General features: G+C 35.9%; 4 protein-coding genes and 1 long non-coding RNA gene across 9 annotated transcripts; 2 read left to right on the top strand and 3 right to left on the bottom strand.

Annotated features, from left to right (window-relative positions):
• Positions 1–2,835: 2,835 nt before the first annotated feature.
• Positions 2,836–44,074, bottom strand: LOC127834715 (uncharacterized). Of its 2 annotated transcripts, none has more exons than XM_052360733.1 (6): positions 44,054–44,074; positions 24,070–24,182; positions 7,617–7,789; positions 7,033–7,141; positions 5,088–5,202; positions 2,836–3,055 (listed from the first exon to the last, which is right to left on the bottom strand). In XM_052360733.1, the coding sequence occupies exons 2-6, from the start codon at positions 24,148–24,150 to the stop codon at positions 2,970–2,972; spliced, it is 564 nt and encodes a 187-aa protein (XP_052216693.1). In that variant the 5' UTR covers positions 24,151–24,182; positions 44,054–44,074; the 3' UTR covers positions 2,836–2,969. The 2 variants fall into 2 exon arrangements, with proteins under 2 accessions (XP_052216693.1, XP_052216694.1); XM_052360734.1 differs by lacking the exon at positions 44,054–44,074 and adding an exon at positions 36,023–36,179.
• A 2,170-nt stretch (positions 44,075–46,244) lies between these two features.
• Positions 46,245–80,615, top strand: LOC127834666 (calpain-5-like). 2 transcript variants are annotated; one of them, XM_052360690.1, is made up of 14 exons: positions 46,245–46,292; positions 51,824–51,896; positions 52,131–52,262; positions 55,797–55,928; positions 57,294–57,496; positions 58,039–58,231; positions 59,540–59,739; positions 60,882–60,959; positions 67,417–67,597; positions 69,596–69,709; positions 70,103–70,305; positions 71,931–72,049; positions 72,848–72,987; positions 76,167–80,615. In XM_052360690.1, exons 2-14 carry the CDS (start codon positions 51,855–51,857, stop codon positions 76,350–76,352), a joined length of 1,923 nt encoding a protein of 640 aa, XP_052216650.1. In that variant the 5' UTR covers positions 46,245–46,292; positions 51,824–51,854; the 3' UTR covers positions 76,353–80,615. The 2 variants fall into 2 exon arrangements, with proteins under 2 accessions (XP_052216650.1, XP_052216649.1); XM_052360689.1 differs by having other exon boundaries at positions 46,246–46,343.
• Positions 80,616–83,027: 2,412 nt separating this feature from the next.
• On the top strand, positions 83,028–92,228 carry LOC127836476 (uncharacterized). Of its 3 annotated transcripts, XM_052363128.1 has the most exons (6): positions 83,028–84,136; positions 86,036–86,116; positions 86,323–86,605; positions 88,053–88,283; positions 88,556–88,655; positions 89,610–92,228. In XM_052363128.1, exons 1-6 carry the CDS (start codon positions 83,254–83,256, stop codon positions 89,613–89,615), a joined length of 1,584 nt encoding a protein of 527 aa, XP_052219088.1. In that variant the 5' UTR covers positions 83,028–83,253; the 3' UTR covers positions 89,616–92,228. The 3 variants fall into 3 exon arrangements, with proteins under 3 accessions (XP_052219088.1, XP_052219087.1, XP_052219089.1); XM_052363127.1 differs by having other exon boundaries at positions 88,556–92,228; XM_052363129.1 differs by lacking the exon at positions 86,036–86,116 and having other exon boundaries at positions 88,556–92,228.
• A 7,709-nt stretch (positions 92,229–99,937) lies between these two features.
• On the bottom strand, positions 99,938–104,682 carry LOC127834783 (von Willebrand factor D and EGF domain-containing protein-like). The gene is made up of 11 exons (XM_052360819.1): positions 104,661–104,682; positions 103,679–103,959; positions 103,475–103,561; positions 102,999–103,370; positions 102,675–102,760; positions 102,457–102,520; positions 101,980–102,174; positions 101,527–101,714; positions 101,104–101,404; positions 100,604–100,748; positions 99,938–100,086 (listed from the first exon to the last, which is right to left on the bottom strand). The coding sequence occupies exons 2-10, from the start codon at positions 103,730–103,732 to the stop codon at positions 100,611–100,613; spliced, it is 1,485 nt and encodes a 494-aa protein (XP_052216779.1). The 5' UTR covers positions 103,733–103,959; positions 104,661–104,682; the 3' UTR covers positions 99,938–100,086; positions 100,604–100,610.
• A 616-nt stretch (positions 104,683–105,298) lies between these two features.
• Positions 105,299–109,592, bottom strand: LOC127836581 (uncharacterized). Its single transcript, XR_008028831.1, has 3 exons — positions 109,183–109,592; positions 105,741–105,938; positions 105,299–105,466 (listed from the first exon to the last, which is right to left on the bottom strand). It is a non-coding gene; the product is annotated as an uncharacterized LOC127836581 (long non-coding RNA).
• Between the last annotated feature and the right edge of the window lie 2,415 nt (positions 109,593–112,007).

The raw sequence follows: 112,007 nt of genomic DNA, 5'->3' as shown, positions 1-112,007 counted from the left end.
ACAATCGAAAATGGGCCTTATGCCATATGCGGCTAACGGAGCTCCAGATCAGGATCCTCGCTGTCCGATTTAAAGGCATGCAAGTTTTCGAAGTCACATAAGCAGATCAGGTATTTCCTGACAATACTGCTCGAAGTCAGATTAGCAGATCAGGTATTTCCTGACAATACTGCTCGAAGTCAGATTAGCAGATCAGGTATTTCCTGACAATACTGCTCGAAGTCAGATTAGCGGATCAGGTATTTCCTGACAATACTGCTCGAAGTCAGATTAGCGGATCAGGTATTTCCTGACAATACTGCTCGAAGTCAGATTAGCGGATCAGGTATTTCCTGACAATACTGCTCGAAGTCAGATTAGCAGATCAGGTATTTCCTGACAATACTGCTCGAAGTCAGATTAGCAGATCAGGTATTTCCTGACAATACTGCTCGAAGTCAGATTAGCGGATCAGGTATTTCCTGACAATACTGCTCGAAGTCAGATTAGCAGATCAGGTATTTCCTGACAATACTGCTCGAAGTCAGATTAGCGGATCAGGTATTTCCTGACAATACTGTTCGAAGTCAGATTAGCAGATCAGGTATTTCCTGACAATACTGCTCGAAGTCAGATTAGCAGATCAGGTATTTACTGACAATACTGCTCGAAGTCAGATTAGCGGATCAGGTATTTCCTGACAATACTGCTCGAAGTCAGATTAGCAGATCAGGTATTTCCTGACAATACTGCTCGAAGTCAGATTAGCGGATCAGGTATTTCCTGACAATACTGCTCGAAGTCAGATTAGCAGATAAGGTATTTCCTGACAATACTGCTCGAAGTCAGATTAGCAGATCAGGTATTTCCTGACAATACTGCTCGAAGTCATATTAGCAGATCAGGTATTTCCTGACAATACTGCTCGAAGTCAGATTAGCAGATCAGGTATTTCCTGACAATACTGCTCGAAGTCAGATTAGCAGATCAGGTATTTCCTGACAATACTGCTCGAAGTCAGATTAGCGGATCAGGTATTTCCTGACAATACTGCTCGAAGTCAGATTAGCAGATCAGGTATTTCCTGACAATACTGCTCGAAGTCAGATTAGCAGATCAGATAGCTCCTGACAAGACTGTGCGGATGAAAAGGATGGTCTGAAGCGACACTGGCCGAATATGGCATTAATCCCATTTTCGCATGACGCGGGTACTTTATATTCTTGTATAATTAAGGAAACCGAACAGAATTGATGTACAGCATAAATATTTTCAAATTCAGTTACAATGATGAAAATATGAAGTATTGCTTTGCGCCGAAATCTTGTGAAACTGCTGGTTGAATGGTTTAATAATATAACAATATTTAATCCAGTAACTTAAAAATGCAGAAACTCATTTTTCAGGGAAAACGTATGGTTATCGATGTTATGGTGGTAGTAATAGATGCATACCAGATTTCTCCAACTTAAAAAACTCAATCTAACCGATAGGTATTAAACCAGCTTACTTGTTTAGTGGTAATAGTATTTTCCTCTTGGTAAATACAGTAAATAATTTTGAATGGAGTTTAAATGGTCTGGTTTAATGTTAGTGCTTCCGACGCTGCCCTAAGTGCTCGTAAATGTTCGGATATCGGTGCGGAGAATTCACATGAAATATCTTGTGACACACACAAAAATAATATTTCGTTAAATATATGTTACCAGACTATATCTAGCATTGAACATTTGGCTATTGCTATTAGGAACCCTGATTTTTTTTTATGGGTTAATTTTATTTTACAAAATATTACATGAAAATATTCATCGATTTTGAGTTTTTATGTGGCTTTAAGAAAAATCATTATTATTGTTGGGATATTAATTTTCGTGGATTTGATGGTTTGACCGATCCACGAATTTAAAACAGACACATCGGGAAACGATGAAAAATCCTCATTGTTCAACAAAATCAGAAATCAGCGAATTTCCCTGTCCACGAAAAAGTAATGTATAAAAATAACACAAAAATATGGCAACGAGTATAAAACAGTTTCCAGTAAACGACAAGTAAACAACAGAGATGTACGTTCGCTTTGTATTTAAGTATGTTTTTCGTTTACTATGAAATGAATCGATACATTTCAATGAGAAATACATGTATACGATAACATGTATACCGCATCCATGTATTGCCATATTAGGATACATTAATTGAATGATATTTGTTAGATTTTTCTTTATATTGTAACATAAAAATGAAAGAATGTTGACTTCCCATTATATTTACATAGCTATCGCCAGAAACTAATTAAAAGTAATAATAAGCCTCATCGGGAACATATGGGCTCAATGCATGCGTGTAAAGTGTTGTCCCAGATTAGCCTGTGCTGTCCTCACAGGCTAATCGGAGACGACACTTTTGGTCTAAAATCTGAAATTTGGTTTAGAATAGACGTCCGCTCAATGAAAAATGCCATTACAGCTGAAAGTGTCGTCCTTGATAAGCCTGTGCGGACCGCACGGGCTACTTTCGGACGAAACTTTACACCCACGAATAATGCAAGTTTTTCCGGAGTGAGAATCATATAAGAATAATAAACTCCAAAAACATTATCTAGATATCAGTTCTTGTTAACATCCACTTGTTTTTCATATGAGGAATGTGTCACAAAGCTTACATAGAAAGTATTTTGTTTGCTTGAATTATACGCATGGTAAAATATTTGACCTTGGCATATTTTTGACTGCCGAGATCTAGTGTCGTTACATTATAAAAGAATGATAATGGCGATTTATTTGAAATGTATTTTTGATTGAATAAAACAAAAACCAATGTACACATATGGCATAATTCAAAAATACAAAAGAAAAAAATAGGTCATGTAGTAATATTAAGTAACAAAAGTCCATAGTGTAAACAAATACATATTTACTGAAAGGTGTTTGATTTATTATTTCTACGATTGCCATTGACGCGTTGGTCTTTCATAAGATGTTAATGCATGTTTATTTATAGAAATAAAATCGCCCCCTGTTTCCACTGCCACCATATCTTCCTCTTTTGGTCATCAAGCCGTCATCTTGCAACTCGTCTGAAAATAGTGTAACCATGACAACTTAAATTACATGAACCTCGCTCTGGGAAAACGGGACTTATTGTATGTGCATCAAGTGTCGTTCAAGATAAGTATATGCTGTCAACGGGACTTATTGTATGTGCATCAAGTGTCGTTCCAGATTAGCATATGCTGTCAACGGGACTTATTGTATGTGCATCAAGTGTCGTTCAAGATAAGTATATGCTGTCAACGGGACTTATTGTATGTGCATCAAGTGTCGTTCCAGATTAGCATATGCTGTCATCACAGGCTAATCAGGGACGACACTTTCCTTAAACCATTAAAGCGGAAAGTGTCGTGCCTGGTTAGCCTGCACAGTCTATTCTGGGATGACACTTTACGCACTTGCATTAAGCTCCATGTCTGTGATGACACTTTACGCACTTGCATTAAGCTCCATGACTGGGATGACACTTTACGCACTTGCATTAAGCTCCATGTCTTGGATGACACTTAACGCACTTGCATTAAGCTCCATGTCTGGGATGACACTTAACGCACTTGCATTAAGCTCCATGTCTGGGATGACACTTAACGCACTTGCATTAAGCTCCATGTCTGGGATGACACTTTACGCACTTGCATTAAGCTCCATGTCTGGGATGACACTTAACGCACTTGCATTAAGCTCCATGTCTGGGATGACACTTTACGCACTTGCATTAAGCTCCATGTCTGGGATGACACTTTACGCACTTGCATTAAGCTCCATGTCTGGGATGACACTTTACGCACTTGCATTTAGCTCCATGTCTGGGATGACACTTTACGCACTTGCATTAAGCTCCATGTCCCAAGAGCGAGGTTTATAAAGGAATAATGAAACTCTATAAACATTTTCAAGAGACAAATTCCTGATACGAACTTCAAGTTTTTTGTAAGACAAGTGACTCTTTGACTTTATAATGAAGGGCAAAGCATACAACATAACACACATACTATATATTTAATTTCATTTAAACGACCAATTCCATTAAAGCGGAAAGTATCGACATACGAAAGCCCTGTTTTCCCAGAACGAGGCTGGTGTATAACGTGTTTTAACTTTGCGTCATCTTCGTGATGTTTCTATCCTCTGTTCGATAAATACAACACAAGATCAGACGGCTGTTACTGGAGTTTCAATGTTCAATATTTATGTGCCTGAAGTAACCCAGGGTGACCTGATATAAAACCCATAAACTGCGTACACGAAATATTTGTCACTTTTACGAGTGTTTTTGTCCCAATACTTAGCCAAACTGTATTGCTTGCTCACCATGGACGGTGCTTTTCGTTTCTGCAAAAATCATCTACTTTTCACAAGTATCTCTCGATTTTAAACCTTGCCTAAGGTTGAACAATTTGTAGATGTGTCACCATTGAACATTACTTACACAAATCCATTTCAATATTCATGTGGGAAAAAGTTTCATTTCTGTAATTAGCCGCGCTGCACTCAATGACAAGTAATTGAAAAACACTTTAGTGTCATTATTTCATGAATTATATATAGATAAGATTAGCGTAGTTTCAATGATCCTGTAATTAAACAAAATATATCTCAGGCTATTAAAACAAATGGTTAAATCCTAGTTAAAAGCTTGATTTCTAGAATACGTTTTGACGGAGGGATGTCATACTGTCACGAGCATCTATTTTCACCACTTGAGCAGCGCTCTCGAAAATTTGGGCTTAATGCATTTGCTTAAAGCTTCAGCCCAGTTAAGACCGTGTTGTCCTCTTTTATGGAATTTTTCGTTTAAAGGAAGAGTATAAAGAACCAAAACCGGGCGGAAAGTGTTTTCCCTGTTTAGCCTGTGCTGACTGCACAGGCTAATGTGAGACGATGCTTTACGCTTTTATGATATTTTCTGTTTTAAAAAAGTATCTTCTTATCAAAAATCCAGTTTAGACGGAAAGTGTCTTCCCTGATTTGCCTTTGCTGACTGCACAGGCTAATCTGGGGCGACCCTTTACGCACATGCATTAAGCCCCGTATTCCCAGAGCGCGAGTCATAATTACCTGAGCAAACCAGAGTGTAGACATATTTCGATTCCGGTGACGCCGCTATACTCTCTGTCCAGCTGGAAGATTGGCGACTCTCGATCAGATTCTTCCGTGGACAAACGCATTTCACCTTCAAAGATATCAAGTCATTCTAATTCAATAAAACGAATTAAGCGTCACTGCTGTTTAAATTCTGTTTACGCTTTCCCCTTTTATAGCATTTTTCGTTTACAAAAAGTCAGTTCTTAGCCAAAATCCAGCGGTGGCGGAAAGTGTCGTCCCTGATTAGCCCATGCGGACGGCACAGGCTTATCTGGAACGACACTAAACGCACATTAATTAAACACCATTTTCACAGAGCACGACCCATATGTTTCGGAGTCTGAATCTAAAACAAACAAACACAGCCTAAATGCGCCTCGATTTAGCTTTAGCGCAGAAAGTATTACCATTATTCATTAAATCTCATTGAAATTGTACCATCAACAAAAGCACAATTCACAACGTTTATAATAAAGACAAGTTTGAACTTTTCTATTATTAACTATTAGTTGTAAATATATAAATGCAACATCAGAACTTGACGAATCAGTTTTATGTATTGTATGTTCTTTTGGATACATCGTAAGGATGAATATTGTTCAACATATCAGTTATCAACATTTAGCACGTCTTCACGATAAGAATCTCGCTCTGTGAAAACGGGGCTTAATGCATGTGCGTACAGTTTCGTCACAGATTAGCATGTGCAGTCCGCACAGGCTTATATCGGACGCCACTTTCCGCTTAGACTTGATGTCCGTTTTGGAAAGACTTCCTGCAATCGAAAAATTATACAACATATTCCTTGGACTTTAAGCATGTTCATTAAGCCCGGTATTTTATTAATAAGGCGCATATCTAATTGGTATAGTGTAGTTTTTATTTAATTAAATTTACTTGCTTTTCTATAGAAAAACTAACCATGCAATCCCTTTTAAGGAAGATAAATACATATTTAGTTCACAATTACTGCCAGTCGAAACCCTTTCGATTTGTTTGAAGATTATACCATTGAATTATAGTACACTGTAATTAATTGTCTTAAACGAAATGTAGAGCCGAACATGAATCGAGTAAAGTACAATAATTACGCTTTTCAAAAATGTTATTAGTAAAGAGTACTTTATTGTTATTATTAACTTTCTTCTAGTAAAGAAATTTTTCTTTTTCAATAAGTGTTAGAAGTTTATCTATAAAAAGTTTGTTAGGAAGCGTGCTGTTTAAAGTACAATATATAAAGATACGAAAACTCAATGCTATGATGTTATTCTTTCAAACGTTCGAAAGAGCTGTAGAAAAAGTCTACATTGACCAAAGTAAGATTACACTTGTATCTTCATAAACCTTATACAATTATTGAATATGTGAGTTCATATATTGCTCAAACCAGAAGTAAATAAACTTAGGTTTTATTCGTACTGCGGGAATAAGAATTAGCAATAAAAACGAATCTTTTATGGAGTTTATTACATACGATGCATTAGTATTATTTTGAATGTATTCTCGAGACGCGCTTCGGGAATACGGACCAAGTACCGGATTACAAATCAAATGTGAAATAAAAAACGTAAGTATGGTCATGCAGTTGTAGTTAATACTTTTGACTTGACGAATAAAGCCCGGATTACGAATACAACAACCGTGTTCATGATAATAGTTTGAGCCTCGTTCCGGGAAATATGGACTTCATGCATGTGCGTAGTCCATGTAAGCGAATCAGAGACCAACCTTTCCACCATAATTTTCGTTATGAAAAGGCTACCTTTAAACGACTTCCTGAAAACAAAACAAATCCTTTAAGCGGAAAGTGTCGTCCCCTATAAGCCTGCGCGGACTGCACAGGCTAATCTGGGGCGGCACTTAACGCACTTGCGTAAAGTCAAGATTTCACAGAACGAGTCTCACTTAAATTACTTACCGTCGTCAAGGCGACGCCGTTAAGTTGCGGTCCTTCCGGCCACATCTCCTGAGCGACGTCTCCGTTAGCGCAGCGTTCAAGGCTGGATACCAGCTGACAAAGACCGAACCTGGCATAAACACGTTACACTAATTAGTATGAATTTATTATTTTCATTTATAAAAATCTAGTGAAAGTAATGATTATACCTTTAAATGAATCAATTAATAATTAAAGTAATACAAGGCTCAGAACATAAAAGCATTGCTCGGGGGAAACTTGGCTTAATGTATGTGCGTAAAGTGACGTTCAAGATTAGCCTGTGCGGACTGCACTTTACGCACATGCATTAAACCCCTTTTTCACAGAGCTTAGCTAATATATATTTGTTGGCATTAAATTTCGTGATTCATCCAAAAATTCCTTTTGCGTTGACATTCATGCATTTTCAATTTTGAAATAAAGAGAAATTTGTTTTAAATTGATGGATCCTTCAACCCACGATATCAAGAAAAATTCTTTCCCCCCCACCCCCCCCCCTAATAATGATGATTTTACAGTATTACTTCACTTTCACAACTACTTAACAACAATATCACACCTACCAGGTGTCGTCATCGGCGGGGAGCGTCTGACTGCCGGGCCTCTCCGGGCAGTAGGAGCCCGCGGGACACGTGCACTTGACGTAGTTCAGATACAGGTCTGGCAGGCCACGACGTTGTAAACCGTAGATCTCCGAACATACGGCCTGCTGAGGGCAGACAGGCAGTGGAATTTCCTGTAAATGTTTTAGTTAAGACCCGTTTATTTTAGTTTTAACATTTTTACTTAAGTTTAGTTAAAATTAAACCTATATATTTTCGTTTAGTTTATACCTATTTATTTTTTGTTAGTTTAAACCAATTTGTTTTAGTCTTTGAACCTATTTATTATAGTTTAATTTAAACCTATTTGTTTGAGTTTAGTGCACACCTATTAAGTTTAGCTCGATTGCATCAAGTTAATTGAAACGCTTTCGAGTCCGTTTCCTAGGTAGAGCTAACACATGATAGGCCAGTGGGGATCGGACCCCGGACCTCCCGGTCGCTAGGCGAGCACCATATGCATTACGCCATGACAACTCCTGTAAATGCGTCAAGTGGTCTAAATTGTTCGTTTGTTCGCAATACACCGAATAATGCGTTGTACTTGCACACCGTTAAGGCCATTGTAATGGGGACCATAAACACCACGTTTTAATTAGTTCCCCAAAACAAACAGCTGACATTGTAAAGTTTATGAGCCTCGTTTTGGGAAAACTGGGCCTAATACATGTGCTTAAAATTGTGTTCTACATAAGCCTGTAAAGTTCGCACATGCTTATCACGGGACGAAAGTTTACGCCAAAAATGGATTTGCGTTAAAATGAGACCTTCATTTAAGGAACAATTCCCGTAAAGCGGAAAGTGTCGTCGCTTATTCTGGGACGATACTTTACGCACATGCATTTAGCCCAGTGTTCCCTGAATGCGGCTCATAAACATCTAACTGGCAGCTAAGTCTACAAGAAGCAAAACATATGGTCCGCACTCTGTGAAAAAGGGGTTTAATGCATGTACGTATAGTGTCGTTCCAGATATTCCCGTGCAGTCGGCACAAACTAATTAGGGACGATACTTTCCGCTTGTATTGTGTTTTTCGTTTAAAGGAAGACTGTTGTAGTAGAAAACCCAGTTTAGGCGGAAAGTGTCGTCCCTTATAAGAATGTGCGGACTGCACAGGCTAATCTTGGACGACACTTTACGCTCATGCATTAAACCCCCCTTTTCATATGCACGTTTAACCAAAGTCAGACTGCTAGGCCTACACGGTCAGTGTACAATATCATCCGTGCTCTGTGAAAAGGTGGTTTAAAGCGTGTGCGTTAAGTTTCGTCCCAGATTAGCCTCTGCTTTCCGCACAGGCTAATCAGGGACGACATTTTCTGCCTAAACTGGATTTTTGCTAAGAAGATACTTTCTTTAAACAGAAGATATCATAAACGGAAACTGTCGTCCCTTATTAGCCTGTGCGGAATGCACATGCATTAAACTCCCTTTTCACAGAGCACGGCTCATGTGAGAAAGACTGAACAGACAATTCCGGCAGTGTTGAACTATTAATCACATCGGACTTCTCCTAGGACAGACCAAACATCATTTAGATTTTAACAAGTGTGGACCCTTTCTCGTGGATAAGCGTTGTGTACAATACTGTAAAGTAAACTCATTACTATTCGTAAGGCATTAATATTCGTTAGTTTACTGATCCACAAATCTAACACAAACACGTCGGAAAATGACTGGAAATTCCCGAATGTAACAAAAACACATCGGAAAACGACCGGCAATCCCCGAATGTAACACAAACACATCGGAAAATGACCGGAAATCCCCGAATGTAACACAAACACATCGGAAAATGACCGGAAATCCCCGAATGTAACACAAACACATCGGAAAATGACCGGAAATCCCCGAATGTAACACAAACACATCGGGAAATGTCCGATGCAAATTCCTCTTTTTCAAAAACCAGAAATCCACGAATTTACATGTCTACGCTAGCAGTTAAAAAAAAAAGCACACGAAATTTCATGCCAACAAAAATAAAAGACAGTACCGTGTTTTGCACCATTCAGGTTTACAAGACTGTTGCTACACATTATGAAATTGTATATTTTCGTTTAAAATGATAAAACACTTTATTTTGGCCAAGGGACACATTATATATGATTAAAATCTTCTAGAGGAAGAAAACGCGTTTTTGATGTGCGTTTACTTGCTTGAGGGTATCAATTTTATAATTCACAAGGAATATTGAAATTGAGCTGTTTGAGAGACAAAATTTTAATTTGATCCATGTAAGTTCTGTTTAATAAAGAGACGTTTATCTGTACAAGAGACACGTTAAGATAAAATTTCTATTTAACGGAAATTGACTGCTGGGGTAGACTAATGGATAAATAAATGATAAATTAATGGACAGCAATTTTCATCTTTCGGCGAAACACTTGCAATCATGTTCATGCATAGACAGCTATTGCCCGAAGACACAGTTCAAGCAGAGTCAATGAAATAAGCCTCGATCTATTAAAACGGCGCTTAATGCACGTGCGTAAAGTGACGTCCCAGATTTACATATGCATTCCGCACAGGCTGACCAGGAACGACACTTTCCGCTTGTAAAAATGTTTCGTTTAAAAAAGGTCACTTCTTAGCGGAAATCCAGGTAAGCCGGAAAGTGTCGACCCAGATTGGAAAAACAGCAATCAAGTCGAAAGGTTTGACTAAGCAGGCTGCTCTGGGATAATACTTTACGCACATGCTTTAATATATATAAATATATATCAGAAAGTAAAATCATGTGTAAAATCATGTACCCCCTATTCCGATTAAAACAATATATACATTTTGCTTTAGACAAGAAGGGCAGATAATCTCACCGATTTGTTCATTCTTTGTTAATGCCCTTGAACTTTTTTTGCAAAATAAACATAATTCGGGTTTAGAAAATGACGATATTATGTTTATTCTTTTCCTGTTTTCCAGACGATATAGCATTTTTTGCGATATCGCCAGAGGAAATGCACACCAGTATTAATCTATTGCACTCACAAGGTAAACATGAGGACTTACAGTTAACACAGACAAAACACACAATATGGTTTTCAGAAAGAGGGGCAGACTGTTATCAATTGAATAATGACAAAGACTGGTTGTAGAGGGGCAGACTGTTATCAATTGAATAATGACAAAGACTGGTTGTAGAGGGGCAGACTGGTATCAATTGAATAATGACAAAGACTGGTTGTAGAGGGGCAGACTGTTATCAATTGAATAATGACAAAGACTGGTTGTAGAGGGGCAGACTGTTATCAATTGAATAATGACAAAGACTGGTTGTGGAGGGGCAGACTGTTATCAATTGAATAATGACAAAGACTGGTTGTAGAGGGGCAGACTGTTATCAATTGAATAATGACAAATACTGGTTGTAGAGGGGCAGACTGGTATCAATTGAATAATGACAAAGACTGGTTGTAGTGGGGCAGACTGTTATCAATTGAATAATGACAAAGACTGGTTGTAGAGGGGCAGACTGTTATCAATTGAATAATGACAAAGACTGGTTGTAGAGGGGCAGACTGGTATCAATTGAATAATGAAAAAGACTGGTTGTAGAGGGGCAGACTGGTATCAATTGAATAATGACAAAGACTGGTTGTAGAGGGGCAGACTGGTATCAATTGAATAATGACAAAGACTGGTTGTAGAGGGGCAGACTGGTATCAATTGAATAATGACAAAGACTGGTTGTAGAGGGGCAGACTGGTATCAATTGAATAATGACAAAGACTGGTTGTAGACTAATCTGGGAATTTTTGTCTGAATTAATAAGGCATTATACATATTGCTTCAATGCTGTTAACCCTTTGCATGCTGGGAAATTTAACGTCTGCTAAAATGTCGTCTGCTGAATTTCTACAATTAGCATTTCTTCGATTTTTTTTTCAAAATATACTATCAGAATAGCAAACAGTTTGGATCCAGATGAGACGCCACGTTCTGTGGCGTCTCATCTGGATGCAAACTGTTTGCAAAGGCCTTCAAAATTCGGTTCCCGCGCTGAAAGGGTTAAAAGTATGAATTATAGCCATTTGTGTGAACTCTCTGATTCATTTCTTGGTCATTTACTTACCTATTCAGCAGAGTTACGTGGATTCACACAATCAAAGGAAATAGAGATCATACACCTGCAATCTTGCAAATGTAATTAAAACTTGATTATTAAATACTGGTGTAATATTATACATGCACGTATAATAATTATAAAAAAGGCTTATGAGCAAGCAAAGGAAGATTTTAACAAATGGCTTTTAAAATTGCGTTTATAATGTAAAGTTATTGCTGAACAAATATGGTTTCACTTATATTTGTGAAGGTGCTGACAATATCGATTTAAATCATTTTTTGTATTTTAAACAACGTATCATTAACTTATCAATCAGGAATGGTCCCACAACATGAAGACAACTCATGTTCTAACTAATTTTTGTCCTTTTTCAAAAACCATTTTCATTACGAATCATTTCTAGATTTACTACCTTGCAGCCTAAGAATGTTTTTTTCTGTAGACATAGACTATCGGTTAACCCACTAAGAATACAAACTGGTTAATTAATAAATTTAACCCATTCATGCCTAGCGTCCTGAAAAAAGGACATTGCAAACAGCGTAGAACCAGATGACTCATCTGGGTCTGCGCTGTTTGCTTAAATGAATTTCTTTATGGAATATTCTAAATATAGAAATAAATATACTTGACACCCCTAATTTTGGAAATAAATTGATCCAATTTAGAAGGATAGGAGAGTCCACTACGCAAAAATGGGTTAATACGGTAGAAATATAATTGCTAGAGATTGTTGATGTACTTCGTTATTCAAAAGGTTTTGGAGATGAATATAATTTCATGCTCATATGTCCATTTTTAGAGGAGATACGCAAAAATATGTACCAAAGTACAAATACCAACGTACATCGATGTTAAATTTTTTGGAAATGTTGGGCATTGATAACAAAACCAAATTAATTAAAAGTTCTCCTTTCATTTAATACAAATTTAATAAAAGAAACTGATTGTTAAATGTATTTATTCTCGTAAAACAAAGACACGCACACTTAAAATACAAAATTTAGACAATGTATAAGCATATAATAATCAAATATAATATGTTTAAATATGTTTCAATCAAATATAATTAAGACCAGGTATATCGTATGTACTAAAATGTATACCGTATGTACTGAAATTATATAATTAACATGCCATGAATCGTCTTAATCATGCTTTTGTTATACTGACGATGTACATTGTGCAAGTCATAACTAAACACATGTTCTGTTCTGTTCTGTAGCAAGGGGGAATCCAGCTTTGGCGACATACTATCACCGCCATTCCAACGCTGTGCAAATATACATGACTCGATCGGTTCATAAATATACACGTGAAAGCAAACAAACGCCACAGTCCTGGTGTATTCCAGACACGGTCTGTACATATGTGGAATATATTTATGCAAATACGCATAACATTTTTTTTTCTGAAGCCACGCGGTGATCAAATATGCATACAACAGGCGTATGTGTACTTTATTGTTTCGTGACCAATATTTCAATACAAGTTTTGTGATTTTCATAAACAATAAGTAAATGTATTTTTTATTTCTTGCGAGAAATCTAAGATTGGATCGTAATTTTACATAAGTAACATGTTGATTAAATTTCCCTCGCAGATGTTTCAGAGAGTTCAACGATGTACCGTATACCACCGTATCAGTCAGAGAGTTCAACGATGTACCGTTTACCACCGTATCAGTATTGACAGAGAGTTCAACGATGTACCGTTTACCACCGTATCAGTCAGAGAGTTCAACGATGTACCGTATACCACCGTATCAGTATTGACGCTTCAAAGCCTGTCAATCGTATTTAAATTAAGAGACCATGGTGGAAATCGCGTGTCAAGTGGGTCAAATGTTTTATACGAAATAACACGTAACTTGTGTTTGTGATTTTCACACAGGAACGTTTTAATGTTTGTACTTATGTAATAATAGATGAATAGAAATGAATTCCTTTACATGAAGCGTGGGAATAGTCTACACTTTTCTTGGTAAATCCTAAATCTGTCTATTGTGCCAGACCTTTTAAAGAGAATAGAAAACACCTAACGAGTATCAAAGCATTATTTATTTAGATGTATTACATGTCATCATATACTTTCTACTATATATCCAGATATACTGTTGTACTAATTTTTCACATAGACCGTTCTACTATATGTCCACATTGACCGTTCTTCTATATGACCACATAAACCGTTCAACCATATTTTCAAATAGACCGTTTTACTTTATGTTCACATAGACCTTTCTACTATATGTTCACATAGACCGCTGTACGATATGTTCACAAATACCGTTGTTATATATGTTCACATACACCGTTCTACTATATGTTCACATAGACCGTTCTACTATATGTTCACATACACATTTTTAATATATGTTTACATAGACCGTTCTACTATATGTCCACATAGACCGGTCTACCATATGTTCACATAGACCTTTCTACTATATGTCCACATAGACCGTTGTTCTATATGTCCACAAAGACCGTTGTTCTATATGTCCACATAGACCGTTGTACTACATGTCCACATAGACCAATGTATTATATTTTCACAAATATCATTGTACTATATGTCCGCATAGACCGTTGGCCTTTTAGAATGACTGTCAATAGCCTTCTTAATCTTATCTTTAAACGTTCACCGTCCAAAGCCGTGTTTCTGATTAATTGTCATGAATCGTGACGAATATTTAGGCTCTCACGTTTCGATTTCATCATGATCATCAGATAAATTTAACTCGAAGCAATCGTCCGCACTGTATGTGGCATTTATACATTTGTAACAAATGGGCCTTTTTGTGACGGAACTATTTTGTACACACACGTGTCGAATTCTGCCCACGAGTTTTCGCTATGGTTACATTGTAAACAAGAAAAATGTGCATTTGTCTCAAATACATCAGTATCATCTTCCAGATAATGCGAAATCAATCCGTTATGGCAAACTGGGCTTAATGCATATGCGTTAAGTTTCGCCTCAGATTTGACTGTCGGTCGGCATATGTTAATCAGTGGCGTTTCTTTCCGTTTTTATGGAAAATTTCGTTCAAATGAAGTCTCTTCTTTGCAAAAATTAAGTTGAAGGGGAAAGTGTCGTCCCTGATCAACCTGTGCGGACTGCACAGGCTAATTTGTGAGTACACTTTACGCACTTGCATTATGCCCTAGTTTCTCAGAAGAGGCTCCTAACAACTTTATTCTGACAATCCTTCTATTCCAATCGTATATTATAAAGGCGACATCGACAAATTGGGACCTTTATTTATACTCCTATTATCAATTATTGAACTAAAGTCGTTTAACTGATAATACACCTTTTCAGTGATGTTTTTTTTTGCCCAATTGGTACCGCGCTAAGTGGGGAAAAAAACGCTTAAACCGAGAATATTGGAATATGCGCGTCGTAAAATCTTCCGATTTGGAAAAAATGAGTGTTTCAAATTGCTTGGTATTTAAATACAAAAACCTTTATAAATATTCTTCTAAAAGTGTGTGTGCTCCCTTGCAGATAATGCGTTTTAGGAAAAAAATGGACGCAAATGTCCTTCCTTCAAGGAATTTTTCGAACGGCAATTGGGAATTTCGTAATTTTTCCTTGGTTGGGAAAGTGTCGTTTTACGGGTACTTTGTAAAGAAGAAAAAATGTCTATTTCCTTGTTCAGGTTAATACAATCTTCAGAAAACAGGACGAAGTCTCTTACAATAATTTGCCATATCAAAGAATTACATCGTTTCACTAATTGGTTATATTGACATTATTATTATTATTTTTTAAGCTACATTATATTTCTCCAAATAAATAAGACATTAAAAATGGTTAATTATCGGGTATATTAAATGTATTACTTTATTTCATATCATTACAAAGTGACAAAAATGTTGAAATGTGCATTGGGTCTGCGAAAATATATGGCATTTTTTAAAATAAAACTCTTTCCTTCCAAACAATATCTAATTTGTTTAAATACCAACTGTCTCTCCCTGTTTATGTTAATATTCTTAATGCTTGTGGACAGACGCTGTTTTAAAGTTATGAAATCAAATTCAGAAACAGATATCAACATATAACAAATACCAACCCGTACAGTTATGTTTATACAATTAGGAAACGTTAGTTTCAAATTCTTAAGCAATTTCATTCCACACTCCCAACAAACAAATATTAGCGAATAATAAAGATGTACACTGTTTTAACTTGTCCGAAATACAGTCAAGTTATAATTGCTGTTGTTTGTTTATATCTTTAACGAAATAGCTCTCTGTTTTAATAAGGTATCAAAGAATGCATTGATACTTGTTCCTATTCGAACGTCCTGTGCTTGAGATTTTCTCGGCTTTTTATGAGAGCCAAGAAGTTTCGATTAATATAGCCGATTAATACAGGCAAATCTTCTAGTTGAATACGCGGTCACGCATCTATCTGCTATTTAAAGAACACGGCTCGTCAGTCAATCGTATTTAAGTTAAAATTGTGTTATTTTGTGTAACGTGTCTTCGACCGAGCGTCGGTCTTTATAGTATGGTTCAGACAATAACCCAAAGCACAATAGAATAGTATATAATTTTCCTCAAGCTACCTTGCTTTATGATTGGTTATTAATACAATAATTGGTTTGGAACAGTAAATCAAATGTAATCAAATGCTATATTCATATGACCTCGAACCCCACTATTTACGCTTATGACCTCGGGTCTATGTATGGAGACCTATGTCTCGGAGCTATGTATGGAGACCTATGACCTCGAGACTATGTATGGAAACCTATGTCTTCGGGTCTATGTATGGAGACCTATGTCTCGGAGCTATGTAATGAGACCTATGACCTCGAGACTATGTATGGAAACCTATGTCTTCGGGTCTATGTATGGGGACCTATGTCTCGGAGCTATGTATGGAGACCTATGACCTCGAGACTATGTATGGAGACCTATGTCTCGGAACACTTCGTTATGACTCCGAGTCTGTTTTGACTCGTTACCCTAGGTATGGAGCCTTGTAGTGTTGTGTGAAGGTATGTGACTTATATATCAACTATTAGCGACCCGGGCTGCTGAGGGGTAGGAATCCAACTTCAAGGCTCTCAGAACGTTTGAAGAGGATAGCCAGTCTCTATGTGCCCAAAGTCCCTAATGTTTGTTAATAATATAATTTAATTACCTAATTTCGCGATGTTAACTTGACGAAGTCGGCAGTACAACTGACTTTTCATAGAAAAAACGCGCGCTTTTATACTATCTGCTCATGCGGCGTTACTCGGACATTTCCATAGTGATACAGTTGAGATCTACGTAATAGTGGTTTGACTTAATTATAAAGCATAATAATGAGATTCTGGTCTTTATCAACAGAATAAACATTTATTAAACAAATGGATATAAAAACAACATACAACGACATACAACGATAAATTTCTAGGCATATTTTCAACAATGAATTAAACGTCAACAATGCTTACCGGAAATCAATGGACGCTTTTAATATATTAACTAAAAGGAACAATTTACCCAAAGAAAAATGAACGTAAGTAAAGAACGGTGGTAGGTTAAAAATCACCACATTACCCACGCCTCCGATTTTAAGCGTCCCGCTTATTCATGTATTTATATTATTATTATTTTTTTTTAAACAACATAACATGGCAAATCAAAGCAGTCTTAAAAGAACACCAATAATTAACAAAACATGATACTCTATAATACTCTGTAACAGTAATATGCACTTTACCTAAGTGTCAATGATTAACAGAAAATAAAACAATCATATTTCACAGTCTAAGCACTGTGTTGCATTGTGACATGAATAAAGAACGACTGCCTGTCATTACATGTGTGTCCGCACACATTACACCTCCAAGGCTGTCCATTGGTATGGCAACCCTGGTGGATGAAGTACATTGCAATATCCTCAAAATATATGCCACAAAAATTGCACTTGTGCAATTTGTTGCACTGACATTCATTTAGCATTTGCACGGTGTCTCGTGTCTGTGTCCCCCTTTCAGCAACGATAACTGCATCCTGCGTACTTTTGTTCATTTGGACAACACTGTCGACTTGAACGGCATTCTCTCCCTTCGGTTTGTAGTCCGCTCGAACGCCGCTACTGCGCAACCACTTCCCAGTCTCTACCTTATCAACGCCTCTACACTGTTCATCAAGGATTTTGACTTGACAACTGGGTCCAGGATGTTCAGACTCAGAACCTTTGGCTCGCTTGACCGGCGCTTGAACAGGAGTGGGAGCCGTTCTCTTTCTAACAGTCCTACCTAACTCGAAGTCACTATCTTCGTCTGAAGAAGAGCCCTTCTCGTCCACACTGATCTCGGGATCGGAATCCCAGTCACTTTCGCCGTGATCTTCCTTATCAATCACTGCACTCGCGCAAGCACTGACAGACTCAGAACATCCCTTGTCACTACCTTGCGAGACTTTATCGTGCCCCGTTCGGGCATAATGTCGTTTAAGGTATACGACCTTCTTGAAGTTCACTCCGCACGTCTTGCATGCGAGTCTCTTCAAGGTACACGTCATAATATGGTCTCGGAAGCTAACCGTAACCGGTACATCCTTTTTGCATACTGAAATCGAGGTGCTAGTACTTGCGGTAGTCTTCGTTTTCGCCATGGTCCTCCTTTTTGATCGAGCAGGACTCATGCGCTTAGCACAAACGTCACAACGGCTCACATAGATTTTCACATCATATCGTAGTCCAGGCCAGTAATATCGTTGTCTAATCTTTTCAAACGTTTTCTTAATACCAAGGTGTCCTGGTGCCTTGATACCATGCATGTTTTTCAACACAACTCGCCTTTGTTTGAACGGAACGATGACCTGCCAATACACAATATTGGTCCCAAACACATCCCATTTCCGCACTACTAAGTCATCTCTGACTTCGAGACGCTCCCATTGATTAAGTAGTGTCTTGAGGAAAGGACTGCATTTTGCAACGTCAGCATTATTTAGTCGTGCATTATCCAGGATCCACTGCTTCAGACGTGAAACATCTGCGTCAGCGTTCTGAGCTGAGATAATATCTAATAATATATCAGCATCATGGGGTTTCCTCTGTTCGATGATATTCACTGCAGGTTTTACATCTCGCGTGTCCGGACAGTTTTCACCACATTGTCTAAATTGCCTCCAATTTAGATCATCAGCATTTCCATGCAACCGACGTGGTCTATGCTCTATCTTAAAATCATACGACGCTGGTGTGCTACCCGCGCATCCTGAAGCTCCTTTGCTTTTAATAGAACACCTGTCTCCATTAATGAGTATCTGCTCTGACGCCAAGTCAATATGACACTGATACTGCTTGAAAAAGTCAAGACCTAACATGATTTCTCCATCAATGTCTGCTACTATCGTCGTGATCGGGTAGGTTTTCCCATTAATGCGTAGGTCTAGCGTGGTTTGACCTTTGATATTAAGCGGCGTTCCACAAGCCGCGAAAATGTCCTTGTCAAAATATTTGAGTTCGGTACACTTGCCACAAATCATACTCCAGGTCTGTGTTGACATCAGCGAAAGTGTAGCTCCTGTGTCTATAAGACAGCTTACAGCAGAACCATCGATGTGTGCTGTTACGAAGAATAAGCCGGCCCCATTGAAAGTGGATTTCTTAACTTCACCACCCTTGTCACCTGTACTTCGGTCCATTTTATGTGACGCATTCGTATTTGACCTTTGACTATTATTATACCTGGGAACATTAGTGCGCCTTGGGTTCCATCGAGGTGTTCGGAAGTTATTCCGTGGTCTATATGAGCTCGTATTCCTAGGTTGAAATGATCTCGGGGCACTATTACTTTGTCGTTTCCACTCACGAAACTCGTTTTGTAACTGTTGAATTGCAGACTGCAAGGTCTTGAGGTCGTTCTGGTGTTTGATCTGGCTATCGCCCTCCGCAGTACTTGTTGTCAGCACCTGACTTGAGGCAAGGTGCTTTTGCTCAGCTTTGTAGTAGGCTTCCATTTCGACTGCATGACGCACAGCATCATTCAGACTCGATGGTCTAGCCTGTTTGGTGCGTATCCTCAACTCTACGCTATGTAGCGAATCTAAAAATTGCTCTTTTGCAAGGGTTTCTCTAACATCGGCTGGGGCAGTAGGGTAAGCCAAATTTGTCAGCCTTCTGATGTCCTGCGCTAGTTCTGACAAGTTTTCCGATGCACGCTGTTTTCGTTCTCGAAGCTGCACCCGGTACAATTCTGTTTGATTGGGCGGCTGAAACCTTTCTTGCAAAGCTATCACAAGCTCTGTATAGTCATTGCAGTGTTTGGACAAATTCCCAAATACACCCTGTGCCTGACCTCTCAACGATACGGCAAGGTACAGTCCCTTCTCTTTTTCAGTCCATCTGTTTAATTCTGAACAAGCATCGAAATGTGCTTTATAATCGGACCAGGACCCGGAACCATCATATGTCGCAGGTCTCATTATAGCGGTACGCTCCTTGCTCGGGGTCTCCGACTGGGGTCGCGATGTACTCCGTCTTTTGGTCACATACTTCGGGGTATCTTCAGCATATTTCGGGTCTGGTGCTCGAGTGTGTTCTGAGAAACATGGGCTTGACGATTCTTGTTTCATACCTGTCCCTCGAGACAGTCTTTTGCGGTCGGTCGACCCTGTGTCCATGTTATCCATTTCTAGCTGTAGCCCGGAGATCTCACTTTCTAGTCTGTGTCTCTGGTTTTGTATTCGAAGTTGCTCTAGCTCTTCATACAACGCATCGAGCTCTCGGTCTCCGCCAGACGCCATACTGTTGCTGTAGGTAACGGATAACGGTCTGATATCCTGCTATCCCACCGCTGCCACCAAGTTTTGTAACGTGTCTTCGACCGAGCGTCGGTCTTTATAGTATGGTTCAGACAATAACCCAAAGCACAATAGAATAGTATATAATTTTCCTCAAGCTACCTTGCTTTATGATTGGTTATTAATACAATAATTGGTTTGGAACAGTAAATCAAATGTAATCAAATGCTATATTCATATGACCTCGAACCCCACTATTTACGCTTATGACCTCGGGTCTATGTATGGAGACCTATGTCTCGGAGCTATGTATGGAGACCTATGACCTCGAGACTATGTATGGAAACCTATGTCTTCGGGTCTATGTATGGAGACCTATGTCTCGGAGCTATGTAATGAGACCTATGACCTCGAGACTATGTATGGAAACCTATGTCTTCGGGTCTATGTATGGGGACCTATGTCTCGGAGCTATGTATGGAGACCTATGACCTCGAGACTATGTATGGAGACCTATGTCTCGGAACACTTCGTTATGACTCCGAGTCTGTTTTGACTCGTTACCCTAGGTATGGAGCCTTGTAGTGTTGTGTGAAGGTATGTGACTTATATATCAACTATTAGCGACCCGGGCTGCTGAGGGGTAGGAATCCAACTTCAAGGCTCTCAGAACGTTTGAAGAGGATAGCCAGTCTCTATGTGCCCAAAGTCCCTAATGTTTGTTAATAATATAATTTAATTACCTAATTTCGCGATGTTAACTTGACGAAGTCGGCAGTACAACTGACTTTTCATAGAAGAAACGCGCGCTTTTATACTATCTGCTCATGCGGCGTTACTCGGACATTTCCATAGTGATACAGTTGAGATCTACGTAATAGTGGTTTGACTTAATTATAAAGCATAATAATGAGATTCTGGTCTTTATCAACAGAATAAACATTTATTAAACAAATGGATATAAAAACAACATACAACGACATACAACGATAAATTTCTAGGCATATTTTCAACAATGAATTAAACGTCAACAATGCTTACCGGAAATCAATGGACGCTTTTAATATATTAACTAAAAGGAACAATTTACCCAAAGAAAAATGAACGTAAGTAAAGAACGGTGGTAGGTTAAAAATCACCACATTTTGTATTGGAACTAAACGTTGAATTAATGAATGAACACCGACGGAGTCATATTAACGATGCAGAAAACGTGGAGACTTCGTACCGTCATAATGATTTCGGAAATGTTTTGTAATGAAGAGGTTTTCTAGTAAAAACAACGGTGTAAAATATTTATTTACGTCTCGAAATATAGTTTGCTGAAAATTTCAAACGTTTAATTTATTTTCGAATGTTAATCCTGCACGCTTCGGTCCTCTGACATATGTGTTATGTTATGGACAACGCAATTTACACCAACCTATACAAACTTGTTAAGCCCAAACCAGACAACTGAATTATCACTGTATGCAATTGAATCTCCTTACACAAAATACAATTTTCTTGACAAGCGTGTACAGATGCTGGGAGGTCTGTTTTAATCAATTAGTTCACCTCGCTCGTGTGTCACAGTCGAGTAACACAACACGGGTTTCTTACCCTTGGATTAATAGCTACGTATAATGTATAGTTTCTTTAAATTGAATCGAAAAATTGTGATTCGTATTCAGTTTCAATGGCCCTTATTCAAGAGCTACATTCAACCGTAATTTAGTGTCTATTGTCTAGCACATTAATTTATTAAGTAAAAGAAGATATTTGTTCTGATCTGAAAACAGATTTCTGTGGTTTTATTTGCCATCAGTGTCATATGCAGACTCGGATATAACTTGTTTTATTGCAAAATGTTAATATAAAACAATTAACTAGTATTTCAGCACTGTCAATGTGTCATTTATATTTATGCAATTCTATAATAGGGGCAGCAGCTACACAATAATTTCCTCATGCTGTTTCGAAACGGTATAAGCAAAAATGCAAAAATCCCATGCAAGATAAAAAAAATCTACGGAATAACAACTTCATACTAGCAAGATTTGTTAAAATATGATACGCGGTCTGAATACATACGGACAACATGCATGTAAAGAGTCGCCGCAAATTAGCCTGTGCTGTCTGCATTGGCTAATTAGGGACAACAAATTCCGCTTAGGCTGGATTTTCCTGTAGAAGAGACTTCAGTGAAACAAAAATCCATTAAGGCATTATATTTCGTTTAAATAAGTCTCTTCTAAGCGAAAATCCAGTTCAAGCGGAAGTGTGGTCCTTGCTTAACCCTATACAAGATGCAGGATCACGTGATTTTTGGGGTTCCACCTTGTAACTTTAATGGATTTAAACACGACGATAAGAGGTGCTTTATTTCAAATAACTTTGTTGAACAAATTTTCTACATCAAACTAACTTTATTTAATAAGCATGTGTTCTTGTTCAAAAATTCCATTTTTACTGCATTCATTGTACACGGATGTTTCACGCAACGTGATTTTTTTCACCGATTTTAGACGTATTCAAGGATCTATTCTTATACTTTTAGTATATTACAAATATGTCTGTGTCTTTGTGCGTTTTACTAAACCTTACCATATGCTGTAAATTGTTGATACTTTTGCCTATTTACCATCACTGGCGTTGAGACGCTTCTTACATTTAAATAGATCTTTTTAATACATACATTTTAATACTAATATCTGCCATTACTATTTTCGGACGAATATATTCTTTATGTGACTTTACCAATATCATAACGGTTAAAAATTCTACTAAAATCACCGCATTAAACTTCTATAAATGAAAAGAAAAATCTGTTTAGATTAGTATCACTGAAACTTTATTCATTCAATGCAAAGATATAATCAAAACATAAAAAATGTAAAGCACAACTGTCCCCGGTACGGCTTTTTTACAAATATAAAATTTGGTTATAGTATGAAACTTCATTTATGTCTCTGTTATTGAAAGCATGCTTTCAACTATGCATATCGAATAACATGTGATAGAACGCAGTCTCACGACCAATAGCGATGTTTATGCTTATGCCATGTCTGTTATTATCATGTAACGTGACAGAAATAAAGATATTGTGTGTGTGTTTGTGTGAAGTAATAATTGTTATACTTTTAGAAATAATTGTTATGTAAATTTGATTTATGACTTGTTTATTATGTGTTTTAAACTAAATAAAAATCAATAAAAAAATCAATACCTTAAGATATCGACACAAACTGCAAGAATAACTGTCTTTTATGCACTAAAGATATTTTCAAATGTATTTCAATATTTTGAGATATTTAAAAAATTAAGTTCTTAACGGTGTGATAACATTTTGTCCAGCCCGTGTGTACCCCCCTGAAAACCCCGTTCATTCTGCACCTTGTATATAAATTGCACAGGTAATCCTGGACTACATTTTACGCATATGTATTAAGTCCCGTATTCCCAGAGCGATTCTCATTTACAAAACCATAAAAGCCTTGTGACGAACATCGTAGGCAGCATTTACAGGCAATAACTTAATGAGTATTCTCAATGCGATGTTAATTCTGTGCGAATTGTTCTATTGTGTTCATGTCATTACCTGATATCGCTTTATTACGGAAGAGGACACCATCAAAGTAAGGCAGAGTTCTAGAAGAATGAGGACGTATTTAGACGACATCTTTATGTTTTCTTAGTCTTTGGGGGCGCGATCTGAAATAAGAAGTCAAAGAAGTAAGTAGCCATAAAAAAACAATAGAAATAAAATCGTTTTTTTTCCTGCTATTCGCCCCACCCCCTACAATAATGCGATATTTATTGTAAAAACTGAGATTGCTCAAAATAAACCAGACTACATATACTATATAAACTAAAATATATATAACAGGTTTCCTTTTTATCGGGTTTCTACATTCTAAAAAATTGGAAAAAAAATCGTAAAAACATTTTGTTACTTACATTATTTCTGCATACTACTTCTACTTCTACTACTACTACTACTACTACTTCTACTACTACTACTACTACTACAATTACTACTACTACTACTACTACTACTACTACTACTACTACTACTAATAATAATAATAATAATTTATATACAAAAAAAAAAATAAAATAATATAATAAAATAATAATAACAAAAATAAATTGATTATAAACTGTAAAATAAAATGATGAGAACATGTTTGCGCGCAAATGTACTTTCCGGTAAAATATGTTCAGAAACCAATGTAACTACGCGAAGGAAAGTATGCGTATCGTTCAAAGCAATATTACAACAACGCCAACACCGATCATTACATGTCCTCCCACGTGTAATATTTTCTGATTAGATCCACTTCAATATCTGTCTCATGGCAGTCATTGTTTAGTTTTTCATTTGCAATCATTTGTTTGAAAGATCACGGCATTGTCATATCTTCCTCTTTTTTGTTTCAAGATCGTAAACGCAGACGTAGGACTAGATAAGTTATTGAAGTAAAGGAGGAAGACATTCGAACTATTGGATGCATCATTTTATCTCACACTACTCACTTATTTCATTACTATGGTAGTTTTACATACATTAGCGATTCTAGAGTGGGATATGTGAGTATACTAGTTGAAGTTATGCAACTGCTTAAAATTATATAAATAGTACACATATCGATACCGATGACAATAATTTGTAACTGTTTGGTTATATCATATAATATGTTAATATGTATTTATGATTTTCTTCACAAAATTAAATACCGTTATCTTGTTTTATAATTAAAATAAAAGCCCACTCATTCTATCTTTAAGTTATACAAACAAACGTTCAGAACCGATAATACATTAACATTATACATATATATTCAGTTTGAACTGTTATTTATTCTTAATAGTATAATTTACTATCATATACCATCTATAGATTATGTCCACATCAGATTCATGAACGATTGTTCATTAACAAATTCTTTGAAGTAAAACTATGTAAAGAAAGAATAAAAATCCATCTCTAAATTACCACAAATTAATTACATTGTAGTTTGTTCAATTTTTTTTTCAACACAACGTTAAACCCGGGCATAAGTCCAGCTGGGGCGTTGTAATTCTATTCAAAGAGAAAACATGTTTTTGACTTTTACAAGAATTTCAAAGACAATGGCGTCGTGTGAACCTGATACGAGTTACTCAATTAAGTTTAGAATGTTATTAAAAATGATAAACACTTCGTCCATTATTGTTCACATGCCTCGAATCACAATCTAAAATATGTTGTTGGCGTTCTATTAACCATCAATATATACAGAGGCGTATCCAGAAAATTGTCAGAGGGGGGGGGGGTGGGGGGTGGGGATGAACTAGGGTGGGTGGGAGTGGGGTGTCCCCTCCTGTCGTCGAATTTTTTTTTAAATGGCACCTTGAAATGACGCAATTTCCTGCTATCTAATCAGCATTTTGCATGATAAAAGTGCATGTAAAACAAACAAGAACTTGAGTTCAGACATCAAGTGTGGCAGACAAACAGACACACAGGGGTAAATCAAATGTTTCTCACACCACTAAAGAGGTAGGAGACATAATCTTTATCCAGAAATTTTTATCAGTGTTAGATGGGTGGACCTCCTATTTAACCTTATTGAATACCCTACTTAGTCACCCACTTGGATGGGTGGATATTTATCAAACTTGGTTGTAATCATAGTATATCTTGTTGAGTCTTGTGGTTCAAAACTGTCAAATAAGGCAAAGTCATTGATAAACCTTGTTTACAAATTATAAAAATAACATTTTAACAACACACTTTACTTCAAGTTCTATCTATGCGGATGGTCTAATGATGATAGAGCGGTAGACTTTTGCTCCATAGCTCCAGGGGTCAGTGGTTCGAGCCCCATTGAGGTTAATTTTTTTTTAAGTCTTTAATTGTATTCTTGTTTTTTTTTTTTTTGCTTTATAGACCCAATGTTAACATTTATCAATATAAAGCATATAATGACAAACTTCAATACGTACATGCCAAAATCTGTGAAAAGGCCCCTTTAAATTCATCAAAGAAACTTACTGAAAAATTAAGGAGCCATTTGTAAACATTACCTATAGCTAAATGTATCAATGAATTTCATTAGCTGAATGTATCTCCTTCAGCCAATCAAATAGCGCAGCTTATCACTTACAGTCAGTGAAGCGTGCAGTTTAACTGGCGAAGGTTAGATCGTCTGTAGACATGCCTGGGGGCTGATCACACAAATCGACAGCTGTTTATGGCTTAATAAGGGGCATATGACAGGAAATACACAAGTGGATTGAAACTATAAGGGGCTCATTAAAAAAAAAATCGTATCTTGCCAGCCAGCTGGGGGTGGGGGGGGGGAGCTTTAGCCCCCTAGCCCCCCACCTAAATACGCCTCTAATATATATAATAAAAAAAACATCCATAAACTGCAATACAACTAACGATAATACTTGAATGCGAAAATCAATATTTGGATTAGAACGGTATGAGATTTAATCGTACGTTTCGATCCTTTTTATCGTTTTAATGTATCACAACAATATCTGCATACTCGAATGTTTTCTATAAATGCATATAGAGTGCTTCGGTATTACCCCTTTTATGCCGAGTGGACTCTCCCATCCTTCTAAATTGGATCAATTTATTTCCAAAATTAGGGGTGTCAAGTATATTAATTTCTATATTTAGAATATTTCATAAAGAAATTCATTTAAGCAAACAGCGCAGACCCAGATGAGACGCCGCATTATGCGGCGTCTCATCTGGGTCTACGCTGTTTGCAATGTCCTTTTTTCAGGACGCTAGGCATGAATGGGTTAATTAGCAAAGAGTTAACTTTATGTATATATGTTTTGTTTATCTTAACGTTTCTTCCAAGTTATAGTAAGTAAAGAAATGTAAATTGTTAGTATTTTGCGAAGTATAGTGAAATCTTATTCGAACTTATTATTCGACTGGTATTATTGTTTAATACTTAAAATTCTGACTTCAAAGTCGTGTAGTGATTTAAAAATCACTTACATTGTCAGATATTCATTTCTCGCTAAACAAGGCAGCTCATTTGTTGCTGTTTTAGAACATAAAATTTCACTTGATAATAACGCAATTAGTTGATTGTTATATCAAATAATTTCCCTTGTGTATTTGTCGTGCATTTTACCACGGATTGGCTGTCGACGAAGTACTATAATTGTCGTTTGTATTCTTTCATCTTTTAAGGACATATCACTTTCTGAAATGGTCAGAAGTGGGAAGAGTAATGTCAAATAATAATTCCTCATATTAGCATTTCTATATTAAGTTTGGAATAATATGCAGAACTAAAATAACATATACTTCAGTGGTACATGAACCAGTTCTAATGAAATCTTTCAAAAAGAGTGAATAGTCACATGTTTTCACCTTATAAACCACTTTCCTCTTGGCAGTTGTAAGTCCTTATTTTCTTTTTTTTTGTTCATAAATCCATTGACACCAGCTGGAACCTACACTACTGTAAGATTTCATTAGAACTTGGTATTCGCAGTTCACAGGGTTCGGTATAGACAGCAATTCGGTGTTCACAGGGTTCGGTTTAGACAGGTAATCGGTGTTCACAGGGTTCGGCTTAGACATGTTTTAGCACTTTTGAAGTAAACCTAATAAAATCAGCTCGAAATGTTCATTCAAAGCTTGCGACAATATCCGACATGCATGACGTATAAGGAGGAATGGATTTTATGTCATACCTTAAAGCACTGTTGGGGGCGTTTTATCCTATATCTAGCGCAGTTACTTTTCGCCAATTTAAATCGAATAAAATCGACCCATTCCTGAGCATTGCCTAATGTCAACGTGTGGATAAAAATGTTGAAGAAATATAAAGTTAAATTTTACGCTTTACAGAAAAAGTTCGTTATTTTAATAGACCATAATTACATGACTGCGAGCATCGGAGCCGTTTAGATGATAATTGTCATAAAATGCCTACACTTTTAATTTAGTTCTCATTTAAAGCTGTTCCTGACGCGATTGGAGGTTCTCGAGAATTAAATGGAGACGAGTACTTTAAAAATAAATGGATAACAGAATCATGCAAATTACTGGGCTTAATTTAAGTTGAACATGGTCTTAGGCGAAAGTGAGGAAAATGCACCTAGTTCATTTAACCCTTTGCCTCTCAGAAGCAAAGTGGAAATGGCTATTTGCAAACAACATAAAACCAGAACAGTTTGCGAGTAACTCGTTTCTAAGTGGTAAAGGGTTTCAAACGTTTCTAAGTTGTAAATGGTTAAAAACCTATCTAAGGCCACTTCAAATTGATATGTTGGTCGTCGGATTTGCCGCACATATTTTATCAAAATGGAAAAAATTATTTTTTTTTACCGCTCGCTTTCATTTTTTTTCCTTCTGTTACCATAGCGCATGTTGTTGTTTTTAATTTGTGAAAAAACAACAACAAAAAAACGCGATCTAGCAGAAACGATTTTGACGCTGAATACGAATGCTAGTGTTTCGTAACCCTTTTAATCGATAACCGCAGACGCTAAAAAATCGATCGAGACGACCAAGTCATGTTTCGCTGTCGTGACCGTTTTAACAAATTGCGGTGAAATGTTGCCGCACCCAACCCTTAAAAATAAAATGATTATAGATGCTACCTAATTTACGGGCAAAAGCTTTTTTGATAACGATGTATTTTTTAAATAAATATATGGACATTATTGTGTTCAAAATATTATAGTTATTTTAATAAAAAAGTTATGCATCCAAAAAAGTCAATCTTCAAACGAGTAACATGTTCCTAGCTTTAAGATCTAGCACCTTATAATTGTGTGTGTTTTCTAACCGCAGGAATTTTAAGCTGGTTCGATGGCTGCGGACGGTATAGTGGGTATGGTGTTTGCTAAGTCACTGGCAGGCCTCTGAATTGATCCCTTATGTGGGAGTGTCCTTTAGATCAAAATAAAGACACTAAGTACTGGTCTTACCAAGAAAACAGTTTGTTTCAGCAAATGTGTCAATTCAACTTAAGCTTGCTAAAGCAGTTGATTTTAATTTAGCATACACTGATTTAACATAATCAAAATAATGTGATGTGTCAAATCAATTTTGATTGACGGGATTTTTGTATTATCATTATGTGGAACAGAAAGACAGCATACTTGTTTTGAAAAATAAAATAGTTCATAAATACAGGTATCTTGCAAGGTTCTAATTTCTTTCGCAAACTATTGTCGAAAAGTTTAAATTTTGTCGACACTAAAAAACTAGCCATTTTGTAGCAATTCATAAATCACAGTCTAAACTGCATACACTTAGTTTGAAGCTGTATAGTTACAATTTGAATGCAAATAAACATAATGTTATGCCATCCATATTTTTTTAATTTAAACATTTAAATAACACATACAATAAAACATAGATTATCAGTAATCATATGAGCTTATTTATGTCAGTCATTGTTCATGGCTGAGCCGCTAGCAGAAGCATGTAAATGATGTTAGTATATATATTCAGTACTTTTATAAAAAGGTTTGTGGTATTGTGTGGAGATACAAAACACTTCACATCATTTATTTGCACATAAAATATTAGTTACACAATAAGTAATACTAAAACACGATCATCAACTTACAAAAATATAAATATTTACGTATATGAAATTACAAAGTGATGTTATCTTTTAAAAACTAGGGAAGCTATGAAGTAACATTTTATTACCTTTTACATAATTATCAATGCTGATTTTTTTACGAGCGCATAAAACCTTTATTTTGGAACAACAAGTAACAACACATTTATTAATTACACAATAGAAAGGAAATGCATATTAATGGCATTATGAATTATCTAAACAAGCTTTTTGCTAATGTATAGAATTACGTCTTACTAAAAATGATCACAAAACAGTGTTTTACATACTTAGTTTTTTATTGCTAGTTTAACATTGATTTGCATACTTAGCGCTTTTACATACTTGTGGTAAGTTTTGTATTACTAGTGTGATACATGTATTTATTGGCAGACACTTGTCTATATACAGACTAAATTTGCATGGGAACCTTAATATTTCTTCAGCATAATTGCCTTCAAATTGTTAATTTAATAACCCTTTGACAATGTGTGCACATCTGATCGTAGAATGCAATAGCTTATTTTTGTTTATAGATAGACAGGTATAGACTTTTCAAAGTTCTATAAAAATTCACTCATGTTCCATCCAAGTAAACCAACAGAACCAAGAGATAAGATCACCACATCTAACAACTGTGTCTTTATCTTGGTCACGTTGATAGTTCAGGAATACCTCCTTTTTTGATTTCTGGAAATCGATAGAATGGCGCGTGGGATGCCCAGCTCTTGCCTTAGCAGAACAGCTTCTAAAAACGGAAAACCAACAAATATCTTAAAGTTTGATAAATGATGCATACAATTTATAAATGTCATGTTTTTTGTTGATTTCGAATCTTGGAGATTTCATTTGAAAGATTTTGGTACGAAAATCCAACGGTATTAGATTTTGTGGTTTTAGGCCTAAACTACATATAGTGATGTGTAACCATTCGGGATGCGAGCAGACGTGGTGTAAATACGTTTAAAATAAGCTAAAAGACCAAAAATGTAATCGGAATATCGTTAAATTTTGTGAATAAATATGTTGCTGATAGATAACAATCAATACTCACCAGAATATTGCCCATGATCACACGTAAAACAGCTGTCTGAGAGCGGATGGAAAATGCGTCACGAATTCTGACAAGTAAACACCGGACGCTGTAGATGCGCAGTGGTTAGCTCCCCTTGGCATTTGGAGAGCTCGAAATCAACGCCGATGTACATGAATTCAGCGAAGCAAATTTTTAAACAGTTTGATTTATTGTTTAGTGAGGATAATAATAACATTAAGATGTTGCATTTATAGAATGAAATTAATTCGCAACTAAACAAACGGAGGCAGAAAATGGACAAGAAAAGTATACAAGGGAGGTAATTGCATCGCGAAAATATATGTCGCGTGTCGAAAATGTTTCAGATGTATCCCTTGTCTATTTTTTTTGGTCTAAATTTCCATATGTATGAACGGTCAACGCCCGCTACGCGGGTTAGTATAAACATTTCTTCTACGTTCTGTGACGTATTTGAATGTGTTTGTTTACGTTCGAACATGCAACTATCAGCAGATACCGTTGAAGCATGTTCAATTTCAAACAACATCGGGAAACATGACGTAAGATTTAAAAAATACTTTTTCTTCATTTAATGGACATATGGACGGTATTTAAGTAAACAAAAAATAAACATAAAATCTTTAAATGCTGGTTCTAAAAGTTTCACAGGGTATATGTTTTATGGTTTTTATGGTTTTTAAAATACATGGTTGAAGGAACATGTTTAACAGCTAGGTCCGTGTATTTCAGAAACATCAAATAAGTTCTTTGTAATGTATAAATTTATTTTAGAAAAAATACAATACCGTACTAGCCCCCCTTTTAAAATAAGGTAGCGACAATGGATTATATGCATGACCTTTGTCTGACTGTCTGTCATTATCATTTTGATTATTGTCCCTCTTCAAGTGCTATTGCAACATGGTATTCCGTACCAAAGCTTGCAACATGGTATTCCGTATCAAAGCTTGCAACATGGAATACCTTATCAAAGCTTGCAACATGGTATACCTTATCAAAGCTTGAAACATGGTATACCTCATCAAAGCTTGCATCATGGTATACCTATTCAAAGCTTGCAACATGGTATACCTTTTCACAACTTTCACTGTTTAAAACTTCAAACAAATATGAGCAGTAGTAGGTAGACCTGTGTCCCTCACTTCAATGATACTGTTACACGTATATTTCGTGGTCAAAGGTCATATGCAACTTACTCCTATAAATATGAGGCCGATATATATTCTTTATATAAGAATTGATTTGAATGTAAAATATAGCTGCTTAAACCTGTATCTCTTGATAATGCAAAAATTTTGTATCGAAATGTGATTTATTTTATTCTTCGCTCTTCGCTCGCTCGAGAATTTTCTTGTTTAATTTTTTTTTTCGCTCGCCTCTTCAACTTTTTTTCAAAATAATCCGTAGACCAACATATCAATTTGGAGTTGCCTAAGGGGTAAAGGGTTAAATACGTATCTTAATGGTAATGGTTTAAATACGTATCTAAGTGGTAAAGGGTTAAATACGTATCTAAGTGGTAAAGGTATAAATACGTATCTAAGTGGTAAAGGATTAAATATGTATCTAAGTGGTAAAGGGTAAAATACGTATCTAAGTGGTAAAGGGTTAAATACGTATCTAAGTGGTAAATGGTTAAATACGTATCTACGTGGTAATGGGTTAAATACGTATCTAAGTGGTAAAAGGTTAAATACGTATCTAAGTGGTAAAGGGTTAAATACGTATCTAAGTGGTAAAGGGTTAAATACGTATCTTAGTGGTAAAGGGTAAAATACGTATCTAAGTGTTAAAGGGTTAAATACGTATCTAAGTGGTAAGGGTTAAATACGTATCTAATTGGTTAAGGGTTAAATACGTATCAAAGAGGGAAAGGGTTAAATACGTATCTAAGTGGTAAAGGGTTAAATACGTATTTAAGAGGTAAAGGCTTAAATACGTATCTTAGAGGTAAAGGGCTAAATACGTATCTAAGTGGTAAATGGATAAATACGTATCTAAGAGGTAAAGGGGTAAATACGTTTCTAAGAGGTAAAGTTTTAAATACGTATCTAAAAGGTAAAGGGTTAAGCCTTGTTCTGGGAAAACTAAGCTTTATGTTTGTGCGTGCAACTTAATAAGGCTCGATTGTTCATTGTCGGCTTGGATATTACTTACATGTACCCCGTATACTGTCAAGTATACTTAAATATATTTTGCTGGAAGTCTTTTAAACTGGCTGAAGAGAATATATTTAAAACTAGAGGAATATTTCACATTAAATGCCAAGTGCAATAATGCTTTTTACCACAGCAACCAAATGGAATACATTACGATTCAAAAATGTTTTCTGCAAAAGCCCACAAAAGGGATGAAATACGTTATTTAAATCGATCAGGGAGAGTGAATAGTTTTACAGGACATGGATTACAATCAAACAAACCGAGAAGAGGGAAAATGCACGTGTTTTCGGTAGAATAATATGTACCGCGTTATGCGAAAATGGGACTTAAGACATATTCAAAAAGTGTAGCTTCAGACAGGCATGCATACTTTAATGAAGCTTCATTACTCCGCTCATGATAACCGAAAAGCATGCGTGGCTTTATGGCGGACTTAATGATGATTCATTGAGTCCGCTCACGATACCCCAAACGCATGCGTGGCTTTATATCGAACAGGGTAACTAGACTGCGCGAATTCTGAAAGCTGGTCGAGATCTTCGCTGGCTCTTTATGGCATGATGCCGTTTACGTGGGACACTGCTTGTATGTTACCGGCTGCGATTCCGTTTAAATGTGTCGCGTTCTGAGAAAACTGGGCATAATGCCTGTGCGTAAAGTGTCGTCCCTTCTGACCGAAAATAATGTTTCGGCGGAAAGTGTCGTCCCTGATATAGCCTGGGCGGACTGCACAGGCTAATCTGGGATGACACTTTACGCACAAGGATTAAGCCCAGTTTTCTCAGAACAAGACTCAAATATTCATGGAATCATCGTCACACATACACATGTAATAAAACATAACTCCGAAACTATTATAACATTGTCATCAGAGGAGTTATTGTTACCACGCGTTGGTCTTTTAACCCTTTGCATGCTGGGAAATTTGTCGTCTGCTAAAATGTCGTCTGCAGAATTTCTAAAATTAGCATTTTCTTCGATTTTTTTTCAAAGAATACTATCAGAGTAGCAAACAGTTTGGATCCAGATGAGACGCCACGTTCTGTGGCGTCTCATCTGGATCCAAACTGTTTGCAAAGGTCTTTAAAATTCAGCTCCAGCGCTTTAAGGGTTAAGACACTTGCCTATATAATACGTAAAAATGAATATTAAAGCATGAATACAACTTGACAGTGTACATATAAACAATTGTATATGGTATTAAACAATAATGTGTTATTATTTTACGTGGTCATGTTACAATACTCATAAATTTGCAAAAAAAATATGTTCATGACTTACAAGTGCATCGATTTATGACGGACAAGTGCATCGATTCATGACTCAATCAGTCAATCAATCAATATATAAAAATATATAACTTTTCAAAGTTCAATACTATGTCAGAGTTTTGTTTCCATATAATTGGTAGCATGCCAATTTTTAATCATGTCCCTTTGTACTAAATACCATGAATACACGAGCCTCGCTCAATGAAAACGGTGCTTAATACATTCGCATTAAGTGCCGTCTCCCATATTAGCCTGTGCAGTCCGCAGGGTAGCTCCTGACCAGACTGCTGCATATGACATAAGACATGTTTTTGCATGACGCGAATCAGGTCTAATTTGAGTCCGAAAACCCAGGTGTATTTTTGTCTAGTTTTTCGTTTTGTTTCGTTAATTTATACAATATGCACATTGTGATATCTCTATAACGCAGATGCGTAGACCCGATAATTTGTATCACAATAATGTAGAATGCGTCAAATAATTATGGTGATGCAAAGCAAGTAGCTAGTGAGTGCATACTTCAATAATAAACAAAATATATTAGTCGGTTGTTTTTATGCTGAAAATTGCAAACACAGTGGAACATAACAGAACTTTTTGAAATATGAAGGAACATGTTCGCTTTATAGGTATTTATCTGCCAATAAACCCGAATTGAAGTGCTGCACCGAGCACGGATGCTCAAAGCTTTAACGGACATTTAAGATAAAAATTGTTAACTTTATACTTATATACGATTCATAAAACAAGGTACATGTTATCATACATATACATATAATATGACCACAATTATTTATTTACAATGAACACAATATTTATAGATTTATTATTTAATAAACGGAAATGAATGGGTCCAAAACCGCTGTTAGCGTAACCGGTCGCGAAAGTTGTTAGCAAATCAGCCCTATAATATGTAGAAATGTAATCATTTGAGTCGCTTTCGTAGACAACTGGGCATAATGCATGTGCATAAAGTGTCGTCCCAGATTAGATATGCTAAGAAGAGACTTTATTTAAACAAAAAATGTTATAAAAGCGGAAAGTGTCGTCCCTGATTAGCCTGTGTGGACTGCACAGGCTAATATGGGACGTTACTTTACGCACATGCATTATGCCCAGTTTTCTCAGAACACGACTCAAATGTAACCATTTCGTCTTAAAGCTGAGCATCCGGACGACAAAGTGCACACATTAACACACGACGGTATTGAGAAGATAAGTTCGATAATACAAATATCAGAAATGAATAGTTTTAAATGTAGTAAATATAATTAGGAAAACTCAAGGCAATATATTTATATCTGAACGCAAATATTAAGATCACATAATACTAAAATTGGTAAAATTAAAAAAGTAAATTTTTAAATGTAACAAGTGTGAACAATCAATAAATAATTACTCGTGATACACATTGTTACATGCTAAGTTTATAACATTAAATATTGAAAAATAAACCTACTTAAAAACGAGTGCCAATTCCAGTCGTTTGGTTTCCAGCGTATGGCACAGAAATGCTCCGTTATATATCGGCATTAGCAGCTTATTGGTGTCGAATACATGACGACTGTGGTCTTTAGCAAGCCAATCAGAATCAAGCGCCGCTATGACGTCACGATGTCGAACGCACATGTCGTTTTCTTGCAAATTATATGAATGAATAAACAACATAATTTATGTTTGGAACAATTTTTTGTAAACAAAAATTAGTAAATGATAATAATAGAAAAAAAATAATGTAAATGATATACATAATGTAATGTTGATGCTCGAATGTCTTTTGTATGTATTCGCAAAGTTGAATTTGAAAGCAACTTTAACAATTTTCTTTCGTTAATTCGAAATAAACTTTAATAATCATGTTAACTCATGTTTTATAATAAAAGAAAGAAAAAAGGCACACCAAACGTTTATGTGGTTTCTATTCAAATTATTTGTATTAAATACGATGCATACGTACCTTGCGCACACCGCTTAAAGGCCCGTGCTTGCAAAGTGTGCTTTGTGCCATGATGTTTTCGGAGAAGGTGCTATGTGTTCACAAATTAACTGAACTAGTATGTTAGTAGAATATGCGATATTTATTTTGAAAATAGTCATGAAGACATATCCGAACAGTGTTGATCCAGATGTGAGCCGTGTAGTGTGAAAATAGGCCTTCGGGCATATTCGAACATTGCAGTTCAAATTACGATCATTATAGTGCTGAAATGAAAGCTATTACAATTCAGACAGTATATCTCCAGATATAAGACGTGGCACCGGGAAATGGGCATAAGAACATATTCGAACAGGGTTGATCCAGATGTGGTGCATAAATGGGCCTTAGAACATATTCGATCAAAGTAATTGCACATATGAGCCATGTCGTGCGAAAATGGGCCTTAGACGACATTGGAACATTGTTGCTCCAGATATATCAATGCCATGCGAAAATAGACATTCAAAGTGACTTTAAACATATCCGAAACAGTGTAGCTCCAGAAATTAGCCCCGCGGTACAAAAAGATACCTTAAACAATAACCGAACAGTCAAATTCCAGATATATGCCATGCCGTAAAAAATGGACCTATTGACATTTCCGAAAAATGTAGTTATGAGTCGGACATAGGAAAATTTGCCTAAGAACATATACGAATATCGCAGCTTCAGAAAATAAGCAATGTAGCTCTAGATAAGAGCCACGTCGTGCAAAAATGGGTTTTATGGCTTATCCGAACAGTGTAGCTGTAGACATAAGCCGTCTCATGCGAGAACAGGCCTTAAGACAGAGTCCGAGCATGTGCAGCTATTTTTTTGTCACATATTGCTATATATAACAATTGTTAAACATGTTCTTCTGTTAACTTAAATGCGTTTAATAATAGTTTCCCACAAACCAGCATGGCTGACCTTTGGGCCAAATCATCTGGAAAATGTATTCACTATCAACTGTTTTAAAAACAAATTTGACATCGACGTCAATGATAAATTTGACCCGCGCTCAGTGAAAACAGGGATTAATTCGTGTGCTTAAAGTCTCATCCCAAATGAGCCTATTCAGCACAGGCTAAGCCGATACGATAATTATCACTGGATTTTTTCGTTTAAAGGTAGTTTCTTCTAAGCGAGAATCTAGTCTAGACGCAAATTATCTACTATTATTAGCCAATTCGGATTACACAGGCTAATCTGGGGCGTCACTTTGTGCACATGCATTAATCCCTGTTTTCTCCGAGCGAGGCGCATTTTCTCTAACAGCTTTTAACCTATAAATTGCATCAAAGTCCTCGTGCATGTTGAGCCTCTCTAGATAGACTTAAGTTGAGACCCTACATTTTCAGAGGAGCGTTTGACAATTGTTAAACTATGGATTTTCCCACCATTAATGAAATAATTTGCCTGAAATAATCATTGGTCAGTTATATATAATTAGCTCCGTGGAACAAACATGTATAAGTGACATATGTTCATGTAAAGAGATTTTTAAATACATATGTATATTTCGATTTTTTGTATTAATTTAGCTGTATTATTGTTAATATTGATATGAGTGAAACGACTAGCCTGCTGACACTCGGCATTTAATTTCGTTTGCAATTAACCCATTTATGCCCATCCTTCTAATTTGGATCAATTTATTTAAAAAAATAGCGATGTCTAGTATATTTATTTCTATATTTAGAATATTTTTTACATAAATTCCGTTAAGCAAACAGCGCAGACCCAGATGAGACGCCGCACCATGCGGCATCTCATCTTGGTCTACGCTGTTTGGAAAGGCCTTTATTCTAGAGGCTGGGCATTAATGGGTTAACAATAATACAACGATATTTATTTTTTTTTAAATCGAAATACAGATAGGTATATAAACATCTCTTTTGGTATTTCATCAAAGCAAGGTTTGTCGCGAAACGGCCCATATACTTACTTTTAATAAGGTAAATGCCGCTGTCATTAAATAAAGACAAGCAGGTTCCTTAAAACTTAAAATAAACAAAGTAATATTTTTGCTTCACCAGCAGGGGAGAAAAACTATAAATTGTTAAAGAATGTCTTGTGATTGGAAGAAACAAATTTCCATACAGCACGATCAATTTCAGAGAAGATACTTAAACTCGAAACTTCTAATTGATAAACACAATGACTTGTTCTTACTTTGTGCATATCTAAAGACGTCAATTGTCCGAACTTAAAATAAATCAAATTTAAACATGACTCATTAAAAATAATTCATCATTTTAAAGGGAGCGCACTTATGGCCTACTGAATATGAGTCCGATTCCGGGCTTATTGCAAGTGCGTTAAATGTCCTCCAAGATTCGCCTGTCCAGAACCCTCAGGCTAACCAGGGACGATTCAGCAGTCAAGATAACAGGGCGGCCCACCATAAAGCAGAGAAAATATCAATAAAACATACATATTCATGTTATGCTTTTTCGAGCATGTGACATATTTGGTCTCCAAATGAAATATCTTGCTAAATAGATGTTAAACCATGAAGCGTTTGAGACAAAATAACTGTAATAGAACTTGCCTAAATTAGTATTTTTCTAATGCCCCTATAACGTGGCGCTGCGCCATACCGCCGTTCTGAAGCGCCACTGTGCCCTTTTCAAAGGCAAAAGCCGCAACGCGCCCTTATCTTTAAGGGTTTTCTAAAGTATTATTTCTCTCGGTTAGCAGCTAGAGCGTGCACCTCGCGACCGGGGCGAAAATCACCCGCAGAAGATTTTCTTGAAGACTCCTAAGAATCGCCAACCGAAATGGTAATTGTCCATAGCTGGATAGTGGTTTTCACTACATCGTCGGAGGAAGGTCGGATAGGGGAACTCCTTCGGGCGGCTCTGCTTATCCAGCATGTACCGTCACCCCTCTAGCCTCTTTCGCTAAGTTCGCTGTCTTCCAGAACTCGAAGATCGGCGTCACAAAAGGAAATGCTAATTGTCCATATAGGAGGAAGATATAGTGGTTTAGGGGTTGCCACTATAATGTGGGACGGGAGCAGCGGGACAGCGGATTTGACAGCTAAGAGGACGGACGGGCATGCCTGAAGTAGCGATGCAGTCAAGGACGTTGAGGGGGTGGCCTTATGAATATAATGGAAGTGTCTCAGGACAGCGGTACTTAGTACGCTCAACGTACTGGGGAACCCGTTCTGGGTTTCGGGTCGACAGCTGGTGCCGTCAAGAGCGGTCATAAAGGCTGCGCAGCGCGCGTGGGACAGGAATAAGATCGTTTGCAAATTGTCAGCACTCCAATTGCAGAGTAACCACGTCCTTTTTAGAGAAACCAGACATTGACTTTATATTGTCTTCCAGAGCACATTAAGGTCTCATAGGCCACCATGCACAGGTCTATTTGGATCAAAATTATTTCGTTCGCGAATACCTGGGTAGCCCAGGTAAATGTGACCAACTTTGGCTCAAAATAAAATTACCCTATTGGTGCACAAAGGTACCATGTGACATTGAAATTAGAAAAAAACAACGTGGTACCCTTTTGCACTAATGGGGTGACATATTTTCCCATGAAAGGTCACAGGGGCAGGTCGACACTAAATGATGTCAAGGAGACGCAGGTAAGACTGTTAATAAACTCTTAAATACAACAACAACAGCGTGTTATTTCTGTTCACTAGCCATAACTGGCGTGACCATACCGATACAAACAGGAACGTAGCGTAGACAAATCGGATGTCATTAGGGCTCACAGGCTTTATTACAACTAGTCATTCGACATGTTTTGTCTTAGTTAATTACAAAGATTTGTTGAAATTGTCGACATAGCCTTTTCATTGGCCTATCTACGTCTACGTTTTATTCTGTCAGAGGACCAAACAACCAATGTCACATATACAGTTTTGTTTTCACAGCGTGTGATAATGACGAATAAAGTGCAATGACGAATTGTAGTAAACATTTGCTTATTCGTCGTGCGTGTCAGACTTATTAGAAAAGGAAACACATTGGTGGAATTGTTTATACGATATGTATTGACTTACAAGAACAGCACATTAACAGTAAATAACAACGTTTGACATTTAGAACGACGTCTCGTCGAACAAAAGTTCTCAACGACTGTACGGCATTTCAGACATTGTGGGAGTTCGTTAGGTTGCTTTGCGTTTACACACGCAAACTAATTCCGGTAATCTATGCGTTGTTGATACTGACCTGTGTACTAACGCGAAAGGAATTGTGGGAAGCACTTCTTTTACGAGTGAAAAGTGAAAGCGAATGTAGGTCAGGTAATCGTGCTTCTGATAATCACTATCAGTCTTAATAGAGATTCAAAATCACATTAAAACATATTAAAATAACATTTATTTAAACAACATTCCGTTTTAAATACACAATTAAAAAACGATTTTTCATTAATTATAACATTTTCATTCCTACGCAGAACTACTTTGGTGAAAGCATACTTCCCGAAACCAGGGGAATGTGATGCGTCTTAGTATAGAGGTGACAATAACGTAGTGACGTCATCATCTATGTATAGAATGCCTACATTATAGTTGTTTTAACGTTTGCCCTTTGTAATTGAAAGCACTGGTTTTGTGTGAATACAGTGAACAAAAGGGTTCTCTAGACTACTGTATTGCTATTTCTTGAAGAAAAAAATCCTAGAGGCCCTCGGGCAGTTATCTCGGCAGGATTGTACACGTCCGGCCCAGCAAAAAGTAAATTTAGCATGCACAACTTCATTTCTAACTGATGCGAGTTTAAAATTTGTGTCAGACACACAGAGGTACAGACAATCAGACAAAAGAAAGTAACACATACAACACGGTTTTTATTGTCAAACCTCTGCATATGTGACAGCTAAATATTGACGGTAGTTTCATATGTAAGCTATAACTCTATGTATATGACTATTTGTTATTTTCGCTATAAGTGATAGCTATACATGTAGTTTTCGCTATAAGTGATGGCTATACATGTAGTTTTCGCCTGAAGTGAATGCTATACATCTAATTTTCGCTATAAGTTATAGCTACACAAGTAGTTTTCGCTGTAAGTATAATTATTTATAGCTGTAAATGATTGTTTTCATGTATTTTTCGCTATAAGTGATATCTATACATGTAGTTCTTGCTATACGTGATAGCTATACATGTAATTCTTTCTGTAAGTGATAGATATACATGCAGTTCTTGCTGTATGTGATAGCTATACATGTAGTTTTCGATATAACTGATAGCTATACATGTAGTTCTTGCTATAAGTGATAGCTACACATGTAATTCTTACTATAAGTGATAGCTACACATGCAGTTCTTGCTGTATGTGATAGATATACATGCAGTTCTTGCTATAAGTGATAGCTATAAATGTAGTTTTCCATATAACTGATAGATATACATGTAGTTCTTGCTATAAATTATAGCAAAACAGGTAGCTCATGCTATAAGTGATATTTGTAAATGGAGTTATTCCTATAAGTGATACCTGTACATGTAATTCCTTGCTAAAAGTGATACCTATCGTATAGTTTTCGCTATAAGTGATAGCTATACATGTAATTTCTTACTATAAGTGATAGCTATACATGTAGTTAGTGCTATTTATGATAGCGTTACATGTAATTCTTGCTATAAGTGCTAGCTATGCATGCAATTCGTGCTAGACGTGGTAGCTATACATGTTGTTCTTGCTATAATTGATAGCTATACATTTAGCTCTAGCTATAACTGATGGCTATGAATGTAGTTCTTGCTAAAAGTGATAGCTATTCATCTACTTCTTGCTATAATTGATAGAAATACATGTAGTTCTTGCTATAACTGATAGCTTTACCTGTAATTCTTTCTATAAGTGATAGCTACATTTGCATTCATGTAGTGCTTGCTATAACTGATAGCTTGACATGTAGTTCTTGTTACATACATGAAGTGTTTGCTTTAAGTGATAGCTATACATATAGTTCTTCCTATAACTGATAGCTTTACGTGTAATGTTCACTATAAGTGATAGCTATACATACAGTTTTCGTTATAAGTGATAGCTATACATATAGTTTTCGCTATAAGTGATAGCTATACATCTAGTTTCGCTATAAGTGATAGCTATGCATTCAGTTTTTGCTATAAGTGATAGCTATACATTTAGTTTTCGCTAGTAGTGATAGCTCTACATGATATTTTCGCTTGAAATGAAAGCTTTCATGCAGTTTTTGCTGCAAGTTACAGCTCTACAGGAGCTTAAACATTGTTCGAAACCCGTCGAACGTTGTGGATTTTTAGTATGATATACAAGTATGCATACATATAATGTTTCCTCGATGACTTGCATGTATTTGCTGTTTAGTGAACGTGCATTTTAAAAATGTTATGCTTTATTGATCCATATCCATACTAGCATTCTTTGTTGGCAAACGTTAATATTGATTGTGCAGACTTTAAACAAATAGTAAATAAAACAAATAAATGCGTATTTGATCGTTACTATTCGACACATTAGGGACGGTTTTCTATAAGACCATGTCCGTGTTAATTTGTTAATAATTTTATTTAATTCTCTATACGCGTTCATCTGACAATCATTAAGGCTGATGAATTTCCGGTGTGTGAGTTAACAGCCGGAAATATCGCTCCTCGTGGAAAATAGCGCCACAATAATGATAATTTGTCTTGTAATTTTCTTTCGTCTAACCCCAGCTAACGAAAATAAATCGACAAATTAGTTCCTGTATTTTCCTTCGTGAAAATGTGGTGTTACGTTTGTCCGATAAGGTCACTTTTGGTGTTGCAAATCAAACGCTCTGAAAAAGACGATGCCAATAACTGCCTATTGGCATGTCAGAGAACAACAGTAAATATGCATGGGCGGTGCATGTAAAATAAGCATTTATTTCCAATATGGAAATAATTCCTATTCAGGCTTTTTGTTCGTTTGCAAATCCCTTGCCATATTAAAAAAAAAATATCAAAGAAAATGAAATGTATGAATTTCAAATTTAAAAGTAACGGTAGCAGTAATTGTAGTATTAGTCGGAACGGTAATAGAAATACATTATAGGGCTACAAGAGTGGTGGATCAGGAGGCCCATTGAAGACACTGTTTTTTTTGAGTTTAATGAGCCTTGTTTTGGGGGAAACTGGGCTTAATTTATGTGCGTTTTTCGAAGTCTGAACAGTTGCATCATTGACGACACTTTTCGTCTAAATTGGATTTTCGTTTAGAAGAGACATCTTTTAAACGCAAATTCCATAAAAGCTTATAGTGTTTCCGTTGATAAGCATGTGCGGACTAAACAGGCTAATTTTGAATCACACTTTACGCACATTATTAATTAAGCACAGTTTTTTTTTCCATAACCAGGCTCTTATTATTAACCGCTAAGACGTCGTTTCCGACATTTAGACCATTTTACATTCTCAGAAGTAATTGGGCTTCCACTTTCATATTTAGATGGGTTTGCTTTTGCGATCAATCTAAGAATGTCTTGCTCGCGCTTAGATCGTCCTTTAACAATGACTTAAATGCAAAATGTGAATAAAGTACACACATTACATTTTACCCAGTTTTTTTTCAGCTATTGTTTTCGTTCCACTTTGTATTGTGACGTGCGTCTGCAAACATACATATTGAAAGGAATTGACAAATTGTCAAGAATATTTTTTCCTTTTTGTTTTCAATTATTTTGAATGAAAAATACAAAAGAGAATATTTTTTTTAATTAAGTCACCGTAATAAAGAGGCCTTTTAACAGATTTTGGCATGTTTTGAAGTTTGTCATTAAATGCTTTATATTGATAAATGTAAACATTGGATATAAAAAGCTCCAGTTAGAAATGAAGAATACAATCTTAAAACAAAAGAAACAAGAAATCGTCGGAGACGGGTGATGCTCCCCAAAGTGTTATTCGTCGCAATATTGCGCTATATATTCAGATAAAAGGAAACTTCTTGAGGGGCATAACTTTGGACAAAATAATACGATGGATGGTTTAGCAATTTAAAAATTTCAAAGGGCCATAACTCTCTATATAAATCATCTAACCAGAACCCACAAATAACATGCGCATCTCCTCAAGGTAGTTAAGCTTCCCATAAAGCTTCAATGCATTCCAGTCAGGAGTTGGGGAGAAATAGCCCGGAAAAGAATTGCACTATATGTACAGTTTATAGAAAGTTTCAAAGGGCCATAACTCTGTGAAAAAAATATCCGACCATAAACGGCTGATAATATGCACATCTCCTGTTGGAAGTGAAGCTTCCCATAAAGTTTCATTGAATTCCGGTCATTAGTTGCTGAGAAATAGCCCGGACAAGAATTGCACTATATGTATATGTACAGTGAATTGAAAATTTCAAAGGGTTATAACTCTGTGAAAAATCATCCGACCCTAACCGGGTGATAATATGCACATCTCCTGTTGGTAGTGAAGCTTTCCATAAAGTTTCATTGAATTCCCGTAATAAGTTGCTGAGAAATAGCTCGGACAAGAATTACAATATATGTACTATGGAAAATTTCAATGGGCAATAAGTATGTGAAAAATCATCCGCCCAGAACCGGCTGATAATATGCACATGTCCTCTTGGTAGTGAAGCTTCTTATAAAGTTTCATTGAATTCCAGTCATTAGTTGCTGAGAAATCGCCCGGACAAGAATTGCACTATATGTACAGTTAATGGGAAATTTCAAAGGGTCATAAGTCTGTGAAAAATCATTGGACCATAACTGGCTGATAATATGCACATCTCCTTTTGGTAGTGAAGATTCCCATAAAGTTTCATTGAATTCCGGTCATTAGTTGCTGAGAAATAGCCCGGACAAGAATTGCACTTTATGTACAGTTAATGGAAAATTTCAAAGGGTCATAGCTCTGTGAAAAATCATCTGACAAGAACCCGCTGACAATATGCACATGTCCTCTTGGTAGTGAAGCTTCCCATAAAGTTTCATTGAATTCCGGTCATTAGTTTCTGAGAAATAGCCTGGACAAAAAATGCACTATATATACAATTAATGGAAAATTTCAAAGGGCCATAAGTCTGTGAAAAATCTAATTCTTGAGCACTTTTTCGTGTCAATGTTGCTCAAAAGAAGATCGATCGATAAAACGGAAACTTGTTAAATGGTAAATAGAAGTAATAAAAAAAGTTAAATTAATTTTTCAGTTACTCTGAATTTGTTCAGTGAATCGAATTTTTGAAGTTTTATGGACCTCATGCCTATTGCAATCGAGTACTCTCGCTTTTCGGATGTGACCTCTCGACTCAAGGTAATCAACGCGCGTAGTGTATGTCATTGCGGGTGTGTATGGAACTATTGGCTTTGGGTGGTTGAACACGCTGTAAGTAAACACGTTTGACATGGATTTTACGGGAATGAAATAAATCTTTTTAGGTACATCGTTTATTGCGGGATTGTTTGAATTAATTCAGAAATTCTTTAAGTTGTTTCCTTAACCGCTCGACTCAAGGTAATTGGAGGATATTATATGTGACTTTTCAATAGTTTGGTGTATTTCTATAGGAACTCGTTGACAGATTTTCGAAAGATAGCAATCTCATCTTTAAGCGTGCACAATCTGAAATAAAGAAAATGCTATCAAAATGCAGTGAAAGTTGACCATTTTATAATAAGACCCTATGGGAATTGGATTTAGTGTAAACTCACCTCCTATAGATTGTTGTAACCTTAGTATTTAGTTAAGTGTAACCCTCAATATTTGTTAGAAATACGACACAAATTATTATCAAGCGGAAAAGGTGGGGCACCTGGAAAAGCAATTAAGGTGGATTAACATCTTTTAATTGTGCGTTGTCGTTTGCTTAAGAATTTGCAGGTAATTTGTTGCAGCAGTCATTAAAACAATATTTGCATAGAAACCAACGCGGATTTTGCAAAAGTGGCTGAAGCTGTTTTGTTATTTACTGTTATTGGTAAATGCCAGTCTACTTTGCAATTAATTATTCAAAGTACATTTCTTCACGTATACACTTTCTCCTTAGCATTCTGGCACTTCTTGCAGCACTTGATTATTCAGTTGAAATGCATACATGGTCCCTATATATTTTAAAAGTCTGTCACAGTCATTTAAGACATCAAACCTGGCAGGGAAATATGTAGCAGAAATGATTATTTTTACATTATAAAGTCTATTTTTGCAATTTAGTATCCAGTCATATTTAACTTATTCTTTTGCAATGTCAAATTGTAATCAGTATTTTCTAGTCTACTTAATTTGATTTCTATTTATTCCTTATGGACTTCATGGTGTTTAAGTGGGTTATGGACGTTTCATGCCACTTACAGTTGCAATAATTCAACTCTCAGCTTTATAGCCCAATAGGCTGCGGAGAGTTGCAATGCGCTCTCTCTTGTCCATGGGTGCAAAATGTTATAAACAATGCAAGGGTTAAGGAACACTGAAACTGCAAGAACTTATTAAAGTTTACCTGTCTAAACCACAAACTCATCCAAATGATACCATTAAAACAAGAAATAATTGTTTTTTATTGACTTTGTTTTTCTTTCGTACGCTGTATCCGCCATATTGGAAAATTGACCCAATATTGGTTAGGTCGCAGTACACCAATATTTTGCACGACAGGTTATGTGTTGGAGCCTTTTAAAGTCGAACACGATGTGGTATTCGATACAGAATAAACTGATTCAAATTTAAACATAAACATGTCAGCGAGAAAAGTGTGTTGAAACATAATCGCGTTTTTATAGGGTGCATGCAATGGATAACATCCTTAGGTTGCCATTCAGGTAAATTTAACATGTTTATGAAGTTTATTCATTATTTTCCTCAATTTGTCTCGAACGACATCTGTTTAGTTATGCGCACGAAATTTGTGAGCAGATTTGCTCTTGTCTTTGTGAACGAGTGAATATGGACTCCCAGAGCCACCATAGCAAAAATTATCAAAGGCTCTGGGAGTCTGTTTATATGGACTACTTCCAGTTCATGCCACTGATATTTATGTAGGGAGGGATTTGATGTTTCGTCCCACTGATAATAGGCTGAAAGGTGTGAATAATACCATATATGTGTGAATCATAATGGGAAATTTTTTAAACCTTTGATTGTCACCTCTGTGCAACATAAATCAACATTGTTTTATTTCATGATTTATTTTTCAGGTTAAATGTATTCTTTACATGCATTTCAAGCAATTTCAAGCTTTAATTTTTAAATATTATACATAAACAAAATGTTTTTCAGTTTAAGATTAATTTTACATGTTTCATATAATAAATTAACAATATCGAGAGTGATGACATAAATATATTAAACTTTGTTTCAATAAATTGACAATATTTACAATTTAAGGAATAAAAAGAAACATCACAAGATATGTTTCATTTTAAGATTTATTTTACTTTTTTTGTAAACATAAACAATATCGAAATTGAAAACATAAAAATATTTTAAAAAGTTTCTTGATGGACACACCTTTTTGCATTTCTGGGTTTTTCATTGTTAATCCATTAACAAACAATACCTGTAAAGCAACCTCCTATTTAAATTCAAGCCAACACAATGTATTTCCTAAAACCTGTTTAAAATCCAATCAATCCAATCCAGTAAAATGTCAGATAGTTTTCTAACATGCCATTCTCAATGGAACTAACGCATTAATGCTGTATCTGTAGTGTTTTTCCCAGGAGGGCAAAGGGCATGGCGCATAACTTTCAAAAGTGCATTTTAGCGCGCAGTTTAGGCAAAAAATAGCTAAAGCGTTACGTGAATATCTGAATTAGGGAGAAACATGTAATCGCAGCAGAGGCAGTTGTGGAAAAAAACAAAATATAAACAAGCACATTTAATGGTAAATGATGTATTTAACTTACTTTGATTTATATTAATATATTTACCTTGCAATGTACATTTAAGTTCCATGCTGTTTCAATACACTGTACAGCACGACAAACATAATAAAGCAATATATGCATACATGTATGAATCTGATTATACACAGATGCACTAACATATAAATGAAACCATGTTTGCCTTATCACATTTTCTAACGATAATCTTGTCAGATGTTTAACATTGCGAGTAAACTGATCACTAACAATATGCAAACACTCGTTTCCGTGACATACATCCACTAAGTAGATTGCAAATAAATATGTTGTTGCTATCTAAAACATGTTTATGCATCGTTGATTATCACAGACATTTCATTTTTATTTATTTCTTCTAAATGTTACGTATGATCTCCATTGTTAATTCTATCGTTTGCGACGTTATTTGCCATTTTTGCCGAGTCACAATTTAATTCTGTATGTCAGCCATCTTGTTAAAATGATGCAAGCGACAGGTGCGCATAGCAACTTAAAATCGTATAATACGTCCGCCTAATACACGATTCGCGTTTTCTGTAATTAGTATACGTCTCAGTAATGTGTTCAATAATTAAATATCTTAAAGACAATAACAATAAAGATTTTTTTTGCGTTTTTAAATGTAAATATGCGTAAAAATATATGTTTTGATATAACTGAATTATGCAGGAAATGCAGGATTTCCACGAGGATAACATCGAGTTCATCAAAAATCCCCGAAGTAACAGTCCACGATTTTATGGTGGAGGAGTACACATCACCGACTGATTATTGCGCTTGGTATAACATAGCCTCTGACATTATCGATTGATACGGGGTTATTCACACATGACTCATTCACAACCGCGCGAATCTTCGCTGCCTTGGGGCCATAATCTGATACTAGGCTTAGAAGTTTGGTAAAGGGGCAATTAAGATGTTATCAATAAGGTTGGAAAACAGCGGGTGCTCATGAAAGGGCAGGGCAGCGGCCTTTGGAAAGGGAAGTGTGGCGCTAAATGGCTTTGAAAGGGCAGGGCAGCGTGGCGCTACAAAAAAAGGGCATGGCGCCGCGCCATGCTAAAACAGCCTGGGAAAAACAATGACAGTATGTGCATGTAGTATTGATTAAATTCTGTTTTAAATGGCCACTTGCTGATGTGTTACACATTTATAGATTAACTTCCTAAAAATTGGCTGCAACCTGGCATTCACATCAAAGACCTTTGATGTCTGCAGACAGTTTGCAGTTTTTAGGGGCATAGATTTAATTGATGTCATTGGTAAAATTGTTGTAATTGTTAAAGGCTTGTGTATTTAACTGGTTTTATTGTTGTTTCAAAGGGAAATATGAGTGCAAGGTAATGATTATGTTTTGTTTAGAAAAAAAAAATGTATACAAGTCTGTGTATGTAAATAAATTAAGCACTTTCATTCACAGAGTTGTTGTTTTTCTTTGTTTTTCAACATTATTTTTTATTTAAGTCAGAATCCATGACAGCTGAATAATACCTGACATCCTAATGATGGTTATTAAATAATCAAAAAATAATAACAAGTTGGTAGATTTGATTAAAACTACAAGTCATTTTAATTTATTCACAGTTTATCACATGAGATATTGACTTTACTGTATGCTTTTTGTAAGTCATTTTTGGTAATGAAGATGAGATATCAAGAAATAAGCTCATCGAGAATTTCTTGTATATTTAACGATATCCTTTAAAATTGTAAAGCAAACCAGTATTTTTATTGTCAATTTTTTTGGTGGTTATTCAACCCCATTCTTAATGTTAAAAGGTGTATATTTTTACTTTTGAAGAAAAGGGGGTATATAGTTTTCGCACTGTCCGTCTGTAAGTCTGTCTGTCACACTTTTCGTGTCCGCTCTCTATTTAAAATACTTTTCATCCGATCTTTACCAAACTTGGTCAGAAGTTGTATCTAGACAATATCTAGGTCAAGTTCGAATATGGGTCATTCTGGGTCAAAAACTAGGTCACGGGGTCACTTAGTGCATTTCAAGGATTTAGCATGGTAAAATGCTCATAACTTCTATCAAAGCATTTATGGGGGGCATTTGTCATCCTATGGTGACAGCTCTTGTTCCCCTAATAACTGACTAAAAATCGCAATTGAAGATTTCCAAAAAATAAACAAGAACTTTTTTGTTTTTAAATAACTTGCAGCATTTAGTTAAATTCCTTATTCAGCTCAATTGGTTAAAATTTACAGGATAAAATATTGTAAACACTTAGTCTTATTATAATTTTTTTCAATTTTTTAGTATTTGTTAGCAAACAAAAATAATACTACAATTTCCCAATTTTAACTGAAACAACGTAATTTTTCCCAATCCAAAGGGTACAGCCATATTCCAAAAATGTGAAAAAAACAATGCACATCACAGTGACTGGTTTGAACATGAAATTTTTAATGAAGCTGTCCAGTTGTCAGTCAGGGAAATGTGCAAGGACTGCGCAGGCTAGTCTGCAATAACATTAAGCCCAGTTTTATCAGAAGGCTGCTCACATATTTGTGTCGTGTTCTGAGAAAACTGGGCTTAATTCATGTGCGTTAAGTGTCGTTCCAGATTAGCCTATGCAGTCCGCACAGGCTAATCAGGGACAACACTTTCCACTTTAATGGTATTTTTAGTTTCAAGGAAGTCCCTCCTTTCCGAAAATCAAGTTTAGGCGGAAAGTGTCATCCCTGATTAGCCTGTGCGGACTGCCTGTGCGGATTGCAGCTTTCTTATGGCTGTCATGAAGTGTACTGAAGCTACATATTGCAGCTTTCTTATGGCTGTCATGAAGTGTACTGAAGCAACATATTGCAGCTTTCTTATGGCTGTAATGAAGTGTACGTACTGAAGATACATATTGCAGCTTTCTTATGTCTGTCATGAAGTGTACTGAAGCAACATATTGCAGCTTTCTTATGGCTGTCATGAAGTGTACTGAAGCAACATATTGCAGCTTTCTTATGGCTGTCATTAAGTGTACTGAAGCAACATATTGCAGCTTTCTTATGGCTGTCATGAAGTGTACTGAAGCAACATATTGCAGCTTTCTTATGGCTGTCATGAAGTGTACTGAAGCTACATATTGCAGCTTTCTTATGGCTGTCATGAAGTGTACTGAAGCAACATATTGCAGCTTTCTTATGGCTGTCATGAAGTGTACTGAAGCAACATATTGCAGCTTTCTTATGGCTGTCATGAAGTGTACTGAAGCAACATATTGCAGCTTTCTTATGGCTGTCATGAAGTGTACTGAAGCTACATATTGCAGCTTTCTTATGGCTGTCATGAAGTGCACTGAAGCAACATATTGCAGCTTTCTTATGGCTGTCATGAAGTGTACTGAAGCAACATATTGCAGCTTTCTTATGGCTGTCATGAAGTGTACTGAAGCAACATATTGCAGCTTTCTTATGGCTGTCATGAAGTGTACTGAAGCAACATATTGCAGCTTTCTTTTGCAGATACCAGTCTGGTAATACTGCTGTATAAGCCATGCCACTGTTCGGTGAAGGGGTCGTGAAGTATAAAAATCAGGTAGGCACATTTAAAGTAAAATCAAATGTGTACAAAGTACTTTGTGAAATCAGGGTTTAAACTGAGTTTGTTTGAGCTAAAAGCCCCACTCCTCTATATAAAAATTATGCTTTCCATAAATTGATTTTTTTTTAAGCATCAAACCAACAAAAAAACTCATCAAAATAATTAAATTATCCAGATTTTTTGCCACTGCGAATAAAATTAAAATGTCTAAAATGCCTGTACCTGCAGGACTACTACAGCCTGAAGAAGCAGTGTCAGAAGTCCGGCAACCACTTTGTGGACCCAGAGTTCCCTGCCCAGGACAAGTCCCTCTTCTTCTCCAGTGGAAAACTTACAGGCGTCACATGGAAGAGGCCAAAGGTGCTATTTTGATACTGGTTGTTGTTATGTAAATGGAACTTAAAGGCCTATAAGGGGCTTATAGTAATCACAGTGTCAATCTCTATATATATATATTTGTGTAATTATATGTATTATGCCCCCCTTTGAAGAAGAGGGGGTATATTGTTTTGCACATGTAGGTTGGTCTGTCAATTAGTCCGTCTGTCGGTCCGTCCACCAGATGGGTTCCGGATGCTGACACAAGAACGCTTAGGCCTACGATCATGAAACTTCATAGGTACATTGATCATGAATGGCAGATGACCCCTATAGATTTTCAGGTCACTAGGTCAAAGGTCAAGGTCACAGTGACTCAAACTAGTAAAATTGTTTCCGGATGATAACTCAAGAATGCTAAGGCCTAGGATCATGAAACTTCATAGGTACATTGATCATGACTGGCAGATGACCCCTATTGATTTTCAGGTCACTAGATCAAAGGTCAAGGTCACAGTGACTCGAAACAGTAAAATGGTTTTCGGATAGGATGATAACTCAAGAATGCTTATGCCTAGGATTATGAAACTTCATAGGTACATTGGTCATGACTGGCAGATGACTCCTAATGATTTTCAGGTCGCTAGGTCAAAGGTCAAGGTCACAGTGACTCGAAACATTAAAATGGTTTCCGGATGATAACTCGAGAATGCTTACGCCTTGGATCATGAATCTTAATAGGTACATTGATAATGACTGGCAGATGACCCCTATTGATTTTCAGGTCACTGGGTCAAAGGTCAAGGTCACAGTGACTCGAAATAGTAAAATGGTTTCCGGATGATTACTCAAGAATGCTTTCGCCTAGGATCATGAAACTTCATAGGTACATCGATCATGACTGGCAGATGACCCCTATTAATTTTCAGGTCACTAGGTCAAAGGTCAAGGTCACAGTGACTCGAAACATTAAAATGGTTTCCTGATGATAACTCAAGAATAATTAGGCCTAGGATCATGAAACTTCATAGGTACATTGATCATGACTGGCAGATGACCCCTATTGATTTTCAGGTCACTTGGTCAAAGGTCAAGGTCACAGTGACAAAAAACATATTCACACAATGGCTGCCACTACAACTGACAGCCCATATGGGTGCATGAATGTTTTACAAACAGCCTTTGTTAATAACTGTTATACTATATTATAATGGAAGACAACACCCATAGGATGGTGAGTTATTACCCTCTGCCAAAGGCGGAGGGATAAAGAATTGGCCTTGTCTGTAAGTCCGTCCGTCTGTCACAAAATCTGACCCCTAAAATGTTTAAGCACAGGTTCGTTAGACTCATATTTTTTTAATCAATTGAAATCCCTGAGCTAGTGCTATTTCTAAGATTTTCTTGTGCTTCTTTTTTTGAACATGTATAATGTACATTTAGTTTCATATAATGAAAGAGGAGAATAAGAATTGCAGTGTAGCAGGATCAATATTAGTAACTTAGTTCAGCGTTACAGATTTAGTTTGATTTCTTTGACTATCAAAGTGAAGAGAATTATTTTTGAAAGATTTCAAATAATAATGCATATATTAATAAAAGTTTGTTCAAGTATACTGCAGTGGGTATGAACCAATACAAGTTTGTTCAAGTATACTGCAGTGGGTATGAACCAATTCAAGTTTGTTCAAGTATACTGCAGTGGGTATGAACCAATACAAGTTTGTTCAAGTATACTGCAGTGGGTATGAACCAATACAAGTTTGTTCAAGTATACTGCAGTGGGTATGAACCAATAAAAGTTTGTTCAAGTATACTGCAGTGGGTATGAACCAATACAAGTTTGTTCAAGTATACTGCAGGAGGTATGAACCAATACAAGTTTGTTCAAGTATACTGCAGGAGGTATGAACCATACATCCTGTTTCTTATGAACATAATCTTGGGATAGGGGATAAGAGTAATTTAAATGTTTGTATTTGGGTTTTGGGCTTTGTTGATTGTGGGAAGAATTATGGTCTTTTGTCTGGTTCTTCAACATGCAATATATTGTCCCTTGAAAGTTGTGTTTTCAACTCCTCTGTAATGACTTGATGGATCCCTCTTAAACTTTCACCATTCAATTATCTTCATTTGTAAAAAGGAAAGGAATTTACATAGTTTTTTAATTTTGTTTTTTTGAACTAGTTTTGTCAGAATAATGGCAATTTGTCTGCAGTCTTTTCAGCCATTTTGGGAATGGCCCAGTCCCTTTGGATTGGGAAAATTTGTGGCATTTTGACTAAAATTGGGAAACTAGTGTTGTTGTTGTTTTGCTAAAAAATGCTTCAAAATTGAGAATAAATTGTTTTTAGTATTATATTAACTAAGGTTGAACTTACATTGTATATAGCTGGATGGGAGATGAACAAAATGTTGAGACGTAAAAAATGTTTTTTGGGAAATCTTAATATTGGAATGTTTAGTTCCTATATGGGAAAAATATATACTTTTTCAATGGAGAGTTCGGCCAAATACCTGACCTGCTTTTGAATGAAAAAATACAGTGTCTATTTTTCCACAAAAAATATATTATCACACCATGTTGTGACTGTAACTCCTATAGGGCTTACTCTGCCATTTGCCAAATTAGCCAATGGCTACACATTGATTTATTTGGCTAAAGAAAATTCTATTTGGCTACAACTTCTTCTTAATTAAAACCTACAAAAAACAAAAATAAAAGAATTTTGCCATAGCAAGTCGAATTTGGCTAAAGAAATTTTAGAGCCAGGAGAAGCCCTGCAGTCCTCTGAAACTACAGGGTTAAGATCATTAACACTTTCATGACTGTGTGATCTTCATGTGAAGATGATAATAAAGAAATGAAGATTGGCTGTGACAGGTTTTGGCAGAGTTATGGCCCTTTGTCTTTGTGGCTTTTGTAGAATATATAGTGGATTGCTCGGAGTCCAAACACAAATTGTGGGGCATTGGTTTCTTTGACACATTTCTAGTTTAGATTGAGTTTTATTATGCCCCCGGATCAAATGATCGGGGGTAAATTGTTTTTGGCCTGTCTGTCTGTCTGTCTAACTGTCTGTCTGTCGGTCTGTCTGTCTGTCTGTCCCAAAACTTTAACCTTGGTTAAACTTTTGAAATAATTTTGCAATATTGAAGATAGCAACTTGATATTTGGCAAGCATGTGTATCTCATGGAGCTGCACATTTTGAGTGGTGAAAGGTCAAGGTCATACTTCAAGGTCAAAGGTCAAATATATGGCTTCAAGGTGCAGAAGGGGCATTGTGTTTCACAAACACAGCTCTTGTTATTCCTACATATTTAACAACATCATCCGTTCAGATTTACTATAAAAAAGTAAAAGTACAAAATGGCAGCATTTAATAAGTTGAATGTTTTGGCAGATTGTCTAAAAAATACGTACACATTGTTATTTTTAATTTTGGGCCTTCCACTTGCCTCTGATTAAATTGAAAAATTAAAAAATATTGTTATTATTTTATTGCGCTTGCTAACTTGTTTTTTGGCAAATCCCTCTAAGAACTGGTTGCATGATTAATGGTTGTTATTTTCAGGACATATGTTCAAACCCTAAGCTGTTCGTAGCGGGGGCTAGCGCTGGGGATGTGACTCAGGGACGACTGGGTAACTGCTGGTTCGTAGCTGCCTCATCATGTCTGGCTCTCTACAAAGAACTCTGGCACAGGGTAAGTAGTGTAAGTTATTTTCATGGCTGGCCCTCTATAAAGAGTTCTGGCACAGGGTTAGTAGTGTTTTACTTATCCTCATGACTGGTCCTCTGCAAAGAGTTCTGGCACATGGTAAGAAGTGTTTTATTTATCTTCATGCCTGGCCCTCTATAAAAAGTTCTGACACATGGTTAGTAGTGTTTTACTTATCCTCATGTCTGGCCATATGTGTGCCTGAATCTGTTTATTGTCCCCTACCGGTTTCACCGGAGGGGACTTATGGTTTGCGCTCTGTCTGTCAGTCAGTCAGTCACACTTTTCTGGATCCTGCGATAACTTTAAAAGTTCTTAACATTATTTATGAAACTTGCAACATGCATAGATGGCAATATGGACATTTTGCACGTCATTTCATTTTGTTCCTACGTCAAATTGTTTTTAACATCTATATACCTGCTAAGTGGTCTAACTAAAGTCGTCACCGTGTGGCATAATACTCTTTACTACCCTATCTATTACCTGATTTATACGTGTTTTTACGAGAAACGATTAAATTTGCTATTTTTAATGAATGCTTAAAAAGACGTTTAAAGTGTTACATAATTGCATGAACTCACGCGGTTATCATTTTTCTATACTGTTGAGTAAACATCCGGTTTTTATGTTTCTATTTAAAGTTATGATGCAATTGACGTCCAATCAAGATGAGGGTTTTCCATCTGAACATGCGTAAATCAAGTTCCGTAATACTGAGCTGTACATGTACAAATTGAAGTTCTGCAACTTTGCGACGGTTTATATACGCAAAAATATAACTCAATGCATTTTGGAATGTTGTTTGTAAAAACAATTAGTCTTTCGACCTTTCCGCAGGCTGTGTATTAATTGCAGTTAAAGTGACAGGCCTTTCTCAAGTATTAATGGCTAACAACATTTTACACGTGTGATCATTGATGCAATTAATGGATCAATTATCTACCGCACAGAATCCGGAGCAGCCGGGTGAAGCGGGACGGTGAAGTATCAAAGAAAATTTTTCTCACCTTTGCCGACACTGGGACAGTTATTCGCACTTCAAGATAAACCACAGTAAATGCATGTAAAATCGGGACTAGGGACACATTTTTATATCGAGATATGGAATTATTTGACAAAACCAAAATCGAGATATACGATGTTTATTAATATATTGATAAAGAACGAAAAAACTTGGGACATTGAGCTTACTTCAACATATCGAGAATCGAGATATCCGATGAAGAGGTAACGAGAATTTATATGCATTAAACTCTGTTTTCCCAGAACGGGACTCAGTTATATTTTCTACAATGTAGTTTATGTACAAAAGTATCGTTATTTAAGCAATTTCCACATTTTGCCCAGGTTATCCCCAGTGACCAGGAATGGGACGAAGCCAAGCCCGCTGAGTATGCAGGGATATTCCACTTCTGTTTCTGGCGCTACGGCAGGTGGACCGACGTTGTCATTGACGACCAGCTGCCTACAATCAACGGGGAGCTGGTGTTCATCCACTCTCAGTCCAAGAATGAGTTCTGGAGTGCCCTGCTGGAGAAGGCATACGCCAAGTATGAGAGACAGATCAGCATTTTGACCTGTTTGAAGTCCCTTAGAAAAATTAATTAAGTTTAAGACCTTTCTTTATAGATTCAAGTTTAGAAGACTTAATTTCAAACCCTAAGATACTGATGAGCAGCAAACAGCATAAGGAACTAATGTCCATGTAGTCAAAAATAAATGTTGCAACACACAATTTTAATAATGTGAATATTTGACTTCATTCTCAGTAAACATCTTATTTATCTCTGCAAGATTAGTTATGCACATATATTAATTAGTAAGTCAGTATATCCTACCACAGTTGTTTACCTGCAATGACATGCATTTATATATATATACGTTAGTTAGAAATTCTGTCTATCCTAACCCAGATTGTTTGTCAGTTATGACTGTGAATCCTTCTCCAGCCGCCTAATGTATTAAGCGAGGTGATAGGGCAGTAACTTGCAATATCGTTTTTTTATACCAACCATAGAGATGCAAAAACCACTGCGGTTTAGGTGATATTGTGTTTACCATGTGGTTAAATTGTTTCTACAATTGGCTGCAGGTTGTTTGGCTGCTATGAGGCCCTAGATGGTGGAGACCTGGGCGAGGCCCTGGAGGACTTCACAGGGGGCGTGTCAGAGCAGATCGCCATGTCAGAGCTGGGCCCCCTGGACAAACCTGATGAGATCAACGCGTTCTTTGAGCGGCTCAAGAAGGAGGTGGACAGGAAGTCACTGCTGGCTGCCTCTATACCGGTATGCAGAGTTGTTTTATCATTTTGCTAATGGGGCTGGGACTTTTTGGACGGGTAAACATCAGACAGTTTTGTCGATTTTGCACAAATTGGGAAATTTAAGTTATTTTTTAGGCTAAAAACTACTTGAAAATTAAGAAACAAGTTTTTTCAACATTATATTTACTCAGGATAGAAAGATGAACTGCATGTTTCAATTTATTTATTTATTTGTATTTTGTTATTATTAATATGATTTTTTGTAGAAACTATTGATCAATGGATGATAAGATTGAAATTTCAAAAACAGTTCATCATGACATCAATATAAGATTTCATGTCCTGATTGAAAATTTCTTTTCATAACAAAAATTCAGTTAAAGCTTAAAGTGTTGTCCTTTCCTTTGGACTGCACAGACTAATCTGGGATGACACTCTATGCACATGCATTAAACCATTGGACTGTACAGACTAATCTGGGATGACACTCTATGCACATGCATTAAACCATTGGACTGCACAGACTAATCTGGGATGACACTCTATGCACATGCATTAAACCATTGGACTGCACAGACTAATCTGGGATGACACTCTATGCACATGCATTAAACCATTGGACTGCACAGACTAATCAGGGATGACACTCTATGCACATGCATTAAACCATTTGACTGCACAGACTAATCTGGGATGACACTCTATGCACATGCATTAAACCAAGTTTGGACTTCACAGACTAATCTGGGATGACACTCTACGCACATGCATTAAACCAAGTTTTCTCAGAACAAGGCTAATATAAAACACAATTCTATCTGCCTCAGACTGAGTCAAGTGAGGAGATGGGCTTTTACAATATTTAATTTATTTTAGATTTTTAAATCATAGATATTTCCCTAGAAAAAAGCACAGGGAAGATTGTTAAATCATTGATATTTCCCTTGTAAAAGCACAGGCAATATTGTTAAATCATTGATATCCCCCTAGTAAAAGCACAGGCAACATTTTTAAATCTTTGATATCTTCCTAGAAAAAGCACAGGAACTATTGTAAAATCATTGATATTTATCTAATAAAAGCTCAGGAATTATTGTTAAATATTTCTCTAGTTACAGCACAGGAAATATTCTTAAATCATTGATATCACCCTAGTAAAAGCACAGGACATGTTTTAAAATCATTGACATTTCCCTAGTAAAAGCACAGACAATATTGTTAAATCATTGATATTTTTCTAGTAAAAGCACAGGAAATATTGTTAAATCATTGATATTTGCCATAGTTAAAGCACAGTAAATACTATGATACACAATTCCATCTTGCATAGGCTGAGTCAAGTGAGGAGATGGAGACGTCCACAGACCAGGGCCTGGTGAAGGGCCACGCGTATGGCATCACAGCCGTGAAGCACATCAGTCTGGAGTCAGGGGGTGGACTCTTCAGCTTCTTTAACAAGAACAAGCTGGCAATGGTGCGACTGAGGAACCCCTGGGGGCAGGGGGAGTGGAAGGGGGCCTTCAGTGACAAGTAAGAAGCTTAAAATCATTATTACATTATTATTTATTGGACATTAATTTTTCGTTGATTTTGTGGGTTGACCTTTCCACCATTTTGACACAAACTATCGAAAAATGACAGACACAAATCCTTGTTCTGTTTTTTAAAATATAAGAAATCCACAAATGATTGTGCTTTCACGAAAGACAATTTTTTTTTTGAAAACCCCTATATTATACGAGTATAAATGATTTTACAGTTTATTAACAAAAAGAGAGTTGTACATTTCAGTAGATTGATAGGTTAACATTTAAGTTCATTTATAGTCTCACATTTCAGTACATGTTCACATTTCAGTACATTGATACGTTCTTATTTCAGTACATTAATAGGGTCACATTTCAGTTCATTGATATGTTCACATTTTTGTTAGTCTGACTTTAATTTACATGAACAAGTTCACATTTCATATTAAAAGGTTCAAATGTGTAAGCATCTCACATTTCTGTAAATCGATAGGTTCACATTTCTGAACATTGATAGGTAAACATGTCAGGACATTTATAGGTTTGTAGTTATAGGTTCACAAGGTTCACATTTATAGGTTCATATTTCAGTACATTGATAGATTCCGTTTTAGTAAATTGAATGGTTCACATTTCAGTATATTGATAGATTCGCATTTCAGTACATTGGTAGATTCACATTTCACTACATTGATAGGTTAACCTTTTCAGTACATTGATAGATTCACATTTCAGTACATGGAATGGTTCACATTTCAGTACATTGATAGATTCACATTTCAGTACATTGAATGGTTCACATTTCAGTAAATTCTGAATAGGTGGAGATGGGTGGGTTTTGTGGTGTTAAATGTAAGAAATAAGTTTGATTTATATTGATACATTAAGAAATTATTTAATATTATAAATCAAAACATTAAAACCCTTCTTATTTTTTTAAACAAATATTGAATGCTTTTAATTTTACTGCAAATTAGAGTAATCAAAAGTTGTGTTTGCAAACTGTTGATGCAATAAATAGAAATAAATAGAAATATTCTTGAATATGACCAATTCATGAAGAGAGATTGACTGCTATTCAACCACTCATTCATGATTCATATGAGTGACTCGTTCATTCAATTGTTATCTCATGACTCATTCCAGTGACCCGCAATGGCAGAAGATCCCGAAGTCTGAGCGTGAGAAGATGGGCATAGTGTTTGAGGAGGATGGAGAGTTTTGGTAGGCATGGATACAAACAGAGCGTAACGCATGTGGGTGAAGTATCATCCCAGATTAGCCTAGACTCCACAGGCTTATACTGGAGTTTTCTTAGCAGAGAAAAACTAAAACACCATTAAAAGCAGAAAGTCTCATCCCTAACTAGTGCAAACTGCAAAGAATAATCTGAGATGACACTATGCATATTCATTAAGCCTGGTTTTCACAGGGCAAGGCCAAAAGCCTCAATTTGTAAAAGATTCTTTGAGTTTTTTAGCTCACCTATTTTTTGAAAAAAAATTATGAGCTTTTGTCATCACCTTGGCGTCAGCGTTGGCGTCCGGTTAAGTTTTGTGTTTAGGTCCACTTTTCTCATAAAGTATCAAAGCTATTGCATTCAAACATGGCACACTTACTTACTATCATGAGGGGACTGGGTAGGCAAAGTAAGGTAACTCTGGCTTGCATTTTTACAGAATTATGTGCCCTTTTTATACTTAGAAAAATGAAAATTTTGTTAAGTTTTGTGTTTAGGTCCACTTTATTCCTAAAGTATCAAAGCTATTGCTTTCATACTTGGAACACTAGCAAACTATCATAAGGGGACTGTACAGGACAAGTTGCATAACTCTGGTTGTCATTTTGACAGAATAATGGCTGCGCCACTCGTGAAAATAATATTTTATATGATCACTTGTGATTTTTTTTCAATATTCCATTGAATCCAACAAATATCTTCTCTATATCTATTTTTTGAAACATGGTTAACAAACAAAAATAGGAATTTTTAATATTTTATTTTTGAAAGACCATCCAACTATCCTACCCAAGAATCCCCCCCCCCCTCCCAAATGTTTTTTTTTTTTGCATTTTTATTTCTTATTTTTGGAAGACAATGTAATAAATGACCACACCCCCTCACTATGCACCCCTCTCCACTCCACCCCTCACTCCTTTTTGATTGAAATATTGAGATAGGTCCCTTCACCTTTAAAGAGAAAAATAGATGAGCGGTCTGCATCCGCAAGGGGGTGCTCTTGTTTAACATTTCAATAGTATTTCAATAATAATTTTGTGTTCAATAAACACCCTGACACTTTAATATGGTTTACATCTTATTTTGATAATTTGGGTGTGATTTCTCCTCCTTTTAGCCAATATGCTCCTTTTGAATACAATATAAGTATTACAAATTCTTATTTGCATGATGAGATCTTTTCAAAATTGAAGTGTTTTGGTAAATTAAGACAGGGGAAGGGTATTTCCTTTCCCTGGGATGTTTTGAAAATTACCCGGTGACAATATATACTTTATGCCATTTTAATGATTTGTGAATTAAATATTGATGTATACCTTTAAATTTTGTATTGATCTTTGAACAGTACTGAGTGAAAGGTAAATACACACCCTTAATATTTGGATTTCTTATGTATTTGGAGAAATATGGACTTAAACATTTTGACTTAGTAACGTACAGAGTTTGTATTTTCAGGTAGGTAATTAGGTTTTGCTGTCATTTTACTCCAGAAGCACTGCAACTAAATTTTATACTAATAAACTAATATTACATATTACATATGAGTCGTGTTCTGAGAAAACTGGGCATAATGCATGTGAGTAAGGAGTCGTCTCAGATTAGCCTGTGCAGGCTTATCAGGGACGAAACTTACCGCTTTTATGACATTTTTTGTTTAAATGAAGTCTCTTCTTAGCAAAAATCCATTTTAGGCACAAAGTGTTGTCCCTGATTAGCCTGTGCGGACTGCACAGGCTGATCTGGGATGACACTTTACCCACGTGACATGCCTTTTGCCCAGTTTTCTCAGAACGTGACTCATATGACCCTGGCTCTGGGAAAATGAGGAAAATGTACAGTAAGTGTTGTCCCAGATTAGCCTGTGTGGACTGCATGTACATTAAGTGTTGTCCCAGATTAGCCTGTGTAGACTGCATGTACATTAAGTGTTGTTCCAGATTGGCCTGTGTGGACTGCATGTACATTAAGTGTTGTCCCAGATTAGCCGGTGTGGACTGCATGTACATTAAGTGTTGTCCCAGATTAGCCTGTGTGGACTGCATGTACATTAAGTGTTGTCCCTATTAGCCTGTGTGGACTGCATGTACATTAAGTGTTGTCCCAGATTAGCCTGTGTGGACTGCATGAACATTAAGTGTTGTCCCAGATTAGCCTGTGTGGACTGCATGTACATTAAGTGTTGTCCCAGATTAGCCTGTGTGGACTGCATGTACATTAAGTGTTGTCCCAGATTAGCCTGTGTGGACTGCATGTACATTAAGTGTTGTCCCAGATTAGCCTGTGTGGACTGCATGTACATTAAGTGTTGTCCCAGATTAGCCTGTGCAGACTGCATGTACATTAAGTGTTGTCCCAGATAAGCCTGTGTGGACTATATGTACATTAAGTGTTGTCCCAGATTAGCCTGTGCAGACTGCATGTACATTAAGTGTTGTCCCAGATAAGCCTGTGCTGTCCACTCTGGCTAATCAGTAATTACACTATCTGGATTTTCACTAAGAAATGACTTCGTTTAAACACATAATTCCATTAAAGCGGAAAGTGTTGTCCCTGTGCGGAGTGCCCAGGATAATCTGGGACAATACGTTTTGCACATGCATTAAGCCTTGTTTTCCAAGGTCAAGGGTCATATCAATAGCAATCAATCAATAATATGTTTATGTTATTGGTCAAGATGGTTAATACAAACTCATGTATTATAATGTAACCTTCTGTATTATTTAATTATACTCTAGCTTTATATAAAATACAATCAAGATTGCAGATTTCCAGTAGACATGTTGGTGGGGAACAAAACCCCATTTTTAATTTCAGTTATTATAATATTTTCATTGGCTACACATGTTTTGCATGTAATGAATATCACAGACGTATAGCATTACATAAGTTTGATATAATAATGATATAACTGCATTTTAAACCTGTATATTTTAGCTTGCTAGGTCTGAAATCCTTATATATATTTAGACACTTTTGAGTATGTTCCAGTGGAACCAGTAATTGGTGTATAATAAATTATTGGGAATGATTGAAACAATGCTCACACAGTGAGGATCAAATCTGTTACCTCGGGTGAATGATTGAAACAATGCTGACACAGTGAGAATCAGATCTGTTACCTCGGGTGAATGATTGAAACAATGCTCACACAGTGAGGATCAGATCTGTTACCTCGGGTGAATGATTGAAACAATGCTCACACAGTGAGGATCAGATCTGTTACCTCGGGTGAATGATTGAAACAATGCTGACACAGTGAGGATCAAATCTGTAACCTCGGGTGAATGCATGATGAGGGAAGCGGACAACGACAACGTGCGAGGCATGGTATTGTAATGCGCATGGGGGGGGGGGGGGTTAGAGGGTTAGGGTATGGGTTAGGGTAAGGGGTCGGGTTTGGGTTAGGGTTAGCCTTAACCCGACCCCATACCCTAACCTAACCTTAACCCAGGGTTATCACCCCTAAACCATGCCTCGCTCATTGTAATTGTCCTCTTCCCTGATGATGATAACATGAAATATTGTAGTTTTTAGGTTTGAGGAAATTGTATGGTTGAAGAACGATTTAAAAAAATGTGACAAAAAGCTTGAGTAATAACAAAGTCCATGTACTTGATTATAAATTTATTGACTGCTTATTTCTGATCCTGTACATATTGAGTGCATTAAATAGCAGCAATAATTATCTGTGTATCAAATGTGTAACTAAGGTAACTGTTGAATGTTTTAGATATGGGCTTCTTAGAATGTGTCATAGACATAGAAGATGTTTGTATCATGCCTTAATGTTTTAGTTCCCAATTTGCATCTTGTGTAATATGAGACATACATGTCAATTTTATCTTGAATGAATACTTATAATTTATAAATGTTCTGAAAATATATTAATTAAAACGTTTTTATGTTTTGCAGGATGACTTTTGATGATTTCTATCACCATTTTGTGCACATTTCTAGTCTTCCAGGATGACTTTTGATGATTTCTGTCATGATTTTGTGAACGACACTAGTTTTTAGCTCACCTGAGCGATAGCGCGAGGTGAGCTATTGTGATCACTCAGCGTCCGGTGTCCGTCCGTCCGTTCGTCCGTAAACAATTTGTAAACATCTTCTTCTACTAAACCATTGAGCCAATTTCAACTAAATTTCATGTGGAGCATCCCTAGGTCATGGGACAAAAGAATTGTTAAAAAAAATTTGATCACATAACCAAGATGGCCGCCATGACCATATATGGTAAAAACCTTAAAAAATCTTCTTGTCAGAAACCGCTCATCAGATTTTCAAAAAATTTCACAGGGATGACCTTTGAGGGCTCCCCTGAAAAAGTTGTTTAAAGAAATATGATTCGTCAAAAAACATGGCCGCAGGAGCTCGTTGAACTTTGCATGTTTATTCGTTTTTGCCTATTTTGTGAAAACTTTCAAAAATCTTCCACATTGTTTGTCCGATCCTTTCCAAATTTGCACAGTGTCTTTATATCAATGAGGACACGAACCCTACAAAAAATGAGCATTATTGGTCCATGAAGTACAGAATTACCTCCCCTTGAATTGAGAAAATGGTGTTAATGCAATAAAGTCCACATTTTTCATCCAATTCTTTCCAAACTTGTAAGGATTTAGCATGGTTCAAACAAGGGAAACAACTACGGTTTATGCATGTTTTTTTTATTACAGATTTGCCTCCCTTTAATTCATTCAAAATCTCATTTTACAGCAGAGATTCCAAATCTGACCTGTAAATGAGCCCCATATTTACTGCTGGTGCTATGTTACCTTTTCCCATTTGATCATTCTTAAGTATTGGTCTTGTAATGCTGCTACTGCTACTGCTACTGCTACTGCTACTACTACTACTACTACTACTACTACTACTACTACTACTACTACTACTACTACTTCTACTACTACTACTACTTCTACTACTTCTACTACTACTACCACTACTACTACTACTACTACTACTACTACTACTACTACTACTACTACTACTACTACTACTACTACTACTACTACTAGTACTACTACCACCACCACCACCACCACCACCACCACGTCTACTATTACTACTTCTACTACTACTGCCACTACTACTACTACTTTTACCACTACTACTACTACTACTACTACTACTACCACTACTACTACTACTACTACCATAATTACTACTACTTCTACTACTACTTCTACTACTACTACTACTACTTCTACTACTACTACTACTACTACTACTACTACTACTACTACAACTACTATTACTACTACTACTACTACTACTACTACTACTACTACTACTACTACTACTACTACTACTACTACTACACCACCACCACCACCACCATTCACAGTGACAAAAAACGTATTCACACAATGGCTGCTACTACAACTTATAGCCCATATAGGGGGGCATGCATGTTTTACAAACAGCCCTTGTTTCTATGGGATTTTAACCACAACTGTTCATGTTTATCTCCGACACATATTTTTAGGTCACCTGTCATGAAGTGACACGGTGAGCTTATGTGATCGTGTGATGTCCGGCGTCCGTTGTGCGTGCCTGTGTGTGTCCGTGCGTCCGTCCGTCAACAATTTGTTTGTGTAGACAGTAGAGGTCACAGTTTGCATCCAATCTTGATGAAATTTGGTCAAAATGTTTATCTTGATGAAATCCGGTTTGGGATTGTATTTGGGTCATCTGGGGTCAAAAACAAGGTCACTAGGTCAAATAATAGAACAACCTTCTGTAGACAATAGAGGTCACAGTTTTCATCCAATCTTTATGAAATTTGGTCAGAATGTTTATCTTGATGAAATCTGGGTTGGGATTTTATTTGGGTCATCTGGGGTCAAAAACTAGGTCACTAGGTCAAATAATAGAAAAACCTTGTGTAGACATTAGAGATCACAGTTTTCATCCAACCTTTATGAAATTTGGTCAGAATTCTTGATGAAATCTGGGTGGGATTGTATTTGGGTCATCTGGGGTAAAAATCTAGGTCAAATAAATAGAAAAACCTTGTGTTGACAATAGAGGTCACAGTTTTCATCCAATATTTATGAACTGTGGTCAGAATGTTTATCTTGATGAAATCTGGATTGGGATTGTATTTGGGTCATCTAGAGTCAGGAACTAGGTCACTAGGTCAAATCATAGAAAAACATTGTGTAGACAATAGAAGTCATAGTTTTCATCTGATCTTAATGAGTCAGGTGAGCGATTCAGGGCCATCATGGCCCTCTTGTCTATGATTACTTTTGATGATATCTGTCTCTTCTTTTGTTGAAAAAAACAACAACAATACAAGCGGAATGTGTCGTCCTTGATAAGCTTGTGTGGACTGCACACACTAATCTTGAATAACACTTACGCATATGCATTTAGCAAACTTTTTCTCCGCTGAATTTATTTCACAATTAACATATTTCTCTCATTTTCCAGGATGACTTTTGATGATTTCTGCCACCACTTTGTGAACGTCTCATACTGCCGTGTGGTGAACACGTCCATGTTCAGCCTGTCCAAGACGTGGCACGAGGGCATCGCACACAGCGCCTGGAAGAAGCCTGACAGGGCCGGGGGCTGCCTCAACAACAAGGAGACCTTCCTGAAAAACCCACAGGTACGTAGATGTAACTGGAAGGAAACCTTCCTGAAAACCCCACAGGTATGTAGATGTAACTGGAAGGAGACCTTCCTGAAAAACCCACAGGTATGTAGATGTAACTGGAAGGAGACCTTCCTGAAAAACCCGCAGGTACGTAGATGTAACTGGAAGGAGACCTCCCTGAAAAACCCACAGGTACGTAGATGTAACTGGAAGGAGACCTTCCTGAAAAACCCACAGGTACGTAGATGTAACTGGAAGGAAACATTCCTGAAAAACACACAGGTACGTAGATGTAACTGGAAGGAGACCTCCCTGAAAAACCCGCAGGTAACTTAATGTCGTTATGAATTAAAATGAGCCTTGCTGTCTAAAAAGTGTTTTTCATGCATGTGCGTAAAATGTTGTCGAAGATTAGACTGTGAAGTCCACACAGGCTAATCAGAGAGAAAACATTCCGCTTTGATTATATTTTATGTTTAAAGAAAGTCTCTATTTTAAGCAGAACGTGTTGTATCTGAGTAGCCTGTGGGGCTCAAATACAATAGGTACCTATATGATCTGTGGGGCTCAAATACAATAGGTACCTATATGTGGGGCTCAAATACAATAGGTACCTATATGATCTGTGGGGCTCAAATACAATAGGTACCTATATGTGGGGCTCAAATACAATAGGTACCTATATGATCTGTGGGGCTCAAATACAATAGGTACCTATATGTGGGGCTCAAATACAATAGGTACCTATATGATCTGTGGGGCTCAAATACAATAGGTACCTATATGTGGGGCTCAAATACAATAGGTACCTATATGTGGGGCTCAAATACAATAGGTACCTATATGATCTGTGGGGCTCAAATACAATAGGTACCTATATGATCTGTGGGGCTCAAATACAATAGGTACCTATATGATCTGTGGGGCTCAAATACAATAGGTACCTACATGATTTGCCCTAAAAATAATTATGGTGATTGTATTGTAAAGTGAATTTATATAAACTGAAATACAATAACAAGGAGATAAATATATATAATATAGTGAGTTCATATAAACTGAAATACAATAACAATGAGATAAATATATTTAATATAGTGTTGTATTTATTTTGACCTTGCGGTCAAGGATAACCCATGAAAGTGCAAGCACTTATTTCCAATGGGGTCCTTTGGTTTTGCTGAAGAGACAGCAAGCAGAAGAGACAGTATTGGGATACAAGGAATCCGGGTGTGATACCCTAGCTCTTTGCGAATAGATACCAAGGTTCTTTTACGTGCTCAGTGTATAGCACCGATACACACGAGAATTACCTGGGTTTCATACCAGTACATCTCTAGTTGGGTGGGAAACACTTGAAGCATTTCTGAAATTTCCAGTGCCCCGGCCGGGATTTGAACCGGGGACCTCTGGAGTGGTAGACCAGAGTGTAACCACTCGACCACCGCACCACCCGGACTGCATAGGCTTATCTGGGACAACACCCGGACTGCATAGGCTTAGCTGGGACAACAACCGGACTGCATAGTCTTATCTGGGACAACACCCGGTCTGCATAGGCTTATCTGGGACAACACCGGACTGCATAGGCTTATCTGGGACAACACCCGGACTGCATAGGCTTATCTGGGACAACACCCGGACTGCAAAGGCTTATCTGGGACAACACCCGGACTGCATAGGCTTATCTGGGACAACACCCAGACTGCATAGGCTTATCTGGAACAACACCCAGACTGCATAGGCTTATCAGGGACAACACCCAGACTGCAAAGGCTTATCTGGGACAACACCCAGACTGCATAGGCTTATCAGGGACAACACCCAGACTGCAAAGGCTTATCTGGGACAACACCCAGACTGCATAGGCTTATCAGGGACAACACCCAGACTGCAAAGGCTTATCTGGGACAACACCCAGACTGCATAGGCTTATCTATGACAACACTTTACACAAATGCATTAAGCCCTGTTTTCCCATAGCAAGGCTCATTGATATTTTGTTTTCAGTTTGTGTTCAGCGTGGGGGAGGATGATGATGACATCATGATGCAGCTCATGCAGAAGTCCGTACGCAGTGCACAGGGCAGTGGCAACACCACGGTTGGCTTCACCATACTCAAGGTAACAACCTCAATCATAAGGTGATATCAACACTTTACCACTTAGATACGCACTTTGACGCATCATCTTGACTAACATTGGAATGTTAGTGTTGCTGTTTATTTGCTCACAACAACTTTAAAATTGAGAATGAAGCGTTTTCAATACATGTATTATATAAACTAAGGTTTAACTTATAGGGCAGAATGGGAGACAAAGTGAATGATGAGAGTTATAAAACAATCGTATGAAACCTTCAATTTGGGAATTTTTATGTCCCATTTGGGAAAAAATATACTTTTTTTCCATTGGGAATGGGTTCTTATAAAGGCCTGAAAATTGAACAACAACAAAAACATAAAGGATAGTCACGGACATTTAGCTATATTCTACCCCAACATGTCTTTCGCCTAGGTTGAAGAGAACCGACATCACCGTATCCACGACTACAGCTACCAGGAGACCATAAAGAACACCAAGTTTTGTAACAGTCGCTCCATCTTCCAGAAGTTGAAACTAAAAAAGGGCCGCTACCTCGTTGTGGCCTGCACCTTTGACCAGGGGGAGGAGTTAGAGTTCTTGTTCAGGATTTATACAGGGTCTGCTAATGACTTCAAGTATGTATAACATAATGACTTCAAGTATGTATAACATATTTAGGGTTCTTGTTCAATATTTATGATGAATATTATTGTATTTAATTGTCCAAAGTTCCCACTTTTGTTCAATACAATCCCACATCGCAAGTGCAAAAAAAAGCAATTCTTAATTCTGCTCTCCCACCAAGTTTCATATGAATAATCATCAATATTTCAACATTTAAAACCTTACTTTATATGATAAGTCAATTATAAACTCACTTGTTAGGAATTTAACTTGTTGAACTTGTGATCACAATCGTGTTTAATGCTTAGTTAGTCTTTTTATGCTCCCCCAAAATATTTTTGGGGGGAGCATATAGTCGCTGCTTTGTCCGTCCATGTGTGTGTCCGTCCGTCCGTGCAAAATTTTTGTCTGGGCTATTTCTCAGCAATTAATGACCGGAATTCAATTAAACTTTATGGTAAGCTTCACTACCAAGAGGAGATATGCATATTATCACCCGGTTCTGGTCGGATGATTTTTCACAGAGTTATGGCCTTTTGAAATTTTCCATTTACTGTACATATAGTGCAATTCTTGTCCCCCCAACTACTGACTGAAATTCAATGAAGCTTTATGGGAAGCTTAACTACCTTGAGGAGATGCGCATGTTATTTGTGGGTTCTGGTTAGATGATTCATTTAAAGAGTTATGGCCCTTTGAAATTTTTAAGTTGCTTAACCATCCATCGTATTATTTTGTCCAAAGTTATGCCCCTCAAGACGTTTCCTTTTATCTGAATATATAGTGCAATATTGTGACAAAAAAAACAACTTTGGGGAGCATCACCCTTCTCCGACGGTTTCTTTGTGTTTATTAGTAATGCAAGTGTTTTACATTTGAGATATTTAAAGCCAACCATTCTTTAGACTGCTATCCACCATCTGTAATAGATTAAAGGACCTAATTTTATAAGCTAGGCTGTTTTGGGAGAAAACCCAAGGTATTGTCATTGCCAGCTCGTCGTGTCGTTCGCCATCCGCGTCGTGCTAAAACCTTGACATTTTGCTCTAAAATCAAAGTGCTTCAACCTACAACTTTGAAACTTCATATGTAGATGCACCTTGATGAGTTCTAAACACCACACCCATTTTTTGGGTCACTAGGTCAAAGGTCAAGGTCACTGCGACCTCTAAAAAGAAAAAAAAAATCTGACAAGCTTTCATTTATTCAAAACTGCACCCGCAGCCAGCGTTGGCACCCGTTATGCGGTGCTCTTGTTGTTATTATGTTGAATCTCAAGACAAGTAACACCTTCTCAGATCAGTTTTTGTCCCCTACTGGTTGCACCGGAGGGGACTTATGGTTTGCGTTCTGTCTGTCTGTCCATCTGTCTGTCTGTCGGTCTGTCTGTCTGTCGGTCGCTCTGTCTGTCGCACAGGCTAATCAGTGATGACACTTTCGGCTTTTATGGTATTTTTAGTTTAAAGGAAGACCCTCCTAACCGAAAATCAAGTTTGGGCGGAAAGTGTCGTCCCTGATTAGCCTGTGCGGACTGCACAGGCTAATCTGTGATGACACTTTACGCTCATGCATTAAGCCCAGTTATCTCAGAACAAGTCTCTCACAATATCCTTGATACTATGTGCTTTGATTGCAGGCCACTGCTGCATGAAAAGCCTAGTAAGAGTTTCTTGAACTGCTGTGCCAAGGAGCCTGTCATGCTGACACAGATCAAGGTGCTCCGAGCAGAGGGACTCGAGAAACAGGAAAGAGACGGTTGGTAGATGAGGAGCAACACATGCATTTCTATCAGAATTGTTTTTTACTTGCAGATGCCTGAAAGTCATTGGTTGGATCCACTAATGTAGAGCCATTCTTTTTATGTCCAGATTCACCAAGTACTGGCTCAACACAGGAAACAAATTAATTTTTTTTTCAATAAGCCTTAGACTTTTAATGTAATTAAGCTAAAATTAACAGGTTTCTACTACAGTAAAGATCATGCATGGATTTTAATTACATAGATTGTATTTGTTTCTCTGCATTCACAAAACTGTTTGATTCACAATAATTGAAAAGTAAAATTTTAATGTGAACTTCAACTTTGATATTCAATTAATTTGGTTCTGGTATTGACACAGCTTTTGTCTTTTCTAAAGTAGCAGGAGTGTGATTTTTTCCATTTTTCAGCTGTTTTTCTCCCTTTGAATATCAAACTTATTTCACAAATAGTTACTAACTTCAAACAGACAATGCCATTTCTATATTCCTCCACTTTCTTTTTAAATTTACCCGTTTATATAGATATGAACAACAACAACTAATTTCCAAAAAGTACACAGAATTCTGTAAGAAGCAGTGGAATTTGTTAGCGTGTCTGTAGAGGGTACATGTGCGTTAAGAGCTGTCCCAGATTAGCCTGTGCAGCCTGCACAGGCTAATCAGAGAAAACACTACACTTTTATGGCATTTGTTGTTTAAAGCATGTATTTTCTTTGGAAAAATACAGTTTATGGAGAAAGTGTCTTCCCTGATCATATATGACATTGAATATTTGACTTGGCCATATTTCAGGAGGTGACCCGTACTGCGTCATCAAGTGTGAAGGTCACAAGGTGACCACAGCAGTCAAGAACGACACGCTAAACCCTGAGTGGAACCAGGCAGCTGTCTTCTTCAGGAGAAACCCCCTCAAGAACCCCATCAAAATACAGGTATAGAGAAACTCCAGCTCTTTACCATTTCCTGTTTAACCCTTTGCATGCTGGGAAATTTGTCATCTGCTAAAATGTCGTCTGCTGAATTTTTTAAAATTAGCATTTTTGTCCATTGTTTTCAAAGAATCAGAATAGCAAACAGTTTGGATCCTGATGAGATGCCACGTTCTGTGGTGTCTCATCTGGATCCAAACTGTTTGCAAAGGCCTTCAAAATTCGGTTCTAGCACTGAAAGAGTTAAAAGCGAAGTGTAAATTGCTATATGCAACCAGCATAAAACCAGAAGAGCTTTCGAGTAACTGGCAGTCTGAACAGTTTGTTTGCTGTTTGTTGCTTATCAGTATTATGGGGTTGGAAATAAAATCTTATTTGATTTTCTTAGGGACTAAAAAAGTGCTTTCTGGGTGATAAAGAGTTTAAATAAGTAATATGAAAGTTGAAACCTTATTTCATTATAAAAGAACCCAATGAAGATACAGGTTTATATAAACAGGAATCATTTTGGATAATCTGTCTATTGTTAAAAAAACAACATAATTAAAAAACATTTCAAACTAAGGTATAGTACAATATAGTTACTTTTCAATAGAGCATTTATTTACGATGATTTTCACATTAATATTTCTCTGTTGAAGTATTGGAATGAAGACTGCACTTTAGTATCTGATTTTGTCATATTGAGAAGATAAGTAGGTTTAGCACTGAAACTGAAAATTAATGCTTTCCTAATGTTGGAATATCGATATAATGTATTTCAGGAATGCAATTCTGTAATTATAGCCTAGGCATAAAGTAACATCCTTCTTATAAAGATGTTCTCAATTTCAGCTTCATATTCGTTGTAACTTGTGGGTGCAAAAGGATATAATAATGCTCTTACAAGAAAATACGCCCCAGTTTAATGATATGTAGTGTAAAGTGTGTGAAGTGCATGCATAGAAAACAGATGTTGGCGTTTGTTATCTATTGAAATATTTTTATACCCCCATTACCATTGGTAATGGGGGCTATATTGGAGTCACTTTGTCGGTCTGTCTGTCAGTCTGTCCCAAAAGCTTGTCCTGGCCCAGGGCTCGACATTAAAGGTAGTCCGACTGTCCGGGACAACCAAATTGTTAGTCCGGACAAGTAAATAAAGAATTTGCTTGGAGGGACAAGTGGTCATTATAATTGTATAACTTAGAAAAAAGTCCTTTAAAGCCATTATTTCTGTGGAGATATCACTCAACTTTTCCGAGTATATTTTGTATACGTTTAATTGTCGAAGCCCGAGATATTCCGATAGTTCCCATCGTCGGACACCCCCGGTCTATTCATTACGTTACTCTCCATTCCTAAGTGAGTGATACATGTACTACACTGTACTGTTTACAAGGGAAGCAACCCTTAACATTTTTTCTTTGCCAAGATAACAAGAATATTCTCCCTTGTAAAGAATATGCATTTTACGACACCAGTACACACCGATCTTACAGACAATTAAAGTAGTGACGTCCTCTCTATGTATAGAATGTTTTTTTTTTTTAAATATCAGTTAAGTACTGTACATATACATCACTTTTAACATTTTCTGTATGATGTTGGCAACACACAAGTTTTTGTCAGGTATTATGGCTTTGTATAATGTTTAAAAATCAATAATCTTGAGTTTTTCTGTTATTCTAGTCAGTTCTTTTTGTATTTAAATTGCCTACAATTATGTTTACATGTATTTTGAACGATTCGAGTCTTTATGATTTGAGCATTTTGTATTATTTCATTATTTTTGCAAAGTACTGAGCAGAATAAGATATAATGGTCAGGACAAGTTGCTTTTTGGTCAGGACAAGTGAAATTATGATCTACTTGTCCGACTGGACAAGTGGCTTCAAAAGTTAATGTCGAGCCCTGTGGCCATAACTATGTTATTCATTGTGAGATTTTAAAATCATTTGGCACATTTTTTCACCATCATTGTATGGTGTGTCGCGCGAAAGAATTATGTCAATATCTCAAAGGTCAAGGTCACACTTTGAGTTTAAAGGTCAAAAATGGCCGTAAATGAGCTTGTCAGGGCCATAACTTTGAGATTTATTGTGAGATTTCAAAATCATTTGGCATTTGTTCACCATAATTGGAAGATGTGTCAGGCGAAAGAGTTACGTCGATATCTCCAAGGTCAAGGTCGAACTTTGCGTTCAAAGGTAAAAAATGGCCATACATGAACTTGTCCGGGCAATAAATATGTGGTTCATTGTGAGATTTTAAAATCATGGGGCACATTTGTTCACCATCATTGGACGGTGTGTCGCGCGAAAGAATTACGTCGATATCTCCAAGGTCAAGGTCACACTTTGAGTTCAAAGGTAAAAAATGGCCATAAATAATAATGGCATAATATTTCTTAAAAATCGCCATAAATTAGATTCTCTTGTTTTGCGAAGACAGCCTGCAAAATAGTCTGTGTCTGTTGGTTGGTTTGTTGGTTGGTTGGTTTGTGTGTTTGTTTGTGCAAACTTAAACATTTGACATAACTTTGCAATATTAAAGATAGCAACTTAATATTTGGCATGCATGTGTATCTCATGGAGCTGCACATTTTGAGTGGTGAATGGTCTAGGTCAAGGTCATCCTATAAGGTCAAAGGTCAAACATAAGAGTCAAAATCGCTAATTTTAATGTAACTTTTGCAATATTGAAGATAGCAACTTAATATTTGGCATGCATGTGTATCCCATGGAGCTGCACATTTTGAGTGTTGAAAGGTCAAGGTCATCCTTCAAGGTCAAAGGTCAAATATATGGGGACATAGTGTTTCACAAACACATCACTTGTTTTTCAAATTATTACAGGTTTGCTATTGATATACGGACTTTAACAAATGTTTTTCAGAGACTGATAAACTGTTTTATAATAAGCTTTTTGGTAGAATTTAGAAGTTTATTGATGAAAGAAAATGATGACATTTTGTAATAGAAAAAATACATGATGCCACGCCTCTAGTAAACATATTTTCTTCTATTATCACTTGTGAAATAAATTTAATCATACACCCAAATAAACATATATTCTTTAATTATCGGGTAAAGAATATTACGATGTGTTTCAACTGTCTTTGAAATAAAGCGAAACTTTGTTTCCCATTTGCTGTATTCAGTATTTGGTATTTATTAAAAATGTTTCCTGATACCTCCCAGATCTGGAACAACAACATCCTGAAGGACACGTACCTGGGCAAGCACCTGTTCATCAGCGCGGATGAGTGCAGGAGGTCCATACAGAGCGTGGGGCTGGTAGGGCGGGGTCGCCAGGGGGCGGGGCAGGCCAAGGCCGGGAAGCTTGTTGTCGAGATTACACAGACAAAGAACCTCGCAGAAATATAAAATTAAAGTCAGAGACTTTCCTTCTTGTTGTCAGAGATTTTCTTTATTATTGAATCCAAAGCCCTTTGAATCCAAATCCAAAAAAAGATACAGTTAGAGAATTTCTTGTTGGATCCAAAGTCCTTTTACACATTATGATTGGTTTAAGAAATGAAAGAAATATAAGTAGTCAAAAATTGAAACATCCATTTAGTAAATTAAGAATTATTTGCAAAGAAATATAGAAAAACAAAGACATTCTTGTTGAATCCAAAGCCCTTTTTCCCACAAAAAACTAAAGAATAGAGTGACTTCTTGTTGAAAGACTTGTTAATGTTTTTGTTACCACTATCATTAGGTTAAGAAACTTTTTCTCATTTCTCTAAGATTTCTTATTGTCGAAGTACATTTCTAGAAGTACTTGATCTTAAGCAATGTTTTGCACACTAAGATCTTTATTATAATTATTTGGAGAAAATGTTTTTTGTTACTTATTCTATAATGTTTATTATACAAGTATGCACATCCAAGATGTTTTTAAAGAGTTTTACTTTAGAAAGTAAGGAGAAAATAACACATAAATAAACGTTTACATAACCTATGTAATTTTAGTACATTTGTTAAAATAAATAACACTTAACAGTGGCAGCTTTTAAATTATGTTTGTCCATTGTTGTATTTCATTAAGAAAATACTGCTGAATTGTTATACTGTTTTTATGGTCTCTGTTAACTGCTGGAATTTTTCGAGACACCCACATGCATGCCATTGTATTGTGCTGAATCTCATTAGTTTTAAAGATTAACATGGTGCTTGGTAGCCTATAGGCAGTACATGGGTTGGGGTGGAGTGTAGCCATGACACTTTAGTCAAGCTAAGTGGGAATATTTTTCCACTTGGTTCTTGTTTTAGAAAATATTTTATCCAAATATCCTACTATTTAGTTAATAGTTAATTGCTTTTTCCATGTGTGTTTATTATGTGTGATAGTTTTTGCAGCAATTTTTTATACAACAGCCGAAACTCTTTACAGGATATTTTTGTTCGGAATTTCACAGATATATACTTGCATTTTATTTTAAACATCTGGACAACAAAATTGGTAAGGAATAATTAACATATTTCTTATTCAATGCCGTAATGCATGACATTTGAAAACTTGAAAACACATCACACAGCTTTGTAAGTTATCTTAATTATTTATATTGTGATTTCATATTAGGGAGCGTTTAAAACGTTAACTTTAAATGTTTCAATGTTTAATTTCAAAAGCAGATAATTACAGTCGAGTTATGACATATGTTGTTGCCTTATCCAACTATTTTCAGATTTTTAGAAATAGTATATGGTACTATTCCAGTTACACAACATATTTTTAACCAGGTTTTCCAAAGGAAAATTCTGGTTATTAGATTGGCGAATGCGGGCGGGCTGGCTGGTGGGCGGGCGGGCGGATTTTAAAATCATTTGGCACATCTGTTCACCATCATTGGACGGTGTGTTGCGCGAAAGAATTACGTCGATATATCTCCAAGGTCAAGGTCACCCTTTGAGTTCAAAGGTCAAAAACGGCCATAAATGAGCTTGTCCTGGCCATAACTATGTCATTCATTGTCAGATTTTAAAATCAATTGGCACATTTGTTCACCATCATTTGACAGTGTGTCGCGCAAAAGAATTACGCAGATATCTCCAAGGTCAAGGTCGCCACGACTAAAAATATATTGATTTTGAAACAAGGGGGTAACTGTGATGAACAATCAGTAGCAATGCACATTTTGAGTTGTAGTTGTTTCCCTTTATCAGACTTTTTTTTATTGAAAACCTGGTTTTGTGACAATTTTGTCCCTTGTCTATATTGTTGTTGCTTTTGGGTATGAAACGGTGGCTCAATATAATTATAAATGTGTACATATATATGTTATTATTATTATGAGTGTTGTCAACTCTTTGCACTAAACTTATTTTAAATCAATTCTTTTTAATGAAGTCTATACATATAAAACCTATTTTGATATGTGTGTATTCTGGTTGTTTCACTTTGCATTTTTCAATGGCATCCAATGGCCATTCTGCATTTGGTGCTATGATCAATAAAGACGCATTTCATTTATATATATTTTATTTGTTGAGTATGTATTTTTTTATTTGGAACTGATACATGATTGTGCTTCAAATCTTCATACTCTTCCTGTTCAGGAACCATTATGACAATTTTGACCTTAAAAATGAATACATAATCCAGCTTTATATTTGTGTGTGTGCTTTTGGTCATATTTGCAGTTATGTATTTAATTTTAATTTAATTGATTGGTTTGTGTCTTATGTGATCATTTTTCCACCTTTCCCAATATCAGATTCATTTGATATTATTTTTTAAGAATAATTTATACATATTTTGTTTTGCATTTTTGTTATTTTGTTAAAAAATATGTTGTAAATAGAACTGAATCAGTTTTTCTTTTAAAAACTGGGGCATGATTGAAGATTAAACTTTATTGGCATTAAATTTATGAATGCATGGAACATAAGCCTAAACAAAGTCCTTTTCGCTGATGTTCGAACACAACGACTCCAACAGAATAATAAATTGTATAAACCATTGCTAAGCATCCAACATGTGTTGGGACAATTGGACATTAAAATCCTGCTTGTATTGCCTTAAAGCTGTCGAATTTCACCAAATATCTCAACTTTACTTTTTAAGGTTTAAAGATTTTGTTTTGATTTTGTTTTTTATGTATACACATCCATATAACTAATTAAGTGTTAAATTTTATTCATGTCATTCATTAGTTTTTTTATTATTTAAGTTAAATTGTATTTTTGTTTAATAAGCAATATTTTTGCCCTAGTAAATTTTACCTGTTATTTTAATAGTTTCAAAAGAAGTATAAACACGTTGGTGAATCAGCTACAGTCTTCTGTGTTAAATCCTGTTGATTTGATTGTATTAAATACACATGTATTTGGTTATGCATATGGTTCAAAACCTTGACTCAGTGCCACTTCAAGATAACATGGACCCTTAAATCTAGGGTGTGTTACTAGACACAGATCGAAAATCGTTTTTGTAAGGTGGACATGCATTGTTAGCAATGTTTTAATATGTTTTTCTGCGCGCAAAAGATCTGACATTACAACCTTGAGAATGATTTACATGTTGACAAATAATATTAATTGTTACTTTCTTTTATGACTTTGATAATCGTAGCAAAGTCTAGCCTGGTTGTGATGTGAATTCCTGACCTTACTTAACAATACAATTGGCCGTGCTCTGTGAAAAAGGGGTTTAAGGCATGTCGAAAAGTGTCGACCCAGATTAGCCTGTGCAGTCTGCACAGGCTAATCAGGGACGACACTTTCAGCTTTTATGATATTTTTCGTTCCAACAGAGTCTCTTCTTAGCACAAATCAAGTTTAGATCAAGTGTCGTCCCTGACTAGCCTGTGCGGACTGCACATCCGCACAGGCTAATCTGGAACGACTTTTTACGCACATGCATGAAATCCCCTTTTCACAGAGCATGGCCCAATTGCAAGCTACACTCAATGTACACCAAACAACCTTTAATCCATCTCTTCTAGCCTACCTCTTGCCGAAGAAAGATTTATATAATGTTTTATTTTTCTTATTTACAGGTTAACTTTGTATTAATATGTCATTTTTATGTTGCAATTTTATACTTTAACATCTTAATATATGTTTGAATTACATGATTACAAATTCCATTTACACATACATGTGGTCTGAACATGTTTTTGTCTGATTTGTTATTTTGAGGATTTCATAACAAGACGCATACTGTTTTCTATAAATGCTATGTATTATTTAAACACAGCAGCTATTACTTCAACAGAACAAACTGCAAATTATGTTTTTCATGTAAGCGTTTTGTATTCATTTATGTACGTCCTTTTAATGCAATAGTTAGTATGTATTTTATTTTTGGTACACATAGGTTTTTGTATAGGTCTGGTGTTGGGAAAGATGCAATAGATCTGTTATATGTTTAAACTGCTTCTAAATCAAATCTATTTTTTAAACAAGTTTTTTTTTCATAATGACATGCGCATAGAATTAATTTTAATTATTCAAAATTATAGTCAAACTAGAGAAAAATCTCAGTGTTTTTGGTTCTAACCGTTTCTATAACCACCTTTTAACGGCATCAATGTCATTTAAACGTGTGATTATGTACGCTTTTATGTATTTAATGCTGTATTCACAACTTTGCTTGTTTAGTTTGTACAAAATAATAAATAATAAACATTCAAAACACAATTATCGTGCATTATTTACTTTCCTTTTTGCGTACACGTGTCGTGTGTTAAAAAAAATTGCTTAATACTCGGAAAACACAAAACTCTCGTTTAACAGATTATGTTGCCGTTAGCGCCTGCAACGATCTTATTGAATTAAATAGTCTTGGTAAAACGACAATTTAAACGTGATGGCAAATTTGAAAAAAAAATCGATCGATCTGTCGAGAATCGTCACTACTGTGGGTCGAATGAGTGCATTATTTGAGTAAATTGTATCATAGCCGTGAGGTCCCCTCTACCATAATCGCATTTCAATCATGCTTATTTTAAAGTCCCTGGTAATAGCTATATATATGGGCAGAATCGTAAGAAAATGTGTTTTTATTGAGGATATCACTAAAAATCCGGTTGAAAACAAACAATATAGCGATTTTTATTTTGGGGTCGAGTACGATAAAGAACAAAACGACCTATAATTAATATTCATGATTTGACACGTGAATTAAAACCTAAACAAACAATTTGGCGGATACGGGCGAATTTAGAGGAGAGAAGGTAAGAACAAATGCAAATACATCTGTTACAGACTTGCAACGCTACGTTTTTGCTTAATCTATGTATTTATCTTCCATATGCTAATAACGCTAAAAATAGCATTATAATTTGCATATTAAACTCGCGACGCTGTAATGATTTTCGCCTATTGCATGTATTCATTATCATTTATATATTATTATTTTATCAATTCAAAACCGATTTTGAACAGGTTTTCGATGTCAACCTCGATACAAATATATTTCAATGAATTCATGTAAAGTTTATTGCTCGCTATACGATTTATATGCAAAACAACGATCTATTCCTCTAACTGGGGCTCAAATCGTCTAGCATCTTAGCTTTGTGTGTTTTATTGTGGCAGTTGTTATTCAATATAAATGACAAGGCTGTACTACGTCCAGGCATGCTTTGCTACGAATGTTTTTCGGATACTACGCTTGCCCCAGGCTCAAATTTGATTTCAGTTGAAACGGCTGTAAGTACTGTTACGATACATGATAGACCAGGACAACGTGTGTAAATTGGTCTTATGCATTTATTTGATGTTGGTATTTGCTTGTTATGTTGGTATTACGATTAGGCTTGATACATTTTGATGCACAGATGGCCTTGTTCAAATCGTAGTAAAGTGTAAGAATTACTGGCTTTTAGTTATATTTGGAATAATTTTCTTAAAATAAAATACAAATCTTTGGCGGAAAGTTATTAAACGCAACGATTTATATGTCATCGAAATTAATCCGGCTTAACATTTTATCGTATAATAACTAGATCCATTTTGAAACGGCAATGAAAACCTACCAGTGTCGTCGATACAACAACCGTTACATAATGTTTAATGCACTTTGAAGTGTAATGGTTGGTTTAAGCATAATACATTTTTGTGCTCCCCCCAAAATTATTTTGTGGGGAGCATATAGTCGCCGCTTCGTCTATCCGTCCGTGTGTCCGTCTGTGCACAATTTTTGTCCGGGCTATTTCTCAGCAACTAATGACCGGAATTCAATGAAACTTTATGGGAAGCTTCACTACCAAGAGGAGATGTGTATATTATCAGCGGATTCTGGTCGGATGATTTTTCACAGAGTTATGGCCCTTTTTAATTTTTGAAATTTTCCATTAACTGTACATAAAGTGCAATTCTTGTCCGGGCTATTTCTAAGCAACTAATGACATGAATTCAATTAAACTTAATGGGAAGCTTCACTACCAAGAGGAGATGTGCATGTTATCAGCGGGTTCTGGTCGGATGATTTTTCACAGAATTATGGCCCTTTGAAATTTTCTATAAAAAATCTTGTCCCCCCAACCACTGTGCCCTCAAGACGTTTCCTTTTATCTGAATATATAGTGCAATATTGTGACAAAAAACCTTTCGGGAGCATCACCCGCCTCCGTCGGTTTTCTTGTTAACATTGTTTTAAACAAGTTATTTTGTAAATAATTATCTATGTTTTAACAATGCGTTTGTTCAATTTAATCGTCCCGGAATTTGACCTTGTTTTAACACATAGATGGATTATTTTATTTAAACATCAAGTCTGCGATTTACTTCATTTTTACGTGAGTTCATGCCGAAAGTGTGAACATTACCACAACAATAAAACTAGATTAACTCCATTTTTGGTGAGAATTTGTTAAATATCATTGGCCGTTATGCTTTATTTTATGCATACCACAGGGGCTATCAAAAGATTTACAGAAAACAGTCACTTGTATCGGAAAGTAGTATTAATTAAGTGCGATAAAGAATCTCGTTCTTTAAAATTCAGGTGCTGTCTAGCCTATAGGACACATTAATCGAGATAATAGTCACCTGTCGTCCGTTAGATGTAAAATGCAACGCATGCGCAAATACAAAATATACTTTCGATAAGGTTTTGGGAATACCCATATGTTACATTACTAGTTATTACAACGGTGATTTTCATTATTTAAAATATACATGATTGCTATTTAATATAACGATTTGTATTATAATTCTTATTGGACTACATGCATAGTTTTAATATTCTTAAATAATCATATTGTGTACTGTTGGATAGTTAAATTATTGTGTTGATGTTTTAAAATCGAAAGTACAAACAATCCTGTTGACAATGGCAACTGGTGGAGAGAACAGCAGCGACATTGATGTCGGATGTGCAACGCTGAGATCGTGTGATCCGTGTAAGAAGGATAACACAACTAAAGATGCGACACAGTTTTGTACTGAGTGTGTTGAATTTTTGTGTGATGATTGCAAGAGAGGACATAGTCGTTTCAAAGCTGGGAACCATTCGTTCATATTTGCAGCAGACGTAACTGATGTACCCGTGGTTGTGGACATGAAAGACATTGACAAATGCGAAGAACATAAGAAGAAATTGAAATTCTTCTGCAAGGACCATTCATTTTTATGCTGCAGTACATGCGCATTTATTCACAGGACGTGTAAAAGCGTTGAAGAGATTGCAAAGATTTCTGACAAAATGAAAGAGAACTTAAAAGAATTACACGATTCTCTTGTAAAAGTAGGCGACAAAGAACGGCTTAAAATTGAAGACTGCACCAAAACAGTTGATACTCTTGAGGGCAAGGTAACACAATTTCAGAAAACTATTGATATTATTAAGGAGGAAACTATCAAACTCTTCGAGACTGCAAAGTCAAGGATAACTTACGAAGCTAACACCATACTTGCGACCGAATCAGAGCGCTTAGGGGAAAGAAAGATTTCGTCTGAAAATACACTTAAGATAATATCTGAAATACTGCCATTATGTCTGGGTGTGATCAATAATGGAACTCCACAGCAGGCATTTATTTTCGCAAAATATATTGAACAGAAACTTAAAGAGATTGAAAATCATGACCGTGAGCAGAGGAAGAAGCATTTCAAGATGCAGCTGTCTTTAGAGTTTGCCAAAGAAACAGCATCGCTTATTAGTAAAGGACCTGCAGTTGTGATATTGAATGACGAGCGACAAAATATTAATACAAGTTTGTATTATTATCAGTTCAATGAGGATTTATGCTTTCTTGTTAAAGAGTCATATTTGCATGTTTTGTATGTTACACAGGGCTTTCCTTAGACCTCAAATCTCAAGAGTCAAGGACTCTTGGGGTCATATTTTCAAGAGTCAAAATCAAACTTCTAAGAGTCCTAATAATAACGCAGGAGAGTCAATGATTTTTTGCAATTTAAGCAAATTACTGAGATATAATATATAAAAAGCAACAAATTAAAAGATACATGTATGTTAACATTTATTTCTTACATTTTACTGTCACTACAACACTATGCATTTAAACACAATATTTAAATGATTAATAAATACAAAACATGTATTCTAATACAACATTAACTTCATGTATACAGCAGAGTAATATGTCATATGTTCTAAACAACATCTCAAAGAGTAATATGTCATCCAGGTGCTCAGGATTGCTGTTAGCATGGCGATCAATTGCACTTTTTTGAAGATTTGATTACTACCGGTAGTGCCGAATGGGTTTTTCTTTTTGTTGTCCCTGCACCATGTACAGAACATTAGTGTCTTATCTTCATTCTCACTCTGCTGAACTTGCAGCCACTCATACTCCTTCAGCCATTCACTCCTAAATTTTCTTTTCTTTTTTGACTTACTACCGATACCGAATTCGAAAAGATTTCTCTGCGACATTTTCCGAACGCACAAGCACAATTACACTTTGCACAATTACACTTTATCCAATAACTTTGTTTGACCGTTTCGCGTGGCTATTAAATTAAGAATGAAATACAAAATGTGAAAAAACAAACATTTCCGCTGGCTATCACAAAAAACAACAACATACGGGTGGTACCTAAACACAATAGCCTATATAAATCGGTAAACTATAAAAGGAAATTATTTCTACTCGCCGATAGAGGTGCCTCCGTATTTAATCCCATCAAAAATTCCGACGCCCTTTAATTATTTCACGTGCCATCTTCACTGAAGACGTGAGACAAACACGCCGTTTTCTATGCCTTCTCAAACGGTCAATTATAACGCCTACATGTATTTTGTAATCAATTAGCTCATGCAAAAATTGTCACTTTGCCACAAGGTCAGTTATATCGGTTCTATAGTTATTTTTAGCAACTTTCATGCAAAGCGTGTAATTTGACGTTGTAGACAGTATACATATGCCAGCATAACTTTCGCGCGTCTTTGAACTGAACAATCATAATGTTAAACAGTGATGGGTGCATTCAGCTTTGGAAATACATTCTGACATACTCTGGAAATATCTCAAAATATGCTTTACGGTGTTCTGTGGATATTGATGTTATTATCTTATATTGAATATTATTAAAACTGACGCGGATGAGTCCATTCTGTTTTGGTGGGTTTATAGTTCTTCTTAAATGCTCTGAGCTTTTATGAGTACATACGTACTGTTTGTATAGGTCCCTGGTACAGCTCATAGGGTCAATAGCTGGGAGTTGGATTATTGCAACTTGGTGGGTTTAATACACGTCTTTTCCGCAAACAGCTGATAACAAACGCTATGATAAATAATGGGAAGTTAATACACGCGTCATCGAACCAGCAGTGTTTTAATTGGTCAATACTAGATTTCCTAATTAACCAAACTCCGCCTACTGGGTGGACTTGTGCTTCGATGATTGGAAACGGGCGTTAACGATTAGCGTGTACTAAATGAGATACTCCGCCCCGAGCCAATTATCGCTTAGTCTTAACAACTTTTGATCTCGTTGACGCAAGTCGGTATATTCCCCCGGGTCAAATGTGACGCATGACGTAATTTTCTCAAGAGTCAAAAAGGGGTCTTCTGTAATTTTCAAGCGTCAAAACCCGGGAGCTCGGGTCAAAGGAAATTATTTGTTGGTAACGTTGCATTGCTTTTCAGAGGGTGGAGGTTACAATAATTACAACCAGGGTGGTGGAGGTTACCGCGGTGGTGGTGGCGGAAGCTACAACAACTACCAAGGTGTGATCATCTCGTTAAAATGAATACATTTTGACAAAAAAATGAAAATTGTGATCCCGTTTTATTTCATTATCTGAATGAAAATACTCCACTTCGAAGACTTTGTAGTGTTATAAGATCAACTCTACAGCGGTCTCAGTTTTAAAGTGAAAAATAGAAATATCTGAAGACTGGATTTAATACAATTCATTGTTATCTTATTTCAGGAGGTGGTTTCAGTGATCGTGGAGGTTACCAGGGCCGTGGTGGTTACAGTGGCGGGAATTACCGTGGTGGGTTTCAAAATCGCGGCGGTGGGAACGACCGCGGTGGTTATCAGAATCGTGGCGCATACAACAGCGGTGGTAATGGTGGTGCAGGATTTGAGAGGCGCAATGATGGAGGTGGCTTTCAGAATGCTGGTGGCAGAGGGGGGTACAACGATCGCGGGGGCAGGGGTGGATACAATAATTATGGGAAGCGAGGGGGATTTAATCAAGGGCCACCTAGGTGTGTATGATTTACTGGAAGTTGTATTATTGTCTCCTACCGGTTTCACCGGAAGGGACTTAGGTTTGCGCTCTGTGAGTCTGTCTGTCACACTTTTCTGGATCCTGCGATAACTTTAAAAGTTCTTAATATTTTTTCATGAAACTTGCAACATGGATAGATGGCAATATGGACATTTTGCTCGTCATTTCATTTCGTTCCTACGTCAAATATTGTGGTTGCTATGGCAACCCCCCAAAAAATAATCTGAAAATGGAATTTCTGACAATGGTGGAGCCGGTAGGGGACCATATTGCTTGACAATAGCCTTGTTTATACTGGTATAAATGTGTTTTAAGAAACACATTTATCACTTATAATTATGACATATTTATTTTAAAAGAACTGAGGAAATGAAGCACTCAAAAAATCTTAATTATACCCCCACAAACGAAGTTTAGGGGGTATATAAAAGTGAACTTTTCTGTAGGTCTGTCTGTCGGTCCGTCTGTATTAAATTAAGTGTCCACTTTCTAATACAAGGTGTTTTCATTCGATCTTCACCAAACTTGGTCAGATATTGTATCTAGATGATGTCTAGGTCAAGTTCGAATATGGTGTCATGCCGGGTCAAAAACTAGGTCACTTGGTCACTTAGTGCGTTTTAAACATTGAGCATGGTGTCCTCTCTTTAATTCAAGTAGTTTTCATCTGAGCTTCACCAAACTTGGTCAGAAGTTGTATCTAGATGATGTCTAAGCCAAGTTCGAAAATCGGTTATGGCAGGTCAAAAACTAGGTCACGGGGTCACTAAGTGCATTTTAAACATTGAGCATGGTGTCCGCTCTCTTATTCAAGTAGTTTCATCCGATCTTCACCTCACTTGGTCAGAAGTTGTATCAAGATGATGTGTAGGTCAAGTTCAAACATGGGCCATGCTGGGTCAAAAACTAGGTCACAGGGTCTCTTAGTGCATTTTAAACATTGAGCATGGTGTCCGCTGTTTTTTGTGAAGACAACGTGCAAAATATTCTGTGTCAATGCGGCATGTGGGGGTATTCGTCACGTCTGTGACAAAGCTCTAGTTTAATTTACTTTTTTTTTACACAGTCATATTCAGCGGGCAACAGAGTTTTTAAGCAAAATGTGCAGTAACAGTTTTTTATTTTCCATTAATGGGATTTACCAAAATGTTGATGTATGTTATGTTTTTCGAGAATCTCAACTTATTTACTCATACAAACATATTCATGTAAATGTTTAATGTTGAAGTGTACATGATTACTTTGATCTTAATTTATGATAAATTTCCAAAGTTTTAATGAGTATCATTAAGTCCATTTCAATTTCTGTACATGACTATAAGAATGCCATCAAAATCTCCAATTCATTCTATGCCATAATGATATCCTCAATATTTTTCGTTCAGCTAAAATGACCCCAAAGTCGTTATGTGTCCGGTATTCAGGTTTGACCAGCCTTCGCCCAACTTCATCGCCCCGCCCCCTCAGGCGGGTGGCCGTTGGGAAGGCCTGGTGAGCGAAGGAGACCAGAGGCCGACACGGCACTACCAGTCCGGGCAGAACTACGACGTGAACTCTCGCTGGGACAACCGGTCAGACAATGACCGCTACAGCGGTACAGAGACCACAAAGGAGAACTGGGCGGCTCCACTGCCAGCTAACCCTAGGATTGAAGAGTGAGTTGTCCTTCGTAGACATTTATTTTATCCACAGACTGCATCAACGGTATTACATCCCAATGGATAATCCTCATTGCCATCTAATCAAAGGATTTAAGAGTGGTTTCTCACATGCAGCTATTTGTCTATTTCTGAGAAAACGGGAGTTTAATCTTGTGCTATAAGTATCATCCTGTTCTGCCATTCATTATGTATAGAACTGAGAGAACCGGGTTTAATCCAGTGTTCCCAGATTGAGACCTAAATGCTCTGTTGCTGTGATGTTACAGGGAGCTGTTTGGCAGCAGCAACACTGGTATCAACTTTGACAAGTATGAAGACATCCCCGTGGACGCCACGGGCGAGGATTGCCCCAAACACATCGAGACTGTAAGTACCCTCAGAACTTGAGGCTTGTTTGTGCCAAGCTCCTCTTTAACCTTTTTATTGTCCCCTGACCACACTTGCATTTACCAAGACCGTCAAGTGAAAGTAAGTCCGTTCTCATGGTCTTCCTTTAATCGAATCTGGTGATTTGTTAAACTGTTTTCCTTTAGTTAACATTTTGTACTATGAAATGTATGTGAATTAGTATATTTATTGTGACATTCATTTCATTAATATTTTGTAGTATCGCTTGTTTTGTTCTGTTTGTAAAATATTGTCAGTGTTTTGTTTAGGCTTTTCCTTTATGACTATATTGGTATGCGTCTCCAATAAAATGGAAATGATTCGCCATGGACTAGATTTACCATATGGGGGCCCCACTCCCACACCCATTACACTAAGTTTGAACCAATACCTCACTTTAAAACGTGTATATAGTCAATTATGTAAATAAAATCAAAACAAGTATGATATTATAATTAAAATAAAACTTAAATATTACCTCTAAATTCTTGTTTTAGAATATTTTATCTTATGTTTTATATGTATTTGTATTTTGCGGAAATATAGAAAAAAATGAAACTCCAGAAACAATACCAGGAGAAAAATTCTTATAAACCTCCATTAATTGTTTATTGCAAGCGCATGTAATTTATGTTATACATTTAAAAGGAATGACCTTTCTTTTCATATAAAGTTTACTATTTGATATACAAATTCCGGCTACTATGATATAAATTCACATACATGGTATGTGGCATTTCATACTGTTATTGGAAGTTGTGGATATCGTCAATCAAAAAAGTTTATTGGTTACATACTAAAATTTTATAACATGACAACTATTATTTCTAATATAGAAATCAGCTGAACAATCTTGTTGTATATATTTAACTCATGTTTCTACTGCATATTAGTTCAAAAGCCATTTTTATTAATTTAATTCGTATTTTGTAGATGTAGCTATCGTGATATCGCGATAGGAACGATGTACTGCGGATGTTAAAGTTTTGTACTTGCATGTTATAACAACCCTTCAAATTCTTGTGTATTCATTCAAATGTTTTTTCAATATTGTTTTAAATGCTTTAGCTATGCTCTGTTATGTTTGACATTATATTCAATAATAAGCACTAACAAATGTACACATATAACTTGTTGGATATTCGTTTATTGCAGACATGTGCTGTGTGTTGTACAGCATATTCGTTGTTATTTTAAAGTCATAGTGTCAGGAAGATCTTGCTCACCCATGGGGAAGTAAACAATCTCATCACTATCTCTTACATTTGTATCAGCTGACATAAATGTTTTAATGCAAAAGTTCTTCGCAGGGGTGTGTTGATTATCAGCCGCAAGTGGTAACAAATCATGCCACAACATTTTATCAATAAACGTCTTTATAGTACACCAGATTGAGAGTTTTTCTTTTTAAACAGAGAGTTAATCTAAGCCTTATCAGTACTGTTATGTTAAATGTGGTTATGCAGATGTTATCGGTGACCTTTTAAATCTCTTGATCGATCAATACTTAAAGAGCCTCGATTATAAAGAACATGTTTATACATTTTTCATTGATACGATTTCTCCAATTTACCGCATTCTTAACCACGGGGGAATACTTCGACGCTTAACATTATAAAAATAACACCATGAACAACCGTACTGTTATGCACACTTAAACAGTGGAGAAAAGAGGCAATATTTGGATAATTCTTACACCCATTGTGTTAGCATTTTACCTTTATTTTGTTTCACCCAGTAACGAGGTAAGAGCTTGTATACTGGAAAACAAAATTGACCTTTGTCCGTTTGTCGGCTGTCTGTAGACACAAACCTTTACACTGTTCACATACTCTTAAACTGCTGCATATAGGTTTGCTACATAAATGAGTTTTGTTATGGAAATATTCTACAAAAACTACTGCGTGTAAAGTTTTCTGTATGTAATATACTCTTTAGAGTGAAAATATTACTTTTGTTAATATAAATGAATTACCAGAAAGAGTATATCTTTATTGGCGATGACATGCCATTACAGAACCACACAAGAGATGCTTTATCTTTGTAGACACAAACTTGTTCGCACGCGTATGTCATTACCTTTCAACTGATAACATAAAAACCTGCATAGATTTTCCCTTATGATTTGAAAACTACCAAAGTTAAAAGTCTTACTTACTTAGACTTTCTATAACACCATGATTATTAATACACTATATAAGTGGATTAGTTTGCCCCTGTAACAAAATAACGGAGGGTATTGTTGAATCACTATGGGGTCTTTCCATCTGTATGTCTGTCCTGTTGGTGTATCTGTCTGTCTGAGTGTATGAATGAATTATTCATAATTATACAAACAATACATGTCAGACAAATATAACTAACTTGAAACTTGCTAATTTGATGAAACGCCTATTTATATAAATATATTCAATGGCGTTGTACAAAACATATATATGTACATAAAATGTAAAAAAAAGAAAGGTATTGATAAAATTATGCAGCATTAATTCAAGGATTAATGATCTTAAAATGTGTATTATAAAAAATAATGCTGTAAGGAACTTAAGCAATACAACAATACCGGCTTCACTATTAAAACACAGTAAAGGTAAAATATTATGTAATAAATTGATATAACTAGAGTTAAGACAATAATTATAATGATAATATGAGCAAATATTTGGCAGCATAAAGACACTGTTTTTCACTAACTAAAAGTGAATCGTAAATAGTGAAAAAAAAAACACATGCTAAATAAGTTTAAGAAATATAAAATATACTTGTACAGGCCTGGTTTGCTGTAAATATATAGTGCTTATCAACATATATAGACATTGCTGGCTATGTTTATCAAATGTCCTTACCAACATATATATTCCGGACTGGCTATGTTCATCCAAGGTCCTTAATCACATGTTCATGTTTACGTTTATCCACGATACTTTACACATATATACGCTTGGCTGTCTATGTTTATTCAGGGTGCTTACCTGCTTTACCTACTTATATATTCCTGGAAGTTTTTCAACGGGTTAGCTATAGTTCAATTACCATCTGATTGCAAACGATCTCGGACAAGCAGCGATGGGTCGGATAGCACTCTTAATCCGAAATGTGAACGATATTTAATACAACCAGTAAATAATTTTTGGTTTTGGTAGATTGTATATCACAGGCTGACCAGCGATTACACTTTCAGCCTTAACTTGATTCTCGCTAAGAATATAATTCTTTAAACGAAAAAAATCATAAAAACCAACGGAACAAGCTTAGCTGATACATTTGACTTACACTCAAATCACACCCCCTTTTCCCGGGCACTGTATCTTTAATGTTAAATTCTCAATCAATTGCATTGCATCTGTCAGTCGATGCATTACTTACATAGATTAAATATCTTTGCATTTATAATATTAATTGATATAAGTGAATACATATTTGTCCAAATAATGTTGTTATAGTGCGTGTATTGTGTTTCTATGTATTAATTGTATATTGCATTGAATGTATTGTTTAAATAGCTCACCGTCAGATAGTTGTATCATTGTTTTATTATTAGTAGAAGTATATTTAATAACGTTAGTTATTCGATCAATGTATTAAACGATTCAACCTATATTGTATATTTATAATACTTATTATTATTAAGAGATACATTTGGTACAATCAATACGAATTTTAAATACCGCAATAGAACGATTGGCAACAACTAGGGCTGTCACGATTCACCGGTATACCGGTATATCGCGGTGCATGTCGTGAAAAAAATCGCACTGCGGTACGGCGTTGCCGCACCGGTTTTTTTTAATATTATTAAATTTGCACATATATAAATACATTACATAATTATTTTGATACAGATATCGTTTTGAAAACTGTAGAAGCGATTCAAAAGGGCTAAATAAATAATCCGTTAATATCCAGGTCAAGCAAGCGCTTCCACTGGTAGATGTTTAACTTCCACGTTTAAAATACGGCGATGTATGGGTCCGTACCTTTTTTGGAATTTGGGTTAGATTTCCTTTGCAAATAAGTTCATAAATATCCAAAAGATGTTTACTCTATTTCTTATTTTCTTTCTTTAGAATATCGATCGTTCAAAGCATGGCACTTCCAAATCATGTTATCTTAAGATTATGAATTAGTCGAGGAAGAGTCAGAACGCTACGGATTTTCAATACTGGGCCTGCTGACTCCGCATTTTAAACATGCCCTTGAAGCGTTCGATTTACACAGGTCGTAGTCACAGCTATTGTAAACAACATGGCGGACATTTTAGAAAAAGACGCGAATAACAATAACAATGACTACTTCTATCAAGTTTATTACAGTTTCTTTTACAGTTTCTAGTCATACTATGATACCAGTGTTTTCTGATTATTGAGTTAAATAAAGTTTGTAAACTGTTTTCTTTACAGATACATATTCTGTAAAATATCGCGGTACGTACCGCGATACAGTGTTGCCGTACCACGATATACCGCGGTACGCTCACGGCGTATCGTGACAGCCCTAGCAACAACTGTATAATAAATGCATGTATAAACACTACAGAATAATTGTATATGTCTTACAACATTTTCTGTTTGTTTTATTTCTGCGATGTGGATGCAATAGAACGTGTCCCGGTATATATCTTAAATATTGACATATTTTAGTCTTCAGAGGATGTTATTATTTTTATAAATTTACGATATATACGAAACAAGGATATATATATCCGCCGAACGACGTTTATTGAATGTACTTCGGGTGACTTCCTTTGTTTATATTAAGTGAAATACTCCTTCTGAAGGCTATGGCCTTATAATCTTAAACATGAAAGTGCATAAACTAATTGCAAGAAAACTATATGCAGCACTATTTCAACACATGGTTTGTTTTCGAGTATATTGATAGCAATCTTCTGATATAATATGTTTGTTTCACGCAACCATAGGGGCCCGTCTCATTAAACATTGTAGAAACATTAAGGCGACGTGGCACATTAAAAATATACATGGGCCGTTCTCTGTGAAAAAGGAGTTTAATGCATATGCGTAAAGTGTTGTCCCAGATTAGCCTGTGTAGTCCGCACAAGCGAATCAGGGACAACACTTTCCGCCTAAACTGGATTTTTGTTAAGAAAAAACTTTCTTTAAATATAAAATATTAAAAAAGCGGTAAGTGTCGTCCCTGTTTAGCCTGTACGGACTGAACGTGCTTATCTGGGACGACACTTTACGCACATGCATTTAACCCTTTTTTCACAGACCACAGCCCATATATTTGTCAAGCGCAAACCTATATAAACAGTGCGTTTCAGTAATTCTATGCCTGAAATTCCTGTTAAATCTTCCACGCGTCATTTATTTACGGAACATGTTAATAATACATTAAGTGTATTCAATGTAAGCTAAAACGTAAGGCATAACTCGATTCTAGTGTATGACTGTTGACGTTACAAAGCACAGAGAAGCAAATCGTTTTCTTAAACTTATTTAGCATGTGTTTTTTTTCTCACTATTTACGATTAATTCTACCTTATTAGATATTGCTTCCAGTATGATTTTTGACGATGCTGGAACAGCGTCGTCTAAGGTTTGATAACCAGTAGAAAAATTCTTCATAATGGGAACCTATGTAAAAGACCGAGCCAGTCCGATTGAGATAACTCGATTTTTCAGTTACTTCCCTTGGCATTCGCCTCTGCGTAGGAGATTGCTCGGTGATTTTCATTGATAACATTCTCCTAGCAGAGTTGTCGTTCGTGTTGATAAAGGTAAATAGTAATAGAACAGCATATCCTGGGGAAACAGATTCAATAAGTGTATCAGAACGTTAATTTAAAATTAGTAATTTTACATCCATTTTATTTTTATGGACCAATGAAACAACTATATATTTTCTCTATTTTGTTTGATATTTGTTCTCGATTTAGTAAATAAATTGCGAATAAAACATGTAATATTAACTTTTTACGTGATCACAAAACTAAAGAATGCGAACAATTTCGAACCTGCAAATTGTAAACGCTGCACTGCTATGATATATATAGATATAACATTTCTTTGCGTAATTGTCCGTCCCGCTAGCGCAGTGGTAAGGACGTTCGCTTTTTCACCTTTACGACACCGGTTCGATTCCCGCTCCCGGCGCAATGTATTATTTTGTCTGTTTTGTGGTCAGCATTCCGGACAGGTGTTTTTGTCCGCAATAATCTCATCCCCCCCGCAGCATTTGACCATATAAAAAATTAAATAGTATTTCAGTACAAAACAAATAGCTGGAAATTGCAGCTATCATTCAAAATTCGTCCCAACTGTCGTCAATCTAATCTTTTTAGGTAGGAGTGCTGGACACACTCCGGGTCCCAACATTATGCAGCCTCAGCGCGGAGGTAACTCATTACCTTGGAAAAACACAAATACACAGACTGGGTGCAGCCCAGGCGCGTATAGACTCAAACAAGGCAACAAACTCAAGTGCGGGCACAATCATTTAAAATTTACATATTGAATACGATATTCTAACAGAAATTACACAACCACCTACGTGTACATACCACGTTTGATATTTCGTTCGATTGTTAGATTTCAGCATATACATGTATAAGGTCATTTCGCTATTAGTTAACTTATCCATATGTTCGTGGGTGAACTCGGATAGTCAAGTGCTCATACGATTGAGCTCACATGGTCCGGCTATGTGCTCATACCTACTTTCGAGAATCATCATGAAGGTATTGCCATACTTAATGAACAAGAATGTGACCCGCCTCCCAGTTTCGCTCAATGGGTCAAGTTACCCACGGGTACTACTTCCCCGTAACCCTAAACTTTTTTTCGTACCAAAAATGTTTCGTACGCAAATTATTTTCGTACCAAATTTTTTTTCGTACCCAAAATTTTCGTACCCAAATTTTTTATCGTACCCAAATGTTCGTATTAACATACACAATTGTGGCGATATAGATAGACTTAAATTGATGTTTTATATCCATCCTCTTCAAAAGCATCGTCACACCAGTACTGTCAGTACTTCGATTATAGCAGTTATGAGTATCCGTATTGTTCATGACAAATTGTATTATATTCATTTCGTTACTTATAATTAGTCAAGATATACACAATTTAGGATGGCAGGGTCATGCAAACAATTGTATAACGTTTGTTATAAGGTGTGTATTATAATAAGCTTAAATATCGGTTGATAGATGACAATGCATATGCTGGTCATATAACCACGCTAAGACATTAATATTCTTTTACTTTGAGTTGTTTTGTAATGATTTTTGTTTGCTAAGAATGATTGAGTAAATTTGTGGTTAAATATATGTCAGAGTAAGGATACGCTTTTACAGAGCTCTGTAGCATACATTGTAAATTAAAAAGCATGACATGGAACAGGTATACAAACTTGATTTCACCTTGATTGTCGCATACGTGTTTTGTTAAATTTATTGAATGTAATACAAAAGTTGAAATTGACGATTAACTATTTGGTAAGTGTTCGTATTGTCTTAAGAAAGATGGTATGATATGTGTGACTTATCGATCCTGCGTTTCAAAATTTAGCCGACATTTACATTATCTATGGTTAAAAGTTAAAGAATTTGTTCTCTAGTCACATATACTACGGTACGAAGGCTTAAACCTGTAGAACTAGATACATGTAATAAATACCAATGCTAATCTTGAGCAGTTATAAAGATACCAATAATTGTAATTTGTTGTGTGCTAGACAATTAGTTTGTTACGCCCCAACCACTTGATAAGATTGTTTTGGGATTTGTCTTAGCTTAAATTCCTTCAACGAAATTGAAAATTATGCTTGTTTTGAGCCCGCTCTGTCATGTTTTCCGCGTGCACTTGATGTCGAAGATCTGTTCAGTTTTGTTCAGACTGCATTTGCTACGACAATGTTTGCTACATTAACTGGTTGTAATTTTCGTTTGCTCTGAATTACTATGTTACAAATATATTTTGCAGATTTATTTCTTCCAGCGTCTACTACCTAAGATTATATAATGACGAGCGAATAGTCTCAATGGATAGTTTGATTGGTGGTATAGCAAATAAAAAAACATAGAGCGCACAGCAATCACAAGTAAACATTTTACTGATCTTAAACACTTCTTTATTTTATCGAATGGACAGAAGATACATGCTGTGATTGAGCGATTGAGTTTTTTGATGGTAGGTCTCCATTTCTTGTAGCTGGAAGAGTTGCAGAACTGTTTAAAAAAAACTTGATATCTGCAATATCTAAGTGCGTGATCTTTGAGAGACGATTGCAATTACACTTTGGCGCAAGTCGAGGGTAGTTTTGAACAATCACAAACACAGCTCACTGAGAAACATTAGACCAGATGCCTGAATTCAGATGTCATTACCACTCTTTTGAACACTTCGGTACACTTTAAGAAAGACTTTAGCCTAGTCATCATGTAACTTGCTATTAAGATTTGATTGAATTATATCTTGAACCAGTCTGAGAATGATATTGTTAGTTTTTAATTACATTTCTATTTTATTTAATAGATGTAAAACCCATTGACACTCTCTATGATTTACATATACCTTTCATCAATTGGTTATTAAGACAGTAAATTTTTGCTCGAAATTGAATTATAAATGTATCGATGCAGGAGTTTTAATATCATTTTCGCCGGCAAGCTTTACGTAGTTCTTTTGTAAACTATATATTTGGCTTTTTTAAGCGGCGACTTGAACTTAAAGTGCCTATTACTGTCCATGTACAACAAACGACATACAACTGTTCAAAAGAGTTTATTGCATTATGTGTAACTCATTGGTTTATTATTCAAATTGAAATTGGAAAATGTGGAGTAACCTTTTACAATAAGACAAAATAATTATTAAAATTTTACATTTCTTTACGCTGGTCGTAAATACAAAAACAAATAATTGTATATTGTTGTATGAAGGATCAAACATACAATTGCTGACATAAAACTATAAGCATACACATGCTTTGTTTATAAATATACTTAAACATATATAAATAAAATATAAATGACATAGCTTGGGGTTTTGAAGTTTCGAAAAAGTATAAAAAGCAGCGTATATATAATGAAGCTTAATATAAAAAAAAATCAAGCAGTACAGACTCAATCAATCATTCTTAAAAGCCGAATGAAGAAATATTCTATTCCTCTTTATTTGTTTTAAAAAATAGTTTGTTTTTATTTATTTTAATCGTGCCCTGTTTAAAATGTGCCGATTAACAATTTTAAATAATGAAACTAAATGCATGCGAACTATTCAGTAAATATGTTGAATAGGAAAATCGAAAAAAAGAAAGAATTAATGTTTGTGAGGCGCTAAGAAAAGTATGTTAATTGTTACTGCGATTATCTTTCTTTTAGATTATTTCATATAAAGACATACAATGGAAAATGTATAACACACACAAAACAATTAGTCCACACATAAGGGCGGTAAGCAACAGCGGAGGAACATGTTGTTAAGTAAACTGTTTGAAACCTTAAGTTGGCCAATCATTCGGAGTCTTGCTTTATTACTCTGCAAAAGACAGTTTCTTTGATAATAACAACGAATATCGTAAAACTTTTTTGAAAACTAAGACCTGTATTACTTATAATGGTATCTTGTAAAAACAATTATTTATAATTCACTCTGTGTATATATGCAATGGTAATACATTTGGTATACGTAATAACAGAAATAGGCATAATGTATCAGGTAACTTATATTTAACCATAACTTAACTATATTTATAACATATTAAGTATACATATCCGACAAAATAATTTACCACGCTTAAGTACAGACATTTTGTTTGTTTAGTTCTCACCTGGTCCTAGTTGCCAGGCAGCGGATCCATCGACAACAACAGCGCATACATGGCAACCGACTGTGTCGCCCGGACGATAGCATCCACCGTTGGTCACACAATAACCTTTCTAGAGTACACAAACGATCACATACAGATTTGTTTGAATTGTAATCAGTTAGGTGTTGATTTTCCTTACTCATCATTATATTAAATCTACCTATTGATTTATATAATACATGATGTCGCACAATTATAAATTACTCGAAATTATCGTAAAGATATTTGTCTACCAACCTGTTTGTGGCATCCTATAATTCCAAACGTCTTGGTACAGGTTACGCAAGTCGAATCATAAACAAGCAATGTGTCTTTTTCGCTAAAAGTGACACCATCGTTACTCAGTGAAATATTGTACGCTCTGACTATAATGTCGTCAACATCAGCAACCATGCAGCGTTTCTTGCGTTGTTGAAGAGGGCAGGACACCTCCATATACGTTTGACGCACACCTACTACTTGGTATACTTCTTTAGTCCGCACCTCATTCCTTTCGTTAAACTTAAACATGCAGCACAAGCTCGTATTGTAAGCGGCCATTTCAAAAATATTACGAGCACATCACAATTTTTTCACACACCTAATTACCAAACATTCTTACATTTAAGAACAGGTGAAGTGACATTAAAAAACATGTTATACATGCAATATATGATGAATAATTCGTGCATATTTTTTTTATTTATATAAGCAGTGGGTGTGATGTAAATATTATAAATTCAGAAATGTTTTGCTGGAATCAACAACACGAAATATAGCGCATGTACCTCTGAAAGCTCAATTTTGCATTTGATCTGATTATCATATGCAAGATTGTCTCCGAACACAGAGGTTTTTCGGCAAGCCCGGTCTTGCAAGTCGCACAATCCTTCATCTGGGATTCCTCTCATTTTTGGAGGTCTGGTCGCGTCTAAAGAACAATCTTCTCCACTACGACCTTTCTTACAGACACACGAACCTTTGAAGAAAGGACACTTATTATTAAAACCATAATAACTATAAACAATGCAGAAACCGTTAGTATAACATGTTATAAATACAGTTATTGAATAATTGCAATATATATTTCAGGTTTACATATCTTTTACCCAAATCTAAATCGTGGTTCACCAAATATGTGCATTGAAATATATGTAGTTGTCAACAACTTATTGTAAATATATTCTATTCGTATTCGATCAAAACAAGTATCAATAGGAAAATATGAAAATATATACACACGTATATAGTACAGTAGTATAGCACTGATGAACTACACATACATCTGTGTAAGACAATTGTAATGTTTCCACATTTACTCGCCATATGTACCTTTTACACATGTTCCGGATCCGCTACAATCGTTAGGACAAGATACGCTTCGGATTTCCTCAAATAAATCTCCTGTAATGACAGTAAAGGGAAGAACGATATTCTCATCCGATAGGTTGGAATATGAGATTCCGTTAATGGTGACAGTTATTCCGACCAAGTCTTGTTTCGGTGGTAACTTTTGAATGTTGACTTGTTGAATGCAGAACGACTTGATTGTTTCCAAGTGGGTCATTGTCCAATCCATTGTGCCTGTTATCTAATGTAAAGAAAAAACAACACATATTGATTTTTGTTTTGAATGCAATCAACAGTAGTCGCCTGTGGTAAAGGCAGTGGGAAAACCTCATATAATTGAGGTATTTAAACTCACACACATGACAAACGCCTTAGACAGGTACGTTTCTACAATTATGTGTTAACAATTTCAAAAAAACTTGTATGCAAAAAAGTATTAACTATTCTGGTAGGTTAGTTCAGAAATATAACACTGGTTATATATTATACGAACAACACATTAAGCCAACACATCTATAAAACTACTTAAATATACACTTCTCATTTACTAGAAATAAAAATATTACTAATTCTGCAGAATGTACAACTACAAATGGGACGGTTCAGAACATGAACATGTACAATTATAGTAGCAATAGTAGCGGTAGTAGTAGAAAAAAGGTTCTGCGAGCAATATACTTGTAGAGGCATAGTTCTGCGAGCAATATACTTGTAGAGGAATATGCTTCTGTTGCGTTTACATAGATACAAGTAAGTACCTGAGCGTCAAGGACGCAGTCGTTTATTGTCGATGTGAAGTCTAATCCTGGCACATTTAGAACATCTCTGGAACGCAGTGGTATTCATCAGTTGCATGCAATCTTGTCTTGCTGTCTCCTCTGTGTAATGTTTTATTGACCTTTTCTACAATGTTGATATTGCGCTAACGTTAATTCTTATATATGAATCAACATGTGTTCAATCCAAAGCTTTAATATACAACATGTGAAACTATATGAGCCGTGCTCTGTGAAAAAGGGGTTTTATGCATATACGTAAAGGGGTCGTCCTAGATTAGATTTTGTAGTTCGCACAGTCTAAACAGGGACGACACTTTACGCCTTAACTAGACTTTGCCTAAGAAGAGACTTTCTTGAAAGACAAAATATCATAAAAGCGGAAAGTGTCGTCCCTGATTAGCCTGTGCGGACTGCAAAGGTAAATCTGGGACGGCACTTTACGCACATGCATTAAACCCCTTTTTCATCATAATGATTACCTTCCGTCCCATGAACGAGTCCTGGTTGTTAGATACAAACGCAAGTTGCACAGTTTTATGTAAGTCACCCTCGTCCGTCGGTCGATATATGCCATTTGCGTCTCTCCTTTTTCTGCGTTTATTCACACATCTGTCTGTGAACATTGGTTTGGCATCGCAGGTTTTCTTTAAAGTTGCATCGCAAGTAGCGATGTTTACGGGTTTGTTTGAGTTTCGTTCGTTACATGTGCAGAAACGATAGCGATCCTCCCATGGCAGCAAACCGACATTTTCGTTGAACAGACTTTCAGGTTCTTTCACCCTATAATTTAAAACGCCTCAATATAAGCAATAAGTTTGAAATAAAAGCAACACTCGATGAAGGGAAGAGGATAACATAATCAGAAGCGTCTTTGGTGAATATATGTTTGCTTAGATACGTACATCCAGCTAATGTTTGGATCAGAGTCGTTAGAACCAGGCCTGTTGAGACGATCATTGTTAGTTGTTCCATCAAACAAGCCGCATAAGCCAGATGTTTTCTTAAAATCAGCCACCGAAGGGTAGACGTAGACGTTCATAAAATCACCCACCAGATGTATATCGACATAGGTTCCGCTGGGTAAAGTAACCTTAAAATAAACATGTTCAACGGTTATTTTACACATTTGTCTACTGTAAACAAATACAAAGTTTGAGAAAAAGGAAACATGTTAAAAAAATCATCATACGTGAAACAAGAAATAAATACTTGAACAAACTTAACTTAGGAAAACAAAGTACACATTATAGCCATAAGTGAATATTTGACGTAACCATTTATGAAAGAAATCAATGTATATCATAGACGTTTATGGAAGTCATAACCTACTATTATGCAATTTTCATATTACTCACGCGGTAGTGCGTCTTTGATATCTCGTTCACCTTCTGCTGGAGAATTCTGTCACCACATTGTACAAACCTAACGTCAAGTAAACGATTGTTGCACGTGCTTAGAACAAATACGTCACTTCCGGCTTGGACGGCTACACCGCATACACAATACGGTGACCGTCCATTATTGCTACACGACTTTGTCTCAATTTGTACCTGCTCAAAATAAGTATTATCAATTGATAACAAATATTGTGATTATTTATTCGATGATAATTATAAACTAATGTTTGCAATCAAACTTATAATAACATAACAATATATATTACAAGTGCATTTTGTCGCATATTTAAAAATACTCCGAATATTATAAGTTGTTGCGAGTTAAATTTGAACAAAAATCTGAATAACGTTAGGATCTAAATCTGAGCTTCGGATGGGACAAATGGAAACGCCATGTATTTTACAAAGAAAGTGTTGTTAAAACCAACATCATACTCTCTGATTGTATTCCTGGTGTATGTACAGATCAAACGTCCCGGCGTTCTGGTTTTCATACGGACTGGATATGAACATGAAATATAAATCACAATTAAGTGTATTATAAAAGCCATTTTACCACGAACGTAAGTTATTTACGTGAATGATTATTGGTAATAATAATTGTTAATGATAACGCATTCTATGCACATGTACATGTTAAACCTTATACTCACAGTCCGTCGAATGTGAACATATGAGGGTCACACACTGCGTAGCAATATTTATTATTAAGAACAGTTTGATCCGTTGACACAGTGACCTAAAACAGAAACATTAACATTAATTATATTCCAGTTTCAAATTTAGTGTTATGAAAAACAAATGTATACATTGTAAATTATTTTCTAACGTTGAGAACAACTTAAAATGTATGCAAGAATTATGACATATAAAACGTAAATATGCTTAACCTGGTATCAATATTGAACATCGTTATAACTGTTTGTTTTTTAGAAATTCCACAAAACAAACTGTAACATATACTCATAAGATAATACCTGCATTTTATCCACGGAATAATCGCTGAAAAATAAATGTGCTTCGTTCTCAACGGTTGTCAAGACCAGTGTCATCGGCTGACTCAATTGAACGGTTGACGTTGGGAACTTTGGCTGGACCTGTAGTTTCTTTGGTTTTCCGACATCAGATCGGTAAAAGCGTAGACCGCATGAATTGACCTCACTGTTGCTGTGGATGATATCTGGCTTGTTACAGGTAGTGCTGGTTTGGGGAATAAACAGCGTCGCATCTAAATAGCAATGTGAATCATCGTCATGCCCTTCCGGACACCCAAATGGAACTGTAAGCTCGTAATATACGTCAGCTACCATCTGATTTGTAATATGCACGTGACTTGAACTGTTTAATGCCTACAACATGAATAAATAAGCTATAGCACTAACAATTTATACACGATATAATATTTAATACATGAAATACTTCTCTCTATATGAACCCATAATATTATACCTACTCGAATGCCTAAGAACTTTTCAGGACTAATGACAGGGACGCTTTCCGAGGACGTGGGTTCTGTTGTAGCCGTAATAGAACAAACAATCTGAAAAATACACGAAATATTTGTAAAATATATAAATTCCATTGCACTTAATTGTTAACTGGTATATATCATATATACAAATTCTGCATCAAATGCGACGAAGATGAAACAACTCACATTAACTCCTAATCCGAACTTTCTTGGCGTCTTCAAGTGTGATTCTGTCAGCATGGTTTTCTGCCGGAAATCATCTTGGCTTATATATTTGACTGGTCCTGAACGATGAAGTTCGTGGGTTGAAACTGAGCTCTGGGAGATTGCCCATGCTACTTTGTAATAGTAATCTGTGTTGATACTCGGGTTGAAGTCACAGTAAAACTGAAGCTCATTATCACCGTTTGGTCGTTTAACTTCCACGTTTATACTGAGTTTGAGGTTTGATATATCTGGTGGTGTTTCTAAAGAGATAGCGGTAGTTGATACAATGAGAATCAAGTGATATTTAGATATATAACTTATGACTCCTTTGCAATGGATCATGATTTACCATATTACAATAATTCAAAATATTACATATACTATTATTCTAAAGACACTAGTACACGTTAATACATTTTTCATGGATTGAGGGAATCTTTATTAGCCTGTGTTGGTTATTTGTTTTTGAAGTATGCTAACTTTCGATCTACTAACGGATTGCACTGGTAATACTGTTTATGCGCTGTCGTTGAATGGTGTAAATGGGATCTTACATAGCAAATCACCAATCACGAATCCTAGTTACGTTCTGTACTCTGACAGTAATTTGTGTCAAGTTGGAATGCGCCGTCAAATTCAAATCGCCGAGACAAGCGTAAACATGATTCCTTATACCCAGCGTGGAATTAACGCTGGAATTTATCACAAATGCCGCATAAGATTGAAATATTTACTAAAATTTGGCGACAGCGTGAACTGGAAATGGCGTTACCTGCATATGTAGATTCAAAGATAGAACCAGATAGGTTGTAGTTTTGGTTCAGTATATTTACCGTTATGTTTCGTTGTATCCGGAAATTACATGTATAAAAAGTAATGTATTACGTACAAAATTAACATACAAGGAGGAATTAAAAAAGTGTTTTCGGTGAGGAAAAAGGAACTTTCCATAATAACATACCGTCTGGCAGTGGAATTCTTGTTTCTAAAACGACAAAAAAAAATATTATAAAAATAATGAAAGAAGCAATCACTCACAAAATGTACACATGGTATATTCATAATTGTTCGTTTCAAATGTGCATACAACAGTTTGGCACAACCATCAAAACTAGCAGTGAGTCTTAAAAATACATTTATTATAAATATTCGTTTACTCGATGTTTGGTCTGGTTATTCTATGCTGTATAGCTTTCATTATGCAAGAATGGTATTAAACATCCACTTAATATTAAAATGGACATCTTACTATGTGAAGATGTATGAGACATACACATGAAGGTCCGTTATTGGATAACATCCAACATTCGTGATAAAAAAATAATTACTTTTTTTTTCAAACTATTGAAAAGTTTTACATTCATCTCAGATAACATGTTTTGCTTGTCTGTGAGATTTGCATAATCGTATATGTTTGAATTCACACAATCTTCTTTTTATTTGTATTGGTTTCGTAAGAATAGCTAACATTTGAAGATAACAGACCTATAACTTTGATATTCTGAGTAGATACTCTTGGCTTCTTTTTAATGGTTACTTATGTAGGTAAATAGATTATCATTGAAACGATACAAATGGAAATATTTTTCTTACCCAAGCAATACGCCTCGATACAGCTCGTTACCGGACTGAGATGAACCACATACTTGTCCTTAGAACATTTTATGACTGACACTTGAGTTGTTTTATCACATTCATTCTTTCGTCCGTTTCTGCATAAGACGACATCTCTTCGATCGTTTACCTTGACTGGTAAACTGTCCTTCTCTAATTGCAAAAAAAACCCACACCGTTTTACGTAAAATGTAATCGTTTAAAAATGAAGTTTATAAGTCAAGGCTGTATTGTTGTATAAACATCCATAAGTAAATGTATAGCAAAACGGATAACAAATTATTAAGTGCATGTAGATATCCACATAAAAAACAATGATATATTTCATTGATGAGATAGTTAGGTCTACCACTAAGCAAATCGGTTGTGCTATTATATTTGAAACGATGTTTCGAAGGAAATGCTATAAAAAAGCAATTCATCTCACCTTTGCGATACCAATTTCGAAGTGTTCCACAACGTTCCTTTGTTGAGGCCAAAACGAACGTTTCGGTAAAGTACCAGCCTTTTTCTAAAAAGGCATCGCAAATCGCGTCTTCACCCTTTGCTAGTTGATAACCAACAAGTCTTTGACGAATCGACCCCAACTGCTGTGTGGAGCTGTCTGTACATGGGTCCATTAACACTGAAAAGTCAAGAATGAGTGTTGTTGATTGCAGTGACATTGACAATCATGGCTGATGTAAGAAATGAAATTGTTTCATGTTTATATATCGCAAATAATCTGGCATTCATTTTCTGCAAAGCACTATCAAATTATTGAAATGAATGTTTAAGTGTGGGTTTTGTATGGAAGGGTTATAACACAGATTATTCTTTATTCGTTATTTATTAATTGGCTTGTATCTGACAATTCTTAGGTGGGAATAGATATAAAGGATAATTAATGATCAGAGTCATTGTATTATAAGTTTGATTCATATCCATCTGCTATATAGTAAGTTTAATACAATATGTTTGTACGATTTGTCCAATACGATGCCTTCAATATAATAAGATGACTTTATACAATCAAGCCAAAAACTGTGGTTTTTCGATTAGTATAAATAATAATAAGTTGTACTTGTACAAGTAGTCCAATATAATAATATGATATTGAAGATGGGTCGATTATGAAGATATGCACCATCGTACAGCAGTCCCCCACACATGTTGAACATAGAGAAAAAATATCCATGCCCAAGATGACTCACTTCGTTGATACTTAGTGAAAATTTACTTAGAGGTTAAGATTAGATATCGTTTAAATAAAAAGAATACGGATATGATGACATAGGTCAAATAAAACAGCCAACGTTTAAGAAGACTCCTGTGTGATGTTATATATTTAATAGCTCTGTGTCCGGCAGCCTCAGAGAAGAATGTAACACTAATTTTGCTTATAACGTCTGTACCAATCATGTTAAATCTTGGACAATGGATTATTTTACTCGATGTTACATAGCTTAAGCATTTTGCTTTTGTAATGGACTGCTGTAAAATTGTACATACCAAATAACAAAAATTTAAAACTTTCGGTTTTAGAAGAGAAGATATTTAGATATTGCATTCAAACATAATTTATGCTCTTATGACTTTCTTATGCATTGAACAGGAACAATTTAATAATATTGAAAGAGAATAACAGAAAAATAATGTCCGTGAAGTGTTGAGAATATATGCTCAGTGGTTAAGAAAGAGACATTATTTCAATAAAACAAAAAAACGGACGATGCACGACGGACAATGTACCGACGCACGACGGATAAAATGCGATCCAAAAAGGCTCAACCTTAGGAGGTAGACCACAGAAATCTAATTACATATTTCAGCAGTAATCGCTCGCGGAAGATTCGTTTAAAAACGTTCTTGTTTTAATGAAGTCTGTTAATACAACGTGACCGTGGGGTGTGGATAAATTTGACCCAAAGTGCATTATCTGAACAAATATTGTACTTTGCAACTACATAATGCTGATTTCCTCTTAGCCTGTAAGTTTTGGAGAAAATTTGAACATTTTTCAATATATTTATATTGACTTAATTGTTTTTATTTAAACCAAGTGACACATGGAGCCCTGTTAGTTTTGATCCTTGGAGTATAGCTTATATCAAACCTTGTGAAATCACTACATGATTGTAAATACTGAATATCAATGCTCGCGGAATTATTGTTTTGAAGAAAATGATTTTAAAGGTGACATTATGTGTAATTGTATGTAGAAACAAATTGACCCCGTGGCCAGAAACGGTTGACCTTATGGGCATGATCTAAACAAACTTGCAGACGGATACTACATTATGTTACATACCGGATATAAAAGCTCTCTGACATACACATACATAATGAATATGAAAACAAATTGCCTCATATCAATATTCATCATCTGACCCAGGGACTTGGTCAGTTTTTACTAAGGGGTACAATTTGAACAGAGGCTATAGGGGACCACTATACGATGTTAGATATCAAATAATAATCCCAATCATCATCATAATCATCATACCAAATATTTATACAAATCATGATCATCACCATATTATGTTTAGTGTTTAATCAAGTTAATTCCAATTCTCTAATTGCCCAGATAAACGAACGCATCAGGCCACAACACTTATCACGATAACAACATTGTATCATAACAAACTTCTTCATGAGATTTTACCCTTCACACTTTGTGTGGTTAACTTATAGTGGTTGTTCGTTATCGCAGTACCATTCGACAATACATTTCTACAATATCTATGGATGAAACTCAATCCATGGCATCTTTGCCAATTTTTCAACTCTTTAAATCAAATGGGAAATCAAATGTTCATTCATTTTATCGCAAAACAATCCATATTTTTATAAACTTCCAGCATGATTTAATACTCATCACGTTAGGATTTCCTTAAAGAATACTATCTAAAAAAAAATAAACTCTTGAAAAAAATATGTTTAAACAAAAGAAATTGTAGAAATATCCAAAATATTACTTTGAGACTCCAGCACTAATTTTATTCATGTTGAAGATAAACGTTAAGTTAACTACGCAAAATTTCATTTACGGCAGTTACACAAAAGACCTCAATTAATTCAAGAATCACGAGAAAAAAATATTGCTAATCTCCGCGTGTCATTTACATAAGGCATGTGTCCGATTGTGACATTATACCGGATGAAACAAACAAAACAACATTGAACAAAATAAATGATTAAAGCTTGGCTTACTGCCATGGAACGGCCCATGCTAAGTTTTAACCTATTTAAAAGCATGGTAAACCTCACCGAATAAATCATAGAACAAATATATTTCATTAGTATTATTAATTATTATTATGATAAATAAGTATTAACCTTTTAGCATAACATTTTTACTTAAAAAAGTGAAATATAAAGAAGAATATAAATTCAATGTTATTACAACGACACTACTCAATTGATTAATGTTCTCCGCATAAAGAGAGTTATAACTTTCTGAGACACTGTTATATCTTAAGCACGAATATGTAAAACCAATGAGTAAACCAATTAGTTACACAGATCGACTCTATACAAACTATTTGCTAGTTTAGTTTAGTGCGGGTAGAAAATTCATTGATGCAAGGCTTCAATGAAATCGAATTCAGTAAAAAGTAAATTGATCATTTATGAACATACTTTTCATTATTGTATTAACTAGGATTAAGTAATGAAAAACTGTTAGTCGAAACAGTAATCTAACTATAAGATAAGCAAGTTAACGTGATTTAAATACTAACAATTGTTGGTTATACACAACTAGTTTACATACATTTCTCGGATATCTGTCTAGCTTATAAATTATTCCTTTACATATTACTGAATGAGCACACAATGAATATACACGTTTGCATCGCAAGCACTATCGTAGTGTAAATATTACATACCATGATTAAGTAGGCCCGCCAAAACGATGATATAAATGAAGACCATAGTTTTTCCACTCGATTTACCTCCTTCAATCGCCATCGTAACTGTGAAAAATATCTTGCAAGTAAGACGTTTTATACGCGAGTTTGACGAACAAAAATGCGCTGATTTATTGATATGGTAAGCCTAATCCTGGTATGGAAACCAACTTATTGCGGATAAGGTGGTTTCATATACATTGTTTTTCGAATTATTGCGCAGATTGATACAACATCGGCAATAACATCCTGTTGTTTAAACTGTTGTAACCGCACGGTACTGACAACTAAGGTCCGAAGAAGGATGAACACAAACTGTTATTTCATAACCACTAGATCCTCGTGTGAGAACAGCTAAACGCTGAACCATATCAGTAATTTTGCCTGAATGTTTATGAATATATATGAATAATAGGAATGGGCTGATAGAGTAGATAAAAAAACTATACGCGTATAGTCCTTTCTTTTGCACTATAAGAATGTTTAAAACGCAGCGTAGCTTAGTAACGTAACTTTGACATAAATGTCAGGTATTGTAATTGATAATATTGAACGCACGTACAGCATGAGGGCCATACAAACTAAATGTGCTATATGCTTAAAGTGTATCAGTTACTTGTGCAGTAACAGTTAACATTTAAAAGTTGATCACTGTATGAATTGGGAAGCGGACAACGACAACGAGCGAGGCCTGGTATTGTAATGCACATGGGGATGGGTTAGAGGGTTAAGGTTAGGGTTAGTGTTAGGGGTCGGGATTGGGTTAGGGCCTAAACTCTAACCCTTACCCTAACCCGACCCCTAACCCTTATTCTAACCCTAACTCTAACCCAGGGTTATCTCCCATATACCAGGCCTCGCACGTTATCGTTGTCCGCTTCCCGTATGAAAATATGAATTACTTAAACGTCTAAGATAGAACTTTTGCCCCCCCCCCGCGTATAACCCGCGTTCAAGCCCCTTAAACGATACTATATTACGTGCAATGGTATTTAAATATGTTTAATATATAAGCCTCTATACCTGTTCATCGCGGCTATTCAAATATGATGTTAAATTTAGCTTCTAAGAAAATAGAGTCACAATAACCAATCAAAAGCAAGATCATTTGTGCGTCAAAATCATGCACTTGATGATTTTTTATTACCTAAATGGGTGCGATCTATTTATTTCATTGGATGAAACTGAAAGGTGAGTTGTTTTCAGTTTATATGAAGCATATAACTTCAGTAACATCCAATAAAATGGCTTTTATATCCCTGTTTAGTGATTCAACTATTATTGAAGAGCATTGTGTTCACGCACACGTCTGATTGATTGTTATCAACACTCTTTTCTTTACAGCAGCACCATATATATTTGAAAATATATCATACATATCCTATAATGATGAACATTCAACCGCGAACATTTACACGATAAATACACATCTACATTATATTATATGGTAGCTACAACATGTTAAGTAAATTTACATTTGCTACGCAGAGGTTCGCGTTTCTGCGCCCGCTGAATCCTTTCTTAAATTATAAAATGTTAATAAATATTACAAGCAATTTCAATAATGTAATCAAAACAATCCAATAGTTTCATCTTTTAAAATAAATAATATTCAGAAAAATACCAGCGGGACTAAATGTCCGACACGTGCATATGGGCTGGTAAAGTTGAAATACGCTAGACGTTAAAATAGCGTTTATTTTCCATACACAATGAATATCGTGACGCATTTCAAATTAGCGCAAAAATTCTATGAACACACATGAATTATACACGAGTGCTATTTTTAAAATTGAATACTGTGGTTTCTTGTATTTCATTAATGTGATTTTTTGGATTCGTAAAATCGATCATATTCGTTGAATCTGAAATTCCTGCTCTTGTAATTTTACTCAAACCTAAACAAGAGATTTAATATATATTCTTTTATCCTCTTACGCCAAAATAACATACGCTAAAAAAACTTTAGACCATTCGCCAAATCACTGATTGTCCCGCACACATAGTCACGTGTCTTAGAGATTAGAAAACTCAAACTCACGGTAGCAGTCAATGCGCCTTAAAATTGTTTTGGGTGGTCTTGGATGGTATTTCCAACAATATAAGCTTACAAAAGGGTTAATCGAAATGTTTTTTATAAAAAATAATATAAATTTCCCCAGGTTCACATTACGTTTAAATCTTAATTTAATTCAAAATGATTCAGCTGTATCATACCTGAAAAACATTAATATTTTTTAAAGTAAGAACACAAAACCTGTTAAAGTTATACTAACTCATTATTTGACACATATAGTTAATTTGACAATGAAAACATTTATTGCAGATTTTCGGTCACTCAAATATCCTTAGTACAGAAATTGTGTATTATTAATCGTTAGTAGCTCTCAATTAACGTCACAAAAATACCATTTGTTACATCAGTTTTGAAGATCAAATGTCAAGGAAGTTACAATCAAAATGCAGACGCAGTAATAATATTTTATTATAAAACTTATTGAAAAAAATCGCAGAACCTTTCGCACTGCAATACGGCAACATGAAAACTAGAAATATATCACGGCAACAAACACGATTTACGACCATATTTTTTCACGCGCAAAAACATTACAAGCAAATGATCGCGAATCATAAGAAATCCGCATTTATTCTAAACCACTTCCATACGCGCTGCGCACCTTCGCAATGCACTTATTTACGCCGCAAGATTGATTGCTGCGCTCCTTCGCAATGCACGTATATACGCCGAAAGATTGATTGCATATACTATTTTCGCCGGTTTAGCGTTATTTTTGCATTGACAG

The sequence above is a fragment of the Dreissena polymorpha genome, chromosome 6 (assembly GCF_020536995.1).
Source record: "Dreissena polymorpha isolate Duluth1 chromosome 6, UMN_Dpol_1.0, whole genome shotgun sequence".
NCBI lineage: Eukaryota > Metazoa > Mollusca > Bivalvia > Myida > Dreissenidae > Dreissena > Dreissena polymorpha.
Note: the sequence above shows the minus strand (reverse complement) of the source record. Positions and strands in the feature narration are given on the sequence as shown.

Coding starts and splice junctions, on each gene's coding strand:
- LOC127834715 (XM_052360733.1), bottom strand. CDS start 24,150: ATGTCGTCTAAATACGTCCTCATTCTTCTAGAACTCTGCCTTACTTTG. Junction 7,142..7,616: donor CCCGCCGATGACGACACCTG/GTAGGTGTGATA, acceptor TGTTTATGCCAG/GTTCGGTCTTTGTCAGCTGG. Junction 5,203..7,032: donor ACGGCGTCGCCTTGACGACG/GTAAGTAATTTA, acceptor ATATCTTTGAAG/GTGAAATGCGTTTGTCCACG.
- LOC127834666 (XM_052360690.1), top strand. CDS start 51,855: ATGCCACTGTTCGGTGAAGGGGTCGTGAAGTATAAAAATCAG. Junction 57,497..58,038: donor CTGGAGAAGGCATACGCCAA/GTATGAGAGACA, acceptor AATTGGCTGCAG/GTTGTTTGGCTGCTATGAGG. Junction 59,740..60,881: donor AAGGGGGCCTTCAGTGACAA/GTAAGAAGCTTA, acceptor GACTCATTCCAG/TGACCCGCAATGGCAGAAGA.
- LOC127836476 (XM_052363127.1), top strand. CDS start 83,254: ATGGCAACTGGTGGAGAGAACAGCAGCGACATTGATGTCGGATGTGCA. Junction 86,117..86,322: donor AAGCTACAACAACTACCAAG/GTGTGATCATCT, acceptor ATCTTATTTCAG/GAGGTGGTTTCAGTGATCGT. Junction 88,284..88,555: donor GCTAACCCTAGGATTGAAGA/GTGAGTTGTCCT, acceptor GTGATGTTACAG/GGAGCTGTTTGGCAGCAGCA.
- LOC127834783 (XM_052360819.1), bottom strand. CDS start 103,732: ATGCTGACAGAATCACACTTGAAGACGCCAAGAAAGTTCGGATTAGGA. Junction 103,371..103,474: donor AAAAGTTCTTAGGCATTCGA/GTAGGTATAATA, acceptor TTCATGTTGTAG/GCATTAAACAGTTCAAGTCA. Junction 100,749..101,103: donor ACTCGTTCATGGGACGGAAG/GTAATCATTATG, acceptor TCAACATTGTAG/AAAAGGTCAATAAAACATTA.